Genomic DNA, 144179 nt, shown 5'->3' on the forward strand with positions numbered 1-144179 from the left:
ACCAGGTGCAGCAAGACCTTCTGTGGCTCCACACCAAAGGGCCTCTCCAGGAGTGGAAGAAACGGAGGATCTGAGGGCAAAACCTCCAGTCTGGCTAGAGGATCTGCTGTGCTGCCCTGGCCCGAGGGAGCTAGCTTTGTGCCAGTGCCTGCAGGAAGCTAAGAGGGTGTGATCCAGCACTGCATTGCTCTGCCAAGCATTGTCGCCAAGTACAGCAGTGACCTGCCTGTTTGCTGGAACAGGCTGTGAACCACCAGATGGGGAAAGCAGAACCCAGGGGCCTTGGTATTTCTTTGTGACTAGTCGTAAAGCACGTCCCACCTTTTTATCTCTTTGCTAAAGCATAGGACGGGTTGGGTCTACACTGCGTGCAAGCTGGATGCTAAAAGTGACCAGCAGTTGGGTTCAGAGAAAGAATCAGCACTTTGTTTGCATAAAGGTAAAGCAAATAGTCACTGATGTTATGTTCCTTCCAGGCAAATAGCACACTGCCTCCACGTCTCTCATCCAGAGCCCTGCATCAACCTAGATGGGGAGTAAAAGAGATAACAGACACCATCTTTTCTCTTACAGTTGCCCATATGCTCTCCAGCAGTGCTGCAGACTCAGTTTTTCCTCCACAAGGGATGCATATTTAAAAATAGTTCTAAGTATGTATTCAGACTATTCTGTTTTCAAAAGACACTGAGGAAGCCTTGCCAGTGACTTATTGTGGCCATTCAAGGGTTGGGGACCATGGACTGGTGGCGCCAGCATGACATTCCTGCTCTCCAAACAGACTTGCAATGTAAAATTTGAGCACAGATCTGTGAGTTTGAACCCAGAGCTAAGGCTTACTTGCTTAAAAGCATGTGTGGAGGTAACCAGGCCAGACAGAAACTCCTTTTGGTGCACCTGGTTTTCTTCCTGAGGCATTACCTGAAAATCACTTCATCTTTGCGGCTGGATCTGGCTGAGCTGGGACCTGAGAACTGGCCTAAGGTCCTTCTTGGAGTACAGAGCAGATATGGCCAACAGCTCTTAAGCACTTGCACAATTTTCAGTGCATCTCAAGTATGTGAAGAGAGTCAGTCTATGAGATTTGCTGGTTAGAAATAAAGTAACTAAGTAGAGTCAAATGGGAAATAAATTAGAAAGAAAGCAAGATATCTATTGCTTGGGAGTTCACTCAGTCTTTTGAGATGGGTCAAAGGCTCATCTTAATTTTCAAGGTCCTTCCCTGGAAGATGTTGGAGGTACCCTATACACGGGTGTGTCCACAGAGGGTCACCCACAGCAGACTGTTGATGCAGGGAAATGATGTCTCCCATTTTCATAGATATTTGCCGAAATTAAAATGTAAATGATGTCCACAAGAACAGAGAAACAGTGTCCAGTGGTTATCGGCTGGTAGCCTGCACTGAATGGTAGAAAACCATAGTGTCAAAACAGGTGGTGTATCTTCCCCTGGGCTCAGAAGCTATACTCAGAAAACACAGACAGACAAAATCAAAATACTGTAATTGGTTGAACAAATTTTTCTTTTTTCCTTCACAGAAATAGAAAAACAAGCAAAAAACATTTTCAAGGTTGTTTTTTTTATCAGGTTGAGTCATCACTTTGATTTTTTTCTTAAAATTAAACACTCCATATTAGAATCAGGTGCCTTTTTTGCTTATCCCTGCAAACTCTTAAGAAAGGTCAACTTAAATCCTAGCCAGATTGGTAATTTAACACTTCACGTGTTCAGTTTGGAAAATAATAAAAAAACCTGCATGTTTTTAAACATCTCCAACATTTTTATTTATTTATAACTTCTTTTTTTCTGTTTGAGAGTATTTCTCAGAGCAGTTCACAGTCAGATCTGTGGTACCCTCTAGTAGCACCCTTGCCAGCACAACTCGGTCTGGAGAAGGATGTCTCTGTAGGGTTAGATTGGGTTGTCCAGATCTGCCAGCCTTCAGATGAACCTGTAACAAGTGTACAGTTTCGAACCCTCTCCACATACAGGGTGCGTTAGGTAACTGGAAAACAGGGAACCTGTCAGTATTCAAAGCCCAGACTCCAGGAGTCATGCCAATGTGCTGCCATTGCTATTTCACATAAAAAAAAAAAAAATAAAAGGAGATAAAAAAGACATGTTTTTGGACATTGCGGTAGCAGAGAAAAAAAGAAAATGGATAATTAGATCTCTTATCACTTGTGAGTGAACCCCAAAGTATCCTTTCTGGAAAGAAAAAAGACTAATTTAGCCCATCTAATTTTCTGGGGGGATGGAGAAGTGACCAGCTGAGAAATGCTTGCTTTTATGGCCAGTTCTACTGCAGTGAGAGGTCAAGAGAGTGAAAGGAGGTGGAGGGATGACATCGCAGGGGCTGCCCCATTCCGCTGCACAGCCAGCGTGGGGACCACACCTCAGAAGTGTGACCTGGCTCAGTGGAGCTCTCAAGGAGGTATGAAGACCCTGTTTAGTTGATAAGGCTCACACACTTTGCCAGGCAAAGGACTCAGTGTACGTATCTGAACAGAGCACTAGACGTACTTACTTCTTTTTCACTGTCAGCCTACCTAGCTGCAAGGAATGTAGTCCTCCCTCTTTCTTTTTATCAGCACACTATTACTCTGTAGAGTTGTAACTGTCTTGGATTTGCTTCGTAATCCTGACACAAACCCACCAGATCTGTGGAGTGAATTATTACTCTTAACTGGGACGCTCTGCTTGGCTCTCCTTCCACAAGCTGATTCCTGTTATGGGAACAAGAACACGTCGGGGGGAAAAAAAGCTACAGTTGTCTCCGTAGTGATGCCTATCCATGTTGGCAGTGTCCTTCACCATGTTATTCCAATCCATCTCAACCAGTCATTTCAGGGCTGAGATAGCTCGAAAACAGCCACAGCGGAATCTTCAAAATTCATCAGCATAAATGAATGTGTAGGTAGTTATGGGACAGAGATGAAGGGATAGCCAGAACATAGCTCTCTGCTAGGAGCCAGCAGTTAGGTCTATAGCATTTGCTGAGCATCCAGCCAAGCCTTGTCTATCACTGAGCCCTTGGTGATCCATGTGTTGTAGCTGGGGTCTTGGCACGGCCAAAGAGGGGCTCTGCAAGGCAGTTGTGTGGGGTGGAGATGGGTCACACACACCTTACATCCACAGCAGCATGGATACAGACCTGCTGGCAGGTGTTTGGCCCCTGTTGTGCAGTACTTTTCTGAGCACTGAGGTTCTTATAACGAAGGCAATAAGATTTTTAAGACAGATCTGCTGTGAAGAGCTCCATTAAATCTCAACATTACATCTTTGTAGGTTAAGTGCACTGCAAATAGACTATCCAGTCACCTAAGACACACACAGACATCTGATGGCTTGCAGTGGGAATCTCTCAGATGCAGGCAGTGAGGAGGGAGCTGGAGAAATTACCTGCATGCCAAGGAGCTGAGTCGTTCTGGGCGTGAGTTTACTTATCAGGGGGAGCTGGTACGTGGTGGAACATTGTTTAAATGTAGAATCTCATCTGTGTCAATGAAGCAGGAGAATGTAAGTTATGGGGAGTAGAGGGAGGGGAGGGAAACTGGCATCTGAGAAGGGAAGGCAGAGGGCTGAAAGGCAGATTTCACTTTGAATTCAGACCAGACCCCCGACAGAAGAAGGCTGAATTTAAGGCAGGAACACTGGGGCTGGGGGAAAGGAAGGAGCTCAGCACTGTGGAAAGAGGAACAGATTAAAAATGTAGCTATGCTCTTGTTAGAATTGGCCCATGTTAGTATTGGAGCCCAGGAGCTCCAGATGCAGTTCTCTGAGCAAGCGCAGGTCAGTCCTAACCTTTCTCCCAACCTAACCCTGTGCGGACGCACCGTCAGAATCTGCTTTAGGGTACAAGAAAAATCAGGAGCGAAGACTGAGTTGCCCCAAAGTGAGAATCTGATCCTGCAAAAACTACAAACAGGATGGGCTGCAGCAACACTCCTTCCTCTGCTCTTCCAGCTCAATTTTCTAGGTAGCGTATGGTTGATATACATTGCGTTTTAATCCTGAAGTGTGAGTTAAATGGTAGCTGATGAACGAGACATCTTGTCCTGCAGCAGTGATGAAGAGGTTACTCTTCCTCTTGCCCCCTACTGAGCAATACCAGCTCTGGCTGGCCTGTTGGTAGGGCTGTCTATAAACACAGCTCTGCTAACTCCCTGACATCTGTGGGAAAGTTTAGTATTTACTGAGCATGTAGCCTTGAGTAATATGTTGAGAAAAACAGCTTTAGCTCCAAAACAAACAGCTGATATCATCATCAGGTATTCCTTAACTCTCTGCTAATGCTGATGATACTGAACAGAAAAGCTACCCTTTAAAGTCAAAGTCTCTGATTGAAAGTGCTCCAGGAAAAGGTCACAGAGGCAAGCAGCTTTCTCCATTGCCACAGAACTGTGTAGAACATTTATATGGAAATAACTGAGGTACACAGTGCTTTCTTTGCCTCAGTATTTACTGGCAAGTTCTTCTCTCAAACTTCCCGGATCTACCTGCCTTGTAGCAGGGAAAGAGAGACACTACTCAGAGTAGAGGAGGATTAAGTTAGGTACTATGATGGTAAGCTAGGCATGTGCAAGTTCATGAGATAGGAGAGAACCTGTTCAAGGGCGATGAGGGAGTGGGCCAGTGTCATCGTGAGGTTTTTTGAATGACTGCGGCAGCTCCAGGAGTTTCCTGATAGAAGGCGGCACATGTCACACTCAGCTTCAAAGGGGCAAGTAAAAGGGTCCAGGGAAGTTAAATCTGGTCAACGTTTCTTCAGTCCTTGGGAAAAATAATGGAGAGCGTCCCCCTGCAAGCCATTTCCAGACACACAAAGGACCAGGAGGTGACTGCGAACATTCTGCATGATTTACCGAGAACATGCTTTCTTTGGACAACTTCTTTGACCTCTGTGATGAGCTGATTGGCTCTACAGAGAGGCAAGAGCAGCTGATGTCCTTTCCCTCTGCTTAAGCAAGACTTTTGACATGGTCTCACACACTGTCTTTATTTACAAAATGGAAAGCCATGGATGGATGGGTAGACTATGAAGCTCACGCAGAAGGTGGAGATGGACTTTGCTCAGAGAAGTTCCTCAAAGGCAAACAGTGAGATGGCAAGATATGAGTAAAAAGTTGTAGAAAAGGAAATTATGGCTGGATCTAAGCTGTACTTCTTCACCATGTGCATGACTGACTATTGGGACAGCTGCAGAATCTCCTTCTTAGAGATGTTCAAAGTTTGACTAAATGAGATCTTGTACAACTGAATCTAATGCTGAAGTTAACGCTGTTTTCAGCAGAAAGTTGGACCAGAGACCTTCAGAGCTTCTTTCCAGGCTATGATTAAATGATGGTCTGTGGATATGCTTCAGTGTACTCTCATCAACTACTGTCAGAGCCCAGTGCTCTTTCTGCTCCCTACCACAGGTAAAGAAATGGTTAAAAAAGCTGTGTGAAGAATGGCATGGTAAAGGGGGAATTGAAGGATTTTATTTCATTGTTCCTGAAGTCTGTGAATTCCAGCAGCCTCCAAAGGCAACTTATGCTGTAGTGTGATAGTGAACATAATGTACATAAGTTCAAGTACTTGCAAGAGAGAAAAAGTTCAGAGCCCGCTAGCGAAATTTCATGTCCAAATGGGGTTTAACTTAGTCAAAAGGGGGAAGCTTTCAAAAAGAAAACAGGAAAAGGTACAAATACCCATTGATGGCACAGCAAATACTTTGAAGGCAACAAAATGGAGACTCAGGGGATAAACATACAGCATATATTACAAAGCTTTTGAAAATGATTAGGTCTAGATAAATAAGTGATTAGTAAAAGACTAAAAGTGATTGAAGCAAAAAGACATTCCTTAGAAATATTTAAATGAGGAACAGAAAATAACTTAATGGCTGGAAGTTTAACATAAAAGATCAATTAAGCGTGCCAAAAAGATTTTGAGAACCATTTTACTAAAGGAGTGAAACATGAATAAAACTTTCCTCGAATGTGGCAAGAATCTGCCAGGGACTCTATGGGACTTAGACATAACTGTAGTAAAAGAGATGTGCAAGGAAGATATGGCCAGTATGTACAGCAGAAAAGCTTAATGAATTCTTCCAACCATGTTAACTATTGAGTAGTTTAAAATGGTTCCTACATCAGCATTTATCTTGGGGAGGAAGAGGAAGCAGGTCAGCCAAAGGAATTATAAAATAAACCTAACAGAAGGCTTAGTAAAATAACTTAAAAAAAATCAACAAAAAGAAAGGAAAGAGGATTCAAGAGATCTAGGCTAATGGAGGTACAAACTACTGTATTATTTATTAATTGTGGTATGCAACTTGTCATTTCAATCAGGCTTAGCTGCAGGGGAATACACAATAGCAATTGTGTTGTGAATTTTTGAGAAGGGCACCATATAGGGTCTAGGAAACTGTGGTTCAGTAATGCTGACATCTTTATTAAAGTCACTGGTAGGGTCTACAAGGAGGAACAGCATCCATAGTCTCAGGACTAAAGGCAACGTACTGAGGAAGAGGTGACACTGCTTGTAGAGAAATTATTCCCCACAAATCAAACTGTTTTGAAGGACTTTGTGAACATGTGGTAGACTGATCCAGCTGATGTAGTTGAAATAGAAGAGTTCTCAGCAAGGTCTTTTAACAAAGGATTAAAAAAAATGAAATTGTTATGGGCTGGATTACTCTTGTGGATTATTCATTAATTAAAAGGTAAGAAACAAAAAATTGCTTGATTTTGATAATGGAAAGCATTGCCAGGAGAGTCCTGCAGGGTTTTCCACTGGGAGCTGTGTTCCTGAACAGACTTGTAAATGATTTGGAAAGGATTGACAATAAAGGAGTGATAAAATTTGCTGATGACAGAATTATTCATGGTAATTGAAACTAATATTCCCATCAGGAGTTGTAGGAGTGTCTCAAACGCTTGAGACATCAGGAAAAAAAAAAAAAAAAAAGACAGGTGCAACTGGGTGTTAGCAAATGCAAAATAATGCACGTGGGAAATGCAAGCCTAAACATTTATACACAGTGATGGTCTCTAGAGTAGCTATTTCCACTCAGAAAAGATATCTTAGCATCAGAGCTCAGGGGAACTGAATTACTGGAAGGGAATAATGAGCAAAACAGAAAGCAATGGGATGGAGCTGCTTGAATCTGCAGTGTATCCCTGTCTTTTGTGTGGCATCATTCTAGTTTCTTTTCTAAAACCCCATTTTAGAACTATGAACAGTGGATGAAGAACAGGGAAGGTGAGTAGGAAATAGTTACTCACTGTTATTCATAACACAGGAACTAAGAAGCATCAAGGAAAATGACCAGGAGTCAGAGTGAAAGACAAATGAAAGGAAATACTTCATCACACATGCCCACATTAATGCAATTCCTTCTCTCTGAGTCACGAGGGTGGGATTCATCTGACCTAGCTGTAAGAGTGGATTCACCCCACTTGAACTGGGCATCCTTTGTGCTGGATGTTACTTCTTGGATGGGGGCTGAGGCTCCAGTTACAGCCAACGGATGGTCAGGAGGGGTAGGCATGTGATTCACCTCATGCACTGCAGACATCTGTATTAGCACAGGATGATATCTCCTTGTCCACTGTATTGGCCAGCTCCCTAGTGTTTACACAGAAACATGGAATGATTTGGGTTTGAAAGGATCTTCAAAGATCATCTAGTTCAACCCTACTGCCATGGGCAAGAGCATCTTTCACTTGATCAGATTGCTTAAAGCCCCGTCCAACCTGACCTTGGATGTTTCCAGGGATAGGGCATCTACAACTTTTCTGGGCAATCTGTTCCAGTGCCTCACCACCTTAGTTATAAAAGATGACTTCCTTATATTCAATCTAAATCTAGCCCTTTTCAATTTAAAACTGTTGTCCCTTGTCCTGTCACTACAGGCCTTGGTAAAAAGTATTTTTCCATCTTTCTTATAAGCCCCTTTAAATACTGAAAGGCCACTGTGAGGTCTCCCCAGAGCCTTCTCTTCTCCAGGCTGAACAGCCCCAACTCCCTCAGCCCGGCTTCCTAGCAGAGGTGCTCCAGCCCCCGATCATCTCCGTGGGCTCCTCTGGACTCGCTCCAACAGGCCCGTGCCCTCCTTGTGCTGAGGACCCCAGAGCAGAGGCAGCGCTGCAGGGGGGTCTCACCAGAGCGGAGCAGAGGGGCAGAATCCCCTCCCTGGCCCTGCTGGCCACGCTGCTCTTGGTGCAGCCCGGGGCTCGGTTGGCTTGCAGGGCTGCGAGCGCACGTTGCCATATCATGTCCAGTTTTTCTTCCACTAATATCCCCAAAGTCCTTCTTTGCAGAGGACAGAAGGATGCCATTGTGGCTAGTTCAGTTGTAGACTTGTGGACATCAGCCTCTAGACAGCTGAACCCCAGGCACAGCCGCTGAGTGGGTTTGCCTCAAACGGAACTCAAACACTTAGGATAGGTGCTCCAAGAGGAGGATAAAAGGCAGGCAGAAGTCCCATTCCTTGGTGACTGCCATGACAGGTGTGTCCAACACCAGCAAGCTGCTAGGAAAAAAACCCAAAGCTTAAAAATGCTGGTGGTTTGGTGGTGTTTTGTTTGTTTCTTTCTTTTTTGTTTTGTTGTTGTTTGTTTGTTTGCTTGTTTGTTTTTAAACGGGTCGACCTTAAAGGGCAACATGCTCCACTCTGGCTTACAGGCAGATAAGAGCCACATTCTGAGTCTGGCTGGATAAAGAGGAAGATAAGTTTTTTTCATGGATGTCTGGGAAAAGGATAAATTATCTCCTTTATGGTGTCTTTGTTGCTCCTTGCCAAATTCAGGGCTGTATTTCTTGCAGAACAAACACATACTTCCACCAGAACGAAGTGCTGTACGTCATGGTGGGCCATTGCTCTTCTGGCTAGACTGCACACTCTGTACTCACAGCAAACTTCAAGAGAAAATAGATGGAGATGGGAAACACAGAAAAAGAGGGTCAGGGGTTTTCTGCTGCTTTTGATATTGGTAGTAGAAGGGGAGGTGAATAATTATGTTCATAGAACAGAAGTGTCAATAAGATAAGGAAACCTGGTCCTCGTGCAAACAGGTGTCCTTCCTAAAAATCACATCTGCCTATTTTTGTCATGTGCCAGTTCTTCCCTTCCTCTAGCTCTCGACTCTGTCAGCCAGAGCAGGCAAGAGAACAATGCAGCAGGCTGCCGGGAAAGCTGGGTTCATCTCCTACCTCTACTGATGATCTACCATCTGTACCTGCGTGTCTCACTGTCTTCTTTTTAATCCTTCTTCTGTCTTCCCAAATATGAACAATATTTTTTCCAAGTCTCTAAAGCTTTCTGGGAGCAAGCTTTGCTTTCATTATACTTTCTTGTACAGTGAAAACATACTCTCTCCACTACACACCCTGGGCTTACTAATAGTATTAGCTAGACAAGAGATGCACAATGAAGTAGCAAAGCCCAGCTCAGATGGCTCCCAGAGCTTCCCTCCTCAGACTCGCTCAGCCTGAAACCCAAATCTTCTTTTCCCACAGCTCCTCTTTCACTTCCCATGTATCTGGGCTATGCCAAGGATCATTAGTTTCGGTAAGTCAGAGCTCAGCAGCCTTTTATCAAAGCAGCAGTGACAGAAGGCATGCTAGCCTTGTGCTCCTCACTGCCTCAATTTCTGCCGTGCCCACGTGCCCACAGTGCTGAGAGACTGTTGATCAAGGTCAGCAGTTACGGTTTTGTGTGTGCAGCTGTGTTGGTGTTGGTTGTACCTCAGGTAACCAAGCCCTCAGCAGCCTGTTGAGATGCCTTAACCCAGACGTCCTCTGTGCGTATTAACCCAGGCAGTGCAGGCAGCAGTTAAAACCGAGAGTGCCTTTATGCCTAGTGCTGTATGTCCTGCCGATCAGGTGCGGGTAGTGCACATGACTGCACATCTCAGGTGAGCCTTCTCACTCAAAGGAGGTCTCCAGATGTCTTAGGCTGACAGGTATGCTTGGGGTCTAAAGCAACTGAAGGAGCATGTCTTAGAAGTCTACAACTGATATAACTATAACCTCAGACTAAGCTGAGGTCCTGGTAACTGCTTGTGCCAGTGATCTGAGCCAGTCCTACCATAAGTGTAGTACAGGCTGATGCACTTTGGCAATTCATACATGTCAAGACCACAAATAGGAGTAGTTAGTTACAGATCAGATGATGGGTTAATGAAAAAGATTTTACTAATTTATAACATCAGAGCTTGTAATAGTGAGTCCACCCTTCCTAGGTTTGTTTTCTTGGTTTTTTTGTTTGTTTGTTTTTTTGGTTTTTTTGGAGGAGGGAAGGGGCGGGGGGGAATGGTTTCCTCCAAGAATAAAGAATTCTTGAATTCTTTATTACAAGTCCTCCCAGTAGCCCTGGGAAGGATGTGTCCTTATTAAAGCAGATGATGATTCACCCTAGTGAACGCTCTTTGTCCTCTGTTTAGATCTTTCTTAGCCTTGAGGGTGCTTTTAACCAGCTCCTGACAAGGCATCAGCTGAGAGTGACAGCGATTTACACCAGTGTGCTGGTGGCTTGACCTCCCCATCCTATCTGCTGAACAAGCACCAACTTTTTAAAAAGTGGAAAATATTTAAAACTGAAAAAATACTCTGCCTTGTTCTCCCTGACAGGTATCTCCAAGGGTTGCAGTACAAGAAACTTGCAAGTTCTTTTTAGGAGGCAAATAAGCTTTTAGTCTTGGCAGGACAAAGGTAAGGGGTTTGCTTTTGCTAACCCCACTTCTCCATCTGATCTGGTCATCTCTGCTCCCTTAATATTTAAAGGAGAGGAACAGACACTTTTAGGGATCAGCCCACCCACACAGGTTTTTCTGTCTGTTGTAGTATGAGATAAATTGCATTCTGGAGTTGCCCTTTTTGCTGTGCGCAGGGAGCCTAGATGATTGCCTTATTGGCCAGGTAAAATCCCATTTTAGGTTATAAACAGTTTTAGGGACAGTATTGGGAGAAGCAGATCTATGAGGTGCAAGACAATTTGCTCTTGGCTCCAGCTTCAGTAGGAGTCAGCTTGCAGGACCACACACTAAAGGTTGAGAGGAACCTCATGGAGCCTTTCGGTCGCTTGTGGCACGATTAACTCCAGAGGTTGCTTAGGAAATAGAAACAGTGCCAATGGGATGAGCTTCCTGAAAAAGGAACATCTTGAATTAGTGTATTAAGTACAAAGGCAGCAAAGGCTGGCATACACGGTCACTACTGGTTTTGAAGGTGATCTTGATGTTTACCGATGGCCAGCAGGAGAAACACACCACTAGGGGCTAATGACTTCAGAAGAAAGGACAATGTATCACCTACTAAGAATACAAAGTGGAGGTCCACTGGCATGTTTTATTCAGCACTTTCTGAGGCATATTCTTACTGTAGCAAATGGGAATTAAAAGCCTGATGTCCCTGGGAAGAGTTTGGGAGATTTCTATGAACTTTCTCCCTGAACTTCCCCAGAAACTACTGGCTGGTTAACCTAGCACAGATGCTTTTCAAGAATAGATGCCGACAGCTTCGCCTACACTTGCAAGAACAGACTTTGTCTACACAGCCATGGAAATAGGCTTAAACATGTGAACCCCCAAGGTCTCTGCTTTCCATCTGCAACAGCTATTGTTGGCCTGGTGGCAGTTCAGATTCAAATGTTCTCTTAGGAACAGCGTGGAGGAGTGGAGGTCACTCAGCTCGGTCCAGGTCTGGCCCCACAGAGTACACACCCCCTGAGCAGAATGGTGGGCTCATTACAGCAAGTGGTAGGATCTCTGCTGAGCTCTTTTATACTGCTGTGAGCCACACAGAGGTATTTAAAAGGGTACCCATCCAATGCAGAAGTAATCTTACCTGCCAGCTAAACTGCTTTGCAGGTGTACCATCCTCCAGGAGGAGAAAAATGTGGCACCCTGGCCATGACACCTGGGTCAGCACCGTGTTTGAGCAAAGGCAGAAGAAGCTGAGGTAATTAGGTAGTGTTTGCTGCCCAGACAGCTGCCTGCTTGCCCCAGGAAAAGATGCCAAGACAGGTTTAAGTATCTGTGCATTAGCATACATGCGTTCAGCTTGCATGTGTATGTGTGTGTGTGTATACCACTCAGAATGACCCTAAGAAGTTCTACAATGTAGGAGCTGCTGAGCTAAGCCCTGTCAGTTGTCCCAGACCCTGAAATATCCATGCAGCTGCCAAGGAAGATCAATGGAAGTAGCCAAGTGGTGGAGCCAGACTTCTGCTTGAAATGGGTTTTTGCCACAAGGACTTGAGGGTGGAAAAGGCTTTAAGTATTGAATGTGTCATGCTCATGATAAAAGCTCTGTCTTCAGAAGGGGCCACTTTCTTAGAGTCTGACTCTATTTCCTCTGGGTATTTGTTCTTTAACCAGTTCCCTTGATCAGAGACACTCTGCCTGGGAGCTCTCAGGCATCTCCTGATCTCCTTTGTTCCACCGGAGGAGGAGCTGTGATCATTAAGATGGAGTTTGGTCTTTATGTGTCAGTGATGGAATCTGTTGTTTCCTTTGAAAATGATGACTCTGCCTTTCAGTTGGCATTGGAAATGGACTGAACCTGACTTCAAAAGACTGAGAGGATATCTTATCAAATGTCTTCAAAAGTTGTGAAAGGAAGACTGGGAAATGCCAGCCCGTTTCCTCTGTTTTTGTAGTAACTTGTTTATGGTTTTCAAGTTCTACTCTGGAAAACCAGTTGGCTTGAATTAATATGCAGCACATTTGGTTTTTGCCGTTCATGTGTATGTGCACTTATTTGATTCCCAGAGGTTGCCTCAGACTTGTTTTCTCAGAAAGGTTTGTATTGTTTATTTTGCTATTTTTCTGCATTAGTGTGCTTGTCTGATGCAAGTTCTCATTTCTTGCTTTGCTACAAATAAATGCCTAATTTAAAAAGAAAAATAATCAGCAAACCCACCCTTTGTATTTCCTATTTTGAAGAAAAGCAACTGACTCAGAACTGAAGAGAAAACTGAGAATGGTTGTGGTGTAACAGGGTGGGGTTTACCTGGAGGGATGATGGAAGAAGGGAGCTGTGTATCTCGACTCACACCTGTGTTGTGTCGCAATGGAAAGGTTGCAGGAAAATTGCCCCCCTCCACCCCCTTATTGTGCCAGCCTTCAGTTCAAACTGGCTGGCTTGTTGTAATTGCGGAGAGGGGAGGATGAGGCTGGTAGAGAACGAGACTGCGCATCCTTCTTGCTTGAATCTTCACTTCAGAGTGGCAGTGGAGATGTCTCTAACTTGGTGGCTCCAACCCCTCGTGTGGTGCTATGATTCTTTTCTGCAGGGTGTCACCAAGGGTGGGCTAAGGATGGGCAGGATGACAGCACACAGATCTTGCAAACTCTTGGGGAAGAGGTTGTGTCACTTACATGTCCCTTCTGACCCAAGGACGAGCTGCATCTGGGGGAGGTCTGAGGGGTGGTGGTAGGCAGATCTTCTACTGAACTAGATAAAGAGGAGAGACATAGGAAAAGAGAAATGCAGCTGGTTGGCGCAGGTACGTGGCTCTTCAGCACCTCATGGCAGAGAAGCAGGCCTTGAAGAATGCAGATGTTGGAGACGGGGCTCATGCTCTAGAAGACATTGGTGGGACACCAACATTTGGTGTGAGGCTTTGCATGGCCAGATCTGCCAACCAGGTCAGTCTGTCTAGACACTGGAAAAGCCTAATAATAAATGAGACACCAAACTAGACAAACAGGAATAATGAAGGAATAAAGAAAGAGGAGAACAGGGAGTAAAGAGAGAGGTGTTAGAAATACCTCTGACAAAAAAAAATGACTTTTCAGCATCTATAAGTGCTCGAGGTCTCCCACTTCCTGAGGAGGTGTAGAAGGCTACTTTCTTCTCTTATCACTGCCTTCCTCACCCTATTGCTAGTTCCCAAATGGATTACTTTTCTAGCTTTTCAGCATTTATCCTAATTCAGATTACTATGTATGGAGACTTAATCAATCACAGCTGACCTAGAAGGGCTACTGCCTCAGCCTCTACCTTAGCTTTCTGGGCCAGCCAGCCCTGCGAATGGCACTGTAGTGGCATCAGGCCTTCTGAGTGGTGCGACAAAGTGACATAGAAAGGACTGTTTCCCACTCCTTGTCACCAGCCTCACTCCACAGTCTTTCCCAATAATTTCTTCATCCAGGATCGAGTGTCTCTTTGAAGCTGTTATGGTGGGCTACTCTTCTTCAGATTTTGTGCTACCCCCCATTTCAGGGATGGAAGAGAGGACTCAACCACAGAACCAAGTCTCAGAACCCCCATGTGGAAGTCCTCAGTCCAGTTTGATGAGCCAAACAGGCTGAGGAGATGGAGAAGAGAATCCTCCAAGAACATGGCTGAGTTCTATTGTTGGACTGGACAAGTGGGCTGTCCTTGCCCCTCAAAAGGGCATATGAACCATCCTCGTGAAGCCACACACCACAAGACAGCACTGCTTCGCCTGGTAGACACTGCACACACACTCAGATCAACTCTTTCCTACTCATGATCCAGCAGGGCTTAATCACACTTGGTAGAAGTATTTGCACTAGTCTGAATTGCATGCTGTATGCACAACAGTGTTTCTTCTCTTGGTGAGGCAAGAAAAGAAGAAAATATCTCCAAAATAAGGTGTTCCACCTAACACATGGTTCATCCTCTGTGTCAGAGGGCAGTTCTGGGTTTGTGGTCACCTGCCATGTCCTGTGAGGACTGAGATCTCTAGGAGTATGTCTGGGATAGACTTTGAGGCTGATGTTTCCAGAACACCAGATTACCACACACATGTTTCCACTAGCTGTTGGGACATTAAGGCTTGTGAGGATATTTATAGTATCCTACTTCACAGGCTGTGTTTGCGCTGGCCTGTTAAACTGCAGGTCATGGGCCAAGGGTGGGAAATTAAACAGTTGGGTAGTGCCTTAGCCTGCCTGCTGGCCACCAGACAGGCTTGGGGAATGTTTGGGTTTGTTGTAGCTATGGTGGTGTGGTTGATACCACATATACACACATGCTTATACATATATGCATACTCACATCAGTATGTGTATTTCCTGGGGCAGTTTGGGTTGGAAGGGACCTTTACAGGCCATCTGGTCCAACACCCCTGCAATGAGCAGGGACACCTTCCACTAGACCAGGCTCCTCACAGCCCCACCCAACCTGACCTTGAATGTTTCCAGGGATGGGGCACCTACCACCTCTCTGGTCAACCTGTGCCAGTGCCTCACCACTCAAATTATAAAAAAGTTTCTTCCTTATGTGTGGTCTGAATCTACCCTCATTTAGTTTAAAGCCATTCCCCCTTGTCCTATTGCAACAGGCCCTACTAAAAAGTCTGTCACCATCTTTGCATACAAACACTTCACCACCACCACAGCTTTCCAATTTTTAAAATTTTTATTTCTAAAATTTTATTATTACACACACACCCACCTCCCCAACCCCCCAAAAATTGTCTCCCTAAACCTTTCCATTAGACAGTTCAGCATTTTTGGTGAAAAACATCCTTTTTTTCTTTTTTTTTTTGTACTTCTGGGGCTTTTGAAAAACAAATAGACAAAAACATACTGAAAACCCACTATAACAAAACACTTTCAGCAAGAAAACAAACAAACAAAAATTTGATCACTCAAAAAAGCACCCACACATATTCCATTAATATATCACTATAATATATCACTGGTTTATTTTTGACAACATTTTAGGAAGAAATAAACATCAACTCCCTGACTAGTGCTGTCCCAAGCTCAAAGTTGGAAGCCCACAGGAGACCTTCAGAGATAGAGGTCACCCAGACCCCCCATGAAGGGAATCAGATTTCAAGTAGGTGTAAGATTTATGGTGCTCGGCATTCTTTCAAGGTTTTAGTAAATGTCTTTCTCAGTCTGTGACATAGCTTACACTGTTCTCTGCAGACTACCCATGTTTTTATACCACACATTCCTGTGCAACTTCCAAACTCCAAACTTAAATTGCATTTTTTTGAGATTGGTAATGAAGGAACCGTTTAATTTTCTTGGAAAAAAACCTCTGCAGAGGATGAGCACAGCATCTGCTTATGGACAGCCTGGGAGCTGTGAACCTGCACCAACTTGTACCTGCTAACCCTGTGGGAATGCATGTGTAAGGGATGGTTTATTTGCTTTCCTTGCAGTTATTTCAGGGACAACTTTCTGATCTCCAACAGAGAGGCAGTGGCCTCCTGGTAGCTGAGAAAGGGCAGTGCTGCTTTGATGTATCACTGCTTTCACACAGCAGTCTTCTGGCATGGTGAAGTGTGGCAGAAGGGCAAGTTCAGTAAGGCAAGTTGCATGGAGGAAAATAGGGGTCGGTGTAGATCCTGAGACCCTAATGAGGCACAAGGTTCATGAGGAACAAAGAAGTTCAGGATAGGGGCTGAGAGAAGGAATTACCAGCTGCATCTTTCTAAAGCCCTCCAGAGAGGGTACCCTGCCTAACTCACAGCCAGGTGTGTTTTAGCTATCGCTGAGCTGTTTAAGTGGACTCAAAGCTATATTTAATCACCTAAGCATATTAGCCCACAGCCAGACAGAAAGCACCCTAGAAGGTGCTTACACTGGGAAAAAAGCTCCTGCAGGGCATGCAGGCATCTTCACAAGGTAGTTTGTAGCATCTTCTGACCCATGTCCTTTCTGCAGTGCATCAAATGAACCAGGCTGCAACTAGTCTTCCAGAGTTTCTTGTTGAGGTCTTGGTCGCTTTTTTCCTTCACCTTTTTATTTAGACCTTTCTCCTCCAAGGCCTCAGCAAATAACAGGATCTGCTTGTCAACCTCAGCCTTGGAAAGGGAGCAAACCAGGCTGGGAGATCCCAGTGGCAACAGGGCAGTTTCTGTTCCCTTGCCCTGCCAGAACTCCATCCAGAGCACCATTTTGCAGCCTACCAGCCCCTTGGAAATGTTCAGGAGCATCCAGGCTTTAAACAAAATGTTTTTTTCAGATTTTCCCCCTCTTCCTGTAGCTTTTCTCCTTCTTAGAGATGTCTGCTCTAGCTTTGGTAGGGCTGTCTGTAAGAGGAGAGCCAATGAAAGAGTGCAAGCAGACCCCAAGGGAGGAGTCCAAGCAGGTCAAGCACGTGTATATCCCTCTCCAGATATTCTCCAGTTTCCAGTTATTTTCAGTGGTTTATATAGCGAGTAGGCCCCAGGGGATCTCGCTTTTCAATACTGGTCTTCTAAGGTACGAGACCAGACGTCTGAAGTGGAGACACGACCTCTTAAACATTCATATTTAATAACACTTATTTTTTAATTCCATTAAAGCACGCTGGAAGGTGAATTCTCTTTACCAGATTGGGGGGGGGGGGGGGGATGGGGTGTGTGTGAAGAGTTTTAATTGAGGCAGAGTCCAGGAGGATGACTGTTAGGCAGAGATCTGAGCTGTGTTGACATATATATGTTACAGCTTCATCTTTAACCTCTGTCCTCATGGAGCCAGCTGGGAGATGAGCCTGGAATTAACCTTTCCCCACTGCAGGACACCCACAGCTATCTGCTTACTGGAAAGTTTTCTTTTTTTTTTTTTTTTTTTTTTTTAATTATAGTGATTTCATGCAGCTGTTGACATCTTCCTGCTCCTCCTGTTAACACAAGATTTGTAAGGAGGGTCTCTTTTCAGGAAGGCAGCTGTTTTTTCTCATTACTTCACTTAATTAAGATGTGAGCTTCTATTACAAAAGACGTCAGAAGTCATATGGGGCTCCATGTTGAGGAGTCATCTGAATTAGAGGTCTGTAAGGAAAAGAAGTGATGCTGAGATCCTGCTCAGCAGTCAGGGTTTGTATGGTACAGCCAGTTAACATCTCTTGGAGCTGGTAGCAGCTTATTATGCACAGAGAGATGTGTTATGTGACAGTTTGTCTCCATTCACAGAGGTGGCTGCAACGTTGGCTATGGCATTTACCATCCCTGGAGGTAAGTACCCAGACAAGAGCTGGATCTAACCATCCCTGTAGACAAGTGGTTGATAGCTGACCGTGAACCTGGAGCAATGGACAATAAAACCAGACATATAAAGCTAAGAAATGAGACTCTTCCTCCCTGTTAAAATCATGGAAACTCTTCCTATTGTCTTCTGCATTACTGCCTGTGATACTGTAGCAATTCAGTTTGCTGGACCCTTAGGAACCCATTTATAAGAGAACAGTGACAGCAGCAATGAGGAAAGCTACGCTGTCAGGGCTGTATCTATCTCTTTTTGCAGCCAGCTGAAAAATGCAAGCATAGGGCTGCTGCAGAGACAGTGTCTGGACTATGTTTTAAACTCAAAATATAACCTGAGCTCAAGGAAAAATTCCCCTTGTGTTGCCTACTGGGGCAGGCAGAAGCACAGCTTGCTCCATGCCACCAGAGATTCACAGGTCAGAAGCTTTAGATGGTGTATCACACAAGCTGAGAAAGGGAGCATGGAGGTAGCAATCCCATGGGTGATCAGATTCTGATTGTTAGTGTTTATTGTTCATCCTCAGCCATTGGGACTGTTGTATGAGGTTCTTGGGTTTTGTTTGAGAAGAATTGAGAATTTCTAGGGAAAAAAAAATTTGCCATGAATGTAATAGATTCTAAAACCCAGTGAAGTAAAATTTTTACTTATTTTAAATGCTGACTGTTCTGAGCAGAAAACACTGGTGAATTTTCAACATTCAGTGGTTTCAGAACCACCCAGAACTTTTCCCTGTTGTCTCCTAACCATGCTGAGAAGAGACATGGAGGATATTGTGGGAAAACAGAAAAACCCCCTGTCTTAGCTTCTGTATCCTGGGCTGCACCAAGAGCAGCGTGGCCAGCAGGGCCAGGGAGGGGATTCTGCCCCTCTGCTCCGCTCTGGTGAGACCCCCCTGCAGCGCTGCCTCTGCTCTGGGGTCCTCAGCACAAGGAGGGCACGGGCCTGTTGGAGCGAGTCCAGAGGAGCCCACGGAGATGATCGGGGGCTGGAGCACCTCTGCTAGGAAGCCCGGCTGAGGGAGTTGGGGTTGTTCAGCCTGGGCTACAGGGGGACCTTATACAGGCCTTTCAGTGCTTAAAGGGGGCTTATAAGAAAGATGGGGACAGATTTTTTAGTAGGGCCTGTTGCATTAGGAGAAAGGGGAATGATTTTAAACTAAAAGAGGGTAGATTTAGATTAAATCCTAGGAAGAAATTATTCACTGTGAGGGTGGTGAGGCACTGGCACAGGTTGCCCAGAGCAGCTGTGGATGCCCCATCCGTGTAAGTGTTCCAGGCCAGGCTGGACGGGGCTGGGAGCAGCCTGGACTGGTGGAAGGTGTCCCTGCCTGTGGCAGGAAGGTGAGACGAGATGATCTTCAAGGTTGCTTCCAACTCAAACCATTCTATAATTCTTCGGCATGGCCCACGCCCCACCTTTCTTTTGGACATACTGGCATTCCTGGTACTCTTGTTCATCTGGGACTTCACTGTCCTTCAGGGAATTCAGTGCTGAGGTGCCCATTTACCCTGGAGTTGTGGTCCTCCACCAGCAAACTAGTCATGTGACACAGCCATGGCCCCGGTTCATATTTCTGTGTTCTTTCTTTCCCATGTGCATGTGGCCTTTGGAAACAGTCTTATCAGCACATTTTACTGACTTGTAAAACACTTGTCAGCACAGTGCTTTTGAAAATAGTTCCCATCATGAAAAAAACAGCTTAGTTTTAGATAAATGGAGCCCTTTATTGCCATAAAGTGACAAAGCACTTGACTGCTTTTGGGAAGTGGTCAGTGGGAGCTGTGCTTTGAAGGTGAAAGCAGACCGTGGAGATCTGGATTTCCATGCAAGCAAAGTGCTACATCAAGCAGCTTTTCTCCATAAAGACCTGGGCAGGAAGGTGATAGCTTTCTGCAGCCAGCTCTGTATCTCTCAGTTTGCCAGTGTTCCATCTCTGTCAGTGGAAAAGTCTTTGCTGGGAAGGGAAGCACGTTTCCTTAGGGAACAATCTCAAGGGATGATTAGATAAGGGCTACAGGCGGGTGGACAAGCTCAGGGTCATGGTTTGTGGAGATCCTTGGTGTGGATCCAGACTGCAAATACCCTGATGGCAGTCACTTAAATGACAGCATTCCCTGGGGAGCAACGTGGAGTGTCAAGCTCAGGACCTCTGTCATGGGCTACTAGGTGCAAAGGTTTGGACTGCCAAGGCTTGTAGGTTGTCCCTGCAATAGCAGTTATTGGGGATTTTTCTTGTGGGCTGTTTTGCAGGACCAGATCAGCTCTGCAGGGGGCTATGGGTCCTTTGGGGCTCTTATACCCGACACATCAGGTGTGCAGAAGGACAGGAGCTGGATAACCATCTAGCAGACACTTTGACAGAGCAACAGAGGTTAGTTATTGCCTCTTCTTTGTGCACTTGAAGTTCATGGCCTCATTCCTCTCCAGATCCCCAGCCAGACATCTCCAACTGCCAAAATCAAAATCCAACTGTCAAAATCACACTGATAGTATGCAATGGAGATAATATCCAGTGGAGCTAGGGCAGGGCAGATACACTAGTTCCCTTCTGTGTGTGGCTTCTGGCACCTTTTATTTTCTATAAGGTTGATACAAGTATGGTTAACCACAACATATGGTTTGGAAGATGGGATTATCCCTTTAACACAGGACTTGCTCAAGAGGAGATGACTGCAAACTCCTCCAGACCTCCCCTTTTAATGCAATTGGTTTTCAAAGCTCTCCTCCTCATCACACAGCCTGACAGGGTTAAACACCTCCAAGGAGGCTGGAGGGAGGAATGTTTTTAATCCCATTGATTTATTAAATTTTTCTAAAGATAGCCAGCTGGAACAGAAAAAACCTGCTGCCCTCTGCACTTCAGAAAGGTCCTCCCTGAGCCAGCTCTGCATGGAAAACATTGGCAATGGCTTAGTGACCTCTGGGACATGGTGGTACCTGCCTGACAGTTACTAGCCAAATCCATCCCTGGCCAGCTTTTCAGCTGGGCTGCCTTCTACCAGCTCTTGCATCTCCCCCGGTGGTAGGGTTCATGAACAGAGATGTCATGGGGGCAGCAGAGGTAGGCACTGAGCTTGCTGAGAAAACTGTTCCCAAAAGAATTTCAAGCCTTGGCTTATATCAGCAAGAGGAAGGGGAAAAAAAAAAAAAAAAAAAAAAAAAGGTCCTGGCAAAGTGAGACAGAGGGATTTTTATTTTTCCATGAAGGGGTTTATTTTCAATATTTATGCATGCATGCGCGCTCATGTACACGCTCCTTTGGGGTCTCTACATGAGTTCTGATGATTGGGAAGGCAAAAAAGATACTAACGAAGATTTTCCTGTCCTTCAAATCCCTGCTATGATCAGATCTTAATCGTGCTTTGCTCTTCCCCTCCCAGCCGCACTCCCTGGACCACCAGCAGAGCTCTGGCCAGCGCAGTGCTGCAAGATGAGTGTTTGAAGCCAGGGGATGAGGCAAAAAAGGCATCCGGATTTCTGCCCCACACCTCTCCTGCCTGTAACAAGTGGTTGCAACAAGGCAGGGTTCAGAGATATCTGCACTCCAGGCCAAACCAGGGCTCTGCAGGACGTGACAGCTTTGATTTGTGCCTGTCCAGGGCCCACCAGAGACAAAAGGCAGCGTCAAGAGAGGCTGAATGAGCATGGCAGGCAGACCCAGCAGTGCTCTTATCAGCTGGAGGAGGCAGAACAGATCCGAGGAGTAGAGCAGACCAGGTACCAGGAACCAGATCGTAAGGTTACATTCCTCACATACGTGGGATTTCCTGCGCTCCGTGCCACCCCCCTACCGCCACCTCCCCTTGCCCAAGTTTTCTTTTTAAAATGAAAATCTAAAATGTGCAATGAAAAAGAAGTCTTACTGAAAAAAGGTAATTAATTTCCTGCACTGTATTAATTTATAAAGTAATATAGTATAAAGAAACCCTTAGTCCAAGCTAAAGGGAGTGTATTGTTTAAACCCCAAGAGAAGCAATGTTTAATTTAATTTCACAGGTAGCTATATTCCAAAGTCTCTGAGGGAGGAAACTCTTCCAATACCACCACTCCAAGAATTTGACACAATATAATTTATATTGCCAGTATACTGAGAAACCTCAGTATGGTTACCCACGCATGCCCCCAGAGAAACTCCTGTGAACTTCCAATGTAACAACACAAAAGGTAGTGGGAAATATGGAAAAGAGTGGTGGAGTTTGCCAAAGTCTCAACACAAGACTGTGATGATCCAAGAGCAGGATTCCTTTTATCCCATGACCCTGTTCCCTTGGGATCACAGTGCCCTCCTGCCTGCCTTTATTTTTACAAGGGTTAGGAAACAGTGTCTACAGGAATGCTGTTTTAAAATATCTTTTCAGAGAGAGTAAGCCTACACAGAAAGCGAATACTTGCTCTTGGTGGCCTGGCAAACGGCACAGCCATGCCAAGACTGCACATCTCCTCAGTGCTAATGCTATCAAGAGACATTGCTCTGCAGGGTAAGAGAGGGGACCCCCAGGTACCGTTCGCTCTCATTTCAGCTTCTCTGCATTCCAAACTTGATGGAGATTGCAGTGAATAGCAAAAGGTTTCAGTCTGCATGGACAGAAAGTACTGATAACCTCACAGGCAGCCTAAAACTATAATCCATCCTCCAGGGTTGTAACAGTTCAGTGCTTTCTGGCAGCAGTTTAATTCCATTAACCCCCCTGAGGTCTGATCTAGCCTTGTGCTGAATTGAGAAGAGCCTTTTTCCCATGTTATTCCCATCAGTCGTTGATCAGACCTGCCATCCCTCATGCGTGGAGTGATGGATTTACAGAACTGACTCCCTCCTTCTCTCCTGCTAGTATTGCACACCTTTCCCCACTTCAGCCTGCCAGCAGGCTGGGATGAGCCGTGGCTGCCAGCCCACTTGCTCGTTATGATGAAGACTACTAAGAAGGGGTGAGACTATAGCATGCTGTCAGTTCATAGGCCACCTAACTGAATCTGGTAGGCCACCTAACTGAATCTGGTAGGCCATCTAACTAGATCCCAGTCTCACATAGCCCCAGGAAAAGACACATTTCTTGGGCACAAGCTGGTCCTGCAGCCTGGGGTCTACAGCCCAGACAGCGCCCTCCCCTGTTACACAGCCCCATGATGTGCTTTTCAAGCAGCTTTCACATGAGCTTCTTGCCAAGCTCTGTGCTATGATCCTTGTGGCTAATTTGGATCAGGGTGGGACAGCCTAGCCCACATCACTCACTCCTCTGGAGAAGAAATACCCAAGGGACCAGGGGTTTATGGCTCAAGGGCATGCACTTAGCTCTGCTAATCCCTTTTCAGTTCAACAGCTGTCCCATGGCACTTTGCCACCCATGAGCTTGTTGAGTGCGAAAGACTTTTGCTTCACAGCTAGCTTTGCAAAATCTACGGTACTGGGATTTCAAGAAGTTGTTCCTGGTCCAAGATAAACAGAGAAACCCAAGCAGCCTGTGAGACCAGTCTCCTGAAGGGAGAGGCTTGAGAGAGCAGATTAGAAAATAAAAGGAGAAAGAAATGTCTAAGCCCTGGCCAAATTATGACTAAGGCAAAGATAGGATAACGACTTGCAGTTCTTTGAAGAACGTAAACATCATGATGTGAGAGCAGATACAGTTCAACGAGATGGATGAGGCCGAGCAGAGAAAAACATTTGCTGTGGATTAGGAGATGATTTGAGGCCACTGTGGAGGTTATGAATTATTCAGAGGGAGGAGCAGAAGCCCTGTGGCTGTTGTCCATTTAACATGAGCAATCCCATGTATAGGGAACGTGCCTGGATGGTGTGGTGGTGGCAGGCTGACCTGAAACCAGAAGGGAGAAGCCAGTGAAAGGGCAGAGTTGTTCCCCTGTTTTTTGTGTGGTTTCTGAAGGCAGGGCTTGGTTTGCTTGCACCAAGAGCAGCGTGGCCAGCAGGGCCAGGGAGGGGATTCTGCCCCTCTGCTCCGCTCTGGTGAGACCCCCCTGCAGCGCTGCCTCTGCTCTGGGGTCCTCAGCACAAGGAGGGCACGGGCCTGTTGGAGCGAGTCCAGAGGAGCCCACAGAGATGATCGGGGGCTGGAGCACCTCTGCTAGGAAGACAGGCTGGGAGATTTGGGGCTGTTCAGCCTGGAGAAGAGAAGGCTCTGAGGAGTCCTCACAGGGGCCTTTCAGTATTTAAAGGGGCTTATGAGAAAGGTAGAGACAGACTTTTTAGTAGGGCCTACTGCAATAAAGACAAGGGGGAAAGGTTTTAATCTAAATGAGGGTAGATGCAGAGTACGCATAAGGAAGACATTTTTTATGATGTGAGTGGTGAGACATTCAAGGTCAGGCTAGATGGGGCTGTGAGGAGCCTGGTCAAGTGGAAGGTGTCCCTGCTCATTGCAGGGGTGTTAGAACTACATGGTCTATAAATGTCTCTTTCTACCCAAACCATTCTGTGATTCTATGGTTTAACTCCTCTGCAAGCACAGCTTACAGCTTGCCTAGCATACCTGAGATATAAAGTGTGCCACAGGGCTGATAGATGAAGAAAGCTTATGAAACCCCTTCTGCAAATGAAATACATCTACATTTAAAAGAACTTGGTCCCTGACACCCAAGGTCTGTGAATGCCCAGGATGTAACTGGTGCAGCCAGCCCTGGCAGAGCACCAGTCCCTGCAAAATAGTGATGATGTTAAAAAACAATCCCCAATTCTTAAAGTTCTTAATTAAGGGGTGCCTCAGAATTAAAAGAGTACATTGCATTTATATCCTTTGGTGCATTGCACCAAGAAATCATCCTCCTGTCTGCAGTCTCTGGAAGCCACATCTTTCCAAGAGGGCAGAAGTATATTTCTCAAGCAGTACTGAGGCCGATGTGATGGCACATTTAAATAACAGTTAAAATAGGGCCACAGTGAGATCTGGTTACTCCTTTTCAGCCTACCAAATCAAATAAAGTGAACTTGACACAGAAAAAAACCCCAGGATTTCCAGGCTCTGAAGAAAATCACCTGGGAGCATTTGTGAAACCTGGATTCACAGCCAAATCTGTAGTCTAAGCTCAGGCACCTGGGAACAGTTTCACTGGTAGAATATTGCAGTAAAAATTGTTTCAGCAAGAAAGTCAATGTAATACTGCAGGAAATAGAAAAATTGGTATTGCTAAATCTTTCAATTTGATCAGGAGCATGCGTTTTTGAGATGAAAGTCCCAGATGCTGCAGTAATGGGGTGTTGCAGGATTCCCAGAATTACATTGCAGTTGTAGCACACTTGATTGCATAGAAAACTGGCAAAATACAACAGCTTCACTGTCAGAAGGCCAATTAATGTCTTAGACATGGTGTCAGCAGTATCCTTAAAATAGGCAGCGACAAACCTTCAACTGGGAGGAAAGCAGATGCTGTCCCCGAGGTGGGGAACACTGCAGATGGGGATCAACACCAAGATAACAAAAGGTCATCTCAAACCCTGGCCAGACAGTTTTCCACCAGCCATCAAAGATTTGCGTGCCAATTGCCAACCTCTTCAATCTTAGAGGAAAACCAAAATAAATTATCCACAGTGGAAGGATGGAGAACTCCAAGGTGTTTGGGAAGCTGGACCTTCTCTGTGCAACATCCACCTTCACCTGAGAGCTACTCCTTGTAGCACGAAGCAGAGCTATTAGTGCCCTTTCAGCAAGGCATGCAGAGAGGTAGAGGCAAAGTTCATCAAAACAGAAGATTTGGGGAGACTATAGTAGGGCAAAGTGTGTGGAACAAGGCAACTGAATAAGTGGCACCTCAGACCAGCCTGGGGTAGGGACAGAAAAGAAGCAACATTTGATTCTCATTTCTCACCATGCGGTTGCAGGAAACAGGGCTTGGAAGAGCAAGGGCTGGGACTGCTTCTGCTGCCAGACAGATTCTGGAGGAGCCATATCCTCCCCTAGATGCTGACAGGGCCATGGATCAGGTGCTGCGTGTTGATGTGAGGCAAAGGCAGCCTAGAATAGATTTTTTTTCCCACTGCAAAGGTATTAGCAAATTGTTTCTACTTGCTCAGCCTGGGAAAAGAGCTGCAGCAACTACCCTCCCTGAGAGCAGAGCAGTTCTCTGTAGCTTGGAGTAAAGCAGTGTTATTCGGACAGCGTGGGAAAATGCTCTGAGTTACCCCAGAGAGAAGAGAAGTAGATAGCGGGGGGGACGGGGACGGGACGTGGGGCTGCCTTTACAGGAGGTCTTTAAGGGCAGGTTACACAAACATCTGTCAGTGGGGCCATAGGAGAACTGATCCTGCCTTGCGGGGATGGAACAGACTACATGACCTTTCTAGGTCCCTTCCCACCCTCTGAGGCTGCGGGCAGATGGGATGTGTGTGGAATAAATCCTTTCTGGCTATATGGAGGGATGCATGTGTGTGCATATGACTGTGCTTGCCTGGGTGCAGGCAGCACCATCACGAATCCTACAGTGTGGGCTGAGACCTGATTTGGGTGCTGTTCTTTGGGGCTCATCAGTGTCTGCACCCCTGTTTGGTTGCCATTTGTGCTTGCCCGTCTCTTCTTTGCTGCATTAGCCATGGATTTAAATCTGGAGAGGCTGGGCTGAGACCTTCACAGAAGGAGAACTGAGGCAAGGAGGTCTTAATGTGCAGACAGGCAACTGCAGACCACTGCAGTGCTGTCTGCTACCTCCCATGACGGGCTGGGCATCACATGTGGCTGCTTTCATCTGAACAGAGAGCCAAAGCAGGACCAGAACAAAATGCAGAGCAGGAAATTGGGAAAAGCTTCCTACACCAAGGCTAAATGACTTGACCAAAGTCATGCATGGGGTGTCTTTGGCAGGGTTGCAATGTGAACCCAAATGTCTTGTGATCCAGGCTATTTCCCTAACCACCCGATCATTTCAAAAGGCCCACAAATGCTACAGAAGCATTGATCAAAAATTGCCAAGGGTCTTAGAAACTCTTGGGACAGGTGGATGGGATGTGTTACCTCTCTAGGACAATCTATAGCATCTATAAGAGAAACTTCTACTGGTTTCATGAAACAGAAAATCCCTTTTAAAGCAAAGAATGGTAGTGGCTGTGAGCAGCATCATCTCTGCTACGTGAGCTGGGAGCAGCACCCATGTAGGCTCCATAGCTGAAGATGTCCCCTCAGATGGACGGCATCTGGGCTGTGCGTGTGCCCTCACAGGGGAGGAATTCAGGGTGGAGCCCAGGGAAACAATCCCAGCTTCGTAGTGATGATTAAAATCACTGTTAGATTACAGCACCGGATCAGGTCAGATTAAACAATGAGGTCAGATGACGGAAAGGAGCCATCTGTGCATTGCAGAGGGCTGGGATTGCTCTGGGGGCTGAGTGTCACCCGACATCCCACAGCCTGTGGCTGTCACCGAGGCCACTGCCTCCTACTGCAGCCTCTGGCAGCCCCCTCCCCACGCTGGCTCTGGTAAGGAGGCTCTGGAAAGAAGCACTCTGCCCAAATCTAATCAGTTCAGATAAGAAACAACCCCCCTGCTGTGGAAGGGGAGGGCCTGTCCCCAGTTCCCTTCCCCGTCTCTGCTTTCCCCTGTGGGAGTCGGGGATGTGAAGGCTGGTGGGTTGAAGGTCTGACTTCCTCAGGCCACCGGGCTGTAAGGGTGGGAATTTCACCACGGACAAGGCATGTGGGGATGGACAGGAGGGGCTTTGGGAGTGTCCTTCCTCCTGTGTTCACAGTGGGAGTGGGAAGCACAAGGAGCTAGACAGGTGGGAGAAGAGTCTTCTCCAGAAACTCCTGCTGTGGTTCCAGCTGCACTTCTTACCTTTTATTTACACTACTTCTATGAGATGTTCCCTGGAGGCATGAGGTCTTCTCACTGCCATCCCCCAGCCCTAAGCACACATCCTGGAGAAAGATGCTTCATTTTAGAGGACTGTTGCTACTTCCATGGGTCTCCCTTGGCCTCCTGCATCCCCAGGCTCAACCCTGGTGGACAGTGGGAAGATGTTTCAGGGAGTGGGAGGACAACTTGCTCTGTATCTCCTTCCACTTCCCTCAGCTGGAATTTATTGCTGTGTTCATCCATCAGCCCTGTCATTTTCATTTGTTTTCTCTCATTTGGTTCTCCAGTTTCTGTGCCCCAGGAAGAGCTGCAGGGACTTGACCAAGTTACCTGAACACAGCTGTCTGATGCCAGTGGAGATGTCCCAGGGCACCTGTGATGTCCACACAGGGCTAGCAGATGTGACACAAGACCCATGGGAGATCTGTATCCTTTTGGGTAGCAGTTGGGTGTCTGGCAGGACCTTGGTCATCTATGGTGACACTAGGCATGCCTTTATTAAAAAGTTAATTTTTTTTTTCTAAATTAATTTTGATATTAAAATAATTATTTAGTATTTATTTCTTTTTCATTCCCCTTTAGGATGGATTTAGGCCACACCAGGAGGAACTGTGGAGGGTGTCAGAGGCTGCAGATGCAGATATTGTACAACTGTCATCTTCCTCCCCCATCCCTCCCATGGTCTAACGCTGATTTCTAAATGTTAGTGACAGCTTAATTCTTTGTGTCTACAATTGGCAGTTTTCGTCTTGTCATAATCATAACGACTCTCGACTGCTGGCAAGAGCTGATAGAGCCAGGCTGGAGTTTCCCAAGAAACATCACAGGGGTTGCAAAGGCTTTGAATTAACAAAGACAGCAAAAATGCTTCTCTAGAGGACAGACCTGCTGGCAGAAGGTGTGTGGAGGGGATCAGTCAGGACTTTCCCTTAGTGACAGACATGATTATCTCTGCAGTAGCAAAGACTTGCTTTCCTGGAAACATAACCAGTGAACAGAGTTAAATACAAACTGTCCCCTGCCCCATCCCCCTGCCCCACTGGTCTTTCCCATTTTCTGCAGGGGAACACATGCGGCTGTTTGTCACCCAGAGCTCTGTTGCTGTGGGGATTATCAGCTGCGAGGTGGACTGGAAAAAGCCCTAATCTCTTTTCCTGCCAAACTTTGTGCTTATCTGCAAACCAAAAAGGCCATGTTGGGTTGTTGTTTTGTTGGGTTTTTTTCTCTTCCAGGACTTTGGTGATTTACGAGTTCACAGAATTACGGCTTTATTCTTTCTTCATTTGCCACCTCCGTTGGCATGGAGTGTGAGCCAGCTTCTCCTAAAAGGATGTTATCTTTCTCAAGATCTGTGTAGCTTCAAGATGTCTTTGGGTCCATCAAAATGATATAGAAGTGCTTCCTAAAGCAGGGCAGCTCCAGGGTCCTTCTCCTTTCAGCCTGCACCTGGCCAAGGTGCCAGTATGGGGAAGAGAACGATGCTGGCTATAGAAGAAGAAAAATGAACAGCCTCTCTCCTTTGGTGTCTCAAGACGAGGGACAAGGGAAACCTTGACTTGCCTGAAATAAAGCCACATACATATTTGTCTTCATCCTTCAGCATGCACAGTTATGAGAAGGCAGAGCTTGGGAATGGCTCCAGTCCACCAGAGAACCGAAACGGGCCCTTCCCAATCTTGTCCCAACATCAGCAGCATCCCACAGCCATTGCTTCCCAGGTGGTGGGAGGTGTCTGGGGAATGCCCATGCCACTCATGTCCTGTAGCTTCCTGGTGAAACTGCCTCCTTGCAGGCATCTCCCCACTTCCACAGTGCAGGTGTCGTGGTGGAGTTTGGCTGGAGGTTAATCCACCCCTGACAGCAATTCCCCAGCCGTCAGAGGTATGGACAACATGACACAAGACCATGTTTGCCCTTATTGCTGTTCCCTCACTGCCCTGATACCTTGCAAAATGCACTTTCCTCCATTTCTCAGCTTCCTACCCATGGCCTTTAAATAAAACCTCATGGCCATTTTACAAGTTCCTTCTTGCTCCAGTGCTTGGATGCTTAGGGACTGAAAGCTTGAGAGCTTAAAAGGCTGCAGATTCTCTCCTCTGTATCAGAACAGGTTTGTCCTGGCTGTTTGTTACTAAATTTTTTTCTCTGCCTTAGCCTATGTTTCCGCAAATGTGTATTTATGTAGTTTTTCTTCACTTTTGAGTGAAGCAGTGCTTTGCCCTGGTGAGCATGACACTGTGATTAATTGAGCTAGGCAGAAATGTGAGCTGAGCTGAGCTGATCTCGTCTGCTGGGAGCTCCTTTCTGGAAGAACAAGAGGCTGAATGCATCTCGCTCTGGCCAGCAGGCACCATAGGATATCCCTTAGATATGCCTTTCATCACAGAATAAAAAGGCACTGCAAGGGGATGCGCTCTGCTCGCTGCCGCAAGGTAGCCACCTTTGCATGGAGGATGGCTTTTGAAAAGTGTCAGCCAATGTCATGCTCTTGTGCAAGGGATTTGTTGCTCTTGTGAGAGCACCTTCAAGGTGTTATGTGTGTATGTTTCGTGTACATAGTGACCCCAAAGCTTTCAATTAGACAGTCATGTCAGACAAATCATGGAGGAAGGGAAATGGCTGGAGAGAGATGGACTGAACTTGTTCAAGTTCATTGTTCACAGCTGGAAAAAGCAAACAGCTTGTTGCCAGTCCTCTCTGGTCATGCCCTCTGCTTTCCAAGGCATTGCAACTCAGCAGTTGCTCTATACCTGGCTGTCCCTGCCTCCCCCTCACATACATCTTACAAGCACTGAATGCAGGAGAAAAGCCTGACGAAGAAGACCTTTCAGATCACCATGAGTTGAGAGGAAGGTTTAATGCAGAGGGCAGTTTGGTATGAACTTGCTGGTGTCTTGTCCAACTCAACCGCACTCCTTCAAAACACCTGATACTGCAGAGACTTTGAGACACCTTTCATCAAGGCCCTCACGCTGCTTGACTTTATCCCTCCATAAAGAACATTAACCTCTGAGCAAGCTTTGCGTTATTTTGTTCCCTAAATCAAAAGAGTAGCACAGAGAGCTGCTATGGAGGACACTTGCATCCTCTTTGTCAGGGGACACTTCTGCATTGACCCTCAGAGCACTACAAGAAATTTCCCATCATGACACTGTAGGTTGAAAGCAGTCCTCAGTAGTGTCCCAGACATGAAAGGACAGCATAAAAAAGGGCAAGAAGAGTAAAGAAGATGTCTAGAAATTGCTTTTTTTGGGCAAGGTGATGAACTGTGCTCCACATCCTCCATGCTGGCAATACAGTAACCCGTGACTTCGCTCTTTTTCCCCTATGACTAAATTTACCTGCTCCCAACTTGCATAACCTAGTGTTATGTGATACAGCATCTGTGAACACAACCAGGTCTCATGTGAGCTTCAGAAAGGAGAAACAGCAAAGACTTCTGAAATGCTGGCTATGTCCAGAAACCCCCCGGTATTTCCTCTGGTGTCCCTCCACCACTGCACACATTCTGGTTTTGTGTTGCACTGAGATTTTGTTTTTTCTCCTCAAGGAAAAATCATTATGATCGTATTATCAGACTGATTTTCTATAGGTTCAATTGCAGTGCTTCTACACAAAAGCTAATGCGCACCCGTTGTTTGTTTGCAGGAAAGCTTATATAATACGGCTGGCCATTTCCCAGCCTGAAAGGAGGCACCTGCAGGGAGAAATTTACTTCTGTGTTGTTGAAACAAAGGTGCAGCATTTGTCTCAGGCAATAAATGTCCTCCCACACAGATGATGGGTAGGTAAGAAGAGAGCCAGAGTGGCATCTCTCTCATTTGATGGCACAGACTGGATCAAAGGAAATGCCAGTAATAAACTCTTCATCACTCAACCTTCACTCCTACCCTGGAGATCTCTCCATGTCATGAGCTTCTCCAATTTTAACCTGGCTGAGCCCTTGAGATGGCAGGTGGGAGACACTTCAACAGCTGTTCTTTCAGCTCACACAAACCATTCCTGAGGTGGCCTGATGCTCCGTGTGGTGCCAGGATGAGACGATGAATGTCTCTGCAATAAACTACCAATTCTTCTCTTGTGTGTTTATCTATCTGTGGCAGTTGCCTGGTGATTTCTTTCTTACTTGGATGGATCGGCACCACAATAATCCACACCCAGTTATCTTTGGGTTTGCAGTAGCTGAAAGCACCCCCTTTCCCCCTCCTTGCCAACAGATTAAAACCACACCATCTCCTGTTCCACAAATTGCTCTGTCAGATATAACAATTTTTATTCCAGCTCTTAATTTGCTTAACATGTTGAAGCTGGTGCCAGAATCACTACTGCTCTGATACTAAGCCAATTGCTCATGTTCAGGCAAAATGGGTGTCAATTGATAATCTTCCTGATTAACTTGCTGGGATGGTCTGTGGATCTGAGGCTCTGGGGAATCAGACTCAAGGCTTGATTTTCTTCACAAATTCAGCTCCTACATAATGTCAAATGACACAGTCAGGACAGTCGTAGTTCATCATGTTGGGCTCTGGTGGTTTTGACCACTCTGCCGTGTGTGGGTTGCGGCAACATGGGAGGATGCTGTGCACTTTGGTAGACGAAGGCTCGGTTCATGGGGAAACACCTTTTCTCTCTGGAGAGGTGAAGGAAGATTTCTTCCACCGGTTCATCGTATACACAGAGCTTAAGCGTACCACTACATCAAATTCTTTAAAGACACCCCAGGGAGAAATTTGGGACCAGTCTTTAAGCAGTGCTCATAGAAACAAGTTTACTTAATGATATTCACTGCTCTTCCTTCTGTCTCCAGAGATTTTGACTCAGGGCTGGTGTTATCGCTCAGGGCTGCCAGCTTGGACCCAGTGGGGTTATAGCAGCGCTGCGGCCGCTGAACAAAACCACTCTGTCCTTTCTGCTGAGCTCTGCTCGGTGAAGGCAAGTCCTTTACCTCCACTGGGATGTGAGTGCACAAATCAAGGGTCCAGGGAACAGCAGAAAAGGACACCAGCCAGGGCAAATATTTAGCCCATGTGTGTAATCCAGCCCCTTCAGTGAGATGTTCTCTCCCCATCCAGCGGTGACTCCATCAAACAGCAGCTGAAAAATCTGCTGCAACCCCTGGGTAGCAAAATTAGCTTTTATTTATCAGCTGTAGCTGGTGGCTTTTGGTGTAAGAGCCAGAAGAATCTGGTTTGTGCCTGTTGGAGGTGACTCGCTCAGGAACACAACCTTACACACACCACTACTCAGCACTCATAACATTCATTATGTTGGTACTAGCCAGACACTCGCAGTGTTCAGAATCTGAGGTGTAGGAAAACTGTTTACATTGTCCTTAAGTAATATTCCTATAGCTCCAGGCATCCTCTTTGGAAGATCTGTGATGATATTTTTTTATGATGGGGCCATATTTCATAGAATCATAGAATCACTTAGTTTGGAATGGACGTTTAAGATCATCGAGCCTAACTGCTCGTACAGCTTTGCTTGGAAATCAGCCAGCGGTCAGTATCACTAGAGCAATATTGTCACCAAGGGGCTTCAAACAAACTGAAGAGCCTTTTAGCCTGGATTTGGGAGGCTGAAAGGGGATTTTTAATCGGGAAGGTGGAAGAGGCTGCCCTCGCGCGGCAGTTCTAACGAAGCAGCCCTTTCCAACATCTGGCTTTCCCAAGCTTAGGGGAGTCCCAGGGAAAGATAAACTCTGGAGGGGGGTCCCTTGGGTCACATTTGCATTCAGACTAGAGGCACTGGGAAGAGATGAGTGAAGGGATGTCCTTTTCCCAAACCTAACACAGTCGCTTTCTAGGAAAGAAACACATCTCCAAGACAGTGTGAGTCAAATTAAACCAAAACAAAAACAAACCACGAACCAAAACATTGGAGGAGTTTCACAAAGCAAAGCAAGATCAAGTCTCAGCAGGTGCCTGTGATGGGGAAACCTGCTCAGGTCACAGGTAGCATCTCGTGTTCCCAAAGATACTGAACCTTCTGTGCAGCCTCTGCCTTTGCTGTTACCTTGCTGTGTCCTGCTGTACCAGGTGTCCAGCCTAGCTCAGGTTTGTCAGCAGGTTGGCAGAGGAAATTTCAAGGCTCTGGTACCATTTTACCTTCTGTCCCTGGAATGACTCTCTAGCTGTAGGACTTGTTTTCAGGAGTAATTTTTTCTTCTTGTACCCCCTAAGAAATGTTCAACTGCACTTCAATCCACTCCGCTAGCAGGTGTAACACAGAGCCTTTGTGAAGGCATTGCCTCCCTCTTTCCTCTAACTGCCTGTCAGTGCCCGTGCTCTCTGCATCTGACCCCATCTGGGCGGCAAGGGAGGACTCCCCACGGTCCTCGTGGAGTTTGCTGGTGTCAGCTTCTCCCCGCTTGCATTGCTGAGGGCAGACTGCTGTCTTGAAAATAGACATGGGAAAAAAACCTCCAAAAGTGCTCCCATAGAGCCTTGGTTTGGACAAGGCTCAGCTGTGAGTCCTCCTCTGCAGAAGCCCAGGCCAGAGAGAGATCTGAGGCTTGGGTTGGTCCCAAATGGACCATCCAGGTGGCTGCAAGGTTGGCTTTCAGGCATCTTCAGTTGTCTGCATGTCTAATACTACCTCCTGGCAGCATGACCAAGCAGTTTGGATAGCCGAGAAGCCAGGCTAGATCCCCTCTCCACATCCACAGTGACCCTCTTCCCATCCACCTCCAGTGACAGACATCTGACCAGCGCAGGTATTGCTGGCAGTATGACTGAGAAGTTCTCTCTCCCCACCATGAAGGTGCTCATGGCATCCCCAAGCAGTTCTTTGACAGCTTGTTTATCACGGTGGAGCAGCTTTTGTTCCCCTCCTTAGCAGCCCCCTCCTACCGTGTTTCCCGAGGGACACCTACTTTAAATTTTCTCCCTTCACCTCCAGCTGTGCGATCTCCAGAACAGCAGCTAACTACCACAGGTGATGTTGTCAGAGGAGCTGTCAACACCAGGGACATGGTTGCAGGCAAACCCATGGCAGCCATTCCTGCCTATAACCCATAGCTCCTTGCATTCTGATACCTTGTGCTCTTCATGGTGATGTTCCCAGACCGAGCGGCTGTAAGGAGGGATCTCAGCTACTTTGTATGCAGCAGTGTACCTGCTTTCCTTTGAAGAGATGCCTGGTGGGTGGCTAGACAGGACAAACAAGCAACACGGCTAAATGCATGGCCCCCTCTGACTGGTTGCACGGACTAGGCTGCTGTTACCAGCTCAGCAGCAGGACTCTGCTGTAGCTGAACTAGCTGAGGTCCACATACGTGGAAAAAGCATCAGTTCTCTGTAAAATGGGGAATCAGCCTGGGTGAGAGCCTCTATCTGTTGCATTAGCTGGAAAAGGGAAAGGCGAGAGAATCCTTAGAAATGATAAACATTCAGGAACAGAGCCTTCTGGTTCTTCCTGAGACACCTCCCCTGGGACCAGGAGAGCCACCTCTCTCGAGAACCTGAGGTGCAGCACAGTTATCCTTACATTGGTGCTTTTAAGATGCCATAAACTGTCATTTTTAACCAGCTTACATTTCAGAAGCATGCAAGGCTCCTGTGGGTTCTGTGTTATATCCAACCAGACCCAAGAAAACATTTTGGATATGCCAGGATATCTCAAAGGATACCAGGGAGTTGATTCCGTTGCCTGAACAATGTTTAGAGCTTGTGGTGGAGACTCAGCTCACAGATGAAGATGCTCATGGTGTTTCCGTTCTCACCATTATGTGTCCCTGTGTAATCTGAGTATGATCTCCTATTACTGCTGGGCAAGGTCCAGTCAATGCAGGTAGTGGGAATGGAGAAGACTGAGCTCACCATTAACACCTGCATTTGAGCAGCTGAGTCTCTCGACCCTTCTGAGTCACTGATTTTCAGAGGCTGTAATGGGAGCGCAGTTACCAACTCATGCGGAGATGCCTCCAAGCAGACACGTAGATGTATATGTCTCTTATATGTGAGCTTAACACCCCCCCCCCCCCCCCATCCCTTAGAGTCCAGTGAGACAAGGGCAACTCATGACTTTTTGGGTGGATTCAACAGATCTGGCAGCGTATCTGAAGAGCCTGAAGCCAAGGCAGGACCTGAAATGGCTTCAGGTTATATGTGGGGGCAGACACACCTGTACAGACAGATTCTGTGTCTGTGAAGTCCTAGTCCTTTCTATAGACAAGTGTCACCTCACCCTGGCCAGGGCCTTCTGCGCGAGTGCAGCCTGTTCTTCCCACCGCAACAGAGTGGTGGGGAGATGCTGTGTCTCTAACAGTGAGCAGCATGGCTGTGCTGCCATCCTTGCTGGAAGCACACAGTGGACTTTGTTGCAGAGATGAGTGTGTGTGGGTTTCTGTCCTTTGCCTTCGGGAGATGCCATCACACGGCCTGTACATAGGTCTTGTAAACAGCTTGAAGAAACAGTGAACAAATCCATCTCCTATTTCATGCATGGTTGTCACCTGAATCTGCTGGGCTGTGCTAGCAAGAAGGCAGCCAGCAAGCTGAGGAAAGTGATTTTTCCCTTCCCTTCCCTTTGTGAAACTGCATCTGGGTATCAGTTTGGGCTCCCCAGAGCAAGAAAAGCACTGATGACCTGCAGTACGTAAGTCCAGCAAGAGTCACCAAGATATTCAGGGAGCTGGGGCACATGACATATGAGAAGGGGCTGAAAGAGGGGTCTGCTAATCCTGCAGAGGAGAAGGCACAGGGGAGACCTTATTGCCATCTGCAGTTATCTAAGGGGAGCCTGTGGAGAAGATGGAGGATTTTCTTTCAAGATGCACAGCAATAGGACAAGAGGGAATGAAGACAAGCTGAGATATTAGGAAAAATAGATTCAAAATGAGGGTGTCCAAACCTTGTCTTAGGGGCCCAGGTTGATCATGAAAACTTCACTCTTGAAGATATTAAAAACTTGACTGCATGGGGCCCTGAGCAAGCCAGTGCACCTGAAAGTTGTCTTTGCTTTGAACCAGAGACCTTGAGAGGTTTATTCCAAGCTATGCGGTTCTAGGATTTAATTATTTCATGAATGTCCCACATTCTCGAAGCCCTTACCAAGCAGCAGCTTCAGCACAACTGGTGTCTAGTGTGGCTGTTATCTCAGTCAGTATGAGCCGAGGCACGTGGAGGAATTCCCACAGCAATACACGTGAAAGTCTGATGGGAACCGGCCATGACCCAGAACACCAGAGCAGCAGCCAGAGGCTGTAACTTTGAGCAGCTATTTGTAATTTCACCTCCCCATCCCAAAGCTCTTTCCTGGAACCCCTCCCAGGCAGACACTGAGACTTGTGCTGTGCTGCTCCATCTAATGAGCAGCAACATGAAAGGGCCCAGTTTCCACTGGTTACCCAGGTATGCTGCTAAGAGACATGTAGTAACATCTTCATTTCACAGGGGAAGGAAGCTGAGGCATGGGGGAGAGGTTGGCCCCAAGAGCTGGGAGGAAAACAAGTGAACCCTGAGGTGCTTGTTTGAAGATGCTGTTGTTAGTGATATTGATTTTGACTTTGTTGAGTTTATTGGGTTCCTTTCACTAAACAACCCATGCAAAGCTTTATTGGGAAAACCTAAGGTAGGAAGCTTTCTAAACTCATCGCATGGCTGAGCCCATGTGAAAGACACCTCCATTTTCCTGGGGAACTGCTCCAAAAAGTTTACTTTAAGACACCTATTAATCATTAAACCAATTTACATGGGGACCCGCAAACCCACAATCAACCTGGGGACGAAGACCACGTCCTCTCAGTCCCATGTCACCATAGTGACATTAAATAAGAGCATTGTTATAAATGTATTCATGTCTGAGTAATATTGTAATGCCAGAGTAACTCACCTCATTAAATATCATGTTTTACGGAAGGATTTTCCCCCTTCTTCTTGCTCTTTGAGTTCATCCCACAGAGTTTAGTGCCCCACGTTCCAGGAGCCCACGCTCCACACTAGCCTTGTTAAGGGTAAATCACTCTTCCCTCTGTTTACCATCACAGTTTTACAGATCAGACCTCTGTCTTATAAGTTCTTTCCCCATTTCCAATGCTTTCGCTGCTAAATGTCAAGCTGTAATCAAGAGTTAACACAGGTCACCCCCGAGAGCCCCTCACTGAGCCCCGGCTCAGCCTCTCTGCAGGCTCATCCCCCAGCACTAGCTGTGTCTCTGTTAATCAGGGTCGGAGAGAAGGACTGCATCAAATGGTCCTTGGGTGGTGCTGAGGTGAAGACTCCTTTTCCACCCAAACCCAGCTGACTCGGAGACTCGGTGTGACTCTGCAAGCTGGACGCTTTGCCTTGCAGTGTGCAGCCAGCTGAGGGCAGGAGCAGCCCGTACATTGTGCGAAGCATTGTATGAGTGTGTGTGCATGTATTTGTGACTGTGAAGGGGGGACAGCAGAAAGCAGCACTGCCCTGAGCATGCCTCCTGCAGCAATTCTCTCTGTTTTAAATCTGTGGCTGAGACTGGTCCTAAAAGAGGGCCTTGAGAGAGGCTGGGATGGGAGGCGGTGGTGTTGAACACCCCAGAGCTGGAATGATAGAGGAGAAGGGATGCTGAGGTTTTGCTTTATACCAGTCCCAACCAAAAAAAGGAGTCCCCACGAACCTCAAGAGTCACTCTCCAAAGACCCTGGGATGGAATAACCCCACTCATGGACTCAGGCTGGTGATGCAAGCACCACAGCCCTGCAACTGGTAGATAATGAGCTCCCTTCAGGCAGGCAAATGGGAGGTGATGTCCTTGCATTTTCTATTTCTGATGGAAGGATGCTGTCTAGGCAACAAGGAATGTTGTTAAGATGGGCACAACTATCATCCAGCTGTTTCTTCTGACAGTCTCTGTGATCACTCACCATGTATACCATAATTTTTCATCTAACTCCCTTCATCTGACTCCCAGGGTCTGCTGCATAGTACAAATCCCCTTTGCAGCAGGGCTGAGTCCAGCAGGGCTGTTGAATTCTACAGTGCCAGTTTGTCCTGGGACCCAGCTACAAATCCAGCCCTGCATTGATGCTGGCTAAGTCTCCTGCAGCTCAACAGGAGCTCTGCTGCCTGAGACCTGCTCCTGGAGTCCCTCCTGCCCACCCAGAGTTCTTCGTGACTTTTCATCATTTGAGGATTTGAAGATACATATCTGACACCACTGCACCATGGCCACCCTTGGGTCATGTGTTATCATAACCTTTGACCCCTCAATTTCTCCTTGGTCAGACCAGGGCATAGTCTCCATAGAGTGACAAGGGACAGTGTCATACTGAGATGTCTTTTTCTAATGATGTCTTTAGACCTTCACGCTCCGGTGAGTGCCTAGTGCTAGATGGAAACACCAAACATTAGATGAAAGAGGTAATGCTGCAGAGAGCGGGTCAGGCAGTGTGCATCTCGGGCAGGCCGCTCACACACCAGTGATAACTGGTGTTACCCAGATTAGCCCAGCCCTGCATGCTTCTGAACTAACCTCTGATGTGTATCTGTTGATAGTGTGTCTGCTTAAACCCTTTCCTTTAGTACCTGCAACATCTCATGGTCCAGTCAGTTGTATTGGTTAGATAGGCTCCTGCTTTCACTTGAATCTTCCTTTTGCTCACTTCCCTGTGTTTTTTTATTATCATTGCGCCTTGTACAGAGTCAGGTAGGGGGCTTCACGGCTCTCATTTTCTATTTAGCGTGTCCCTAAGCACAGGCATGGTGCTCTCAGAGATACAGCTACTGTGCTTTCCCTCAGGAGTACATAATATTGCTTCATTTCAGTTTGTTTTCTTGCTGTAAAGTAAGTATTACTGCTTGTGTAAGAAAACCAAAGTACCTTGGGGTAGCTGAAAATTCTTTTCTCTCTCCTGACCATTCACGTGATTCTTATAGCTTTTGCAAACATTTTGTTTGCCTCTTCAGGTTGCATTGATGGACACAGCTAACTCATAAACTGGGCAGAAGCGTATCACAGAAGTTATGGGGCTTCTGTACTCCTTTCCTTTCCCAACATGGTGTGCAAGAAGGGTGCTTAAAATTTGCTCTTGTGCCCTTAATTTTAAGCCTGACTGTTAAAGGGGTTTGGGTTTTTATGAGTATCTTTCTCTTAGAATAATTTTTTACCTTCATAATTGGTTGCCAAGTCTCATTTTCCCTGAGTTTTGTTAGAGTATGTTTGCAGGAGTCTCATACCTACTTTCTGTAAGTATTTTCACCTTAGCAGGAAGGAACAGAATTTTGGATCTCTGATGGAGAGTGTTCTTTTCCCCAAATTCTATGCCAGGACTTGCATTAATTAAGAAATCAACCCAAATGAAAGGGGTTTGACCTCAAAGCCCCTTTTTGCAACAGTTGTTCACCGTTCATCTTATGTACCCTTGCAAAATCATGTTCTCTTGGAAATATATTTTGAGTGTTTCAGCCAGCATTTACCATCTTTAATTTTACCCACCTAAAAGTTAAGCAGCTGAATTTTAACCAGCCACACAGTTCACTTCAGAGGGGTGAACTGAATTTGGGGTTTGTTGATACACATCAGCCTTTCTACAGCATAGGAGATGTTGCAGCACAATCAAACTAGTAGACTGCAACAAGGCTTTACCATTGGTCAGATTCTACTGTCTGTACTGTATCACCTGCCTCCAGCAATCAGACCACACTGCTCCTCCTCCATCTGACACCCCCCCCAAATCCTCAGGGCTATTTAACCACTTAGTGGGAACAAGCTACAGCTGCACATCATCCATGTCAATCAACCCACTGCCGCTGAGGCAAGGCCACAGCTGCGTGTTATCAGTGCTGATCAACCCACTGCCTCCATTCCTCTACAAGGAGGGTTGGAGTGATGGTTGTTATTAGCTAGAAAAAACAATTGTGATATTTATATATTAGAACACTTAGTTATGTATGAAGAATTGGTTTTGGGTTTGAACCAAACACAAAGGCAAACTGCAATACTAATATAACCATAGCAACACAATAATGCATGCTTGAAATGATCTGTGTGGTCAAAACGAGTAGAATATTTGAACGTATTACCTAGAATAGCTAAGAAATTACTATGAAAATTAAGATACGAAGAAGCATGTTTAAAAAGAGGTGGCTGTTGGGAGCTTTCTGGGACAATGTGTCTGGATGCCCGGAGGATAAAACCTCAGTGGGAAAAGGCTCCACATATTCTAACCCTTGACTTCAGCAGAGGCAATGCCATGGTTTTCTGTGACAAACTGTAGCATGACTGGCCCAGGTTATAGGTAGAACAAGATGTGATCAGATCCTGTAATGCTTCCCCATGTCTGATGGACTACATCACACCCAACAGCCAAGCTGCTGAACAGTAAGTACTACTTCTCAGCTTTCCTTAGAAGTCACACTTGGAAATCTCCCCACATTCTGCAATTTCCCCCCCTCAAATCTCTTTGGCTTTGTTTGCACCAAGACCCAACGTTTCAGGGTATGTCCCATCAGGCTGCTGGCAGCCCTAGGAGGTTACAGGGCTCTGCCCAAAGGATCTCAGTCTCCTTCCATCTTACAATGCCCAATGGACCAACCTGGTGCCAGAACTTCCCATGGAAAATATCCCTGCAAAACCCAAGTGGTGGCTGCCTCCTGGTGACCCAGCAGATAGCACAGCCAAGCGTCCAGAGCCATCTTCTTGAAATCCCTCTACCAGCCAGCACACAGGGCTGCCTGCCCTCAGGAACAGCACGTGTCGGTGCAACACATTGCAGCAGGTAGTACTTGTAACGCAGACCCAAATATCTATGAAGAGCAGCTAAACCACAGCTCCAGAGGCGCCTGCCACCATTTCAAGTGTGGCTTGCACCAAGCTTGCATCCCAAGTGATTGTAGAGGCAGGGAGAAGGATATCTGCATAATCTGAATGTGCTTGGTTAGTTAAATCACCCCTAGAAAATAACTTGCCTTCTGTGTTAAGTCTGCCCCCCTTGCCCCAAGGGGTCAGCCAGCAGTGTCTGTTAGTGATACAAGATGAGTCCCCGGTCCTGGAAATTTGGTGCTCCAGTGAAGAGTTCAGTTTAATCACTGCAGAATGGGTTCAAAAGCCACTGCATTCCTCTCTGCAAGTCCCTTCCAGGATGCAGGGAAATGATTCCTTGGAGCAGAGAGCTTGGTCATTCAGCAAGCAAAAGTGTAATAAGATCCAAGCAGCTGGCATCCACAGAAAAAGCAGAAACACCTGTAAGTGTTTAAAATGGCCAATTCCTCTTTCAAAGGATTTGCCAATGGAGGCCATATGAGAAAGGAAAGTACAGGGATCGGGTGGATTCCCCTCTCAGGAAAGAAAGCCCTGATATCTTTCTTACGTAGATCCTCTCGTCCCAGCCTGGGCTTTGCGCTTAACACAAGGATGCTTAAGGTGAAGCCATCCGGACACGCGATGTGGGAGGTCAGAGAGCATGGTCTGAATATGGGTAGGAGTTCAAGGGCTGAGCTTCCAGGAAAATGGGAAACTGCTCAGATTAGAAGATTAGAAAGGAGGAGGAAATTTTTTTTCTTTCTTGGATTCACTTTAAAAAATTGAATTAAAGAGAAAAAAAAAAGAAGAACAAAGGAGAGGAAAGAATGCCTAAAATACAACACACAAGTCTGCCTCTGTTTATGGCCTGGCTGGAGATGAAACCCAAATGTTTCTGAATTAGAGTAAAAACAACAAACTGAAGGACATTGTGTTTTTTTGATGGGTTTCATTTTATCCTTTGATAATTTTTCATTTGTATCCCACAATGGCATTTTATTCGGGTCTCTGCCTGACTGCACATTTTATTCTGGAGCTTGATTTCATGCTATTACTGCATACATCAGTGGCTCCCGAGATTCAGTAACTTGGTCCTGCTTCTTAGCAAATAGACATGTCTGTGGTGCACTTTGCTGTAGATACTTTTACAAGCCATTTCCCCATTGTGCAGGCTCATAAGTATTCTTCCAGCATGGTCTTTTCTTCTATAGGAAAAAACAACAGCATGAAACTGAGAGTCAGAAACAACTAACCAATTTGTCAGTGGCGTCTTTGGACAATTAAAACCCCCTACGTCTTTCTCTGTTTGTTCCTATCCTCAAGCAGAATAGAGAAAAGCAAAGATGAGAGGAAATGTACTTGCTGCTCATCTGACAATTAAAATCCAAGATCAGGGGAAAAAATGCAGAAGAATTGGGGGCTTTTAAAAAAGTAAACAACTGATACTGATGTTATCTGGGAACAGCAGGGATATAGAGGGTCTTGGCTTTGAGCAGAGGAAATGCTTTAGGTGATCTTGCCAAGTCCCTTTGAGCTCTGTTGGTTGCTGATCCCATTTGTTGGCAAGACTGGGATAGAGGGTGAAGCTGTCTCAGACCATGAGTTAAGTGCTCTGTGTCTCAGTTAACCCGCTGGAAAAATGAAGATGCTCCTTCTTCATGACACGAGGAGTTAGTCATGGTTCAAAACCCCATGCCCTTTTTCCAAGAGGAGATGCTGAAAAGCAGGTGTTTGATGCACAGCACTGGTTGTAGGATGAGTGTACACAAGGAGGCAAAAATTCACAGGAGAAGCTTTCTGTTTCCACAGCTTTCCCTTCCTACAGGGGCCCAGGAGCTCTCTTACGTTATTGTCAGGATCCCGTTCAGAGGAAGCTTTTTCTCCAACTTCTCTGGCCTGTTCCATGATTATAGAGAACTTCTGAGTTCATAGGTACAAAAGCAACCTCCGTGGCCCAGCCCGAGTTAGACTGCCCTGAGGCTCAGCATACTGCCTCAGCTCTGGAAACACCACTTCTGAGGGATGTAAGATGGTTGTGGAACACATGTCCTTAGGGAGAATTCTGTACATGGCAGGGTATCTGCCGTGTTACGGCATTCAAAGCCAAGAAGGGGAGAAAATGTTAGTGGGAGAAGAGCAAAGCAGATAAATAACACATGGGAAAGAGCTGCCCCTCCCCGCTAATGCAAATGTTCCCTTCAGCATGCCCCATAGCGTTTGGCCTCTCCAAAGTTCAAAATATCTCCAGGAACAGCTGCTTCCATCATTTCCCTTTGAAAACAGTAATGTATCCACGAGACCATTTAGGGAGCTTTTCCCAGCCACTTAATATTTTTAATCCATACTGTGAACCGTTAACCCGTTAACCCCTTTCATGTTTTCCTAAGTAGTCCCACTTCCTCCGTCTAGCTCACACCCATCTCATGCTCAGCTGCCATCGTGACGTTCCCTTGGTCAGCACCATTTGGCCAAAGCACATCGCTTGGTTCTGCAGGAGTGGAAAGCTGGCTTGAATTCAGGATCTGTAGCTTCAAATTCCCTTTTCTACTAAAACCTGATCCCAACCAAATCTTTGCTTGAGCTCATAAGTTCTGTTTCCAATCTGAAGAACAGGTTCTGTCCTCAAAGCATGTTCCTCCTTTAGATACCACAATTGTGCTTCTTCAGAAAAGAGCCCTTCCTACACATAGTTCAACCACCCCAGTTACAAACAGTGTGATTGCAGTCACAAATGGCCGAAGATTTCTTTTGGCTGAAATTATGAAGGATGGTGGTTGCGGGCCAGGGATTGGTGTGTTATGCTCTTGTAGTTTGGTTGACACTATTCATTGTGGCTGTAGTTACAGCCTGCTGATGGGTGTAACACGACTACATGGTGGTGTACCCTCCCCTGAAAGGCAATCTGTGCCCCAAGGAAATGACCATCTAAATACAGAAGCCAATCAGTAAAGAGAGCAACTAATTACCCATTTTGTAAAAATTAATCCCCTGGAGTTCTGTAATTAATAGATGTAAACCATACTGTGAGCCTGTAGCCAAGTGGGGATCTGAACCCAGGTCCCAGCCCAGTGTTGTAATCACGCCTGCCTTCCTCTGTTTGCAGTGCATCAGGAAAAGGTTTTCATGACCTAGAATGATCTTTAAATAACTCACTTTTCAATCTTTCAGCATCCTCTTTGAGGGGAGGAGGGATGGGGAGAAAGGCAGAGCTTTGGTTATTGTTGTTTTCCATCTTTTTAATTTGCAGCTACATTCCTTGTTAGTCTAAAAGCAAATTGAGACAAGGCTGAAGTAACCATCTCAGCAATAAAAGCTCTCTGCCGAGACAGACCAAACACTCTATGAAAGCACAAGCGAGAGTGAAAAATTGACTGCTTGAGCTGAACAGCTACTCAGGTTGACTTTCAAAGACAGTTGAGTCTCATGCCCTGCTTGGGACACTCGCCCCCCCCCACTCCATGTCCCCTACTTCCCCCTTGCCACCTATATTTAGAGCATCTTTCTTGCTCTGGGACCCCGTGTCGGACACAGCTGGAGGACCAGGGCCATGTTGTACTAGCAGCAATATTTTGCCAGTTGTTTTGTCTAGGGTAGGAGAATGATGCTGGAGAAGCCCTAATGCTTCCGGGCAGGCAATTTCCTTGTCATAGGGCCTGAGGAAGCTGATCCTGGATCATCTGACCAATGCCTTGGCCGGGAATCCCTTCATGGGAGTGGACCTATAGTCTCACGTGTGGGAGGGAAGGAATTGAGTGAAACACTGTGATTTTGGTGAGAGCAGCCACTCTGCAGGATTTATGGCTAAAGGAGGGGAAGTCCTCAGCATCCTTTCCCCCAAACCCAACAAATCAGCAGTGGTTAATATCTAACCTTTAGTAAGTGAATGTTGAAATTTCCAGTCTTTCACCATAACCACAAGAGCCAAAAAACGGAAAAGAAATACAGAAAATCTGAAAGTCTGAAAATATTCACATGACTCCAGAAGCAGAGACTTTCTGAAAGCCACAGAACTCATCAGCCATCAGAGCTGGTAGCATTGCCTTTAGGCTCTGGTGTCTCAAGAAATGTGACCCCAGAGATGATGCTCTGGTAGGAATGGGAAGGGTGTTTTACTTGGAGCTCTCTGAAGGGCAACGGTGAATATTCAAGTGAGAGGGTAAAAGGGAGACCCCATGAAACCTTTCACAGCTCAGTCAGAAATGCTCATTTCCCTGCAGAGCCACGGGAAGGTACCGGACCCAATCCTGTGCTGGTGTCAGGATCTGCTTCTCAGAGGCATTTATCCAACAGCTATGCCCTGAACATAGGCTGCATGCCATTAATGTATTTGAGCTTTTCCAGACTTATCTGTACTGAACCTCTCAAGGCTCCCTCACTAAAACCCTTCTGTCTAATGAAGTAATTGGATTAATAGGTAAACAGGAAATCAGTATGCTTTTAATTGATGTTCCCAGGTAAATCAGCACAGGTAGTGCTAATGTTTAAGGGCTATTTCTGAAGGAAAACCAGAACTGAATTAAGTCTTTTTTGCAGCTTTTTTACAATGTCTGAGACTGATGTGAAAGGTTATGATTTTTTCCCCATTTGCCTTTTGCATTAGAAATAATTTTGGTCTCTCTTGTCCTGTTTGTATGTGTCTCATACTCCTGGAAGATACTATGGGTGACTGGAAAACTGATGAGGCTGCAATATTGAACACTGAGAAGTGTGAAGGGACTAATATTTAGGGATGGAGAATTTTTTCTTAGCCATGGTTTAATTTGCACTCTTCATTTACCTGCATGTAGCTGAAATGCCTGTTGAACGGTTGGGAGGAGAAGCACTTTCACTACAAACCCAGCACACTGGCTCTCTGAGTTAAGGGCTATGCAGGCGTCAAAGGCTTCTATCTTTGCCCTTCCATAGGAACATGCCCCCGAGCCAGGAAGAGCTTCATGCCATCCTGCTCTTCCTCAGGATGTAAAAAGCAAGGGAAAAAAAAAAACCAAACGCAACACAGATATGAAAATGGTGCTGTTAAAAGGAGAAATAAATATTCCAGGCTTTTCTGATTTCCTTTCCAGCTCACTGTTACAGGTGTTACACTGCTGTACCTGGTCCAAAGGTCTCTTAAATCAGGAGACTTCATGATGCATTGCTCTTCCAGAGGTTCTGGACTCCACCACGATAGCTGGACCCTTGTGTTCCACTGCAGACACTGTCCTCGGAGGGATAATGATGGACAGGAGAAAACCAAATGTATGTGAGCGACCTGGAGGAGATGATTTATGAGCTGAGATCAGAGAGATCTAAGCAGGGCAGAGCAAGGACGGGGGGAGGTCTGGGAAGGCTCTTTCTCACAGAGATTTCCCCCTCCCCAAGAACTGGGCAAGACTGTTTGGAGAAACAGTGGGATACCAGAGAAGACTCTACCTAGAGGTTTCTACTGGGCCGTGGGACAGCCTCCATTGCTTCTTGGGATATTTTAAACCAGTCAGGCTTGGCTCAGGGACCGTGTTAGGGAGGACACAGGCAAAACTGATGGGCAGACTTTTCTCTCAGCACTCCTTTGGATTTAAAGCAAGGTTCTTCTGGAAGCCCCTTACTTGCTTCTGCAAGACCCTACGAACGAAATGTTGACCCTGTCCCTGCTCTGGCGCATCATTAAACATCTTTGCACAGGTGTCTTGGTGTCTCTGTTCCCTGCACACAGTCCCTGCCTCTGAGCTCACGATGGCAGCAACGTGCTGCAGCAGAGCACAGCAAGGCACAAGGCGCTGGCCTCCCCCACCCAGAAATTCAGTCTCATCCTGAAAGATCCTGACCCTTCTCTGGGGTACATCATCTGGCAATGCTCAGGGGGCAGCTGAACCTGTCCCAGGGACTGCTTTACAAAGCTGGGGTGAAGGAGGTGGCCAGCACTGAACAGAAGATGGGACCTTGCTTCCTTGCTTCAAGCAAAAGCTCCATCAAACAGAGCTTTCTGCAGGGGATTTCCCCCCTTTTTCAGGGTGTACCCAAGGGGATCCTGGTGCTTGGCCCCTGCTTTTTCCCAGCTGCTAAGTATAAGGCAGCGGGTGGCTTTGTGTGGAGCAGGCCATGGAGAAATGTCATGTTTGGAAGCTCCACAACTAAGGGAGATGGAGGTGTAGGACCAAGACCCTGCTCCGCCTGTACCTTTGGCCAGAAAAAAGGCAGCTGCTTGCTTGCAGAAGAGGTAGAAACAACCTCTGTCTTTGGTCTGACTTCAATAAACACTCAGAGCTGAACACAGGTTCCTGACGGTTTGTGCTCAGCAATGTCCATGGGTAGCAGCTCTCTTTTGGGTAGCAACATTGAGCCAAACCCCATGGAGTGTCTTCTTCCACTGCCCTGCACACACCTGTTAGCTAGCACAGCCATGGGACCCAATGGCAGCCTGCCTTGGGAGGAGGAGAAGAGTGCTGGGGACACAGAAGGCTTGGTTTCTGGCCCTGCCTTTGCCATTAGCTTTTTACCTGGCCATGCAGATGCTGTAAACCTTCCCCAGTATTATCTGTGAAGGCTGTGAGGTCCCTTGGAGAGTTGGGGCTGGAGTTTGGGAAGGGATTGAGCAGCATTTTGCACTAGTCAGGGAGGGCTGCATGGGGACTCCAGGCAGCACTGGATGAGAACGACATTAGATCAGAAAAATATGTCTATGTATTTACTTCCCTCTGATCCTCTGTGGATGTTTGCCTGGCCCTGTGCTCAACCAGTTCAAGACAGTAACCTGTCAGAAAGCCAGTTTTTTCTTGGTTGGGTTTATTTTATACTACTTTGAAAAGCTGAACTGCCACACTGAAGTGTTGTACAAGAGCCAGTCTGACACCAAGGATGTGATATGAGTGAGGAAGGGGCAAGCCTGAAACATTTTTAGACCAGTTTTGCGGGTTTTGTGAAACTACACTTTCACAGGGTCCAGGATGCTGCTGCTTGAGGTCAGCTGCAAGGGTTTGCTTGCCCTTGGATGCTCAAGTGCAATGACAACCCTACAAGTGCATCACACATGAGCTGAGCTGTACAGTGGAAAACCAGCCTTTCCCCTCCAAATAATGGTGTCACAAGCCATCGGTCACCTCCTATGCATCAGACCATTTATCCCAAAAAACATGCAGAGGTTTCCCGACTCCTCCTTACAAAGGAGCCTTAAATCACCACCAGCAGTTGTCACAAACTGCCCATTGATTTCTTGCAGCCTGCAAATGTGGCAAGTGGCACAGAGTTGATACTGCAGATCCATAACTAATGCTTTGTGATCCCAGATCTGAAGGCCCTTTCACAGGCAGAGGGACTGTCAAACTGCCCCTGAAGATGAGGGATGGAGTCGTGGAAGGGATTAACAGCCAAGCCAGTAATGAGCTCAGAAAAACACAAGCACAGGAGATAAAAAAAAAATAAATCTAAGCTGCGAATGAAAAACACTCATTTATGAAGTGCTGTTTTGCAGAAGGAGGGTGCTTCTGAAGCCACCTAAAGTGCTGATATTCTTGTTGCTTGCTTGCCTGTGAAATCCTGAGTCAGATGGACGGTTTGGAGCCTAGAATTCCCAAGTTGTGGTTCAGCCAGATCAAGCTGGAAGGTTTGAGGGTTGATACTCTACCCAGATGGCAGAGCAGTGACACCGGTCTCCAGACTGGTGGATCTATCATTGGGATTCTCTTGCTAAGACGGTCCCAGTGATTTTTCTTATGTTCATTGACAGTTGTGTGGGTGGCTTTGGCTGGATAGTATGAGAAAACAGTAAAAGGAAGTAAAAAAGCAAGGAGCTAAATGAGGACCAAGCACTTGGGAGTTGCATGGCAGGCCCTTAACCAGCCCCTTCCTCCTGACAACTGCAGCCTGCTGGCTGGAAAGGTCTGTCTAGAAGAGCTGTTCCTTGACACTTCTGTTTTGTCCTGCTCTGTTCTAAAATGCTGCACTGGGAACCCACCCGTGGTGTGGGTGCCCACTGGGAACACCCCCCTGTGCTGTTGGTGCCCATGCGAAAGTGACAGATGTGTCCACTCCTTACCAAGAAGGATGGAGCTTGGTAACGTGAGGGCTTCTCAGACTTGGTGATGGATATTCATTGAGACTTATGCAGAAAATATAGACGTATATTTATATCTATATCTATATAATTATATACAGGCAACAATGCCAATATGTTATGTGTACTGGGGTAAAAAAAATCAAACAAACAGTGAGAGCCAGGGGAGAGGTCTCAAGGACAGATGCAGGCTGTCACCCACGTAGGAATACTGGCTGTCTACACATCTTGCAAAAGTGGGATTTGTATCAGCTGGAACCTATAGGTAGATAAAGAGCCCACTTCAACAGGAAAAAGGAGCCATTATCCATAGCACAGTTAGCTTATGAGAATGAAAAAAGAGCATTTGGAGAAAATATCTGCCCATTAAATATCAAGTTAAGAGCTTGGCTTAGGTTCAGAAGGGAAAAAAAAAGCTTTTGATTAACCAATAAAGCCAATGGTGATGTTGAGATTATTCAGGGTTTATTGCTTTTATGAAAAGAATAGAAAGAAAGGAAAAAAATGAAAACAAAAAAGAGAAAAAAAGAAGAAAAAAAGAAAAGATGATCTGTTTTGCATTCACTGGGGCTGCAGTAGATTGCTCTTGCCAGAGTAACAAACAGTAGCTTGGATGCATCATGCAAGACTGGTTACGAAGATGAAAATATCTATTTCTTCAGGTTTTAAAATGTTTAGATGACAGCAAAACCTCCTGATGCCTCCACGGAGGGAAGATTGACTACAGCAGCCTTGTTTGTGGTAACTTAATCTTGACAATTCTTCTACTCGATGAAGCAATGGGAGGCCTTCAGCTTAGTTATGACATTTAGATGAACCCATTAGAAAGAATTGAGAGGAGAGTGATCCCAGCACTCCCTTTCCATGATGAAAGGTGGAAGAAGTAGGAATGTTTTGTCCACTGAGGAGGGGGCATGACACCACCTTTCAAGACGTAGAAGGCTAGCACAGAGGAGAAAGGAATACACTCTTCTCCATGGGATAAGACATGAAGCTCTACAGTAAAATTGAGGGAGGTTCACATGAAGAATTGGGAGATTTCCTGATGTGGCACTGGGCTAGATGGTCTGGGAGGGACTGGAGGAATCTCACAGCACATCAGGTGCACATCAATCTGGAACAGACCAGGCAGGGTTGAGGCTTGGCACTGCATGGAAATATATCTCAAGGTTCCTCCAAGACTTACTTATCATCATCAGCTGTAAATGGCATAAAATCTGAGGACTCATACCTTTAAATTCACAAATGAATAGGACACAAAACTGCAGTGTATCCTTCTCATGCCCCTCATACATCCTGTCACTAAAGCAAAGTTGCTGCTCCCTGGAAAGTGGACATAGACAAATGCAAATGAGAAAGAAAGGGAAATAATTTTAAAGACTCATTTTGAGACTAACTATTGGAATAACCTGTAAAAGGAGTCACTGGATTCCTCACCCCAAAGGGACAGTGGATTGTCCCCTATTCAAAAATGTACGTAGAAGGAAATTCTGGAGAGATCAACACAGTTTATATGAGCAGCACTGACTATGATTTCCTGCTATGGGCAATGTAGGAGCTCAAAGTGGTCTGAAAGGTCCTTTCTAGCCTTGAATTATTCCCCTATTGCACTGAGTCCATCATCTTTTGTGCCTGAGTCTGCCTCAGCCAGGGGCTGTCTTCATTTTGAAGACATCCATCACACAGAACTGGACTCCTGCCATGCCCGCTTTGCAGACAGGACTTGGCTTTCTCGAGCAGACACCCATAACAATCAGAGTCTGATTCCCTTGCCCAGTCCTTTGGCTGAAACCTGATGGGATTTCAGCTCTGAGTTCCCTCATTTCAGCATATTATTATTATTATTATTATTATTATTATTATTATTATTATTATTATTATTTTGTCTGAGGCTGGAAATGCATTAGGCTTCTTCTGAAGTGACTTTCTGTGAGCATCGTATAAGATCCCAGTAGGGTCTTAATTAAAGCTTTAGGAACCAGGACAGATTCAATGGGAAACAATCACTGCAGAAATCCAGTTTGCCTTTGCTGAGTAACAGGTAAGAGGGAAGAGAATGACCCCATTTTACCTGTTTTTCACCTGTCAGGCTGAGAAGAAAATTCCCTACCAGAGATTCCTGGCTGTTTCTCCCAGAGCTCCACAATACACATGCCCTTGAGTGTTTTGGAAGTCAATGTTGGATGACACATCATTTCCATAAGAAAGCTCACACGGGACACCATCAAAAAGTGGTGATCCATTGCTCAGCTCAGTCCTCCTGACTCCTCATGTCCCAGCCCTCAGTATTCAAGAGCCTCCATTTACTGGTGTATGACTGGTGGGCTGCAGGACTGATCCATAACCCTGCAGGAGAGGCTCCGCTGCCTGCTGCCACCATCACAGCCTGCTCCACCACATGGTGGGAGAAACTCACAACCTCTCCATGACCAGTCAAGACCTCCATGCAGCTTCAGTAGACCCAGTAGACCCAGGGCAAGATCCTCCTGTTTGCAGCATGACTATTCACTCCCAGCCCTCCACTCAGCACTGTGGAGGGGTTTCAGGCTTGACCTGGTGGGCTGACTGCTGCATCCCTTTCCTGTTGCCCACAGTCTCTCTCTAATCTCTGCCTACCCTGCCCGTGGTTCCCTCCAGTCATCAGCAAAAGCAGGGGCTGTGTGTGCTGCTAGGATAATTGGAGTGCTGCAGGGTGCTTAGTATGCAGGCAGTGGCTGTGCTATTGCTCAGGGAAAAAAGAAGAAAGGGAAAAAAACCCCAAACAATTGCAACTGAAAAAGAGCCCATTTGCCTGAGCAAGAAAAACCCCCACTTTTTATCACTTGTTTCTTTGCTTCCCCAGGAAAATCAAACCTCTGCACAGAGGCACTTCTGGCTGCCATGGGGGAGAACTGTCTGTGGAGGGATTACCAGGCATTGTTTATCTCCGCAAAATGGCCATGCTATCTGCTGATGGCTTCAGAGGGAACAGCTCTACCCCTTGCCTTCTGCAATGGAGGAGGCTGTAGAGCTGCTGTGGAGCAGGAGTGGCAGGTTCTGTACTCCTTTCAAAAGCAAGGGCTGTGTTAAGGTCTGATGGAGCTGAGATGTTCTATGTTTGCATGGTTAGGGCCAGGTGTGAAATGTGGGCATGATGCCCTCTTGGTGTCCTCTATCCTATCCTATTCCATGATGGGAACCAGCTCTGATATCCCTAGCATGGGAAGAACTGAAGCACACTACCAGGGGTGTCTAAGGAGCATCTACTGCATGTGGCCTCATTCCTCTTCAGGAAATACCAAGGGATACCATCTCTGGCTCACTCTGCTCCATGCCTCCATGATGAGAGGGAAGAGAAAAGCAGGAGAGGCCATTCACCAGGGAGCATCTGCAGAGCAGATGGTAAACACAAGGCTGGGAGCTGTGTGGATGCCCCTGCTTAATCTGGGAGCAGACACCCGACCCTTGGCCAGCACAGAGCAATACCCACCTGCCTACTTACCTACCACAGCCTTTGGTTTGCAGTGCCCATGGTCCTTCCCTGTTCCCACCAGACACTCCAACGTAAAGCCTGCAGCTTTCCCCTAAAAGTGGCTGCTTTTCAGGTAGAGGTGGAAGGGTTAAACTTTTTTCTCCATCTAAACGCCACACACCAGGCAATAATAGTAACAGCAGAGATTACAGCAGCACATCAGTCTCAGGGAAGGCTGTAACACAGCACCTGGCACACAAAGTCAGCAGGAAGCATCCTCCACCTGGAAACCCCATGGGCTGTGGGGGCAAGAGAAGGGGATGAGAAAAGGGACATCCTTTTTCCTGTTTCACAGGGAGGGAGCTAAGGCACAGAATGGGTCAGCGACGTATCCGTGAGCAGGCTGTGGCAGAGCTGGTTTCACACCGGGGCCAGGAGCTGCTGTCTGCAGTGCTCTGCTGCAGACATGCTGTTTCTCTCTGGCTCAACACACCCAGTGTGAATTAAGCCTGCAGGTACAGTCATGGGAAGACACTGAGGTGTCTAGTGCTGTTCTCATAGTCCCAGCAGATCCTCGGGATCTCAGGGTCCTTGCGTATCCTCAAGACACCAGAGGATCTAGATAACGCAGGTCAGGAGAAGACCTTATCCTACTGCCTCATACCAAGCACCCTCCAGAGCTCTCCCCAAATGGCCTACTGTCTTTTTCTCTGTGGTGAGGATACTGTTACTCAGGATGCTCCACCAGCCCAGGCAGAACAGAGCACTGGCCTTATCCAGAAATCCCAATGACATGGTGACTCCATGTGATCACCTGTGCACGTGAGATAAGCTCCATTGAATTAATATTGGTGTCTGTGCAGATGTTAGCAGATGTGCTAACCTGCCCCACTACAAAAGGTGCTACTAGTTTCCCAAAAGCCTTCTCCAGTGTTTCACGGTGTGGATGTGAGGACAATTTTTCCTAACGTCATCAACCCTTGCTGGATATAAGCTAAGCAACTTAACCTGGACAACTTCAGGAACAAATAAAATGATCTTTTCTCCCTTGCTGAGAAATACTGAGATGCTCTCCTCTGTACCTCCCCCCAAAAATTTACTTTTACATTACTGAACTTTAACCTCTGAGTGCTCTTTATTTATGCCCCTAATTCTCTTTTCCAAATTTCTGCCTGTCCTGTCATTTCCCATTTTCAGATATCGAATTCTTTTTCATAAATTTAACTGCCTGCACTGGCAATGAGGTGGCAAGAAGTAGGTGAGCTGTTACCCTGGAAAAGGAAAGGACACACTGTGATATTTGATAAAAGCCATGTTGGGTTTGCTTGGAGGACAGTGTCTGTAAGCACAGCACAGAGAAGGGTGTGGATCTAAACCGAGAAAATGCATGTAAGGGGCCTGGGAAGACCCACCTTCAGCTGAAAGGCTAGAGAAAGCTTGGAGGTAAGGAAGTGGAGCTGTAATGGATTTCCTAGCTTTTCCATTCCAGGTAAGGATTTACAAAGGGCATTAAGGCAGCAAAGATGGTGTTAGTCTGCAGCAGGCAGACATGCCTGTTGAGATACTTTCCTATGAAATCTGTATATGCAGAAGGGATAGAGACTCCATCAAAGAGACAGGTTGTCAAGAGGTGAATTAAAACAGTTCCTTCAGCATCTAAGAGAGGATCTCCTCCACTTCGTAAGGCGTGAACACATTTCCAGTAGGCAATGGCTGAAACATAAATAAGAGGTCAATGCCCCTGGGCTGTGCTGGCACTGCACACAGCGGTGTTGGTTTGGATATTTATTGGTGCTCAATACCAATCCTTCACTGCTGTGTGGGGTTTTTTGGTTGGGTTTTTTTGTGTGTGTGTGCCTCGACTTCAGCCACTGAAGCAATCAGTAATTATCTCACTAGGCAGAATTCAAAGCAAATGGAGGGACTGAGGGAGGGAAATGCCTTTTCCCAAATAAACTGTGTTTTCCTGAACAGAACATTCCCAAAGTGCCTGGAAATGTCAACTCTGAATCCAACCAGATTTGCCTAAGTGGAGGTGGAGCAGTGGGCTATGTGTGTTTCAGAATTACAGATGGATGATGAAAACGCCTAGCTCTTTTTGCAGGCTTACTAAGACCTAATATTCCGAGAGAAAAGGTTCCTTTGGTCAATCTGGGACTTTGTGAAAAAGGACTCCCCTGGCTTGAGTTACACTGATAGTCTGACTGGGAACCTCTTAGCTATTTTATTTCAGCCTGCCCCACCAGACAAGCATTTGAAAATATTCAGTCGATTCTTTCCTGCACTGGGAGAGCCCTGTGCTGCACAACACAACTCAATTCACTCTGCAGACCTTCCCTCTGTGGGGCTGTGGCTGATTTTGAACTTTTTTTCAGCAGTTTGATCTCAGTCTCCTTCCCTTATGACAAGGTAGTGCTTTGGGCTATAGACTTGCTGTCCACTGAAGTCCTTGATCTTAGGGAAGCAGAAGTCTTTCCAATCTAATAACTCCTCCAAACACCTTCCTCCCTTAACAGCAACCAGCTTCTGCCAAGCTTTGCTGAAGAAATTTGCTTAATTCATATCAGCTGCTGAAAGATTGATCTTTAGGTGTCTGGCTCTGTCTCGGAGAAGGGCATGTTAACCCTTTCTCTGTGGAGACCTCAAAGCACATGTGCTGATGCGAGGCATTGGAAGGGAGAAGGACAGTCCTCCATGAGAAGGAGGTACAGGCTGCTGGAGATGATGGGCTGGCAAAACCAACCTGGAATGCAGCTGTAGGTAATAACAGTGAGGAGTGCCTTTCCCTTCCCCTAAGGATCCATGTGGACAAGAGGGAAAGTGAAATACAAGGTGCTTGTTGTGCCCAAGCCATCCATGATGTCTTGGGCTACGGGGCCTGGCAACCAGCTACCCTAGATGAACTCCAGGAGATGCTTATGCACACTGGTTACATCCAGCCTGGGCCTGAATGATGGAATTCCTTGCTGCAACTCCTGATACTGGTGTGTCCCAGGAAGCAGGCTGGACTCAGACTGCTTCTGATCCCACTATTCCTTTTGCAATCAGCCTCTGGGTTCTCCTTGAGAAGAAACTGGGTTTATCTCCTCTGTAGAACATATGATACCGCTACAAGGTGGGTTGGAGGGGCTCTCTGCCAAGCCTCAAATGGAGGGGACAGTGAGACTGTATGGATTCAAAATCCCCTTGAAATCTATATTCATCTGTCATCTCCTGGAAGGTGGATGTCCCCAGAGAGGACCCCAAGGAAACTCCTGTGGGCAAGTATTGTGGATAGCAGGAGAGCTTGTCCTTTTACCCTGCAGAGCCCTGCTTCAGATCCACAGCCCATCAGATAGGCAGCTATCAGGACTCATGCTAGCATGGTGCTGGGGGCCTTGATGAAACCTAATGGAGAGGAAATCCTAAGAGACCTAAAAATAAACTCACTGAGGAATATGATGTACCTGTTCTAGGACAGCTGTGCCAGTGGCTTCTGTGCTGGAGCAGATTGGGTGACACTCATGAACATCTTTGCTCACACAAAGGCAGCATGGGCAGACTGATCCCCCCTGCAGCTGACTGTAACTGCAAAATCTTTTCAATCAAGTTTTCCTCCCTCTGCTCTCTGCAAGGTATTGAGTCATCACCACAAGTCGTTTAGCAGTATGGGTAGCTGTGGTATTAAAGCTACTCAGCACATTTTCAATGGGTTTTCCTCAAGCTGAATGCTTTATGGGACGTGTGGTGCAATGGATAAGGCTGTGAATGGGGAGTTCGGAGGCTTTGGGATCCTTTTCCTTGTGCCTCTGTTTCTTCCTTAGTTCAAGATGATTTAACACCTGTGGCACCCCAGTAGTCATGATAGCTGTGATAAGGGCTTGGGCTCTAGCCCTGCTTCGTTGCTGGTGTCAGAGTCTGTGTTTGGGTGTGTGAGTCCTTGTGCCCCTGCCGCCTTGCTCAGAGGGGTGAGGTGACCTGTGTGGAAACTGCTGCTGAGAGCTCTGTCACAGGGTGGGTTTTGATGGAAAGGTAGAGACTGATTTTTCTGCTGAAAGCAAGAAAATTTGGGAGTGTAGGATTTGGGCAGTTCTCAAAGGGAGAGGCCTTTCTCAGCTGTTGAAAAGCAGAATTTCTAGTTTGAGCAAGATGTCCCTGGAGAAAGCAGTGGAGAAAGAGATGCATTTTCAGGGAAGATTTTTGTCCTCTCTTGAAATGGACTAATAACCTTCTGGAAGTGTCTGTCTCCTATCCATCCATGACCGAGGGACTCCAGGTGACTTCAGCCTGGACACCTACCTTGCTAAATGCTAGCATTAAGGTGACATTACTGGATCTTAAGAGTAGGCACTCCTTCCAGTGAAGTCAGGGGTCCTTTCAGTACTGGAGACTTACAAGACAATGGGGAAATTTTTGGGTGTTAACTCTGAAACCTACTAAGGGAGAAGGCAGTCATCAAACTGGTCAGAATATGAGATTCTGAGCAAATTTCCTTCCTTTTCCTTTTTCAATCTTATTTATGTCTTGGTATACAGCAAAGCTCAAAGTAGCCTGTTGCTCTTGCGGAGAGTGGCTGGTGTCATTGAAATGAGAACACAGTCAGCTTTAGGGCTTCATATTCTTCTTTTCCTCTGCCCCTCCCAGTCCCTTTTGCAACAGACAGTTATTTGAAATCTGTGCTGAAAGAGTCCTTTCTCTTCCAGCACCCTAACCCACCTCAGCATCTCTAACATGCATGTGCATGCACGCGCGCACACACACACACACATGCACACACGTGCACACACAGCACAAAAAGCTACAATGGTCTTTGCTGCTGTTGTTTTGATGCTGAACAAAAGGCCTGGCTCCTACCCCGCCTCCTTGCTGTATCACCTTCAGGACTGTGTGTCAGGAATCAATGCTACAGATGTTGACTTAGCCATGATGCTAGCAGGAGACTTTTAATACATTTCAGACACAACAACAAAGAACAGATGCCAATTCATAGGGAGGGAAGAGAGATGTTTTGATCTGGGTTTTTGGAAATGAATTTTCATGCAGCCTTTATTTCCAATTTTATAGTTTTTTCTTTTCCCTGGAATGCATATTAAATGCTGATAGCCTGTTATCCTTGACCTTTAGAGCCTGTGAATTTGAAAATCCAATTCCCTGTGAAAAGCAATGCATACAATATGGACTTTGAAGAAAATGCCAGTAAGTGGTTATTTTCTTTTTGGCCCTGCACAGGCCTACTACCAACTGTAAAAAGGCAAGAACACAACTTGGGTGGAATACAGTCAACAAGAAGAGAGTTTTCTATAACTCCTTGCAGGCCATGGGCTTTGTTCACCCAGTGGGGAGAAAGGAACATTAAGCTGTTAGAATAGGGAATTCATATTCCCCTTTCTCAGCACTCCAGTTATTATGCTTTTTAATGCCTCTAGTGCTGCCAGATGGGCTCAGAGCATCTTGGTAGATTGTGCCTCCAGATGTGCCACTGAGGCCTGGTGGGATTTTCTTTAAATGCTGCCAGATGATGCTGGGAACATTGTGATCACCTTTTCTTTCTGATGTGCTGAAAGCATTCCAGTGACCTCCAATGGTGCTGGGGGCATCCCTTGGAAGCTGCCTTCCAGATCTGCTGGAGATACCCCATGGGAGTTCTCTTTCAGCTGTGCTAGGAACACCCCTGGGGAGGTTTCTTCCTGGTGATGTGGAGATAGGTCAGGAAATTATTTGTCCAACTGTGCTGGTGGACATCTGAAATCCAGTAAACCTACTGCAGTGCTCAATTTGCCAGATATTTCCCTTCTCTTGTCCTCAGCCAGCCATCACCTTTTTAATACTGCATTTACTTGGGCAGAGATGTGCTGGCACTTACAGGCTCTGCTTATAACAGGTAACAGCACAATTGCCCTCACTCTCTAGCTTCTGGGTGGGAATGATGGATACCTTATTTTTGCTTTTAACATGTCCTGGGTTTCTTTATGGGTAAAGGCTGGGGACTGTACTCAAGAACTGTGTTAAACCCATGGTATGTTTACCAAAAGCTGTTGGGGTAGGTAAGGTCGGAAACCCAGCTGTTTTAAGAACAAAATATGACACTTGACCAGTAAAAAGGTCATTCATTAGTGGCAGTCCCCACAGACCTGCTCTCTCAGGTGTCAGAAAAGCATACTGATACCGATACCAAGGAGCAGAATTTGGAGTTTCCATTCCTGAAGAATCCAGGCATGATCCCATGGCTTTTCAAGCCATAGGCCCTTAGCAGATACACAGGTCCTCTGCAGCTTGCATATTTCAAAAGCTGATATCTCTTATTCTCCATGAACAGTAAAACAGGGAGTGTCTTACTTACCCCCCCACCATTTGTTTGGCTATCACCTAGCACCATGAGACTTGGATGCTTTCATGGTGTCACTGAGAAAGGGCTGCAGGAGGAATTACTCCGGTGTGCAGGCACTGTAGCACAGGACCAAAGGCAGAACACAAATTCTTTGGGACTGGATTTTCTGATTTTTATGTGGAATCCAAACTTTATATGACATGCAAAGTCTGGAAAGTCATGTGGACCTAAAGTCACCAAAGGCAGGAGCTTTCTGAATCATTGTGCTGGCAGCTGAACTCTGTCTCAAATAAGACACAGCTCCTAGGTCTTTCTGTGCATCTGCACCTTTCTGCCATGCCCAGGCTCAGGCAGGGAGTCTGTGGTAGAGCAGGAGAGGAAACCAGGCCTGTCAGACTCCAAGATAGGCCTGTGATCGCTGGACATCTCTCCCCTGGCTGTGCTGCCTGTGAGTGGCATGAAATGAATCTTCAAAGGGCTATGAGGATCCCCAGCCCTCTCTCATCCCTGTGGTGGCCAGCCCTTCAGTTCAGTCTTTGCTTGCAGATGAAACTGCAGGGTGGTTGGCGCACACAGATATGCGGTGCCAAGCTTGGGGGTTTTGATTTTTATTCTTCCCCTTCTTATTTTTTTCCTCACCCTTTTCCTTCTAATTTAGAGCTCTAGATTAAATTCAACTTAATTAGAAGGATTATACATCTTATAAATTTAATATTTAATACGCAAGCATAGGCTTTTATTAAAGGTGTCCTAGGAGGAATGGTAATGAGTTATTGCACAATAAATAGTTGGATGGAAATGAGTGTGATAAAGAACTGGAACTTCTGGAGCAAGGGAGGGGGAAAGGGGATGTGAATGCTTGGGAAACATCTCTGGTGACTGTTCAGAGTGCTGCTGTCATCTCTCTGCTGCTCACCCAATGACTGATCCAAAACCAAGAGGAATTTTCCTTCAGCATTGGCAGGAGACAAGAACTGAGATGCTAGGGAGGAGAGTGGGGAGAGAAGAACATGGGAAAGGTCAGGAACTAAAGATCCTTGCAAAGAAGAAACTGATGTAGGGTCCTCTCAGAAAGCCATGTATAGGTGTTGTGAACAGCTCACTCACTGCATCCATATCTGTTGGAGGGGTCAGCTTGGGTGTGGTTGGAGATCTTAATTTCAGTGCCCATCCATGCCTCCTCCTGCCCTCAGAAGCAAGAGCTGGGGTCCATCTGTGATGTGCAACCTGTCAAGAAGACCCTGCTTTGGTGCTGTTCCTTTGAAAGGAGTGCTAAGGTAGAATTAACTTCTTCCAGTGTCTACAATGTGGGTGTCTTGTGAGCTGGCATCTATGTTCCCACCGTAGAAAACAGAGATCTAATTAATACCATCAGGAGGATTTAGTGTGTGAGTCATTGGGCCACCTGTAGGTGTTTGTTTTAGGATGAGACAACTTGTATTGTAAATTCTGCACACTGCACAAGTGAGTCTCCTGTGATGATAAGGCATCAAAGGTTATCTTTGTGCTGGTAAGTAAAATGGCAAGAGGTTGGTCTTCAGCCTCAAGGGCACATGGACCAGTCTGATTCACACTTGGTATTTTCTCTGAGAGTGCGAGCAGGTCCCTTCATCTGTGTCAGGATGCTTAGCAATGAAGTAGTGTGGACACTATGCTTGCTATCATACCCAGTCCCAGTTTGGTTCCTAGGACAGAGAAACCACTGCCCAAACACTGTTGTCTACAATGAAGGCACTCAGATGAATCTTCCCCATCTTTCAAATGATCTGTTGCAGAAGGGAATCGTTTTGCCATCCTGGCAGCATCCCAACCTGGTAAAGCTGTGTGGCTTAGATGGCCAGTATCCCCACAGCAGCTCCCAGCAGCCAGTGTTTTTTGCCAATCAGCTGATGGATGGTAACTACCTCTTCTGGTAGCAAAACCATTGTATTTCTAGGAGTTGTGCATCCTGTCTGGGTGCCAAAGCAGGGCTAAGTCAAGACACATCTGGGAAAACAGAGCTGGGAAGGTGCTGTGGTCCATCAGTGGGACATTAGGGAGTGTCTGGTATCAGGGTGGGGAAAGAAGATACCAGGACACACTGGGGTCCCAGGCCAGGGCATGGGTGTGGGGAGCACTGCGAAAAGTCTGGAAATATGTGGTGGAATGATGGGAGTTTGGTGATGGGGAAATGTGTTCTGCTGTATCTCCATGCAAGCTGGTGCAGAACTGGGCCTGTCATGGTCTCTGGGGTAACTGAGATGGAGAACCACCTGACCAGTGGTTTTGTAACTGACAGACCCTCTGGGGCCAACACTGCTGTGGTCTTAAATGGCCAGTGAGAGGAGAAAGCATCTCCTCCTGGAAATGAATTCATTCCAAGACTTTGGGGAGTTGGAGAAGCTCATTAGGGTGGTCCTGTCACACTTCATATCTGTGCTTTCAGGAGCCATGCTCTTATCTTGCCAGGTCCTTTCCCTCCTACTCAGCCAAGATTTTCTCAGCTGGTTTTACCTAGCCAGGCTAAATCATCTCCAACACTGCCCTATTTCTGTATGGGAAACTGCTCTCTGGAAGGTGGACTTGAATTCAGGTCTCCTTGCCCACCCTCAAGTTTCATCTCAGTTCCAAATCAATTCATGTGTTTTTCTTTGGCTCCAAGTGATGCACAGGATATAGATAAATCTGCCACCCATGGGACTGGCAAACCAAGCTTCAGGGCTTGTGCAAAGAAACACCTTTTGTTTCAAGCCAGCGCAGGGAGATTACCTTTGACAAGAAGGGAGTTAAGGTACTGTGTAAATACACAGTTTTAGGCCCTTTGGATTTATACAATGGCAAATAGCTGGAGCCACCTCTGGTTGCTCTGGTCAGCAAACAGGGCAGTTGTTTTCTCCACAGATGGCCCCTGATGTTTGTAATTACAAGCAAGGATTATGCAGCAAGGAGATGGAATCAACTGTGAAAACCCAGCAGACAGCAGGGGAGCTTAGGCACCGGCTGGTTCCTTGCATGAAGGCAGAGATAGTACCAAGATATGTAAGTAGGCTTGGGGTACATATGTCAAACCTATGGGGATCCTGATAGAGGAATAGATACTGAGGAGGGGAGGGAAAGGGGGGGGAAACAACAGATTAATTAACATTTTTGATGCATGCCCAGGGTGAACATGGTGTGCTAATGAATACTGGTGTAGTAGCAAAGCTTCCTGAGTGCCCTCTGCCCTGGACAGCCTCACAGTAAAGCTAGACATAGACAGGATTTAACTCCTACCTCTTAAGTACAGCTTTGGAGCATAGATTGGAAGGAGGGGTGGTTTTGCTGGGGCAGGAGTGTTGCAGGAAGGTGGAGGAAGGAAAACTCTCATTCTTTTCTCCTATGCATTGTGATGATAAGATAAGGAGAGCAGCTGGCACTCTGAGTTGGATACTTGGTGACGGGGGATGTCTGTGCAGCTGGTCTGTTGTCCAGCAATTCCAGGAGCCCTGCCATTTCCCTGGAAAGGACCCATGCTGCAGTGCCTGGGGATGCTGGGCACTGAGCACATGAAGCTGCTGGGGAGGCAGGAAGAGGCAGACGCCAGGGCTCAGAGCTGTGCAGACACTGTGTGGAGACCCAGCCTACAAGCTCTCTATGTCCTTGGCAAGGTGGGATGGTGGAGTCAGCAAAGAGTCTTTCCAGAGAACAATGCCAGCCACCAGCTTCCGGCTTTGGGACAAACTTTCTCTCCTTCAGTCACTTGAGGAATGCAGTGGGGATGTCTCATACCCTGAGGGAAGAAGAGAGACAAATCCCTAGGGCAGCCATAAACTGTTCCTGCAAACAGCCAGGAGTCTTTGAACTACCTCAGGGTTAGCAGGGCTTGTAGGAAAAGGGCCATCCAGACTTTTCCACAGGATATCTGCCATAGTTGAGGTTATTCTGGTCACCTAAAAGAACTGGGCTGGGTGGGACCAGGCATCGCACACAGAGTGGGAAGGTGCTCCCTTGTCTTCATCCCTCAAGGTGAAGACACCTGGGAGCTGCAGTCTTGGTAGGGGATGAATTTAGCAACTTGCCTGAGGAGCTCAAGCCATGGTGGAGAGCTGCAGCAGGTAAAGCCCCTTGTTGGGCTCCAACACACCTCACAGGGGTGCCTTACCCTACAGACCGCAGCAAATTCCCTTTTTCCTTCCTCCTCTCTGTTCCCTGTGCAGAGGATTGGGAATTTCTGCTTGACTGGGAATCAAAACAGACAGAAAATACGGGTGATGACTCTCTGCTACCTCTTTTTATGAGACAGAAAATGTACAGTGAAAGAAAAAGGAGGAGAGGGAGGGAAGACACTGTTTGGGTCCAAACTGTGCAGTTTTCTGCATCGTCTCTTTTAATGAAAGCATCCAAACAAGACAACAGGAGCTGATGATTCAATAACGTGCAGGGCTGGGAGATAATGGGGGGAAGAAAAACAACAAAGTGAAGAGGGTTTTAATAACCATTCATTGAGGCTCTAATTAAATCTTGGTTTCTGTTTGGAAAACAAGAATTTCATTTTGTGCATGCCCCGTCTCCGCACCACATCTGCACCCATGTTTTCTTGTGGGCAATTACTGAGCATGCTGTGAGCTAATTAGCAAATACAGGTGTGGCAGGCACTCTCTCCTGCAAAGGAAAAAGGAGGAGGAGGAAGAGGGAGGACAAGGAGCTTATTGCCAAGGCTGGAACCAGCCCTGCGCAGGTGGGAAACAAGAACCTGCAAACAAGTTATGGAGCCAGCCAGGTACTTCTTGGTGCTTGATAGAGATGAGGAAAGAGGTGTAGAGAGGGCAGGCTGCCCACCTGGCTTCAGCTGTTGCCATTTGATTGCCTCCATGCCAGTATGATTTGGCACAGAGGAGGGATTCAGTCCCTGAAGAAAGGCAGAAGGTTGCTGAGCATCCGCATGGGAGTTGTGGCACCAAGTGTGTTGTGGTCCATGTACTTTCCATGTGGGCTAAAGAAACTTTGCATAAACATGGCTATGTATATAATGAAACATGAAAGGGCACATGGTCTGGGGCTGAGGGCAAGAAATACAGTTATTTATATCCATATATCTTCCTTTCTTCTCCATCACATGGCCTAATGGGCTCAGACAGCGTACATGTTAGCTCCTCAACCCTGCTAGGGCGTTGCCAGAGTGCTGGTGGCATTGACCAAAGCTCTGCCAGGGACTGCCCTAGCAAATGTTGCCCTGGTCCAGTTCACGTGCTTTTACAGGCTTAACCTCAGAGGTGGTTGCTTTTATAGGGGAATGAAGAGCACACCAGCAGCACAGCCTCCCGCTCACACGGAGAATGATGCCGACAGCGGGCTAACACATAGCACTGGCCAAACAACATGAATGTGCTTTCTAGCTCACTGTCCCTCTTAGAGAGTTGAATACAGTATTTTGCTTGGGGATGCTGTTTCTCAGCAGCAATCTGTCCTCCCCCTGCTCTCTCAGCCTGAAGGAGTTCAAGGAATGACTTAGGTAAACTCTACCCCAGCTGGGCCAGGCTTTCTGTGGGACTAAACCAGCATTTCTCCCTCTCATGATCTGCCTGCAGGGCTCATTGCCTGATTTCTGCCGGTTCATTAGAAAGCACAGCTCTGGTCACCATCTGAGAGCCTATCACCTCTGTACATTAAGTCTGCCTGCTAATTGCCAGGAGCTGAGTGGAGGCACTGCTCCTGGTCTCTGCCGGAGCTTGCCTGGGCTGCATTCGACCTCCATTTATATTCCAGCAGCACCACTCACTTAGCAGTATCTCCTGCCATCAATAAACCAATGCAAACAGAGATAAGCCAGATAAAGTGAAAGTAGGTCACTTCTGCAGCACAACGACATCCAGCTCCGTTATTCCTTACACAGGCCTAAAAGTTAACTCTCCCACCACAACTTTTCTCTTCCCCCTTTTTGCTTAAACTTGTTGGGGCAGGGAGATAAGGCAGATATGAAACCCGGCTCACAGCTCTACCAGGCATCACATTGAGGGCATCTGGAGACTGTTCTGCAGCTGTGCGGTGGATGAGCAGATGAAGCGTTTGGTGTCATTCACAGATTATCTAAACTCTGTGTTGCTTTTCTACCAATTAAAGTCCTGGAAAGGTGCTTCTTGCTGATGCCTGGAGGAAGCTGGTTTTGCTCCTCTCAAGGACCCATATTCTTTATGTATAGGTTCCATATTCTCTGCTGCGTCCCTGGAAAGAATGTCACCGCTGCAAATTCTTCCCTTAGTATGGCTCATCTTCAAGTCTTGATATTGATTTAAAGCCACAAGCTACCTCTGGCAGTGAGATAAGATTTCATTTCCAGTAGCCTACTATATCATTAACTCCTTCACTGAGAACCCTAAGCACTGGTTAGTGTCCCATAAAATGTCATTGTTGTATCATGACATGCCAGTGGCTTCCTGTTGATGCCACCTGAGATGAAGTTTGGGCTAGTAGCGTGTAGGTGAAGAGCTTGGTGACCTAGATACAATCACCTTCAGCCATTCAGGCACCTGGGTTATGTGTGATTTTAGCAAAAAAATACCAGTGCTACTTATTGGTCGATACATAGATTTCAAGTGCTGTCATGAAAACATATGAACCTCTGGAGATACTCTAAGACCTTCTAGCACTGCAAAGAAACACAAGCATTACCTCAGTCTTGGATAATCTCCAGAAAACAAGACAAGTAGGGATGATTCAGTGCTCCTTTTTGGAGATTTCAGTAAATGCTGACTTCATTAGCATAAATGCTTGTGGGAAACACATTGTAAAACTTTTTATTTAAGTGTTCATTCTTACAAAAAGAGGTCCTAAAAGTGGCCTTCATCCATCCAAGAAAACAGAAATGACACTGCAGAAGTTATGCGTTTGGTATATCACTACTTTGAATGGCAAATAATATCTTCTTTGTGTTACCTCCACAGCAGGAAGGAAATTCATTGCAAAATAAATGACAAAATAAATAAAAATCAGAAAACAACAGCCTCCTACCAGACATTCCACAAGAGGGAAATATGGCAGAAACCAATAAGTAAGTTGTTCTGGAGTGAACGATCCACCGAGATCCAAATTGCTGCCGGTAAGCAAGCCACAAGCCACCGCACTGAGCATTCAGATACCAGCCACCTCCAGGCATGTGGCTGTCAAGGATCACTGTAGCATGGGTACCAAATTCACCTGTATTAACCAAAACATTTATCTTGTCCTCTGAGCCTAGCTGAAGAGCCTAGCTTCTCCTAAAAGACTTTGCCCTGCCTCTCCCAGGCTGTTGCCCCTTTGGTGCCTGAAGAAGGAGGAACAGAGGACAGAGCAGCTACCTGATGAGATGTCTGGAAGTTCTTATAAAGGCTCTGAAACACCAGAGCCAATCCTGAGATGCTGCTTCTACTCAGATAACCTTGGTTTATGGCCCTCTGAAGTAGCATCATCCCTCGTGCCTCCTCCTCTGAGAGACCACTCTGTGCTGCTTAAGCAGAAATCACTCTTCCTCGAGCTGCTGCTTCCAGCTTCTCCCCCTCTAGATGTCTGTATATCTCCTTCAGGGAAGCTCAAAGTATTCGGTGTGGCTGGCATAACCTGTATCTAGTCATGTTGCTGATCAGCTAGATTGAGAAGTGCTGAGCATTTGCAACCTGGCTCCATTACGGATTGGATTGAGGAACTGGTTTATTATCTCAGCACTTACTCAAAGGCCAGAGACGCTGTCTGCGGTGCTCTCTGCAGGTTGGTGCCTGGTATTTATCATCTTGGACTTATATTCCAGGTGCTTCTAGCAGCCTGCATATGTCTCATTTGGGGATGGGTTTGTGCTGGTGCATGGAGCCTACAGAGCCCCAGGAGACAGCCTTCCTTGCTCCTTCCTCCAGGAACAGTGTGAGAAGTCATTAATAAAACCTACTTTGTGTGTCTGCCAACAGCAGACATCATGTCCCCTGTCCAAGGTGGAAGGGCTGCATTTAGGGTCCTGAAGCCTCATCTTTCCTGGCATTATTTCTACAGATCTTTTTCATGATCCTCAGCAAATTTTCCTCTTGTCTCTTTTCCTACAACCTGGCAAACATTTCTTTCCTTAACTGTCTGTCCAGTCGAAACTGTCAACCACTGTAACTTGTAAGCAGATGCAGATACCACTGCAGATGCAGATACCATTACAACTACCACTGTAGATGCAGATACCTTTTCAGATACTTTTTCAGACTCAGATACCATTACAGGTTAAGATTACAGCACTGTACTAGCTACTAAGAAGAAAACTCCATCCGAGCTGAAACCAGGAAAATGGCAGAGGCAAATGCCACTGCAGATACAGGTACCATTGCAGTTATCACTGCATATATCATTATGCCAACCTCTGTATATGCCAAGGTTTTGTAACTTGCGTCAAAGCTCTGTTTTCCCCAGAATCTTCTTCTCCATCTTGCTTGGGAAAAGAGACTAACTCCAACCTCACTACAACCTCCTTTCAGGTAGTTGTAGACAGTGAGAAGGTCCCCCCTCAGCCTCCTTTTCTCCAGGCTGAACCCCCCCAGTTCCCTCAGCCACTCCTCATAAGACTTGTGCTTTAGATCCTTCACAGCTTCCTTACCCTTCTCCGGACATGCTTCAGCAAAAGAGTATATTTCTTCACTGGGAGGCTTGTCAAGCATTGGAAGAGGCTGCCCAGGGAAGTGGTGGAGTTACCACCCCTGAAGATAATTAAAAGACATGTCAATGTGGTACTTAGGGACATGGTTTAGTGGTGGACCTGGAAGTGTTAGGTTTATGGTTGGCCTCGATGATCTTAAAATTCTTTTCCAACCTAAAGGATTCCATGATTCTATACAACTACTGTCTCTGCTGGTGTACTTGCCCCTAATGGGCCCCATTCCCTGACAGACTGTTTTTTACATCATGCCAGACTCCAGTGGGAGAATGCCTGCACAGCCAAACAGACTGTGCTTGTGGTCTTAGCCACTGGAGCTGATCTCTTGGCCAAAACAAGACTTTGCCTTTCCCACTTGCTCTTAGTGCGAGGTCCATATTTCAATGCCTGGCATCTGACACATGGTCTCATGGCTGTGTGATCACGACAGCGGTGCCTGTAGAGGAATGAAGCTGGGTTAATTATCATTGATAATATACAGCTGTGGGCTGGCTTCAGGGGCGGTGGCTGATGTGGATAAGGTGCAGTTGTAGCTGGTTCTGTTAAGGGGTTGGGCAGCCAAGGAAGAGAGAGCAGCCGAGGAAGAGAGAGGAGGAAGAAGCAGAGAGAAGAGTGAGCGACTGACCTGGATGAGGAGAAACTAGGAGAAGGCAGCAGAGGGGCTCGCATGAAGAGTATGATGGTATGAGATGGTAAAAGACCTTGTTGCAGCCAGATGGTTTGGAGAGTGCTGTGAAAGTGCCTATGGGTGGTTTGGAACCAGAGCATGTCCTTGAATGTCCTCTCTCTCTTCTTTGTCCCTACAACCTCCTCTGGGCATTGCTGCTGCTGACCAAGTAAATGGAGGCAGCAGACAATGTTCTTAATGGCTGGTGGAGGTTGAAAAAAGCTGGGGAGGGGATGAGAAACAGAGAGCACCTCCTCAGTCCTTCTGCAGCACCTTCAGAGTATGTAGGGCTGCCTCTGCTTCACTTGGGCTGTATGAACTGTGTGAACAGCAGAGAGAGGTGGTAAGGTGTAGGGAGATGGCCTGGAGACAGCTAGCACAGTTCATTCCCTGTTATGCCCTGTCCTTTGCAGCATCCTTCTCTGCTTCAAGTCACCATCCTCAGGAAGTCAGAAGGAAAGGGGCTGAAGGGGACAAGTGACCTTGGTGGGTCTCAGCTCCCTCACCACCTCCTATGTCCTCCTGTCGCTGCCTTGGCTGGGGCTAAGGGGTGGATGGAAGCAGCCAGAAAAAGCCAGGACAGCGAAGCTGGCAGAAGCAGAGGCATCAGGAGCTGACAACGGTATGTGCCCCTAAGCCCTCTGCAGTCCTCATTTTTAGCAATTTGTTCTACGCAGAACTCGCCTGTTTTGCTGTGTCAGTCATTGGCTCTACTACCTTTGCCCATCTAGCCAGGGCTGTGGTCTCAAAGAGCTGGCAAGCTTTTAGATCTGGCTGATAGTAAGCTGGAATAAAATTATTTTTGCCAAACCAGTCTGTGCCCCCCCCCCCCTTTTTTTTTTGTTTAGTTTTTCTTTTTCTTTTAGATGTTTGTGTGAAGAAAGGGTGGAGGAGAGGACTGACAACTTAGGGCACCCACCCGGCCCAGCTCATCTGCAAGAATTGCATCACCATAAGCTGGGGAGAAAGAAGACAACAAGGTTCTTTGGGATAGGGTGAACATGGCATGGAAAGCCCTAAGGGTGCTGCGTGAGAGGATGCCCTATTTGTTGAGGGGCTTTTCTTGCAGCAGGGGAATGAGCTGGCAAACTATGGCTGTCGGTGCTGTGACAGAGGCATCAATCCACAGGAGGCAGCGAGTGCTTTCCACTCCCCTCCAGCTGCTGCAGACCCTATGAGCAGCTCCTTCTGCGTGTGAGCTGAATGCCAAATGCCAGGGCCACAGAGCAGTTGACAGCCTGCACGGTCCCAGCGACAGAGACAAGGTGTCCTGCAAATTCAACGACAAAGTGCTTTCCTCAGCTGCAGTTTTGAGTCTTCTGCACGACACCATCATGCATCCTAGTAGATGAGATGGGTGGGTGAGGAGGAAGGGATGTTATGGATCATCACCCACCATCTGTGTTTCAAGGGCAGAGGAGGAGCAGAAAGGCTCTGGCTCTTGCCTCGGAGCAGTAGCATGGGATTTTCTCTCCCCTTTTCAGTTATGGGGCTAGCACTCCCCACAGGTAAGTGCCTGCAGGACAGCATTGATTTCAGTGTGGATGAGCTTTCTACGCTGGCCTGCTATCCCCTTAGAGGAGCCATCCTCATTTCTGCATCAGTTGTATTTCTTCTATAACTGTTTATCTTCCCATTGCGTTTGGCTCTCCCGACAGCCCATCCACCAGCTGTGAGAATTTGTGAAAACCAAGACACCTTTCCCCTTGTGTGTAAGATCTCTCCTCCACCCAGGTGGGCTCCTGGGCCAGTAGAAATGGTATGCAAGCGTGTGTGTAGCCAAAGGCATATCAGAGAGAGAGGGCGCATCTGGCTTCACATCCTATTCCCTCTGCTTCCTTGGCTTCATGGCTAGGTAACAGCCTGCATGGAAATTAATCAGATGACTGTCTATCTGAAGCCACTGTTGAAGCACAAGATCTGTTTACCAGCAGAGGTCAAGCAACTTGTACAGGGAGCCGAGACAAGAATCTTTGACATTGCGTGCCAAATGCTACCCGTCTGCTCAAATCTCTGCCACTGCTTGCTTGTCCAAGCCTGCTGCTCCTACCATATTTGCCATTATTAAATGCCCCAGGAGGCAGCAGGGAACCTTGTCCTGCCACATCCTGGATTTGGTACTGTACCATCCCTGCATCTAGTTCATCTGTTCCTGTTCTCTCCAATACTGCTTGGAAATCCGGCAGCACACAGCACAACACGTGCCCAGTCTGGCAATAAAGCCTCCTCCAGAAGCTCTCCCATTTTCCTTGTATGTTAATATGACCCTAATGGTCTCATTAGTTTTAATTTGTTTGGCCACCAGATTTAGATAAGTATTCCAGTGATACCTGGAGAGAGTAAACAGTGACTAATTAATGCAGCTAAAGTTACTACCTAGGGTGGCGGCTGAGGAGGAGGAGGATGGTGCTGGAAGGCAGATTTTCACGCTCCTGGATGCTGCTGGCCACAGCCACAGATTCACAGCTTCTGTCCTGCAGAGGCTTAGAGCTGGGAAACAGCATCAGCAGTCTGACCGGGAGGGAGGTCAGAGAAACTTCCCAGAAATCCCTGATGGAGGGGCAACATCTCAACTGGCACAACAACAACACAAATATAGGTGTTGATCCAAGGAGTGCTGTTAGAGGTGAAATGCCTCACTGCCAGATTTCACTGGGGTTCAGGCAAATCAGTTTAATGGGCTCTCAGGACAACAGCCTACATAAACTGGTGCTAGACGGCACTCTTCGTGTCAGCACAGAGGGAATTTGCACCTTCAGGTGCAAATGTGGGTGGGGATGAAGGAGTCCCCAGAGGATAGGGCAGCGGCCAATGCGTATTCTTAACATTAAGAAATACTCCCAGTGGAAAAAGTTTTAAATGCTTCCTCCTTTGCATACCTCTGTTCTGTCACAGTCCCAGGCTGCTTTGCTTGGACTCCTCTGATAAAAATGGAGATAAAGAAACTCTGGGGTAAAGAAAGGAGAGGTCTCTCAGAGATACGGACAGTCTGTCCTGGATTGTGTTCTTGTGATAGAGAAAGAAAACATCCTTCCCTCCTTCTGCTCTGGGTAGCAGCTTCCTCAGGAGTGGGTGAAATGGCTGCTGTTCTGGGACAGACAGGGTGGTCCCTCCTGCTCAGTGCAGTTTCCTGGCCCACACCTTGCCCGTGGCCACAGTATTTCCTGGTTCTCCTCTAATGTGAACCTTCTTCCTCCTTTTCTTCTGTATTTTCCCTGTAATTTCACATTTGTGTCTTCCCTTCTGCCTGAAACAAGACATGCAAAATAAAATAGGAGACAAACATGGCTGAATGTTGGCTGATCTAGCCTGGATTTTATTGCACCTGGGAAAGATTCAAATAGTCACCAGCACTGGTTTACTTTTATTGAGGACTGTCTTGAAACTTCAGCCAAGTTCTGGGACAAAGGGACTTGAGCCCTTCTTCAGTTCCTACTGTGTAAATATTTTTTTTGTCCAAATAGATAAGTGACTCCTGTAAGAACAGCAATGCTTTATATATATATATATATATATATATATATATATGTATATGTGAGATCTCCTTCCTCATGCTATCTGTTCCCAAAACACTGAGATTGCTGCAAGCCTTAACTATATCACAAAACAACATCTCACCTTTGGCCCTGCTCCTATTCTCCTATTCACCGATTTCATCTGATGTTAAATGCTACGCTGCTTTTGCAAGCGGAGAACAAGCCTCTGTGAGGCACTTCAGGGGAAATCCCTTTTCTCTCCCGGAAACAACAGCCTGGAGTACCAGGCTAGCAGCAGTGCACTTCTCTGTGCATGTGTCTTGCTGCATGTCATGTTGCAAGTGTTGCAACCATGTTTCCTGCATTATTCATGGCTAGTTCCAAGAGCAATAAATGATGTATATTTAGCACAGGTGGTGCTCATTTGACAAGGGTGATAGGATCTGATAGGGTGAGGATCTCATCTTTGTGACAAAGGCACCTGGAAAGTGCAAGTGTGGGAGCGCAACAGAGATGTGAATGGCTGCAAGTCGCTGACTGTGAGAACCACCAAGTACAGACTCAGCTGGGCTCAGACTCTCCCTGTGGTTTTAAACTGGGGAAGGCTGAGGCAGTCATTAACCAATGCCATAATGAAACCTGAAATTGCCCCCAGAGCCAAATCCCGTGATCCTGCTTGCAGCACAGATGCTGCTGTAGTTCTCTCCCTTTGAATTCATTTGTACCAAACCAGGGATGCTAACAGCAAGTAATGTGTCAAGAATATGTTTTCTCTATTAATCAAGTACATGCCAGAGCCCTTTTGCAAGCTCAGGCTCAGTACTGCTGTGGACTAGCACACCTTTAGACACAGATGCCACCTGACCTCTTGAAACATGTAAGAATGAGTGCACACAAGAATGTCCAAGCATTTGTGTGGGGTCCAAGCTCTTCGTCTTGTGCCCTGGATGTATTAGGCATGGGCATGGTGGGCAGCTTTCCGCCCAGTTCATCAGCACATATGTTGACTGCAGTTCTTCAACGGCATGTCTGGAAAGCCCAGTAGATGCACGCTGTGGTGTCTCAGCACCATCCAGTCCAAGGACCTGGCAGTTTGCTTCCAACCCTTGAGCCCCTTAGCACACCTGGAGCTCCTTCCAAAGGTTGTCTATGCAGGTGTTTATGTTCAGCATGATGCTGCACAGCTGGGACACGGCATGATCTGAGGAGATGTTCCCCAGCACACACTCAGCCCTGGATTGCCTCCTGCTTCCCAGTTTGAGCCTTGGCTTTGGCAAGGCTGAGAGCCACTGCTGTCAGGGAAATCAGACAGAGCACAAGCAGGATCCTCAGCATTTTGCACTTCGAACATCCCCCTAAGTTACCTGTGCTCTCTGATATTTCTTCTACCCTATTTGAGCAGGATCTTCACCATCTGGGCAGTATAAATATACCCCCAAAGCTACCCATGCCCAGTACTCAGTCATGGCTGCCTAGTCTGGTACCTTTATAATCCCTCTCCCACCTCTTCTGAAGGACAGAAATGAAATTTACTTTTTCAGGAGACAACAGCAGCCCGTGCTTTTATTAGGTCATACTTATCATTATTAGCAGTCTGAAACACAGCATGGGCCAAAGCACAGATCAGCTAAAGCAGGCCTGAGAAAATTGCTGGAGGGTTCATTACAGCCAATGATCCTGAGGAGATGAGCGTCTAAAAAACCATTGAGGTTGAATTCGTCTGAGCTGGTTGTCTAGACTCCTGCTTTAGTTGGAGAAAAACAGGTGCTTCCAGAGTGTGATTAATCTCATTCTAAAGTAGACATCTCAAATAGGTCAGATGACTCATGTCCTGGCAGCACTTATTTTTCTCTGCAGACTATAAAGGGAGCCGAAGGTGTCTAGCTTAGCTTCAGACAATCAACGTGGTAGACTTCTAACATTAGGTAAGATGAATCCCATCCCGCAAGACAAATCAAAACAATGGACTTTGAACGCTACAAGAGAGAGGTTAAAATTGTCTGGCTAGTCAAAGCCACTGAAAAGAGTTGTTGAGAGAGGCGAATCTATAAAGCTGTGTTATCAGGCCAAAGAACAAGATCTTCTTGTGTACTTATTGTCTGGCAATTATTATCCCAGGAATTGTATTTCCAGCAAAGAAGGAAGGAAAACTGAGGAAGAAGGTGAAGCAGAGTCCGCCATGCTGGAAGCTGTGCAGAGGCTCTAAAGAGGTCAGGCACTTTCCATCTCCACCATGACCATCAAAGGCATATGAGGGAAGGGACTGAACTGCAGATGGCCCTTTGAGAAGGCACAGATAGACTAAGGGGAGTAGCCTGGGGAGGTGAGGTGAAGGGTAAGCAGGATGAAACTACGCAGGGACTGCAAATGCAGCCTCTGTCTGTGTTCAGTGCTTCTGATGTCTTTCAGTACCAGCCTATGTGCGATATGGGGCTATACCAGCACGCAAGGAAGGAGGGATGGTGACCTGCCATTCTTGTCCTGTTTAATGTGTAGACTCACCACAACTCCTAGGGATGCAAACTTAGGCGTTGAGGTCTGGGACAGCAAAAAATACTGCTCATGCTGGTTGTCTCTGCACGTGCATGGGACTGAGTGCATTTGGCAGCTTGGATGTATCTCCTTTTCACAGCTTCGCTGGGGGAAGGGGGGCCACCAGAAGACCTTGCAATGTCCGTTCTCTCCCTGTGCTCCTGAAAGTCTTCCCTACATAAGTCTTCCTGTCTGCTGGAGAACTGACCCATGTGCAACCACACCAGTTTACAGTTCACCTCCAGGTCTACTGACGAGCTCTGGTGCTGGCATCTGCCCCTCCTGGGCTGCTCTGTGACAGGACCATGGCTCAGCTGCGCTTGGCTTGCAGGAGGGAGGAGAGACGTTTTGGTCTGGGTTTGTTCCAACTGCATACCATAGCTGCTGCCAGGAAATCAGCTCCAGCAGCTTATTCAACCATATGGGAACCTTCTGGGGTGTCTCTGGGGGATGTCCTTGGACTCTTGGCTTTGGAGTGCTGTGTTTCCCTCCATTCTCTGTCCCACAGTGAAAGCTCACAGGAAAGCAGCTGAGGGGCAACCCTTGTCTGTATTTAAGGCTGGAGAACTCGTTGGATTAAAATTCAAAATGTGCATCACCAAAATTAGAGGTTTTACACACCTTATATATATAAATAATATTTTTAAAATGTATTTTTTTCATCCAAATTCCTTCCAGCTCCCGTTAGATTTTAGCATACCGATCAATGTGGGGAAAGGATATGGGGGAGACCTTCCCTGTTAGCCTGTGGAATTATTGAGTGGGATGGCTCTGGTCCAGGAGTACTCCCATTTCTCTTAGCACTTGGCAAAGGAACAACTTAAAATATCTTCTCTGTCGAACACCTGAGCATCCTTCCCTACAAAAGCCCAGCCCTGCTGCTCTCTGGGCACACATCCCTTTTGGAAGAGGAGCTATTAGCTTCTCTGGAGCCTCTTTCTCCCAGGAGGATGCCCAGCCTTCTGAGCAGAATTGTTGGTTAGTTAAAGCCATCTATTTGACAAGTTTAAATGTATTGTACTTGGACAGTAATTGCAATTCATACTGAGCAATCACCATGTCAGCTGTCACAATAACAAACTGCTTAATAGATGTACACTGATGGGCCATCGCAGGAGCTCCAGAGAGAATGGCTTTGGCTCAAAGGGAGATGTCATTCTTTGCTTGACAAGATCTAAGTAGTCACAGGGGCTGCTGGTCCTGATGTGCCAAGTATGCCCAGGACTTCCCTCAGGCCTTTGCCTGCTCTTTCCTGATGCGTAACCCAAGTTACAATTTAGTCTGACAGGCTCATCACCAATGCCGCTCTGCTCCTTTTCCTCCAACAATTCCACCCCATCCCAACCCTGTTTTGCTGCTCCTTCTTTCAGGTTCATCTGCAGGTACATCTGCAGATGAGGGTGAACACAAATGCCAGGGGCTACCTGTGTGTGCCAAGAAGCAGACACTTGCTGATCCCAGGATGACACAACTGGCCTGTGGTACGAGGAAGAGGATGTTCTTGTTCTTGTTATGCAGACAGGTCCAAGGCTTGTGGTGATGAGGTATTGCTGGATTGCAACACACCTGGATACTTCTGCTGAGAGGAAACAGAGGACAAAAAGGCACTAACAGTCTGACTGAGACAGGAGGTGGTGGGTGTCACTTGCATGGCAAAGCAGCAGCGTGGAGCTGAACTTTCCTGTCTACCCTTCCTGGGGTGAGGGATGCTAGGAACAACTCTTCCTCTGGGAGAGGCTGTCATAGAAAGGAGGAAGCTAAGGGTTTGAGAGCATTCAAGTAATTTTAGGAGTTTAGCACTGCAGGTAAGACCTTGCCTGGAGAGGCTGAAAAGTTAAATATGCAGAAAATTAATTTCTAATGGAAGTGTTATGTACAAATTGGAAAGAAAAGCTTGCTGCTGGTGGCCAAAGACTTGCCCACCCTGTGTGCCGCAGTGGGATGCAGAGTTCTTTCATCTGAAGTGGCTCTAAAGCAAACATGGGGTAAATCTGATGGAGATGAGCTCCATTACCCACTATCCAGACCACTCCTTGTCTCCAAAGAGGCTGCTCAGCGTCTGTCTGCCACCCCACTCTGCACCAGGTGGAATGGCAATGGATAAAGTCTTACCTGGAAACCTGTGGGGTATTGTAACTTAGAAGCACTAGGACAGACATCTCAAAGGCTGGTGTAGCTCACCGCCCTGTGCCACTGTGTTTTGACCACCATGATGAATGCAGGAGATCTTGGAGGTTTTGTACTGAGTGGCTGCAGAACCAGAAGGAGCTCAGTAAAATGTGAGGTCATGGCCAGGTGAGATGGCTCTGCCCAACCCTGATCTGCAGCATCTGAACAGCACAGAAACATGCAGAAGGGACCCCAAAAAATTGTTGCCTCCAGAGCTGGTGAGTACCCTGGTCTGGAGTCCAGTCCACACCCTGCACAGATACTGTCTGACCTTTAATCTGGGCACCGTGCAAAGGGAAAGATGTCTGAGTGTGTCAGGAAGAAATGACAATTGGAAGTCTGGGGACCATGTTGAGCTCACGAAAGCCATAGCTTACTATTGTAGGGAAAAGGCTTCATCAGAGCTTTCTGTGAAGTCTCTGTGCACACAGACTCTGTTATTGCAATGTTATAAGGGATTTCTGCTAAAGAAGAGTTAGACCCTGAGGGTCTTTAGTAGGACAAGGACCAAGATCTTTGTGATGTCCATTGGCTACAGTATGCAGAACCATAATCCGTATCCCAGGTGTTACTGGGATTAGCTATACTGGGAAGAGAAGTGAACCCCATTGGGGGAGTTGGGAATGAAAAAGAAGGAAAAATGGGAGGAGACAGGGGTATTTGACTCCTTTCTACAGTATCTAGGAGGTGCCAGATTCAAGCAAACCATCCAAAGGCTGCTGTCCCACCACAGACTTAGCTGTGGCCACTGAGCTGCTTTGGCAGGAGATGCAAGTCCTGTCAGTATCTCCTCTATTAAGATGCGATCCTGGGGCTTCGGTGCTTCTGACAGCTTTCCATGCCAGTAACATGCAGCAGCTACCTGGTTCTGGCTGGCTGCACACTGAGATGAGTGGAGGAGGAGTGGAGATGTTCCCCTTCACACCTGAAGGGACACACTGGGCACTGCACGCTTCTTCAGAAAGCTGCTTCACTGTCTCTCCCCCTGCTCTCCCCTTTCCTCCTCTTTACATGAGGAAAAGCTTTGCAAGATATGGGATGCCATGCTGTGGAAGATGGCATTTGCTGGCCTTAAACGGGCTGTCACATCAACAAGGCATGGGAGAAAGGATCCTGTACCTTCCAAGCAGGGTTGCTCTCCTCAGCAGCCTAAGAAGCCTCCTTTCTGGGGGATTGGTCTGTGAAGGTCAGCAGGGAAGCCAAAAGGGGGAGAGCTGACTGGTACTGCAAAGTTGGTTGCTTTGCCCCAGTACTTCAGTTAATGAGGTCATGATCTCCTTTTATTTGGAAATGGGGCTTGGGGAGGCTACTTTCTGTGGTATCGCCAGACAGCGCATTGCAAGTGTTACTGTGAGTTTTATTGGGTATCTTCACCCCTTCCCCCTCACCATGTATGGGAGACAATTTTTCAGAGATTTTATTTCTGCTTTGTGGGAGAAGTTCGGTCTTACCCCTACTTTTAGTTCGAAGGACTTAACTGACACTTGGTCGCTGCCTAAACATTGCTCTAGGGGTCTGACAATTTTAGAGTTTGAAGTCTAAACTTTTGAACCCAGAATCATGATACTTGTGAAAAGCCACCAACCACAAAACTCACGTTGTCTCCAAAGGATGCTGAAGGCTGGGGATGCCTGTGAAAGAGTACCTCTGCTGAGGGCTGCCACTCAGTTTTTAGCAACAAGCAGATGCGTCCCTCCCTCTGCAGCTGGGAAGCCAGGATGGTGCGAGTAAAGTGACTTTTACCCAAGTTTGAGAGTGGAGCCAGGAATAGAAGCGACGTCCCTTGGCCCTTTCTGGGATGAATCATCCTTGTAAATCCGTTTGCCTTGACTGGTCTGGTAAATATATGGTGTGAGAAAGGGTGATTAAGTGACTTATCTGAAGTCATATGTGGCATTTATGGGATTTGGACACAATCCTAAACCAGCTCCACTGCTTTAACCACTCTGCTTTCTCTGCTGTAGCTGTGACCCTGAAAGCATGCAAACACCATCGTGTATTACAGCAGCAAAGAATGAATTCACAGTCAGCCTGGAAAATCAGCTCCCTTAGGAAATACAAGATTAATCCCATACGGGAGAAGATGCAATCTAAAGCAGGCTGTTAATTAATTATTATTATCTTAACCAACCCAAGTATGGAGTCAGGACACAAGTAAGGTTACAGTTTTTGACAGATGCAGATTGATTTCTTAGAGCATCCATGCCGGGCAGAGCAGCTAATCCTTTTCACAAAGGTGCAAATTGTTAATCTGATTTGAATGCTTGGCTGCCTGCTTGTGTCCCACCCCTGGGCAGCAGGCAGGAGGAGCTGCAAGCCCTTGTGCAGCAGCAAAACCATGGCATAGCTGCCATCGTGAAAACATGGTGGGATGACTGGGACAGCTGGAGTACTGCAGTGGGTGGCTGTAAACTCTTCAGAAGGGGTGGACAAGGAAGGCGAGGCGGTGGGGTAGCCCTGTGTGTTACGGAGGGTTTTGACGGTGTAGAGCCTAACGATGGCGACAATGGGGTTGAGTGTTTGTGGGTAAGAATCAGGGGGAAGGCCAACAAGATATCGTGGTGGAAGTCTGTTATAGGCCACCCAGCCAGGATAAAAAAGATTTAAGCTGCTGGGAGAAGTTTCACAATTGCTGGCCCTTGTTTTTGTAGAGGGACTTCAATTTACCAGCTGTCTGCTGGAAATATAGCACAGTGGAGAGGAAACAGTCGAACGTGCCCTCAGCCCGTCTGCGGGTGACACCCGGCCGGGGGGCGCCGATGTGCCGGGGGCAGGGGGCTCTGAGGGGGCTGGGCAGGCCGGGCCGAGGGGCCGAGGCCAAGTGTGTGAGGGGCAGCGGGGCTGGGGGCAGGGGGCTGGGAACTGCCCGGGGGAAAGGGCCGGGGGGGCTGGGCACAGCCGCTGGGCAGGAGCCCCCAGCGTGCCCAGGTGGCCAAGGGGGCCAGCAGCGCCCTGGCCGCTGTCAGAAGCGCTGTGGCCGGCAGGGCCGGGGCAGTGCCCGTCCCCCTGTGCTGGGCACCGGTGCGGCCGCCCCTCGGGGCCTGGGCTCAGGGTTGGGCCCCTCAGGGCAGGGGGGACGCAGAGGGGCTGGAGCGTGTCCAGAGCCGGGCAGGGGCTGGGGCAGGGGCTGGGGGTGTGTACTGGGTCTGGCTGAGCCCCATGAGCAGCCCTCCCAGTGCCGTGCTTTGTGTTGGTAGCTGGAAGGGTGGTGGTAACACACCGGTGTTTTGGCTGCTGCTGAGCCGTGCTCCACAGCATTCAGGCTGTCTGCCCAGCATCCCCCCTCACCAGGGGGCTGGGGGTGGGCAGCATCTTGGGAGGGGACACAGGCAGGACAGCTGGCCCAAACTGACTGAAGGGATGTTCCATACCATAGGATGTCTGCTCAGATATAAAAGCTAAGAAAAAGGAGGAGGAAGGAGGGCATTCATCATTCACGACGTTTGTCTTCCAGAGCAATTGCCACGTGTACTGAATCCCTGCTTCCCGGGAAGTGGCTGAGCATCATCGCCTGCTGATGGGAAACAGAGAATAACATTTTGTGTTTTCCTTCGCTTCAGCATGTGTGACCTTTGCCATTGCTTCATTAAACTGCCTTTATCTTGACCCACAAGTTTTTGGATTTTTTTCATCTAATTTTCTCCCTCCCTATTCTGCTGAGGAGGGGAGTGACAGAGCAGCTTGGTGGGCATCTGGTGTCCAGCCAGGGTCAACCCACCACGGGTGGTTTAGTCTGGAGAAAAGGAGGCTCAAGGGAGAACTTCTCACTCTCTACAACTACCTGAAAGGAGGTTGTAGTGAGGTGGGGGTTGGTCTCTTGCCCCAAGTCACAAGCAATAAGACAAGAGGAAACAGCCCTAAGTTGCACCAGGGGAGGTTTAAATTGGATATTAGAAAAAATCTTTTCACCAAAAGGGTTGTCAAGCATTGGAACAGGCTGCCCAGGGAGGCAGTGGAGTCACCATCCATGAAGGGATTTAAAAGACATGTAGAATTGGCACTTAGGGACATGGTTTAGTGGTGGACTTGGCAGTGCTGGGTTAAGAATTGGACTCAGTGATGTTAAAGATCTTTTCCAACCTAAATGATCCTATGATTCTATGATTAGTTTAGAAGTCACTAGCCGTTGATGAATAAATGAAAAGTTGTGACTGAGCTCCCTCCTGAAGTTAATTTCTGATTGACATTTGAAGGCATCTCCCTGGGGCTGTTTTCTGTCTTCTGAAACAAGCGAAACCAAAATGGGCAGAAGGATGTAGGTGGGGCTGGGGAGAGTAGGAATGACATTAAATAAAGGACAACTCTTAATTAAGGCCTAGGAGCACATCTGAAGACACTGACAGGTGGTAGTCAGCTTTACTACCTTGCAAGTCAACTCATTAAAGCCTCTGCCTGCATTTTTAATATCTGTGAAGAGGGTGGTTGAGTCTCTTCTCAGCAGAGAGCAGATCTGTTTAGCATTATATTATCTTTAAAACCCACATCAGTGCTAAAATTGGGAGTGGAGCTCCAGTCCTGTTAAGCCAAAAGGCACAGTTCGATCCGATAAATGATGCTGTGACTTATGGTGAACTATACTCTTTTCTCTTAGGGTCTTTCCTATTGCTGATGAAAGTTGCTCTCTTGTTTTATCTTTCAGTCTCAGGCAAGTTATTTTATGTGAGGAGTTACTGAGTCTCAGGTTATCTTCTAAAATGTCTCAGTTCATAGCGAAGGACAAGCCATCTGAACAATTGTGGGCCTGCAATTCAGCATTCAGGTGAAGGCATCTGAATGTGTACAAAGGGGTCTTCCCTGGGAGATGCTGTTGGAGCTCCTGCTACAGTTAATACCATCACAGTCAGACTCCACTGACTGCATCAACCATATCTCCAGTGGTTACCCCAAGAGCTCCAACAGGCAACTCACTCAGAGACACCTACAGAGAGACAGCTAAATGTGGGTGTCTCCATCTGTGAGCCAAGTATTAGCCCTAGATACCAAAACAGCAGAAGCTTACAAATGACCTTTTACACTCAGGCTCACTGAATAACCAGTCAGGTGTGACTTTCTGCCTTCTGGAGTACAATTCCATTGGGTTTTTTGGGTGTGATCTGAACCCTGTTGGTGATCAAGGGGTCTGAAGGAAACATCTGTGAGGCTAGTCTCTTGTGGCTCCATTGTCAGTGGTGCAGATAGCTCAGGAAAGTACCAGGATCTGATGTGGGTAAGGTTTTGATGCTGTATCTGGACAGCTGGATCACTTTGCTGGCGTTTCTGCTTTCCTGCATGCTTTTAGCTCCTGGAGAAGAGTGGTACACTCGAAGAGTTGCCAGCCAGCCGCTGAAGTATTTCACTCCAGACCAAGTGTTTGGTCTGGTCTTGCAGGACTGGTGTAGTATCTTGGTGGTCATTTTCTCTTGGACACAATGTGTTAAATTCTCCTTTGTGGTTTGTCCCATCCCCAGGTTGTCAAGGCAGAGGACATTGGGCAGCTACTTGGTGGATATCTGCCCCTTCATCCATTTTGCTACCTTTCTGTGACTATCTCCTGGTTCATCCTGTCTCCTTTTGCTTTACTTAGTGTCTTGCTGCTCTCCCATCTCTCTTGTCTTTGCCTGGATGTTTCAGTGATCCTGGTGCTGCTGAATCTGAGCATCTCCCAAAGCATTTAACATCTTAGTTGTTCTTTCGGGTAGGTAACAGCTACTGTCTGTATGTCACATATGAACAGCTGTGACACACAGTGCATCTATTTTGGTAAATTTAACAGCTCAGGTCTTAGCACTAGGAAATTTAGACTGTTGGCATGGGCCAAACACAATTTGTGATAGCCCATTTGGATGAGGGCACCTTGTTTTGGAAGCCAGGAGACCAGCAGTATGAACATAGCCCCACAAGTGTTCAGTTAGCATGCAGCTATGGATTTGTCACCACAGTAGTCACAGGGACATGGGAGGGCAGATCAGAGCTAACCATTAGCGATAACAGGGCGGTCAGCATCAGCTGGGCTGCAGACTTTCCCTCAGGAGCTGTACACGTGTAACTTCACACCAGACTTCCCTGTGGACTAAGTTGCCAGTGGAAGAGTAGGTAGTGACACATCAAAGTCTGGATGAGCAAAGGCAAGCAGATCCTTTGGAAGACAGAGCTCTGTGAAACGGAGACATCTTCATGTCTACAGCACCTTTCAAACTGGGAGGAACCTTGCAGACATCATGGAAGTACAGCCAGCTCTGGGGTGGAGCAGGGTGGCTCTTGAACAGGGCCAAATCACATAACACCTGGGTCTTCAACCTTCCCCAGTCCTCATGCTGTTGTGGCACTATGGGAAGATGCAAACGTCTTAACTGGTTTGCCCAAGTCTTAACTGATTTGCCCAAGGCTATGCTGGACGTGGATTGCAGAGCTGAGAATTGAACCCAGTTGAAATCCCAAGCCATGGATTTTGCTCCCTTTCCTATGCAGATCCAAAGGTGATGTCTTTGTGTGATACAGCAATTAATCCTGTGCGACGCCGGGCTACTGCAGCAAGTTTGATGTCTGCAGTTGGTGACACTTAGTTACCCAGAAGTGCTATCAGCTCTGTAACACAATTTGCAATAAGTCACCATTAATTAATGCTAAGTTATGAAGCACTTCTAGGGAAAGTGACACACCAAATCGACATCAGTACAAGAAGAGTTCATTATGGCTAATGTTACGACAATAAAAGACAGAGGAATTAATGATGAATTTCAATGTTAAGTATCACTTTTCCCATGCTTTAATGCATTGTCTCAGAAAGGAAGGGGCACTTGGAGAGGAACTGGAAAGAGGCAGCATAATCGTAGCTTGCAAAACAAAAATCATATTCTTCAGCTTGTCTGTGTACACAGTGGCTGAGCTGTGCCCTCTTTACACAGCCACACTCACACACCCTTGGATGTGTGCACACCCTACCCATGCCCAGCCCTGTAGACACATTCTAAAGCGGTCCCTCACATTTCATACACTCCCAGGTGTGTGTCACACCTCTTCACAGGGAGACTGACATTGATAGACCTTCCCCCAACTTACAGACCTTGTTTTGATGGCTTGAATAGTCACTGATTACCCAAATGCTGCTTGCGGCCATCCTACCCCACTCAGACAGACCTGTCTTCCTCTCTGTCCCTTCTTACTTCCCTCCTGCCTGTTCCCCTCCAAAGCTTCTGCCAGGTCTTTTGTACCATATTCTGGATGGACTGTTTGTGAAGCTGCCTGCCTGCATGGAAAACTGAGAAGGAATGTGGTGATTTTGGGGTTTTTATTTTTTTTTTCAAATCTGTTCTCAGCTGGGTTCACAAGGCAGCATTAACTCCCCTTGCTAAATCTCTCTTGATCTGTCCTCTCTTGATTCCTCTCTCTTTCCATAAATATATATGTAAAAACACATACATGCACCAGTGCTTCAAATACCCTTTTTTTCCTGTCTCCACATATATGTATGTTTTTATATCTCTCCACGCAAATGTTCCTGGTGACTGCTGTGCATGAACACAGAGAGCAATGCCTTACACAGCCATGCTTCTTACCCTTGTCTCAGGGACGACCTAGATGATTTCAAGCCCCTTTTTCTGTTATCAAGCCCTTGCACAGCACAGAAATGGATATTGTTTTTCCCAATTCTTGCCCTGCATGACTTGACCAAGCTGGTGGCAGTTCAGTGGTGCGGTTTGGTTACTCCAGAGCCATGGAGCATTCCTACTGTTCCTTGGAGACCACAGTCACCAGACCTCAAATAAAATTCTTACTGTGCCAGAGTAGCCCCACAGGCTAGTTTGGAAGATATCAAAACCATAAACTCTCAGAAAAAAACCTCTCAGACTAATGTTTTACTAAAGTAAGGCTGATACTGAACTCGTGACAAGTTTACATCTTCATATTTTTCTAGAAAAAAAATGAAACCACATGAAGAGTTAGGCAACTCTTGCAAGATGCACATACACAAATGACTACACTTAAAAACTCTGAAGGTTTCTTATGCCATGAAGAACTCCAGAAAAATTATTCCTGCTAAAGAAAGCATCCCAAACTGACAAAGCCGTAAGTTTCATTTTAAGGAGAGAGGTTTTAGGGATCTCCCATTTTAAATTCTGGCTAAACCAAGCTTACCTCCACCCTTGCTCCCCCAAAATCATAATCCTGCATGCACCTGTCATGTAGAAACTCTTCCACAATGGGCTACAAAGCCAAGCCAGAGCAATTCCCTCAGCTAATCAATATACAAAGTGCTGCTGTGGTTCTGATCTCAGTCAAAGCAACACGCGCTCCCCTCATCACAAAGGCCTGTGAGATCAAAACCAGACATTCAATAAAAAACACACTCCACTCCTGTGTAGCTGCACTTTCGAGACGGAGCAACATTGATACCGAAGTGCTTGATGCTGACAGCCCCACTGAGCGACAAATACACTTGCATCTTGGGAGCAGGCCCTAAAAATAATAATAAAAATCCAATATGTGGGGTGCTGGGAAGATCAGATTGGAAACAAGAAGTTGGGTTGTAATGGATCAATGCTCAGATGCCTCACTTCTGTGGGCTTTATCTCAACAGTGATAAACATGACCTCTTCCTTCATCTTCGCCCCAAGGACACACAACCAGAAACTCGGAGATGAATGACTGTAATGGCCTGTCTCTCAGGAGGAGAGCCTGAAAGAGAAAAATATTTTCGTCTGCATTGTTCCAAATCTGCTGAGATATGAAGAAAGCTTCTTTCTCAAATTATCTGAAAGACTAAGAGGGAACAAATAATTTCCAGATAAAAGAGAGAAGAAGAAAAAGAGCATGTTTTTACAGAGTTGTCAGTGGTAGAAGTAGCTGAATTCAAGACTAAAAGTTCTGTCACTGAATTATATGGAAATGGAAAGTTTGGATGCGCATCTGGATGCCAGGATTTGATTATAAGCTTTGAATAAGCTTTCCTCTTCAGCTATCAGATGGGTCAAATTGTGCTGCCTCTTCCCTTGATAGGTATTCTGGGCATCACGCAGAATGGCTGTAACCCCAGAGACCCTTCTCACAGCCTCTCAGAGGTGCTGGCCTCTGACTCACTCACTTTTATCCCAACACCCTCCCATTCCTGTAGGACACCTCCACAACCCATAGGCAAACCACCATCCCAGTCTCCAGTGATAAACCTGAAGGTGCTGGACATTGCGATGGGTGAGTGTCAGGCAGCATCACATAGGGATTTTCCTCCCGGCAAAATTAGTAGCTGAAAAGGAATAAAAGTGGTAGTGCTGTATATACAGTGGTACTGCTGGGTACAGGAAAAGTACCATTCAGACACTATTAGACAGGCGATAATCCAGCCATGGGACTAAGCTCTGCAGGAAGCCAAACGTTATGACTTCTGCTCCCAGAAGTGCTTGACAAACTATTCAAACTGGAAGCTAAATGACATATCAGGGCAGTGATTTACCCAGGTGAATATGGAAAAGCAGTATAAAAAAAGTCACTTCCTCCTTTGGCTCTACTTTTCCTCCTTTTTTATGGTATTTGATATCCTCCTGTTTTTGTGTTAAGAGGTCAGGAGTGCAAGTAAATCCCATCTCCTGTCTTTCAATGCCATATGGCCCTGTACACCTATACCCAGGCGTGTCCCTTGGGTGGATGGTCTAAAGCTCTGTTGTCCCTTCCAAGGAGCATGTTTGGTATCTTTCTACACCAACCACCTCCTTGTCAGCTATTGACACCCCAGCTGATGATATGCCTAAATCTTTTGTTTTGCAGCCACTCTGAGACCTCTTTGCTCCACTCTCCTGTCATCTGAACACACTTCACCTCCTTTGATGCACTTCTGACCTGTGTACTGCTGCCTCCTGCACATCTCTGTGTCTCTGCAGACACCCATAGCCACACTTGCACACTGCTACAGTGACAATGGGATGGAGGTTAAAGCCACTAATTGCTCAGAAACAAGTGATTATGGGGACAACTGCAAAGCACACCCCACCCTTGCACTAATTCTTCATTCCTTGCATGGAGTGATGCCCTTTTGTTTCCCTGGATAAGTTCCTAATGATGTTAGGGGGCATCCAAAGAACACGGTGGCACGAGGGTGAGCTTGTTAATGAGATTAGCTGAGTTTTAATTTAGATGAAAAGCTGGCAAGGCAGGGAACAAGGCCTGTTGTTATTTTGCATTACAAAAGATGGGCCTGGGAAGCAGAAAGGCATGGAGGCAGCAGGCTGAGAGGTAGGCTGGGGAACTTTACATAGAGAATGACAGCACATATCCTGACGAGTCATTCACCTGTGCTCCTGTCCTAGACTTGCTGACTATCATGTGCTTATTCACACCTTCAGGTTGAGGTGATATGGAGGGAAATTTCTACTTTGTTTCTTCTGGGTAAGGCTGTGATATGACTTGGCTTCCCCAAGAAGTTTCTAGGTGTTGACATGAAGCTGGTTTCTATGACCAATGCAATGATCATGGTTTTGACCATTTCTGGAGCTACTGGGGGAGGCTTGTCTTCATGGGTGGGCAGTGACTGCTTTCTGGCTGCAGCCTTTTTGCTACCAATGCTCTGGTGGTAAATCTGATCCCAGTGGCTTGTCTGAAGCCATCACTACAAAACTACCCTATGCTCTGTGCCACCATTGTGTACCTTCTGTTTGCCTGTGCCGCCACCTCCTTCAAAGGTCTTCTCAGAGTTCCCTCTAGACCGCATTGGAATTTGCCTGATGAAATGTTATGGAGAAACCCAAATCCCTTTTACTTCTTCAGCTGGGGTGTAGGGTTTATAGTCCAGTCCTGTCTTTAGAGGATACCAGGTATTGCCCTGAGTGGCCATACTCAGCGTGAATGGGGTGAATGGTGGGTTTTTGGAAAAGCAGGCATACAGAGGTATGGAGGACCTCTGAAGACCTCAACCAAATAGCCTCATCCACACCTGTGGATGTGCTCTTGTGTAAGTTAGATCTCAGGCACACAGGCGGAGTCACACGAATCCCAAAAGGACGTGCATGAGACCCTAGCCATGATGTCTTAATGTAAGCCCCTCTCACAGGATAAGGGAAGATCTAACCTGAGTAAGGCTGAGCAAAGGGGAACCACAGCTTTTTCTAAGGAGGCGTGGGTGCTGTAAGCCTCTGGGCAAGCTGAGAAAGATCATGGAGCTTAGTGTAGGTGACCCCCCCTGTTCTTCACTATGACGTAGTCATTGAATATTTATTTGATGGGGAAATGGGATAAGAAAACATCTCAGCCTCTCCTCTGAGGCACAGCTTTGCTTTAATCTGATAATTTTAAAAGTCACCATGTGAACACAGACCTTAAAGACTGCAGCCTCTGGTGGAGTTCAGTGTGAGGGCCCAGTGGGAAGGAACAGAGATGAGAAATAGAAAAGATTGAAAATGGATGGCAAATTTGTGAATCCTCGCCCATTTCTGGGGCTTGGCTGCAACCAACACTAATTTAGTTAGTAGAGCAGCAGGCTGAAGGGCATCTCTGCATGATGACAAATGTCCATCTCGGCTGCAAATGTCATGCACCAAGCTATGGCAGCACTCGAGGTGATCAGCTGGGAGCTGTGATACCCTTTTCAGTCAGACAGCATGAATAGCTCTAATAACAACCCCTGCATTCAGCCATGGGAAGACAATATAGTCCTGGTAGTAGTTCTGTCCACTTTGACTACAAGGGGCTATGGGAACCACAGCATCGCTGCAATAAGTCTGAACTACAGAGACAGCAGACCCATCCTTTGGGGAAGACATTAATTTTGAATAAGCCTCTGCCTCTGTCCTTCTCATGTTATAGACATATTGGTGTTTACAAACTTGAGTTCTTTTCTTTTAGAGCTGCCTATTTCACAGGAATAGGAATATGGGATGGTGTATCCACTTTACTGGAGGTGTCTGTCTCTATTTGCTGGGAGCAGAGCAGGTTGTAAAGGATGTGTCAGATAACGGGGGTCAGTGTGGACGTCAAGCTTAAAGGCATGAGATGCACTACATTGATTTTTGTATCTGTGCTTCTTAATGGCACCTATATGAGCATGATGACTTTGGCCTTTGCTCATGCTATTTCTCTGATGATATAATATTGCTCACCTGGAATAAGGAATGAAGATCTCAGGGGTTAGCGGTATTGATGAAGAAATGAAGTCCCAAGTAGCTTCAGTAATGTTTCTGATGACCCTTGAAATCCCCACAAATCTCTCTGTTGATGTTGGTGGGAGCTAGGAAAAGCTGAGAAGGATTTTTCTGTATTGATAGAAGAGACAGGAATAGCACAAGGCCCATGCCTTAGCCCCCAAATCATCCATCTGCAGAATGGCAGGGGATAAACATAATTTGTAGCATGAATTTCTCTCTCATCTGGAGACAGATCCATCCCATCATGCAATGGAGACTTTTCTCTAGCAGAGCTGTTTAAATCTCAAACAAAAATTCAGCTGGGAAAAGTTTGCCCGTTCCTGTTTCTTTTCCTGTGGTAGCTGCTGCAGCTCCCAAATGAAATAAAAATCTTGAAGACATGTACCTTCCATGTGTCAGAGCAGATTTGCTCTGGAAAGCATGTGAAAAGCAGACTTGCTTTTCATCTCTCTGCAAATGGGATTTGGGAAGAAGAATGGAAAGATATTGGGGCAGGGGCTTGGTGGGGCTAAATATCTGTTGGGATCAACAGCTACCCCAAAGATGTCCTGGGATTTATGGTTTGAGGGTGATGCTTGGTGACTATATTACTTGAAGCAAGGAAGGTTCCAGCTCCCTCTAATTCCTGTGTCACTGTCTCCTGTGTCTGTGTGGTGGCTCATGCAGAATGGTTCATCTTCAGCAAAGGGAAGACAATTCTCTCGACCCTGATGAGCCTTAGGCAGAGCTGATCTGACTGGAGATGGACAAGTTAGAGTGGTTTAAAAGGACATAGTACCTGCTGCTGGATGCAGCTGCTTCCCAGGTGAGATGAAGCCATGAAGTTGGCCTCAGGCTGTGGCAATGAGAAATAAAACAGGGTCACCGCAGCCCCTGGAGAGTCCTGGTTCACTGCTGATGGTGGTTGCAGCCATGCCGTGGAGGAGTGCCTGTACGCGGTTAGTTACTGTGTCTCATATGGGTGCATTCGCCTGAGCCACACTCATTTCTTCAGTGAACTCATCTTGGCCACTTATAAAGGTGCCCTACAGCAGTGAAAAAAACTAAGCTGAAAGTCAGCACAGCCATATTAGGTTTTGAGACATGCAATTTGTCCTGCTACAATTGATGTCAAGTCTCCCGTTGGCCTGGAGGCTTGGACTGTAGATAAGATTCCCTGGAGAAAATCCTTTCATCACTGATGTGCCCCTTCTTCCAGCAATGTCAACACCATTCTCCACAAAGGTCTCAGCTTCTCTGATCTGGTTATCCCTCCACCCTGAAAGGCTCCTTCACCACCTCCCCTGAGTGCAGAGGCTCTCATAGAGACAGCCATGGGATTAAAGGCTTTCTCTAAGAAACTTCTTTCCAGTCCATGATTTTCTGCACTGCTACATTTTGCAGCTCCTCTGAGACATGTCCACAGCTGGAAAATATGACTGGCTGCAGGCTGGAGGAGATGTGAGACAACAGCAGACTGCAGAGACGTCAGAATAGCTCCTGAGACTTGATGTTGTCTGGACGTGAGGGAAGAACTAGAGCATGGGAAAAAAACCCACAAACTTTGAGCATTAAATGGATTATGGAGGCGGACTGTGATGTGAGGATAACTGGATTTCTCTGTAAAGTGATTATTGCAGCAGTAACTTGCAGCACACACATACTTCGAGACCTCATTTAGATACATTTTGTGGTTAAAGCCCTTTGACTGTCACTGTGCCATACAGGCCTTTAGCAGAGGGAGATAACACTGTTACTAACACTGCTTTTATGGAGTGTTTATGTTGCAATGAAGCAGGCATCCTGCTACAGCCTTAGTCCAGCTGGGGAAATCAGGAGCTGACAATGGAGCTGCAGTGGGATGCTGGGTCTGAGTCCAGGCTGGATCCAGTCCTGAGCGAGGCACTAAGTAGCACTTTCCTGCTAGCACAAATCTTGGCCAAATAATGTTGCTCTATGTAAGGGCTCTTTTGGAAGTCTGTGCAGGCTTTTCCTCTTGCTCCTGAGCCCTGGATGTGGAGATAAAGAAAAGGCTTTGCCCATTGCCTGGGTGCCGGGCTGCAGGGTGATTCTGCCTGAAAATGTGGTGAGGGAGCAACTGGCACTAAATCTGGCTCCCTGAGCTCACCTGCACATCAGTTCTGTGCTCACCCGTCTGCAACGAGGGGCTGGCCAAAGCCCCCCCAGCTTAAACCCTGAGTTGGGAAGAAGAGACCTCCTCAGGTGAGCAGGGGGGAGTAAACAGCTCGGTGGGGTGTGACCTGGCTGCCAAGGTGCTTTGCTGCACGTAGGCACGTTCCAGGGCAGAACCTGGGTGGATGAGCGGTTGGGTATAACCAGCACTGGTGTACGCAATGGGGGATCTCACCTGGGGTCTGTGCTTTTGTATGCCACAGCCCTAGGTACTTGATGGGACAAACCCTGAAGATTTGGAAGATTCCAGTTCTGAAGTGGAGATGGCTGCAGCAAAGTCATGTTTATTGGCTTGGCCACCACTCAGAAAGACCAGCAGGGATTGAAAAGGCCTAAAAGAGTCAGGTGGACTTTTTCAAAACTCTGGGACAGCCTCAGCTTTGTCATCAGATAGCTTGGCACCCATTCGACCTGACCAGCCAGTCCTGATACACATGTGTTGGAAACTAAAGTGTCTTTTGGATCATGCATGAAGGGGGAGAAGAATAGGGACATAGTGTGGTAGAAGCATTTGGAGAAGTTCCCCAGGCAGTGAAGCAACCCTGTCTTTATCCTCTGTCTTGTAACTGGGTGCTACTTCTAACAGATGGCTGCTCTTCTCCCATGGAGGGTATGCAGAGACGCCTAGTGATGGGGACAGTGGGGCTGGTCCTGTTTCACAGGGGTGCATGGAGCACCTGAGATGCTGATTCTGCTCCCCAGGGAGATGAGTCTGGCACAGTGCTGTCAGGGGATGATGTATGGAGTGCACATACCTACGCAATAGCCTGCTGACTGCCATGGTGTAGGAGAGGAAACTGAAGCAAGGAGAAGCATTGAGCATGTGCAACTGGCAATACATGCATCTCGTTGCCACTGACTTTATTGTGAGTATTGCAAGACTTTTCTTTTAACTTCCTGTGGTTTAATGATAAGCCTTGCAGAAGAAGGAAAAAAATATTCAACAGACAGAGATTTTTAGGATATCTCCATAATTCATGGTCTGCCCTGCCCAGTTTCTAGAAGCCAGAAGATATTTATCCTAGTGTAGCTTAATGGTGAAAACTCAGGATACAAATAAAACAAACCCATGTTACTGCTTTGAGACTTTATTTAGTGAGTTTTAAGCCAGTCTTTTGATGTTGAGGAATCTGACCCTTAATTTAGGATGCTGGCCAGACTGCTGAAGGTGGAGGAGCTGGCAGTTGGCCTGTTTGCTCAGTTGGCTGCAGGCTGACCTGTCACACCGGGTCACCAGCAAGAGCGGAACCCCGCCAAGCTGGCTGATGTAGTTTGAGAAAATGCAGTTTGTCTGGACAGCACTGGTGGGATTTTAAGACAAAGAGAACAAGGATAAAGACAGCAGGGAGAAGATGCTTCTGTTGAAGATACCTACGTAACAACTCTGCTTTAATAGCATTAATTGGTGTTTGACTTTAGTCAGACCAGAAAGATAGAGATAAATGAACATGCTGTAGGAAGAACGATCCTCACTGGAGCTGCCTGGTAGGGAGAGACAGAGAAAGCACGAAGGTTAAAAGTCTAATGACAAGCATCCTTAATGATTGCTCTTCCTGTATTCCCTCTGTGTGACATTTCCTGACTCTAAATTGTCTTAAAACCACTCTAACATGGCTGAAACATTTCCAAATATAATTCAGCTCAACCAATATTAAAGAATATAATAGAATTGCAGGACAGAAAATGAAGCAAAGTAAGTTTTTTAACCATTATATGTCATTCAGAGCAGTTCAAATGGTGCATGAATTTGGGTAAACAAAGAAGACAACACTGGCGTGTTAGCTGGAGTGGAAGTTCACCTGCCTGCAGCAGGGTGTGGTTTCCCTGCAGACCATATGGCCAGAGATAGTGTGAACCTCTGCACTGTGACAATAATAGGAACTCCACCCAAGCTCCCATGGAAAAAAATCCAGGCAGCTTCCTGAAACAAAATAAGGAGTTGTCACAGATGGCGATTTTTCAGTCCTGTGCAAATAAATCTCTCCTTTGGTAGTCACAGGTGTACACAGGAGGTGTGCATTGCCTCTTCTGCAGCAGCCTGAGCTCACCGGCTTCTCCAAAGCAAAGGGGAGCTTGACTGCAGAAAATGGCTTAAAAGCACAATTAGCTCTTTGTAACAATAGCCTCTTTATTCTTCATTATGAAAAGGCCTGAAAGGGAATTTGTTTTCTAAGATAGATGTGAAATGAAGCTCTATCGGAACAAGTAACCTTGCAAACCAGACACAATAGCTGGTATCTACCCATCGCTTCTTCCCTTGCCCTCCCGAGGCAGTGCACAGCAGCTTATGAAAAGCGTGGTTTTGTCTGCTCCCCTGCCTATAAATTACACTCATTAATAATATTTTCATTTCTTGCGAAAGCAGTAAAATAATAAATGTGCCTCCACAGTTCCTGCTTTGCTCAGAGGCCAAGCTCCCTGCATCTCTTGGGCAGGAAGGTCAGTGCGCTGGGCTGGATTCATGCCCGTATTTTAGAGGTTCTTTTAGCTGCCATGTTCAGATGTCACTCCCTCCCTTCATTGACCTTCCTTGGTCCAGCCCCAAAGGTGATCTGTAACTTGCTAAAGGGACTCTCCCAAACAGCATGGGCTCAGGCTCCAAGTACAGAACCCGCGCGATGAACCTATTTGTGCATTTTCATCACCCAGCATTTGAGCAGCTAATGATCCTAATGGCCAGGCTCAGGCTTTGGCTCAATTTCCATGTGGCAGATGTGAGTGAAGACACCTGAGACAGATTCTCTTGTCCTTGAGGAACACCAGACCTGTCTCTAAGCATTGCTGCTCCGGTCTGTTTGCACTTCCCTACCAACAAATGTGAGGATGATGCAGTTGCTTTTAGTATCATGCAAAACTTTTTCTTATTTGCCTTTGGAAAGTCTGGAAATACGAACAAAACTGGAATGAGAGGCATACAAGCATGAGGTGCTGGAGAGTAAGAGTTGGCATTGCTATGTGGGTTTTAGAATCAGGAAATAGAATTTGCTGCAAAGGTATAAAAAACCCAAGAACAAATAGAAACAAACCACTTCCCAGACAGTGTCAGGCAAGGAAAGCTGATCTGTTCTGATAGCAGGGAGACAGAAGACCCTTAGGCACAAAACCTGGTGAAGGAGTCTCTAAGCACCAAAGCTGGGTGCTGGGTGCTATTTGAAGAGTAACCACTGTGAGTGCATCAGGGAAGGGGCTATCTTAGCAATTAAGCTAGGCAAAGCCTGGGGGGGGGGGGGGGGGAAGGATTTGTTTTCCCAAGCTTTGTTGCAAAGACAATAGCAGAGCTGAGGTGTGAACAGTGCTTCCTGCTGGCATGAGGATGCAAGACTTATCTCCCTGGAAAGCAGGAGGGAGAACTCCACAGGTAAATTCACGGTGGAATTCAAAGGGAAAGACATGGGTCCTTCCCCCAGGTAAAGATGCTGTGTTCCTACATCCCAAATTGATCTGGGAGAGGTTTTCGAGGAGCCTGTTGCTCTTACAAGGCAGGAAGGGGTCACATCTTTTGACTGCAGTATAATTTAAGACTTGATGGCTGCTGACTCCCTGTTGTCTGAAGACCTTTTAGAGATCTGACCTGCCTGGAGGTCAGGGAAAAATAAGGGTTGCTTAGATCTCGGGCTAGTCCCTCCAAGTGTGCTCACTCCCCCATAGATAGTGGTGCTGTAGTGAGAAGTGCAGATGGGTGTCCAGGCACATCTGGGGGCACAGCTGGAGCTCTGTAGCTGAGGAAAGCCTGACCCTGGTGTAGCAAGGCTGGGAGCAGCCAGATAGGGATGGGCAGGAGAACAGGGCAGAGTTAGTGTACACCGAAGTTATTCCTGTACTAGCCAACTGAACAGGGCCAGAGCACTGGTCCAAGTGCTGTTCGCAATCATCCACAGGCTTTGCTAGTGTGTTTGTTGGCACTGTTTTTGACCAAGATCAACTAGAGCACTGTCACAGTCAATGCCCATGCATGGTTCAAGGGATAATGCAGGCTGACAGCATCCCAACAGTCAGGAAGGGCAAGGCTGCCTGGTTTTGGTGTGTGGAAAAGAGTTTAGTTTTATGCAAAAGTGATGTGCCCCCTTGACCAGGAGATGATCTTTGGCCTATCGAGTAGCACAGACATAGTCTGATAATGCCTGTGCACTAGCCATGGCAAGTTAGGGCATACAGTAATCAAGTCATGCTGCCTGTGTGACTGCTCAGCTCAAATGACTGCTGGCATTACAGGGAGTGTATTCCTATACCTAGGAGGAGTTATTAAATCCTTCCAAAGCCCATGGGTGCTCAGATCCATCTTCTACAGGCACAGAAATAAATCCCCATTCCCTTCTGCAGGTAATTACTTGTCTGCTCAGACTCCTTGCACATGCATGTGCATACGTGATTTGCATGTAGCAAAGGCTGTCAGTTTTCTCTGTGACTGTGCATGTAAAACCAGCAAGGAAGCACTGACTGTGCCCGTCCCCAGGCTGTTTTACAACTTCTCCAGAGGTAGCTGCTCTCTCAAAGCTCAGGAACAGCAGCAGGGCAAGAGGTGATGAATGCAAAAGGGTAGGACTGAGCTGGTGATCCCCAGCCAACAGGTAAAAACATCTGCAGGAACATAAATGGGAGGGGGGATCACAGGGGGTAGAAGGGAGGAGGGACAGGGCAGAAAAAGACAGGGATGAAATGGGGGGAACAAGACAACTCATTCAGCAGCGGCTGTGGCAGGATTCAGGCAGGATTCTCACATACAGCCGTATCTGGGACCCCAGTTAGTGGGCATTTGCAGTTTCTTCCCTGAATCTTCCTTAGACCTAAGCTAGACTAAATGAAATTTACCCAAACACATGCTGAGATGTTGCCATATGGAAAAAAAGATAGCTTCTACTCCCCTCTGTAAAGATTGTGGTGGATCTTACAAACTCTATCTGTAGTGACTAATGCAAACAAAATGCCTTCACTACAGACAGCCCCGCAAGAACCCACATCCCTGCAGGGTGTGCATGGGGAAGATGTCTTGGTTTCTAGGCTGAGGACTACATATCTGAAGCAGGAAGGCCCCACCAACATTTCTACAATCTGCATTAAGGCAAGGAAAATGGCTGTCATAGTCAAGCTGTCTTGGAGATAAACTAAGTGGGTTTATTATAAAACTTATGGGTGACAGAAGTGTTGCAGAAAGTGTCTCTCCTCTCTAAAGGATGGGCATGCATAACTTGCGGTACATCTTCTCTCCAGGACCTTAAGGCTGTCACAGGTCTTCCCAGTGCTCCAGCAAGAGCCTTATCCTGGCCTGGTGGAAGATGTTCAGCTGGCAGCTTGTGAACATCCCACTCTTGGCATTTCTCTTTGTGCTCCAAAGTGGGTCGAAGTGCTCGCTGGGCTGATCTTCACCTGCTTCATCATTTCTGCTCGCTGGCTCCAAAGTGAGTGCTCACCTAGAGAGACTGATACGTCCAGGCTGTTTTCTCTGCTGTCTCATTGTCTCCCAAGTGCTACCCCATTGGAAACGACCACGAAAGCTTTTGCTGCTGTCAGATAGCAAGCGTGAACTAGAAGGGATCTGCCTGAGGACAGGGTGAGGAGGAACAAGTCTGAAATTCGCAAGCAAAAGCACTGAAGACAAATGCAAGTTGTGCCAGCTGCTCCCACCACCACGCTGCAGAGTGTGGTGGTGATGTTTCTCGTAAGGTCACCCAGCCTGCAGCTTAACAAGCACAATGAACAGACTCGCAGGGCTCCCTCCTGCTATAACAACATATGGTGGTGGGAGGGTGATTGACTGGTACAATGTGATTTTCAATAAAATGTCTTCAAGCCAGAAAAGTTCCAGGTGACTAGAAGTAAGCAATCATTGTGCCAATCTTTCAGCAAAAAAGGGTCATGAGTTGAGTATGGCAACTTGAGGGAATAAGGCAGCTTTTTATAGCAAGTAATATCTCTTCTGACAGTGCTAGTGAACTGCTTCAAACCACACTTGGCTGGGAATGTGCTAAGATGAATAGCTTTGTCTTTCAGTAAGTATTACCAGGAGCACTAGGAAGAATGAGAAATGGTCTGTAAAGTAAGCAATAGCTAAAAATCCTCTTCTCTCCTGACCCTATTGTAAAGAAACGCTTGCAGTGTGCAGAGGGAAAAAAAAAAAAAAAAAAAAGCGTAAGGAGGTGCCCATGAGGAGGAAAAAAAATCCACCCTAAAGGGAAACCTGGAAGCTTTTAAGGAGTGTTAAGGATTAGGTGTGATGAGCTGGAGTATCACAGCCCACTCTGGCACTAGCCTCATCATTCCCTCCTGTTTACCTTGGTGTTATGGTGGTGGTGGATAGAGACCTGGGCTGGGTCTGGGCCCATGGTGTGATAGGTGGTGTTTGTCCCTGTGGGACTAGGTAGCTGGAGAGAACTGCCTAAATAAATAAGTAAGGTACAGGGGGACTTTTATCCCTTTTGTTGCAGCTTGACCAAGGTATCACTGAGAAATTATGGCCATGTGGACAAGTGACCACACATCTCCTGCACCTTCACAGTTTGATGGTTGCTGGTCATCGATCTTAGGAGGGTTCAGGACTGGGAGATGGGGAGGATTTCCTGGTGGGGGCCTGGTCTTCCACAAAACCTTCCTTTTGCATATGGTCCTGTCAGGAGTCCTCTTCTTTGCATTAAAGTGTTTGTATACCCAGTGTTTTTTGAGAGTTCTTCAAGAAAAAGCCATCCTCGCACTTAGATATGCATTACTAATGCACAGTGTTTACTACTTATTATCTTAAGGTAAACTGACTGACTCACTGTGCCATGGCTCAGTCTGCTAATATGGAAAAAAATCTTTGGTAGTGCTATTTTTCCAGATGAAGCAATAGGAAAAAAAAGGGAGAGAGAGAGGAACCAGAGACACCCTGAGACAACAGTCGTGTGCCTTGTGCTGTGGCTGCCAGAGCATATGCTCTTTTATGGGACTCCAGGCCCTGTCAACTCCAAAAGCAAATCTTTCCTCTCTGTCTAGGCTGAGAGCGAGTCTGCTCATCTCTGACCTTATCACTGAAGCACCTGGCAGGAATTATGAACTCTCTATCTTCTTGTGTTAAACCTGAGGTTATTGGTTGTTTTGCTTTTGTTATTATTTGTTTTCCCCTAGAGTGAAGAAAGGATCAAGGATATATCTGAAAGAAGTGATAACCAGATGTTTGGCATTTCCATTTCAGCTCAGGCTTTTCTTGGATGGAGCTTCCCCGCTGATTTAATCAGAGAAACAGTCCCTTCCACCCCCATCTCCAAAACCAGCTCTGTGGAGTTGGGGGTCTGCTTGCTTCCTTTTCTGCAAGTGCAGCCCAGATGTGCCCTTGCTTTGCACACAGGGGCGGATCTGTGCTAGAGTGAGGGAGGAAAAGCGCTGACGTTATTCGTTTGTCTTGGATGCTGAGATCCTGTCAGATATGTGGGCAAGTGGCACCTCTGTGGGTCTGAGTTAGGGGCTGAAGGACTCAGGGGAGCCGGAATGAGTGATTCCGGTTTCTGTTTTTCCAAATCCCACTTGGGGATGGAGCAGCAAGTTCCAAAAAAGTGGGTGAAACTCTGTTTGGCACAGCCGAGAACTGGGGGAGAAGTGTGAATGATCACTGATCCTTGCTCCTTAGCTGGGTTTCCCATATGGTCCACCATGAAACCAGTAGGTCAAACCTGATCACATCGATCACTTTTCCCCAATGCTTTTTTTGTCAGGACAGTGAGTGTGAGACATGCTTTTCTTCTCCCAGCCCAGTCCCTGGATGATGATGGTAAAAGTGGCTGTCTGAATCTGGAAATCAGGGCATGCTGCAGCTGTCAGGAGGATGCGCAGAGCTGCAATCATGGTTATTGGCACAGAAAGGTTCATCCAACCTTCCCATCTGTGTTCTTTCTTCCAAAACTCACCTACCACAGGCCTGTGGCCAAACATCTTCAAGTCACTTAATGATTTTGGCCAGGGTTTATCTCATAGTAAGGCCTTTGGTGAAGATTCCAACCGTCCCTTATTTATCCTTGATTATCTGAATTACATGGCACCAAAATTTCCTGCAACCTTCAGCAGTATTACATTATTATATTACTTCTGCTCCACGTTAACAAAGTCTGGGTGGACATCTGAAGAGTTAATGGTATATTTTTCTTTGGCATAATTGATGTTTATCCTTTTTTAGTTTGAGATACAAAAATGCCCAGAAGGCATAGGGGGACTTTAAGATCTCTTTTATACCCTTAATTCCTGAAGATCATTAGAATCAAGGAGACTTTAAATCCCCAGATAAGTCTCAGCAAAGGGATGATGAATAGATAAGAAGCAGTAGCAGAGTATTGCAGTAATATTCATCCAGAGAACTACCACGGTACTTATCCTGAAGAGAAGAGCTTGCAAAACAAAAGTGAGATGGGAGGAGGGGTGGGCATTTGGCTAATACAAAAGCATGAGCGGTACTGTGTGGATGAATCACATTTTTCTCATCAAAAACAAGTAGTCCCATGACACCACAGCTAAAGGAGTTTGGTTTCCAGCAGAGCTGCATGACTTCATTTGGAGTAAACCAAACACTTTTTATTGGTCTCTCCTCTCCCTCACTGCTCTTGCTCCTTAAAAATTGTCTTTAAGATGCTTTGCATCTCAGTGATATCTGCATTTCATAGCTATTTGAAAGGAAGGTGCAGAGACAGCTGAACTCTTCTTCCTCAAGAAATCGGAGAATCGATGCTGCTCCTTTTCCACTGCCCTCCCTTTTCCCCTCTGTAACAATGACATCCTAGGCTCAAAACACATGATTTTTTGTACCCACACAGTAATGGATCTCTGCTTTTAAGACTCCTGTTACAGGGTTGTGTCCTTAACATGCTTCCTGAAATGTACGTTGCTTACCAGCATCAAAGAGAAGGCAGTAGACAAGATTGCCCTTGGGTCTGGCTCCGTATCTCGGCTCTGGTGCTCTTGTACGATGCTCTGCCTGCTGTCCTGTACCCAGGAAAAGTGGTTGTCTTCCAGGAAGGATGAAAACAGGCAACATCCTTAAACCTGGGTATCTCACATTAAGGCATTAAGTATTTCCCTGTTACCTCTGGAGCTGTAACACTGCCCTGTGTAGGAGATTAGCACCAGGTCTGGAGGACTGTGTGCTGTCTGTATGGCCCGATTTTCAGAGGTGTTGCAGAATGGAGAACAAGATTAGCTTCTTTACTCAGCCTCCTGGAGCCCTCAAACCCAGAGGTGTGTTTGCAGCAGTAAGTGGGTCTCTTGGTTGTATCTTGCTTGGCCTTGTGAGACTGATCTTTAGGAAGAAAGGCTGAATCTCGTGGGGATCATACACACTGGCTAAAGTTACGTGCCAGCATATTGATCTGATATAATCTGGGATTTGGGGCTCAAGAAAGTTGGTGTTGACCTATTGTTTTATCTAATAAAATACTGGACTCAGAAAGCCGCTAATTGCAAAATAAATCAGTAAGGACACCCAACAGGAGAGTTCGGTTTATTGTGATTCCCTGTTTTTTTCCTGTCTTAGAAATCTGGGTCTCCCAGGGGCATAAAATTATGTCCCCAGCAAGATTAGTGTGCTACTGTATATATAAAGTCCAAATCAACTTTGTGTGTCTGTCTGTCTGTCTATCTATCTATCTCATTAACACCCTTCTTTTCCACTGCCTTTGGTGAAGCAAAATAACCTTTAAAATCAAACACTTTTGAAGTCTTCATGTTTCAAAATTATTTCAGCTTCATAATAAAGACTTCTTTCCTTCCTCAATCCTCTGCTTCCTTAGCACAGAAAGTAATGCTGTCTTGACTTTCCACATTCTTTTTAATTTTTTTTATTGTATTAGGTTTTTCTTTTCCATGTTTTTCCCTGAACTGTTTCCAATGTTGCAAATAGCTAAACAAACAAACAAACCAACAAGAAAGTGAAATTGTAAGTCTCTTAATCTAGAACTTTTCCAAAGATGGAGATGTTTAAAAGTTTTAGAAGGTGTTGCAGGAGTTAAAATGATAGAGAGAACATGAAGAAACATGAAAGCAAGCAAACAAAAAGGATGCTTAAAGTGTTTGAAATAGTTTTAAAAATAAAGTGTTTCCCAGTATCAACTCTCAAAATAATGAAAAACGTCTGAACTTTTCCTCTAGTAATTACATTCCCATCTTCAATGTGCGGCACTGAATAAATACCCTGGGACCTCCTGCCAGTATCTGGTCTATAATGGGAAATGTGATACTCAAGCAAGTGGTCTAAATTTACCAAAACTTTCTGGATATACCTCTGGAGGGGGTGTGATAATTAGCCATGCAATGTCTGTTCTTTGTCTTGCTCTTTTACATGCTTTGAGAGAAGAAAGGGGAAAGAATATTTATGCTGAGAAGGGAAAGCTTGTGATCCAGATACTGCAAAGACTGACTGTGAGTGTGGAGGCTGCTTACCTTCACCTGGTTAAGACTTCATCCTTGTATTTCCCAATCTTCCTGTGAACGTGCCTGAAAAGGTGGTAAGCAATCTCTGTGAAAAGCTAAGAAAGCAAAATAAAAAAAAAAAAGGAGACCAGTGGCATTGATGGACATGTACTGCTATCACACTGTAATTTATAATTTACAGAATTTTGTGAATTTGACATGATTCTAAAAATGTTGTTGTAAGCTAGAAGGAGGGAAAAAAACCTCACCTGAATCCATAATGAAATAATTATTTGTAGGAGACAGAAAATGAGTGTGTCAGTTGTTTGAAGAGGTTATTGGAAGCATGAAATACAGATCACCAGTGCTCGGTATCTGTAAGCAACTTGACTCTTCAGTGTATGTCAGACTATTTGAGAATAAACTTCAAGTCTTTTCTTTCCAAAAGGCAACAAAAGTTTCAAATCTTTACTGGCACATTCAGTCTCAAGATGCAAACCTTTGCCTCTTTCAGTGATGAAACTGCTTGTGTCAAGGAGCAAAATGGGTCAAGGAGCAAGTTAGGGTCAGAGGTAGGGAGTGTACAGCATCTTCAGCAGCACCAGTTGACGACTGCCTAGGAGAGCACGCAGCTGGCTTGGAGTGCAGGTGTGCATGGAAAAAACAGGACATAACTTTCAGCCTTTGATTGAATTTGATTGAAGGGCAGCTTAGTCCCCCTGGCTTTAGACCTTCACCCTTCGAACAGTATGGGAAGAAGGTGCATGTTTGTGACCAGGGCACATTACCACCCTCAACAACATTTCCAGCTAATTGAGTTGCTTTAATACTACCTGGGAAACTGCATAAAATTTAGACATCTAAATTTGTAGGATCATTGACTTTTTACACGGAGTTAAGAGGTGCCATTCTGGTGAGTGATGGACTGGAAACCAAACACGGGTGGATGAGCTTTACAAAACTTGTCTGAGAGCACTATACTTAATGCTTCTACTGGAGGCACGAGTCAACTTCACAGCAGCTGACCTTAAAAGTGGATGCCTTGCTGAGGAACTTGCAACTTTAGCTAATCACTGGCAATAACATAAATGTCATGGCGTGGACTGGTGGTTTTCAACAGTGATGATAGGAAGTATTTGTAGGTGGGTGACAGTTTTCTCAGTAAAATGAGGATGCTGCATGTTCTGTCTGGTTGCCTAGTCCCAGCCACTCATCACAGGGTTTAGTTTCTGAAGGGCTCTTACATGAGGATTCATTGCTCTGTACTCAAATGCATATTTAGATCAGTGTTCTGCTGATAAACTGGAAAGAATTTTTTGGTTCTTTAATGGAAAAGGTAACACCAGTAAACAGCATTGAAGGAAGAGGTGAAATACATTCCTTCAGGCTACTTGGGAGGGATGTACTGGGTCTGGCTGAGCCCCATGAGCAGCCCTCCCAGTGCCGTGCTTTGTGTTGGTAGCTGGAAGGGTGGTGGTAACACACCGGTGTTCTGGCCGCTGCTGAGCCGTGCTCCACAGCATTCAGGCTGTCTGCCCAGCATCCCCCCTCACCAGGGGGCTGGGGGTGGGCAGCATCTTGGGAGGAGACACAGTCAGGACAGCTGGCCCAAACTGACTGAAGGGATGTTCCATACCATAGGATGTCTGTTCAGATATAAAAGCTAAGAGAAAGGAGGAGGAAGGAGGGGCATTCATCATTCACGACGTTTGTCTTCCAGAGCAATTGCCACGTGTACTGAATCCCTGCTTTCCGGGAAGTGGCTGAGCATCATCGCCTGCTGATGGGAAACAGAGAATAACATTTTGTGTTTTCCTTCGCTTCAGCATGTGTGACCTTTGCCATTGCTTCATTAAACTGCCTTTATCTTGACCCACAAGTTTTTGGATTTTTTTCATCTAATTTTCTCCCCCCCTATTCTGCTGAGGAGGGGAGTGACAGAGCAGCTTGGTGGGCACCTGGTGTCCAGCCAAGGTCAACCCACCACAAGGGATTTGCTCACTGGATTTGATGGAACCAAAATATTTCACCCAAGAATTTAAGGGAATAGAAGAAGCTTCCCAACACTGTACCCTTTCCCCTGAGATGACTTTTTCTTCAGAATGGAGAGAAGTTTTTTAACCATTGTGGCCCATGGGCTGTGGGCCTTTCTACTGTGCCAGTTAAAGAGCTGATGCCTTTTATTCCTATGCATTCCTACCCATCCTAGTTGCTGTTTCATTTTTGAAAGTATTTCTTAAACTAAAGATATCTTCCAGTCATTACCAAGGACGGATGCTCTTAAGCCACAAAATTAAAAGCAAGAGACAAGGGCTTCATAACCCAAAACCAAAAGCCATTGATTTCTGCAAGAGTTATGGCAGAAGAATACCAGCACTTAACAAACAGATCAGGAATTAATGAAGATAAAAAGGAAAATCAATCATACTGCAAGTCAAAACATGTTACTCCCATTTTCCAAAGTACTGAAAATAAGATTAAATTTACAGCGTAACTTCCTTTTAGTCTAAGGATAGCTTTTGACCCAAATGTCTATTGATGTCTTCCTTTTTGTTGGCAAAACAGAGGTCAGCGTTGAAATGAATATAACAAATTACCATTAAATCAAATGAAGCCTCTCAATGTCTTTGGACAGCAAACTGCTGGGTCTTGATCTTAAACCTCAGTAATGTTTCCAAAATGAGTTTTCATTTTGGAGCTCTGTCAGCAGGACTGCAGCTGTAGAGAGCTGGGGAATGACTTAATCACCAAGAAGAGATTCAAAGAGTCACCAGGAGCAGGGCAGCATGGGGATATTTGTCTCCTGGGTTGGTACAGGCAGTCTCTCCATGAGGACCTATTAAAGATGCAGCAAGACATCACATGGCAATTACTTTGAGCCCTGCTGCAACACTATAAAGCAATGCTAAGTATTTGTGTGTGGCAGTGCTTCTTTGTCAGAAGACTTGCACGCCAGATAAGAAATTAAGGGTTTCTTTTTCTGCTTGTGTAAAAGGAGGTGAAATGAGCTTCTTTTGTGTTCTGCAGTCAAAACTGAGAAGTGGATATCCTGCTGTGAAATCATGGGAGATATCTCAGATGTTGTATGTATGAGGTGTTCTGACAAGGTCCCATGTGTCACGCAGGTGTGTATGAACCTGCTGGTCCAAATATGTATGTGAGAGGTCCTGGCTGAGACTGTGGTAGCTGCTCTTCAGACACATAGCAAAAGAGGCATACACGTCTGAGTTAAATTGGTCAGGCAAAAAAAAGTTTATGGATGAAGAGAAAGGGAATATCACTTTCTTCTTTTTACTGATGAAGAGCTGAGGTCCAGTTTTCTAAGCCTTTAGCGAAACCTGAGGTTAAATTCCCAAAACAGTTCAATCCACACGACACTTTGAGCCAAGCCTTCTCAGCCATAAATATGGAGTTATTAATAATATTTTCCTTTATGTGATTTTTTTTCAAGGACAATGATATTTGTACGGCATCAAATCTTGTGAAGTCTTCTAATTTCTGTAGCTCTGTCCATAAGCCAAAGGCGGATGCCACAATCTATCCCACTGTCAGAGGCAAGTAGTGTCAAAACTGCACACAGGGATCTGGGTTGCTAATTTAACATCCATCAGCCTATTGCAAACCTATAAATTACAAGCCTCCCTTAGCATCTAGTAATTTTCCAGGTACACTGGTCAGGCCAGATCTGGGCTGGAAATGGCATGTTCTGTTATTAATGGCTTGGTAAGGCATTGAAACCACCCAGGGAAAAACAGATGTTCTTTCTACACCATGCACTAAACTCAGCCCTAGAGACAGACACAGCATTAAAGCTCCATTGGCCACAAGGAAAAATGGGCAGCTTTTGTCCTTCAACTCAGAAAAGGCTTGTGCTAGAATGGAGTGACAGGAGATGTACAAGACCAGCACAAGCATCACCTGATGGAGCTGAACCACAGCCCACAGTTGGTACCTGGGCTTGACACTTGTTCTGCAGTGCTGTGATGGTCTAGCTGATGGCTGCCTACCTTTATGTCCATTTGTTGCGTTCTTCTAGCAACCCTACTCCCAGTAAGGAAAAACTATGGCCTAACTCTGAGAACTTACATGAGAGTTTGTAAAATTTTGCATTTCTTAATAAACTTTGAAAAGCCTGTCAATCTCTGTCCTGTGCTCTTGTTTCAGTTTGCCACTTCACAATAAATGCAGGATGAAATGTCATCCCCTGGAGTGGTTCAGAAACCTTTATCCAAGAAGAAAGGTTAATGGAGTAGAGTTAATGCAGTTGAGTTTATTCTTAATAGAAGAGAGTTTGAGATGACTTGGCAGAAATCTTTAGCCTTAGGAAGGAAAAGGATGATAGTGGATAGTTTTGCCTCTGATGTCATGGTTAATAAACTCAGGACATAATTTAAAACTGACATTATTTGGGAGATGTGTCATGTCAGGCACAGAGAGAAGGAGATATAAGCAGTGGGTTAGTGTCACATCAGACATCAGAGGGAAGAAGATAGCAGCAGTGGGTTAGTAGTCAACTCAAGAGCTCGTACATACCAAGGATAAGAGTCTTCTTGATTTTCTAGTTTGTCTGTTATCCAGAAAAATCCACAAACACTGATCTTGATTCTTCACATAGTTGCATTAATTACTGTTGAAGAAAGGCAGCTCTGTGAGCTACGCCAGAGGACACCTTTATACAGGTAGGTGAGTACCTGGTACTCAAGATGGAATAAGGTACTATATCTTGCCATTTTTGAGGAAACATTATGGCTCTACATTTTCCTGTGGCTTAACTTTTTCCCTTGGGAAATAGTGGGAATGTTGTATGCCTCAACACACAGGCAGCATCAGTTGTTGGTTTGTGAATATTTACAGAGAGCTTGGGTGGGAAGGGCTGAGTGAGCACGAAACATTTTTTCAATCCAGTTAATGAATTTGTAACTTCTGGCATCCTTTTTAGTGTAACCCCCATTCAATCAATTTGCAATTAACTCTAGCCCTGACACTTACGGCTGTTTGAGCAAGCAATACATCTGTGTGCTAGAAACCAGTCTGCTTGATAGGATCTATGTGAAAAATCGCTACTTGTTGAAAGATAATATGGGAGAATGTCTGCACCTCTTAATGAGTTGGAATGGGGTTTATTGTGCTGAAGGAAAATTGCATTCTGCCTCAGGGACCTCATTACCTGAACGTATACCCTCACGATCCCTCTTGCAGTTCGGTGGGGAAGCCCCCCAGTGAAGTGTGTTAGCAGTTTTGCCAGCACTTAATGTGAGCACTGCGGGTCTGAAGTAGGGTCTGGTGGTACCACTGTGCTTTGAGACACAGTACTCACTAGGTAATCTCAAGTGATGACACAAAGCTTTGAAAGTTAAATTAGCTCTTAATTAAGAGAACTTAAAGAAATGTAAGGGCTCTTAACTGCTCTTACTACTGAAGCCATGATTAAAATCCTGAATCCAGGACTCAATAACCCCATGCAATGATGTGGGATGGTGCCAAATGGTGAGGGAGCAGCTTTACAGAAAAGGAGCTGGGGGTTTTGGCAGACAGAACCTTGCACCTGGGTCAGCAGTACATCTTGTGGCAAATTATGTACAGAGGCGTATGAGCCAGTAGGTCAAGGGAAGTGATTCTTCTCCTCTGACCAGCACTTCTGAGACCACCTTAAGTGTACTGTGTCCAGTTCTGGGCTTTCCAGAACAAGAAAGACATGAGCAGACTGGAACGAATCCTGTGAAGGGTCACCAAGATGTTCAAGATCCTGGAGCACATGATGTGGGAGGAGAGGCTGAGGGCTGGATCTGCTCAGCCTGTGCAAAGAAGGCTTGGGGGCACCTCAGTGCCATCTGCAAATGCCTAGTGGGAGCGTGTAGGGAAGGTGCAGCCTGTCCTTTTGGACGGTGGAAGGATCAGAGGCAATGCACATGTGTTGGAACATGGGAAGTTCTTATTACATACTAGTGCAAAATAAAATCACAATGTGACTGTTCAAACACTGGAAAGGGCTGCCCAGAGAGGCTGTGGGCTCTCTATCCTTGGAGATATTCAAAACTTGGGTAGGCAAGCTCTGAGCAACTGGATCTATTTGGCACCACTTGATCATGGGCTCATTTCCAACCTATTATTACATTCTGTTATACTAATGTGGCACTTAGGGACATGGTTTAGCGGTGGACTTGGCGGTTAGGTTTATGGTTGGACTCGATGACCTTAGAAGTCTTTTCCAACCTGAATGATTCTATGACTGTATAGTTCTATAAACAGACTGGCCTCCCATAAAGACAGACTTTTCCTTTTATCAACTGATGGAGCTTTCTAGTGAGGTTATCCTAACCTGTATCAATGAAATCATATGGACTTAGTTTATACAGTCTAACCAGTAGAGCTTTACTAATAAAGTGTACTTCTCACTGCAACAAGTGAAGAAATGAGAAAATGTATTCTTTCTTGAGAGGTGGTAACCTCCAACAAAGTGTGAATAATAAAAAAAAAAAAATTGGGGTAAGTGATCTCTGGATCTAGAAGACAACTGTTCTCAACAGGCTCAGATATTAAATTTTTTCTCACTTTCTTAAATTCGGCCAGCTATTGCCTGGGGCTCTTTTTGAGTCACAGCATACAAATTGCTTTGGGGGCAACTATACCATATAACTTCTGCCATAGAAAACACATAGAATAGCAATAAAGGCAGTGACTGAAGGCAGGGAGATTTTGAGTACATGGCTCCCAGGCTTTAAGCAACATCTCAAATCTTGCAGCAGCCTGCCATTGCAGAAGAAGCAGCCAGACATTTAGCTATCATATTTAAAACTGTGTTGCTCCCGGAGTGATATGAGCATAAGATAGGCTGTAGAGGGTCAGACAAAACTTTCTGCCTCCAAAAGTGGCTAACAGCAGGTGCCTGGGGAACAGTGTAATCACATGGCAGCATACAGTGATATTTCTCCGATATGTTCTTCCAGCTTCCAGCGGGAGGATAAGGGTGTTGAGCAATAGCTGTTATCTTTGTGTTTCGAAGCCCTTGACTGCCTTTCCCTCTGTGAGTTGTCTTTCGCAGTTCCTAGGAGTACCTCAGTTTAGCCACATGCTGTGTAGATGCCCTTTGCTTCTCTCAGCCTGATAATGTCATTAGAAACCCCCTGGTTTTGGTATTATGAAAGCTCATGATCCATTGCCTTCTCTTCATCTTCATGCTGATCCAGCAATACTCAGGAGACTGTATTGACTGCAGTTTGATCCAGCACCAGTATTAAACAGGAGATATATATAATAAAAAAATAGATATAAACAGCCAAAGCATTCTGGGACCAATGGATAGATGCAGGACACTCCGAAATTTATCCCTTGAGGTTGGTCGAAGCTGACAGCTGTGCCCTATATTAGCTTCTTCTTGAGCAGTTGTGCTTTATCTCTGGTGGAATGGCTGTTCCAGGCTCCTGCTGCTCTGATGCTCAGAAACTGCTGATTTTTGTCCTGTGTTTATTCTTCTGCTCTGTCTACAAGACTCCAGGCCCCTCCTTTGGTGGTTCTTACAGAGCTCCAAGAGCTTTACATCATTTCTTTCTCAACTGTTGTGGCACTGTCAAGACTGGGTTTGCTCCAATGCCTGATTTAAAGTGATTTAACAAATCCTCCTAACAAATCCTCCCTAACAAATATTAACATCTCTTTTTCCTTCTTTTTGTTATCTTTGGTTTCTGTGGTCTTCATTTTTGCTATCTACACAGTACTGGTGTTGCCACAAGGGATGTTTGGAAATGGTACCCAGAGGCAACTGCATTTGACTGTTTTGGTGGTCAGAAGATAGGGATGTATGTGATGCTATGAGGAGCTATCACAGCTGCAGGAACAGAAAGGGCAGAAAGGTTCATGAAGGTTCATCTGAGTTTCGCTTATGAGCACAGCCAGGAGGCTAGGAGGTCATCTCAACCCTACTTATAGCTATGACACAGACTGGGGGTTGAGATAAATTGCAGATCACATAGGGAACAAGTGAAAGTGAATAGTCAAGAGGTGCTAAAATTTGGGCTGACATCATCCCTCCTGTGGCTAAGATACCATCCCCCATGGAGAAGAAATCAGGGAATGTCAGGCTGGAAGAGGTCTTGGAGGCTGGACCTGGCTTCACCCCCGAATAATAGGCCGCTGCTGTGGTTATTTCTCTCAACATTTTTTGCCCCCGCTACTGTTAAAAATGCGTGACGAGGGACTTGCCAGCCCCTGTTCCCAGTGTAAGTGCACGTGCTGACTGATTCTTGCAGGCTTGCGTGCAGTCTGTGTTTTCAAAGAGAGTGTATAATGATGGGCCACCGTTCAGCTCACTGAGAGTTTCTTACATAGTTGGAGCCATTACTATGAAATTACCAAATAAAACATACATTTTAATTCCCCATGGTAATAAAAATTATCAAAGTACCTCTCCCGGGACAACTATAATGAGATAATACAGAACTCCTGACTGATTCCAGTGGCTGCAAAAAAAATATTCAAAGAGCATTCAACATGACATTAGTGTATGCCTTGGCTCCAATTGCTTCCCTGTCTTATGGGATAATGAAGTTATCAAATTAGTTTTAAAAAGGTGAAATTTCCACTTTTCAGCCCATCTGACAGGTTCTCCCCTGAATAATGTCATTACAATGAGGTGCCCAGGACAGCATGAGCGTTTATTGTTTTTAGTCTAGACACTACAGGACATTAAAAAATTTTGCCCTCTTGTCTCTGTAGTGTAATATTTGTACTCCATGTGTCCAGGCCAATCAAATGATAAGGAACAGGGGTTTAGGTTTCAAGGTTTTTTTTCCTTCTGCACACCCAAAACATAAATACAACCTTATGTTTAAGCCTGCATTTGCAGAAATGTAGCATAAATGGCCTATTGGGTTATATAGCTCATCTGTTTCCCATTACTGCTCTGCAGCAAATTACATTCTTTCCCAAGAGCAATGCCAGTACAGACAGCCTAACAGCCTTGTTTCCCTGCAATCTGGGATGGAGGTCACGAAACGTATTCTGAACTGCTCTAAGGCCCAGTTTTTCAGACTGACATTAGCAGAAACCCTGCCCTAGGATGCCTCCAGTGACATTGAAGAGAGCAAAGCACTATGAGAAGATGTTTCAACCCATCTCTGAAAGTCCCCCCTCACCTTCATTGAACATTAAGAGTAAGACGATGATGTCAGTGCTCCTAATTCAGGCACCTCAGTCATGTGCCAAAGTTATGGCTTTGCCTAAGGGCTAATGCCTCCCACGGTTTGAGTAGCAGGGATATTTTTCATTTTGCCAGCATTACTGTCCTTCCATTTGCTGGGAAGTGAACCCCAAACTTTCAGGAGCAAGCGCATTAGCTCCTGTGGTTCCAAGCTAAACGGCTCAGTGCTCTTCTTGAGAGCAATAGCAAACCCCTCATCTTGCATAGGTCAGGCACAGTGGGGCGTTAATTAACATATCCATGGAGTGGCAGCCAGAGCCGCTCAGTGGTTTTCACATACATGGGCTGTTTCTGGGGCAGGGCCAGTCTCACTGCCTGGCCAGATCCGATTGTGACAACCCAGGTAACACCCCCCTCTCTGCAAAATGGAAATGGGGGAGCAAACCTGAGCAACCTCTTCATCCCACCAAGCAACTTGTCAGTACATAAGAACTGGACGCCCTCCCACCGTGACCGTGATTTCAGACACAGAGCTGGTTAACCTCCGTTGTGAAAGAGCCTCACAGGCAACACGTGTGCACAGAGCAACTTCTGTATTTACCTTGACACTGCATGAGCCACAGCCCTCGCCTCTCGCGGAGCAGTTGTATACATTACCATTGCCTTGGCATCTTGGTTGCTGCTTTCTCTGATTCTTCTTCTGTTCATCAGAGCAGATAGGTTGTTTAAGGTCCCCCTCCAGCCCCCCCATGCCTGCACTCCTCCTCTGAAAACCATTACCCTGAATCTCTGCTTTCCTTGAAGTAGCGCTGAACAAGCTGTGCTCCGTTTTTCCCCCTCCAGGCTTTCTTTACAGCAGTTCTTGCAGGAAGAAGTAATTTATACAGAATTAAAACATCTGGTTATCGTGCTCCCTGGGTAAGTTAGCATTAAAATAAGAGGGAAACATACTGTCTGGCTGTCTCCATCATGTGAGAGGGGAATGTGCCCTGTGGCTCCACGCAGTCAAAAGGTGAAAGCTCTCCCCAGAAGCTGGCAGCGTGGGCTGTGCAGGGTGTCCAGGTTTTTGGAGGGGGGGCAGGAGATCCACAGAGCTTGCTGGGGCTGAATGTGGAAGGGAAAAGCACCAATTTTATCTTGCACCTGGCTTTTCCTTAGTTTAGCATTATAGACTGATAACACAGGGGCATACAGCAGTGTCCTCCACTCCAGAATTCTGGTGCACAGAAAGAACGATGCCTGTGCTATGAATCCACCTGTGTATCTCTGTCTACCCACAGGCTTTATTTCTGCAATTCAACTGCACAGAGAGAGTATCTGGAGAAAAAGGCTTTGCTTAATGCCAAGATGTTGATGGGTGGTGGATTTTACTTTTTACTTTTGGTTCCAAGTTTCCCCAGATCCTGTTTCTCCCCATGGAATGAAATATGACATGGAATAAGCCAGCACCACCTCATTGTCCCCTCCCGAGGATTTTTGAGTTTCAGTTAAGTGGGACAAGAGGAAACACCAATTTTACAGTGACAGCAGCTACTTTTGCACCAGTCTTCCTTTACAAGTGATGAACAGCTGTTTCCATGCCTTTGCACAGCTGTTGTCACTTGCAGAACAGCCTCTCCTGGAGGATGTAGTGGAAGAGCCATGACTTGGGAGGCTGGACAGAAGAATAAGAGGAGTTCTGGTGAAGTCTGGAGTATAGCCTACTCAGTTTCCTGCTAGTCACTCTCAGCAAGATCTCTTGCCACGTGGAGATTTTCTATGCTGCCTTATTTATCAGTAAGCCATGCAGAGGACACGAGCCTTGCTGCAAACCTACTGTACTACCATTGTTGCTAATGGTGCAGGAGCTACAAATATGCTTGGGTTGCCCAGGAACGGCTTTTGTTACGGATACAACAGCCTTCCCAACCAGGCAGCCATGAGGAAAGGCAGAGGTTCAGTGATGACATAGATGGGTGATGATCAGGTGCTGTGGTTGAATGTTTGTAATCGATCCCCAAGGCACCCCTAGATTCGATAGTTGCTGTGCTGGAAATGGCTATATGTGGACAGCAGGATTCCTGGGACCATCATCAGCTGTCTCCTAAACTTTCCCTGTGCTCCATCTGTCTTTCCTGGTGCGCTCTTCCCTCTTTCTCCACTTTTCTCCTCTCCCTGAGAACTCTTACACTGTTCTTAACATCACAGGTAGGCACTCACCTGACCACAGATCTTGCATTCACTGTGTGAATGGAGTTCTAGGTTCCAACTTCATTATCACAGTGTCTGAAGAGACACTGTGAAACAGTCTGGACCAGGAAACTGTCTTGAGCAAGGCACTCCTTCTGGTAAATGATACAGAGAAAGCTGGAACTCAAGCTCCATGGAAGGCTAAGTGTTCAGGTCTCAGAACGGTGCTGTCTTCATTAACATCTGCTTTGCATATGGATTATTATGACACAGCTCGAGCCGCTCCTTCTGCTGGCCCTGTGTGTTCTCTTTGTCAGGGAGAAAGCAGGTTGATATAGTATAGAAATAAATATAAAAATTATATGATATAGCATCAAATGAGGGGGTGTGCTCCAGAGGCGGAGGTCAACACTTCCACCTACAATCCAAGAACATTACTATTGGATGTGCTGTACAGACTAGGACTGTGTTGTCACATCTGCTGACCTGTGGAGTAACCTTGAGCAAATCACCCTATCCCTTTGCTCCTTCTCTCTCCTCAGAATTTGCTTTGACTATTTAAGCAAGAAACTTTCCATTCCAGTATGTGCACACAGTGTTTATCATGTTGGTGCATCCTCAGGCTACCAGCGTACAAATAATAAAGAGCAATAATAACTGGTTGCCAATCAGCAAAGAATCAGGTTTTCTGTTTCTAAATCAGTTGGAAATTGTTTTTCTCTTGCTTTGAATAATGTGCTGGGAATATGTAAAATGAAGTCTTGATTTTTTTTTTATTTTTTTTTTTTTTTGGCTAGCAGCAAAAATACCCTTTATCAGCATTCCAAAATATGATTAATGCTAATCTTGACCTTTCAAAAGTTCCATGCCAGGCAGTTGATGATGCTTCTGTGTTGTAAAGAATCAAACAGAAGGTGTTTCTAGACACAATGAAGTGTTCTTTATTAATGAATGATTTGCTTACCAGGAAATCCAAGAATTCCTTTGCACTCTCTTTTTACAAACCTGGGGGAGTTTAATCATTTGGAGTGGATTGAAAGCATGAATATATTTATGAATTTCTCATCTCTTTCTCCCCTCTCTCTAAAGCTGGAACACAAACTCTATTAGCTTATTACTATAGGTCAGAGATCTTTTTTAACTTCTCATGGCAAATACCTGGGTTATCAAAAAAATTAATAACTCAAATCAATCAACATTTTGATGTCTAGCTTCAGACTCTCCACAACAGGAGAAGAATACATACTGCAAAATGTGGAGTAGTAAAGGCAGTAGCTGTCCAGCTTCCGAAACAGAAAGTCTAGAATAAGTGTCTAGGCTTGAGTCAGGTCTAGGGATCTGAACCCAGACCCACCAGGTTGGTGACAAACTTCTCATTCTTTTCTGCTGTGAGTAACGCGGAAGAAGACCAGCAGAGGACCCTTACCAGTCTGAGTACTCATATAGTAAAAAAAAATTCACAGACTCACATAAGTTTAGGGAGCTTTTAAGCTGTGATACACATGGGGACACTCATCACAAGGGCTGTGCTTCACAGATGTCAGTGTCCCTTTGCACAGGGACAAAGAAATAATCACTTTGATGGACTCTGACATACGTGATTTAGTACCAACACAAAATTAACAATAGAAGAGAAAACCCCTGAAGCATCCCACAGGCCACATGTGCTTGTGTCTGCTAGCGGGGTTTCTACACCAGTACCCTGGAATGATTACTGCTGAAAGAGGAGAACTGAGGGATAGAGTTGTGTCCCAGTCTGGGAAGAGCTCCCGAGTTAGACTGCAGTAAGTCCAACACCTGACTTAACTGCTGTGCCATGATTACCACTCTGTCCACAAGTAAAGAATGTGCTGTGAATATACAACAGAGAATGTCCTCAAGCCATACTCTGAGCAGCACCAGCAGCAGCACTCCTGGAGAAGCATCTGGCTGCATGGAGTAGGGTTCTCTTCCTTTTCCCCATTGCTTGTTGGCAGTTAAAGAAAGGGAAGAATCATGTAGGTGATAGTGAAGGGGGTGTCCATACTCTTAAGTGTCTTAAATACTGTTAATCACTCTCTGGAGAAGCTTCCTTCTCTCAGATAATGCTGGTAAGAACTTGGGCTAACTTCTGGAGACCTGAAGCTCATTTAACTTAATTGCCTGTTGTTGGCTAAAATAAGTGACGTGACCACACAGCACCGTGTGGTTTCCGCTACTTTGTAGGAACCACACAGGACTGTGAAAGGCATTGCCTGGAGTGGAAACAACAAGCGAAAGTCATGCCAATTAGCAGCGACATGGTGTCCTTGAGAAGAACTGGTAAATAAAGGTTCACAGATATGTCATGGTCAACACTATGAAAATGTTCGAACCATTGCTCTGAGAAACCTGTTAGACTCTGAAGATTTGTCAGGTCCTTCAAGAATTTTCAAGTCTAAGGTTAGAGAACAGGTGGCACTTTCATCTGGAGATTGTGGAGGGCAAAGTTCTTAACTGACAGAAGTTGAGGGATCATTGGATATTCTGCCTAATTCATTCATAAATACAGCATTTTAAGGTCACCAAAATCTTCTGCCACCAAAGGGTTACATGGATGGATTCATTAAGTTCTTTGAGAGTCACATGTTGAGGGTATGAAAGAGCTGTAAGATATATTTCTCATTTATCATTATTCCTACTTGTGAGTAATTCAGGCCACATTTCCAATCACATTTCTACTGACTACTTGCATTATCTGTGATGGGGATGTCTCAGGCCATTAGTGACTAACAGTCTGAATAATTAGGCTGCAAAAATCTAACTGCAGGATGTTTATTATTATTATTATTATTATTATTATTATTATTATTATTATTATTATTATTATTATTGCTATTATTATTATTATTATTACATTCCATCTCATTAATTCCATTTGGTATTTGTCCGTTTTCTTTGAGAATAATGATCATTCATATACAATCATTTTTTGTGCAAAATGCTTTTCATCATGTGATATAACAGACCATGAAACATCTTACATTGGTTTTTGGATTTTAAACCCTGTGTCAATATAACAATGACATTAAAACCTTCCTTACATCACCCCTGGAATACTTATTTGCAGCCACCGTATTGTCCTTCTCCCTTCCGTTCCTTTTTCAGCTGTCCTTTGTGTCCTTTCTTCATCTTCCTCCTATTATGCATAATAATTCTTGCACTAGAGGTCTCAGTGATGGGCTGCTTCTACCTTAAATGCCACTCTTGGACATACCCTGGAGGTCCGAATTCTAGAAGAGAAACCCTATTACCCCCAAGAGAAATTCTTGGCTCCACCTCACTTTGCACAAAGATGCTGGTTTCTCTTGCTGACTTTCCCAGCCTGACATCAGTGCTGACCGTCAGCTGACCAGCACCCACACAGCCTTCTGCAGTCCTTTGCATTTCACTTAAAACCAGCTTGATTTCACTACTGAAGGTAGCTGAAGTCCATCTGAGTGAGTGGGTGAAGTTTCACTCGGCAGGATTTTGGTCAGGTAGAACCATGCCCTGTTCCAGTGCTGGTGGAGCAGACAGTATGGTGCCACCCTCAGCACCCACGTGCCACGTCACACGGGACAGGTGACAAGGAGAGCAGGGGATTCCTGCTTAGGGAACTTATGCTGCTGTCAGACTGTCTTGCAGCTGTAAATGTGGGCAGTGCTACAGTCACTGTAGTCCTCTTCAATCTAGGGCTCAACGAGTATGATGTGTTTATCCCCCATACACAAGCCCCTCTGGAGAGTGCTTTATGATGCCCATGTAACGCACCTACACGTCTCTGCCAAGCCAAATTGTCTTAACAAAGCATCCCAGGGCCTTCCTTCTGATCTACCAGCAAGCAGGATGCTGAAGATCCACAGAACCAAGGCATAAGGCCAAGCACTGCCCAGCAATGGTCTGTGTTGTTGAACTGTTGGCATGGACCATGAAACTGCTTTGGTCCAGTCCAGCCAGTGCTCCCCAGCAGCACTTGTTTATTGTTCAGGGACTAGCCCAGTCTGGGGACCAAGCCCAATAGGTGTCATGGATGAAACCAAGCTGTGCCACTTGCCTCAGGACCAGCAGGGAGGCCAAAATCTGGGTTTTTTGCTAGTGCAGACAAAGCCTGTGTGTCTGCTCGTCCCCTGTCAGAAAAAGGACAGAAAAGCTCCTGCAGGAGATGCTGAGACTGGGGATAGAACCAATATTTATTGACAACATTTCATGCCAACAAGCTCACTTTTTTCTTTAATTCTTTTGCCTTCCTATCCTATCCTATCCTATCCTATCCTATCCTATCCTATCCTATCCTATCCTATCCTATCCTGTCCTGTCCTGTCCTGTCCTGTCCTATCCTATCCTATCCTCTCTCATCCTATCCCATCCTTTCCAACTAATGGTAAAGGAGATGAAGATCATATCTGCTCTGTGCCTCTGTGGTTTAATTTTATAAATGGTCACTTGCATTTGCCATTCCCCTCACAAATCATTGACTTTCTCTTGCCTTCCGCATTCCCTGCACTCCAGTAAACTCTGCTCATTTATCTGCAACTTGCTAAAAACCCATTTTTTCCCCACAACAAAATGCTGTTGTCAAAAACTTCAAATCATCTCATCCATCAAGTGCCGTGTGAGCGCGTGCGTGCGTGCGCACATGCGCAGGAGGGGTAAGGGTGCGACATGTAAGCTGACAGATTCATTCTCTTGCAGTGGTAGCCCCAAGGTTAGCTGGACTCTTTGGGGTTTATCTGGACCAATATTAAGCACACATACAAAACACACACTCCCTCAGGGCACTTCCACATTTATTTTTTTAATTATGGGAACTAAATTAGGGGCACACTATAAACACTTCGGTAGTTGTGAAAAGTCCATTTCACCAGAGCCCTTGCCCTGAAGCAAGCCTGAAACCAAACCCTCTGCCCAGGATTTGCAAAGGAAATTTTCTCCTTCTGACAGCCCCATCTATGCCCCAATACCTGCTCCTTGGCCTGTTCATTACATAAATTTATTTTTCCCCACAAAAGAAGGTTGCAACAACTGAGCTTTTTTTGCTTTCCTGTTCTTGCATGTTCTGTGAGTCTCTGGTTCAGCTGAGAGCTAAATCACTGCTGTTTTGAGCCAGTTTTGTCTGTGAAGGTCTAAATGTGCCTCTATTTTGGGAGAAAAATCTGTTGGTGAGAGTAGAGGACACCACATTTTCAAGGGGCTATCCTGTCTCAAAAGCCGAAAGATGAAACCAAAATTCATTCCCAGAGCTGCCACTGGTGTGCCAGGCTGCTTTGGCAAAGCCACCTTACCTCCTGGCAGCTCCCGTTCCTACCCTGGGATGCTGATGCTCTGCTCTGGCAGGCAGGGAGGGATCTGCTGATGAAGGCTTGAGGGGACTGGAAGCCAGCACAGCCTGGAGCACAGTGCTGTCGTGTGGGCTGTAGAGGCAGATTTAGCATCTTGTGTTGCTTTGTCCCATCTGTGCCTACAGCTGGGGCCTGAAGGAGTTGGAGATTATCTCCCTGCAGAGCTGTGGCTCTTCTTGGAAGAAGCAGAAGTGGAGAATGGTGGTTGTGGCAGCTGGAGAGTTTAACCGCCACAAACCTCAGTCAGCTGTGCTGTCTAGCTCACTAAGGGCAGAGCAATTAAAGGGCAAAATGCAGCATCATGATATGTACATACCTGAAAGAATTCAAATCCTAAGCCTTATGTGTGGAAAACCTCAAAAATTAGGATCTGCCCAAGTTAGCTTTGCCCTGGCATCCTTCTCCCTGACGCTTCCAGCAGAAATAATTTTCATTCAACGTTTCACTCTTTGACCATTTCTCATACTATTAAAACGGAAGTGGCTGACTGCTAGGAAAGATAGGTGCTTCAGGTGGGCTTCAGGGAAGGGTCAGGTAATTGCTAAACCCATTTAATGGCATGTCTACATGGGCTGAGCCGCTCGACTGACTTTTAGTGCCATTTTGAGCAATTTGTAGAGCTCAGTTTGCTCCTTCAAGGCACTATGCCCTTTTTATAGGATGTAATTCCATAATTAACAGTGAGGTCAAGAGGCTGCACCCAGCCATCGGCAGAACCTGAGTGGAAATAGGCTGGGCTGGAGGCACACGTTTGAACTTCCAGGGCTGAACTCACAAGATATTAACACTAGCTGGTAAATAAGCTTAGAGGGTGGATGAGCATCGTGGATGCTTATAAAAGGAAGGGTAGGGTTTACTGGCATCTTTTTCAACCCGTCTGTAATATGGCTGGCTGGCTGTGTTCCCATAAGCTGTAGCCATACCTGATGCCTGTAAGTGTACCTCCAGTATGAGGGGGACTCACATGATAAATCAGAGAAAAAGTGATGTGGGAGACTTTATCTCTTTCACTTCCTTATTTCTGAGTAATTATCTGGCCATGCTTCACTGAGACAAAAGCTATATCTTTATTATTCTTTAGTATGTCTTTATTATTACCCCTCATCACTTTTTGGAAAAGGGCATAACTGTTGTGTCCTTGTTTGATGACCTTTTCAGTAGAAGCATTGGCCAGATTATTCCTATTTTCCTCAGAAAAATGTAATTCTCCATCTAAGCTCTTTTCAAAACTGCACGTCTCCCCTTCCCAGTATGTTTGTTTAAATCATAATCATTTATTTGGAAGAGGAAATGTAGGCTTTTATTTAATTTTGTAATCATATCATTCTAGAAAAAATCAGTAGGTTGGGATTTTTTTTTTGTTTGTTTGTTTCTCATTTTCTCAGACTATTTACTTTGAGCTGGCCAGGCCTGGAGAATTTCAACCAAAAGGTGATGAAAAAAATGAAAATGGAAATGTAATACTGAGATCTTTAACTAATGTCAGATCTAGCTGTCATCAGAAGCCAGCATTATTCTTGTTCACTGTGGCAGGAGTGAAGACGGGGGTCCTGTCAAACAACCTGACCATATTTATATGGGGTAATAGATGCTTTTATGAGAACTTCTGACTATATGGAAGCTTCATCAATTTGGTTTTGGAGAACTAATGGCTTGTGATGCAATAATGATATTCTGTGAAAAGGAAAGGTTTTGCCTGGGAAATAAGTTTATATTTTCCCCTGTTCCTGCTGCAAATGTGTAAGTGAGTAGGAAGGAGTCTTCTCGTGGTCCTGTTCTCGTCTTGATTCTCATTTGCTCTGTTGCTGTTGAGACTTTCCAAACTTGCTGAAAATGGCCTCTTTCCTCTGAAGAACATTTGCAAACATAAGGCAGTTTCACCACAGACTGGAAAAAAAAGTAAAGCATACTTCACATTTTAAGAATATTTAGTTTTATTGCCTAAATTTCATTCAGCTTTAGCAAATTCAATTCCCATGTTTGCCCTTTCCCCCACTGACTCACCTCTGGTCCTGTCTGCAGCACCTGCTCTGCCAAACCACCCACCAGGCTGACTTGCGTTCCCCCATAAACTTCTTCCCTGGTGATTATTTATTTTCAGCTCTGGTCTAAAACTCACTGGAAATGATGGGAAGATTTCTGTGGGTCTTAATGGACTTTGGAGCAAGTACTGACTCTTTAACATGCTCTAGGAAGTGGTTTGTAGGGCAGAAGCTCTTTTGGGGAACACCTAGCCCTTGCTAGTGTCGCTAACATCCATTCCAGACCCATGAGAGAGAGACCTCTTGGCAGGGAAAAGGGGCAACTGAATCAGACCCAGTGTGGGGGGGGTTGTGTTTGTTTTTTGCATGAGCTGAGCTGAATGCCAGAAGAGGGAGGAAAGGGCACGTTGCAACACCTTGAGCCTGCAAAAGCAAATCGGGAGTATGCCTGTATGCTCTGGAGACCCAGTTCTCCCTTCCATCTGCTTTGAGATCTGAATTGCTGCTGTCTCTGATGATTTCATTTGCAAAAATGCAGTGGGCTGCTTCTACCACAAGTCATATGGACAGGAGTGGGATGGCGGGGGGAGGGATTTTACGTCATAAAGATAACAAATTCATCCCCACAACACCCGTGATTTATTGCTCTGTCTTGAGGCCTCAATAACTTTGGTATCTTTGCACAGCATCTGCTGCGGACGCTTGAGTTTTACGCTGTTTCAAGCTGCTGCAGCAAGTCAGACCTCCTTAGCCTCCAGGAGAAGTCAAGAGGGGGCTTGTGTCTGAGGGCTATTCCCCAGCTGCACCGTGCCCAGGTTATTTGTTGCCAGTGCAGCATTCTTCACCAGTGGTAGGCATCTTGTGTCCTGGGGAGGGGCGCCCATGTAGATTTTATTTATAAAATCACCTCTGTGGTCTGATATCAGCACTGATAGCAGTAAACACAGAGCCAGCTATGGATTTGGAGGGGTGGGAAGGAGCAGGGGGAGCAGTGGCAGGATGCTATCATTGGGATGCATCTAGAATCATCAGAATGCCTGCCCCAAACCCTTTGGGCAGTGGTGTACTTCCCTGTAAGTCTTTCCTCTGCATATTTTTCTCAGTTTATTGCCCAGGGAAGCACTGCCTTTCCCAGAGTCTTGCAATGCCACTCCTACCCAGGCTTAAAGCCCTCTCCTTCTCCCTCTTGGCACCCCTTCCTTCTCTGCCCCAGCCTTCACAGAGCACAGGAGCAGCACAAGGATGTTTTCAGGGAAATGCTTTTGCTTTAAAAACAACCAGTTTATCTCAGGTGTCTTTTGCAGGGAAAGATCCACTCTTGCACCAACAGGGAGTTCTGCTCACAGAGGTGGTGCTTTTCCCATGCTGCAGGAGAACCAACAGTCTCATAAACCCACCCACCCATGACGATGGAGATTCAGGGTATGAACTAGCAGATGCCTTTGCTAATTCTTATCAAAATGATTGGCCCCAGCTGGAGACATCAGTCCCGAGGCCATGCCTATGAGAGGAAAATGTCCTTGTTCTGTAGCTGGCACAGCAGGTACGTTGCAAATGCCAGGAGAACACCTAAGCACCAATGGAAGGAAGAGAGATAGTTTTTCTCTTTCTTTCACATGCATTTCAGGAACAAAATGTAAAGCGTTTTAATTCATCCCCCACTTAAAATTCAAATGCTTTTGAATTTTTGTAGGATATGAAATAGTTTCCCACCCAGCTTTACTGAATCATGGACTGGTTGAGGTTGGAAAGGACTTCTGGAGGTCATCTGGTCCAATCCCTGCTCATACAGGGCCAGCCAGAGCCAGTTGCCCAGGACCACATCCAGGCAGCTTTCGATTGTCTCCAGGGATGGAGACTCCACAGTGTCTCTGGGCAACCTGTGCCACTTCAGAGGAAGAAAGACACGAGTCTTGCAGTTCATGCTGAAACATCCCCAGCACTGTCACTGTTTGTGGATGCAGGGCTTGACATGGGACATGTCTTTAATTCCAAAAGTGTGAAATATTACCTTGAGTCAATTTGGTGAGCATTTTTCTTCCAGAATTTAGCCTTGAAACTCACAAATCTCATCAGCAAGCAGTAGCACAAATCTTTAAAATTGGGCAGTGGGTAGGACCTGCTGCTTTTAATTCTCTTTTAACCTTTGCTGAGCTTCAGTTCTTTAAATTGCTTCTACAGCTACTTAATTTCTCTCCCCATTATTATCAGGTTGTTATAATAACAACTATTATTATTGTCATTAATATCATAGTTATTATTAACAATGTTATTATTATCATAGTATTATCATCATATAATATTAATATTAATACTACTACTAATAATTGTTTCTTCTTGCTTGAATGGCAGAAGAGAACAGCTGTGTCACAGGAATGAACCAGCCCTGGCCATGGCCCCGTCACAGCAGGCAGCAACTTTCTACAAGGACGCTGACCTAAGGATATGGAAACAGACACAGCCCATCTGCCCCCACCACGGTCCTACAGGCAGTGGGAAGCTCCCCACAGCCACAATCAAAGGGAGCTCCTCACCACACCCTTTAGCTCTGTGTGAAACTTATGGAAGATTCATGAAAAAAAAAAAGTTTCATGAAATCCATTTTCTGATTCATGGACCTGTTGCCCAGTTCTTATGGTTTGTGCTGTCTTTTTTAGGGGAAGCGTTTTTGGATTTTGCTTATTGTCTTTGTTTCCTTATTATATTTAGTGTATGTTTCTTTATGTCTTTTTAAACAAAGCATTACTACAATAGATTTCAATTCAGTTTATAATGCTGAATTATAGTATAGAAGCAGTGAATAAAACTACTGCTCAAGGAGACAGGTCTCACCTTCTTCCCAGAGTGCCCTCACTAACGCCCTGGCTCCATTCTTGTGTCAGGATAAGCATTCAAGCAGCTGCAGTGAGCCTGATCAATAATGAATACAGCTTAAAAAAGAGTCCCAACCTTCCCTTCTGCAATCTAGATCAGTTCCCTGAACAAAGACTGTAGTTTGAGCCCAAGTTATTACATTATTATTGCTGCTACAATTGCTACTCTTACTGTGCTATTAATGTTGCTATTGCTACTATTCCTACCTGGCTTTCAGTAAGGAAATTTATGATAGTTCTATTTTCTGCAAAAACACATATAAGGATACTTCTGCCTCTGGAAACAGCCAGCAGTTTGGGTGCAGCTCGGTAAAATCTGCAGATGAAGAAACCTCATGCCATGTTCCTCTGCATCATGGCTTTACTCCAACAGAAAAGGCAAGTTGCTCCTAATGCCCTTTATTAGCATCGCACTGGGCTGCTAGAGTGTGTCTTCTTCTAGCAGACCACTGCAACACCTAGGAAAGCCTGGCATTTTCCCCAGGGAAGCCAGCTCCATTTAAAATGGGAATTACAAACATTTTGGTGCTGAAGTCAGTGGTTTGAAACTCACCATCTGCAGTCCTGCTGCAGTATTACTATATCCTAATTCCATCTGTCAAGGCTCAGGAGAATTGAGGTGATGAGTCTGGCATTGTGAAACAGCATTGAGCTAGGGTAGAGAAGGGAATTCCAGGTCCAAAAGAAAATTAGGGAATCTGAAACTCTCACCTCTGGAATTAATGCTTGCCCATCTAATGAAAAGGGGACTGCTGAAATCCTGTGCTTAAAGATGTGAGTAAGAGAGTACTGCAAATTTACTGTTTTCTGTCTTCAAAAACCTGTCTTACATGTATTTTGTAGATCTGTGCTTTCACCTTAACTTAAAAGCCAGAAAAAATTTCCCTTGTCTTCTCCAGCACAGCCTTTATTGGACTGAGTGCAGCACAGCGACTCCAGCTCTAAAACCTTTTCCTTCTGATTTGCCATGTGTAAGCCAGTTCAGATGACTTTAGCTGGGGCTTTTTACTTTATTATACCTGTTCATTCAGGAATGGGCCAACTGCATCCTAAGAACATTAAGGTCTTGCATTTAATACCCCTCTAAACGATCTCCAAATCACCTTTAGCTTGGCTGCCCAAACCACCTTAGTGGCATCTACAAAATCCTCAGTCCCTTTGATCTCCAACCTCTTCCTCCTCTGTAAAACCCACCAAATAACCTGTTTTCCAGGTTCAGGAGGGCTGAATTATTCATTGCAGAGGGATGAATTTAGCTTTTTTCATCCATCCCTGAACGGATTCTGATCTCAGTGAATGCTTATTGTTATTCATAACTATTCTCCGGCTAGTTTGGATAAACAGCTTCAAACCAGCAGGCTGTTTCCAAATTGTTCCTTGTTGTTCCCCACCCCAGGGCTGGTGCTTCTGCTATGGGTGCCTGGAAGTTCAGAGAGGGAAGATAAAAGACGGGAAGTGAAGGAGAAGCAGGGAATGGTAATTTTTTTTTTCACACTGCTACCCTTGTTCTTATGCATATGTGGATGTTTGCTGAAAAAATGGGCATTCCTTCAACGCTGCTGTGAACAAGCATCCTTTTGTGAGATTGTTCCCATACAGCAAACAAAAACGGACATAGACACTATCACCCAGACCAGCTGCATGGGATTCAGAGGAGTGTGGGTGAAAACAGCAAGTCTTATTGCAAATGCTTCAGCTTTCCTGCTATTCACCTCCTGCTCCTCCTCTAAAGAGCAGCCATTCACCTCCACTCTTTGTTTTCTCTCACTGGGAATTTGGAGGAGGTTGTGGAGATCTGGTAATGATCCTCAGCCTTGGATGTGAGGATGAACATCTGGAGCCAAGGTTCAGGTCTTTAAGGCACAGCCTAGACCATTTGGGAATCGCTGCCAACAGCTGGATATGCATCGTCCCGTGAAATATGGGGTTTCGGATCTAACGGTTGGATCAGGTTTAATTTTAAATACAAAGGGGGTTTGCTCCTAGCTCTGCTTTCCTAAACTGCATCTTTTGAGGGTTCTTGAAGAGCTCTACGGATTGCATGAGAAACACTTCTGAAGGCTACCCCCAGGTTACAGGAGAATAAGTTGCCTTCACAGCTATCACCTCAGCTTAGCTTTCAAACATGTTTCAAGGGATTTCAGTTTCCCACAAAGTGTTGCATGATGCACAGTGAAATGACAACATGTAATTACCTAGTGGAAATGTGTCATTTCCTCTATCCATAGGGAACAGACAGAGCTAGGCAAGGTGGTTAGCTGCATTGCTCCACCTCTCCCTGTGCATCACCTTGTCTGATGCCTTGGGAAAAGGCACCACTTTGGCAGCGGCAGGGGAAACTCTCTTTGCAAACAATGTGTAAACCTTCAAGGGGAATGGAAATAGAGTGGGTTAAGTATTTCAGGTTCCTCACCAGAGGAGAACATTTATCAGAGTAAGCACAGGCACAGAGAAAGAAAGTAGGAGTTTATAAAGGAGCCACATTCAATCACTGAGAGAGTGAGAGAGATTGCAGTACTGTGCTTGTGTCCAGCCATAGATCACAAGTAGAAAGCTTAGTAAACATTTCTGCAGTGCAGACTCAAGGGAAAGATGTTCCAGTGATCTGGGCACACTCAGCTGATCATGAATTTATTCCTCCTTCAGCCTCCACGTCCTCTTCTTCACTTACATTCCCAAGTACTCCACATAGCTGAGAAGGCAGGAGAGAAACATAACCCACAGCAGACCTCTTCATTACCCTCCAAACAGCAGCTGAAATCCCTGCTGCAGAATCTCTTCCCTTGGTGGACGCTGAATGACAGACAGATGGAGTGTTCACATGCCAGGTGCCATTCCCAGCATGGAGAGTAAGGGAAAACCAACCCCTTTTGCTTTCCAAAAGGAGCTGAGCTGATCTGGAAACCACTGAGACCAAATACATATGAAGCAGGACCGTCTGTCATCCCCACATGCTCACAGCTATTGACATTACCTTAAAAAACAATTATCTCCCACCAGCAGAAATCAATACTGGCATCAGCACCAATGTGGGTTCAATTGTCTGAGTTATCAAGTTTCCTAGAAAGAGGGAGGAAAGAACAAATAGTGGGGAAATCCAGCTTTATTTATTAGACTACAGCACTGTCACAGCATGGCAGTGAGACCTTCATCTGAGGAAACTCATGTCCAGAGCCCAAAGTGATAGACCAAACTTTGAGGAAGCCTTATGGTTACCAAAGTACCATCTGAACCTGTGAAAAGTCTGGCAGCCTTTATTTCGGAATTCAAGTCTCAAATTGATCTAATGAAGATCTTGACACTGAGCAAGAGTGGCAGAGTAAAATGCTTCTTATGATAAGGAGAGCTGTGACAGGGTACTCGTAGGTGATAGCACTTGCAACATCCCCTTTGAAGAGCTGTGCACTGGGATGGCTCATATCTGGCACTCAGCAAGTCCAGAAGGAATTAGGCAGGGTCGAGGAGCATCACTGCCTACAGGATCTGTATGTGGCTTCCCAGCTTGCAAGAAATGGCTAGTGCTTAAATGCAAGGAAGGATGAGGTTGGAGGTGTTGGTTTAGACCGTGGGACTTGCTGGAGTTTGTTTCTTGAGTACATCTGGAGCTTGCAGCAATCAGTGTACCAATCTTCTGTTCATCTTCTTAAATATGTGAAGAAAAAGCATTGAGTAACCTCTGAGCTAACACTTCTTTAGAAGTTACAAGAGAGTGGTTTTGTTTGTAGCAAGGTATTTCCTCAGTGTGGAACCATCACTGTCTGCTGGGGTGCCAGAAAAGAAATATCTCAGGGGCCTCGGTGCTGGAGTTTTTTCTCTTTACTGTGCTGCAGCCTTCGCTAAAGGCTGGGGAGCCTTTTCTGGGGCGTGCTGGCTAGGTGTCCTCTAGAATTGCTATTGCTCTGGTAACAAGTACCAGCCCCAAGCCAGGCACCACACCACGACTAGGTTTGCTTTCACCTTGTCTGTGGAGCAGGCTCTCAGACTCATGTTGGAAGGCATCACACCCCACAGTGCTCCCACAGTGCTCCACCAGGAATGGCAGATGGATCTGCAGCTCCTTCCTTTCCTGCTCTCCCCTCTCCTTAATGTCTTCCGCTCTGCTTTGCTTTATTTGCTGGGCTGTGGGAGAAGTTGGGGCTGGGGCTGGGATGCCAGCAGCAGGAGCCATTGTCAATGTTAGGTCCAATATGTTGTGAATAATCAGGTGGGACTCCCAACTCAAAGACACTTTGTTTTTGCCCCTGCATCTAATACCTCTACCCAGAATGAATGAGAGTGCTCCTGAGTGCTCACATCCCCCAGGATGGGATAGCCTGACTCTAGCTCACTGCCCTTCAATAAACACACCTGACAGTACTTTGGGTGAGAATCAGTAAATTCCCTGCCTTCCATCCCTCTGCTCAAGACATCTGAATTTTCACTTGGCTAGCACATTATCTACATCTGCAGGATCTCTGCTTTGCCTGCCAGGGCTCCTTAAAGAACTGCACAAATAATTTAAATGGCTGGTTTATTGTTAAAGGCATATACCTGATTTCCCTGGCATTCGGGTGGAGTGAATCGTCCCAGCTCCATTGATTTCCAAATTAGAGTGTCAAGGATCCAGCCCATACCTTATTGAAATCAATACTGGTGATCAGGACCACACAGAAACTGCTCATAAGCTGTTATCTTGATATCACCTCAAGTTAACTGGCAATGACAATAAGTTCCATTGAATCAGATGGGCCATTAAATTCAGACACTCAAATCCCAAGCTGAAATTCAAGCCAAGCATTAGCAGGAGAGAGACACGGTTGCTTGCAGTGCCAAATCCAAGTCTGACCCTTCCCACATTGGACGGTATTACCAGTTATTTTAATTATGCAGGGTTTCCTTTTGTGCTGCGTATTAGCTAATTTGTTTTATGGGCTTGCTTTTTTAATTACGTGTGGCTGGAGGACAGCTGAAAAATGCTGTTCACCTGCCTCACCAGCACCGTCATCTAAACGTCTGCCTCCCAAGGGTTGGCAGAATAACACTGTGCACCAATAAAATCATCATATACTCAGCTTGAAAGCAATAAGACAAAATCAAACTGCCTGCAATAACAAAGACTGAGTCTTTTGATGGCAAGGAAGGAGGGAGGGTGTCATTATGCACATTTTATTACTGCGGTTTTCAAACCTGGTAGTGATGGGGATTTAATTCTCTGCTACGGTGGCGCTGTACCTGGAGCAGAGAGGGAAAGAGGTAGTTTTTAGCTACCCTGGGTATCCCTTGATCCTGGATGCGCTGCCTAAGCTGGCAGCCACAGCCTCTGGGGGCTGGCAGGGGGGTGCTCTCACCATTTCAAGCAATCAAAGTGTGGGGCAGCTCAAGAAGTTAACCTGGACTGCTGAGACTACCTGCCTCTGTGCTCCTACCTTCCCTCGGCTGCAAAGTAAAACGTGTTTACTTGAAGTGAGATTGTTTATTGATTAATAATCCTTTTTAACTTCACTGCTTCAGATGATTAGGAATGGGTAGCAATCTGAGCTAACATGTTTCAGGTCCTGGTGGGGGCACATGTAAAAATAAAGCTCCGTTAGTAGGTTAAGCAAGAGGGGTTTTTTTTATTATTATTTGCAGCGAAGGGGGAGTTAAGGGCATATGAACAGCTTGCGGGAGAAGCTCACTCTGCAGAATTGGGGAAGGGGAGGGTTACAGGGACAGGACATTACTGCTGGCAGGCAATAATGGGTGAAAATGCAGGCATTTGAGCACTTGTGATTATGTCCCTGTGCCCTTTATTTGCGCACACCTCCAGTTCACCCCTCACACCAGTGGGTTTAAAGCATAACTATGCAGAAAGCTGTAAAATAATTGAGGTGGCAAGTGAACTCTGAAGGTCATCTGGTCCGTCCACCCCACCTCACCCCTTCAAAGCAAGGCCAACCTCAAAATTAGATTGAACTCCAAAATCAGACTATGTGGATGAAGGTCGTGAGCCTATGTCCAACACATGGTGCCACTTAGAAAAATACATCTGGGAGACGGTTTCTTCCCAGGGGATAGCAGCAGGTTTGCTGCAGTTTTCCCATCATCTCTACAATCATCAATATGGCCTCAAAAGCAAAAGGCATCTCCAAGAGGTCTTAATGAAACACATTTCAAAGGCTCTTTTCACCTGAACATCATAAAAAAGACCTAAGCCAACGAGGAATTACTCTTCCCCCACGCATTCACAGCTCAGGCTTATTTCTTACAAGAGGAAGCAGGAAGATATCATTTATAGGGAATAAAAGGGGAAAAAATTACTTTTGTTCACCACGTGCCATCAGGCAGTGATACAGTACAGCTACAGGGGCAAGCTGCACTTTATGGGCATGAACTATTATTCAGATAAGGTGGAGGCAAGAGATCTTAGCTGGGGTAAGGAAAAAAAGTACTGGTTTAAGGTTATTGCACAGAAAGCGCCCTGCTGCACGAAATCTATGGGAAATTGCATATTTTGTCACATTTACTTATTGAATCCAAATTTCATCGTAGCATGAGGAAAAAATACATCAGCCTCTCTTGTAGCTCTTATTAGATTTCACAACCTTTCAATATTAAAATGCCAGCTCCAGTAACAGTGTTTCTTTCTCCATTTTCTCTCTCTTCCCCCTCCTCTTCACCCCTCAGTAACACTGCAGTATTGGAGGTGTGGTACAGGAACCCTGGTGTGGAGATGCTTTGCATCTATATGCCACACAATGAGTTGGAATTACCAGCTTTGCACATAAAGATTCCTCCAGCTTTCTCCTCAGCCTCTCATTTATTCCCTGCAAGTACATGGACAGTCCTAGCAGTGCCCATTCCTATACCAAGAGGCTTCCAGCCTGGGATTGCACCCCTTCCTTTTTTTCAGGGATTTCCCAAATCTGCATGTTTTCCAGAGTGTTTAGTTCCAGCTTAGGCCAATAGTAGGTTAACAGTTGTCAGTTCACCCTGTCCTCCCCTTCCCCTTGGACTCACACTTCGAGCAACCTACTTAACGCATTTGAGTTGGCTGACAAATCAGAGAATGGTTTGGGTTGGAAGGGAACTTAAAGACCATTGAGTTCCAACCTCCTTGCCATGAACAGGGACACCTTCCACTAGACCAGGCTGCTCCACACCTTATCCTAGCCTTGAACACTTCCAGGGATGAGGCATCCACAAGTTCCCTGGGCAATGAACCAACATCTTGATGCAGGAGGAGGAGAAAATTGCTTGGCAGCCCAAATCCTACCCCAGGGTGCTCCTCTGCTGGCCCGAGGGCTGGGCACGCATCCTATTACAGTGGGGTGAAACTGGAGGAGCTTTCCTGATGCTAGGTACAAGAACCATGCGCTCAGACAGGATCTGAGATTTCATGACCATTTGAATGGATTAAGGCATACTCCCAAAGGTCATCCTGACTATTACCAAAATTTCCCCCAAACTTGATGACCTTTTATGCATCCGCCAGTCAACTTCCATGACCCATCCCTTCCACTCTCCTACAAGTGAGAGAAGGCAAGCCCTGCACTGCCAATAGCCAGAAGTATTGCTTTGCCATCCCCAGACTTGTAAATCTTCCCTTGTTATGTAGGGAGCATGCAGAGGGACTGGAGAGAGTGGGTGTTTGGTGTTTCAAAGATGGGCTGCAAGTGCTGTGCTATGAAAGTTATCAATCTCTCTCTAATGTAAAGCACACTGTAGCTGCTTCAGGGCAAAATGTGCTGCTTTTTCTTGTCTTAAAAAAACCCTCTCTTTTGTCTGTAAACAGATCAAGGGAAAAAGAATGATTTCCTCTGCTTAAATGTTTTAAAGAGTAATGTAGGATTTGGATATCACCTAAGGTGGGGAGGAGAAAGCAGTTGTAGGCTAAAGGAGTGGATTGCTTTCTTGGTCTCTGCAGAATGGACCTTGTGTATTCAGCTTGAGCAGCCTCTACCTATGATGCTTTCCGGATCCACCTGGCTCTAGGGAGGAAGAAAAATCATGCCAAACTCAAGTCAGTTCAGGATAAAGCCCAGCTATCTGATCTGAATTTTAACAGGCCACAGGAGAAATATATCCCATGACTCTGTAGTAGGAGCATAGGAGCCAGATGCGGGAAAAAATTCTGGAGTGCCTGAGGCTCAGTTCAGATAAAAGCTGCAGCTAATTATCCAAACACAATATTCATCTTCAAATCAGCAAAATGAGGATGGAAACCTGAAGGGAGCAGCCTCTCCTGTGATGTCTCAGTCCCTTGGTTTTGGTCCCTGTCCCCTGGCGGGAAGGGCAGAACCAAGAACTTTCCAAATTAGAAGTGGCCAGGACTCGGGGAAGACCTTGCCGAGGGCAACTTGTTCTTTTAAATGCTTTGAAGGAATTCCTCCTTTCAAAGAGAGGAAAGCAACACTGAACCGTCCTGAAAGCCTATGCCAGCTCTGCCATACCTTTTCTAATTTATTACCCCACTTCTTAGGTAGGTTCTTAGACAAATCAAAGCACTGTCAGGTAAGACACAGAGGCACAGGTGCAACATGCTGCTTTACATACCCCAGAAACGATGAGAGCCATATTCTCTTGGTGGACTTGGATGAACAGTTGTAAAAAAGAAGATTAAAAAAGTACTAACAAACCTCCTTCCCCTGAAGCACTCCCTCTGAATAAAAGTAACAGTGCTGAAGCAGCACTTTCTGTCCTTAAATCCCTGCGTGCATTTCCAAAGGAAGGTCAATGCCATTGCCCCTGTTCACAGGTGTGGGAAAGGAGCTGCTGCTTTTTCTAAAGGTTTTGCCACCCCACAGCATGGCCCTGTTTAATGAGGCCACCAGATCTGCTTTTTTCCAGGGGTTGAACCAGTCCTGAAGGTTTCTGTGGGGCTTCCCATCTTTGTGCTGCCTTCTTGTCCTCCCACCTTTAAAGAGAGCAGCGTGGGGTTACCCCGTCCCAGAGGCCAGATTGGCCTGACATTTTCTGTGTTTCCTCCTCTTCTTCATCCAGCCAAACTCCTGCGGCTTTTCCCTACAGTGAGAACAGAACAAAGAGTAAATGAAGTTGAGGCTTCGTGAAATTAAGATTTTTTTTTTTCTTCTCCCTTGGCCCCTTTTTGAGATTGCATCTAACTAAAACTCCTCATCCCTTAACTGGCAGCATGTGAGTGATAACCAGACAACGGGACCAAACCCACCATCTTCCCATCTGTCTTCCTGGGCTGTCCCCTCCCTGCAGTGTTCCTTTGTTTCTTTTGGAGGTGCTTGTGTTCATCCTACAGCTCCACCTACCCGTCCTCTTTCCCCACCTTTCTCTTCCTTTGTAGCACCGGTTTGTCCACTCCTTGCTCCAGGTTACATTTTCTTGCCCACCTCGTGCCCCAGATTAATTCCCTCCCTTCTGCCAGGTTGCTGTCTGGAAGATACTAGGAGGTTGGCATCTATCTACATAATCTCAGGCTCTCTAATCTCTAAATTATAACTACTTCTCTCTCCCACTTCCCAGCCTCCAGAGTATGTGGCCCTCTATGCATCACAACACTGAACTGGCTTTTCCCCTCTCAGCCCAGCAGGACCTTCCCACGCCAGGTCTTGCTGACAGCTGTCATAGGAAGAAAGGTAGATAAATGTTTAGATGAAAGATGGACATTAGCAAGGGGAGATACTGACAGAAACACTGGCAGGGAGGTGGCTCAAGCTTCCACGGTCAGAGAGACTTTCTCACATTGTCTTGCTGTGGGTAGAGCAACACTCCAAGGCAGAGAGCACTTTGCGATGGTTGAACAAGTGACCAGCTGCAGAGCTGGGAATTGCCCCATGTGTTTCCCACACAGTGAAGATGGCATTCCCAGTGCTTTACCCCAGGCACCAGCCAGAGCCAGTATTACACCTCTGGGTGCTCTCATTGCCCAGGTCTCTCTTGGCTGCTGCTTCTCTCCATTGACTGTGCTGAGAGCCTAGAGGAAAAGGCTCCTAATATAAGACCAGAAATTGAATGCACACCCTCTCCCACTCCAAACAACACCATTAACAGGAGGTGGATGGATCAAGGGAAGAACACGCAGCCCTGTAAGACACCATTGCCATTGCTCACAACAGATCATAAACTCTACTGAGTTTGCAGATCCTCAAGACTGAGGATTCACAGGCAGATGCTGTCTGAACTTCTCTTGACCTGCCCATAGCTTTGCTTTACTTGATTTAGCTGACACAGAAATTTCTCTAATTGACCAGGTGTCTATGGCTAGTTTGTTTTACTTCAGTTTATCTTTGCATGGCACAGTCATAGCTTTATATTGGTAATAAAAGGCAGTTGCTCTATGTAGAATGAGGCATTTACAAGTCTGAACCAACAGTGAAGTGTAGAGATATACAGGCTTGGTATGATAGCAGAAGCATCCGGATGCAAAGGCAAAAAATCAGTGAAGAAAATGCAGAGGTGTACAAGTCTGTTAGCAAACACATAAAAATTATCCCAAACAGATCCTAGAGGGAGGAAGAAACCATCAACATGAACATCATATTTCTCTTGGTGAAGGACTCTAGATGCTGTAACACCCCACCAGCAGCAGACTGAAACCACCAAGCCAGAGTAGCCATGGGAGGGTGAGCAGAATACTAGGAAAATGAGAGAAAGCCAGAAGTGGTGGAACAATTTTAACTTCATTATTTTTTTTTTTTTCTGTAACAATTAGCTCTGGACTAATAATGATTATATTCTTAACATTTCAGTTACACGAACAAAACATTCTTAGCTTTACTTACATATACAAGGTCTTGTTCCTCTTTACCCATAAACAGGCTTTTGAACATAACATGTTTTCTAAAAATGGTCTAAATATGAGGACACAATCACAGGAATGAGAGTTGCTATGAGTGTTAGAGGTTATTACAAAGATGTGAAGGATGGCAGTGAGTTTTGGAGGCTCTATGTTAAACAACATTAACACCTACGCCAGCTTTGATTTTGTGATAATGTGTGCCGCCCTGGCAGGTGAGTTCACAGCCTTGTTCAACGTTATCTCGTACTGGGGCTGCAGGGAGTTTAGAGGTATGGGAGGGTATGAGATGCTTACATCCATTGGTAAAGGGCATCAGAGAACTCAATTTTAAAATAATTCATTTCATATAATACTGAACATCCACTGTATGATACCATGGTTTTTTCAATGCTTGGAGCTGGGTAGGAAAAAAAATAATCTATATAGCTTCTGTCCAGATTGTGTATTCTAATGACTGCCTTGTATTTGGTGTAACAATAAGACAAAACTGTCTACACATGACTGCGGATTGCGTGTCCCAGTACACGGAACTGACATTTATAAGTCCACCCTGGATGACATGCAGTTATTGTTGGAGGCCTGATTCTAGTCATTCTTACTTATGAACAGATTCTACAAAAAATGTAATTTCTCCTGATTTAGATTAAGATTAATAGAATCGAGACCACATGTGCCATTTTTAGAGGGTGAAAACAAATCTTTTTAACACTGGACTCTGCTAATGGCTGTAGACTGTAATTCACAGTCTGTCTGCTGGGTAATTTTGCATGGCATCAAAGATTTTTACAAGCAGAAATATGTCCAAAATAACACTTCTGCTTTACTAGATCAATACCACTGAAAAATATAAAACCACCCCGTTGCTTAAGAGGTCTATTTAGTTTCTCCGTCAGACGCTACTCCCAGGTAGAATCAGTTGGTTTTACTTACAAGCATTAATACATGGCATATTGAGGACCCCTAACCCAGGAGCAGGAGTGCTGTTCTTGATAGGGAACTTGAGAAAGGGCCATCCAATATCTGCTGAACATTCAAGAAATGAAAGTCCATAATAATTAAATCTCTAAACTTTGTGGCATGACCTCATTTCAGCAGGTGTTTAAACCAAGTTAGGGGGAAGCTCTGGTGGGAGTGTGGAAGGCGTCGTGTAAGGGAAAATCTGCTTGCTGATGACCTGAGAAATAAGGACTGAAGGATGACTTTTCAGCATTGGTCAGACTGGGCTGATAGAAAATGCTGCCTAGTTCAGCGAGAAGACACAACACCCATGGGAAAGAATTTAAATAAGTGTAAAGCTGTGAAGGGTGAAGGAGGCTGAACCACTCCTGTCTCTATCATTTTTAATAGGCTTTTGAATTAGCATTGTTCCTGTGATGAAGTAAATGTACTTCGACTTCTTTGCCTCAGCCTGTCTGCAATAATTACCCCAGAGAAATTAGGGCTACCTGGTTTCCTCTCAAAACACAACTAATGGATCTTTTCCTGAAGAAAAATCCCCCCACCACCTTTCCCAATGTTATTGTTGGAAACCATTAATTAAGAGGGGTCAGACAAGGTTGAGAACTTGGCTGGTACACCTCAGAGGATCAAGCAGTTGATGCTGGGGACTTTGAAAATGTCCTGTTCCCTAATTCAGACTTGTTCCAATAGTTAAGAAGAGCATTAGGGGGCACTGGAGGTACTTTTGTAAAACAATATGCACACTTTGTTTAATTAACAGCTGGTTTAGCAAGTGTTAAGCTACCTAAAAGCCTTTCAAACCCTGTAGTGCTTATCTTCTAACCACCTGCATCCTTTCTTCTTACAACTGTTGCTAATGCAAACCTACTTCTTTTCATTCCCCTCATCAATAACATAAAAGTGAAAGGGAGATACTCAGTGAGGTGTCCAGGTGTTAAACTCCCAAGTGCTGAAAGGTAACATGTCCCCACACAATTAGTCTGTGGCTGTTGTTTCCAGCAGCTATCAACATCAAGGCCTGAACCTCTGTGGGTTTCTCCAAAGCCTTGTGCATCTCTGTGGGGAACCAGGTCACCCAGAAAAGAGATTAGACAACCCGACACAGTTGCCGTCCTCAGAGTGCCGGCCAACTTCCAGCTAATGAGCTTCAGCAATAATTTTATTCTCTGGGAAAACTGTTTCATGAGTGTCGATTCCAAAGTCTTTCTGTCATGTAGATGGGAATGTCCAGCCAACAGTGTCTCTCAGGGAGACAGCATTGGCAGAACAACCCAGTATGACGGATGGACCAGGGGCTTGGCAGGTCTTATAGGTCTTCTAGTATCAAATCCTGTGACTTGATCAAGAAGTTTTCTTATTTTTATGATTCTAAACATTCTGGGCCATGTTCCATCAAAGGACACCTTTCCCTGAAGGCTTCCCTCCCTTTTCTGCTGTGCACATGGAGAGGTACCAGAGCCACAGGTGATCCCATACAAGCTGAACAGGACACCTTATGCTGACAGCTGAGTAAACTTGAGGTGAAGGCTTTAGTACCATGGAGATGCTGATGTTAATTACAATACAGTTTTCCTTTTAGACTGAGAATCTTCTCATATCAGCATGAGAGAACAATAACCTGACATATAATCTCTAGTTTTTAAAGAAAAAAATCCAAGTTTGGGGGGACAAAAGTTTTTTGTTGCTTTTTCTTTTTCTTTTTTTTTTTTTTGTGTCAAAATTTGAAAACGATGTCAGCAATTTGCAAATTTCCCACCTGTTCTGTTTATACCTGAAAGCAGCCTTAGTGTCTTCTCCTTTCTAAGTGATTTTTAATGTATAGCAAGGACTCACAGTGTTGACAGCTCTCCAATTTTATGGCAAGTCTCATTATATGTTTATTTAAGCTAAGGCCATGTATCCCAAAATAAAAGATATTTTTTTTTAGTGAAAATATGCATGAAAAAATGTCTACTTTTTTCCTTTTTGTTTTAGTCAAGAAATTTCAAGTACATCAAGCAACTCTATTTAAAGATCCACCACCTTTACAGGGATCACAAGATTTCTCGTGATTCTTGTCTTCTGTTTGAAAAATGAAACAAGGATGTATCAAGCCTTCGTGAGGTGGGGAAGAAAAAGCTTTGAAATATCATTTCCATCAAGCCAAATCTTGGAAAGCTCAGTTATTTTTTAAATCTGTGATTTTATGGAGGGAGTCTGCCCCATAACTTTCATATCCTTTGGAGGTGGAAATAATCAATGAGGAAGAAGCGAAGTTATTTCCTGAGTCAGAGTAGTAATACGAAGGTTGCTGCAAGATAGTAACTGCCTCTAGGTAGAGCTAGGGATTTTGTCTGTTTGAAGTTGTGATAATTAGCAAAAAAATTAAAAAATAAAATCAGAACAATGATGAGACCTCATATCTTGCTCTGTTCCGAGGTAGATGTGCTTCTGTTTACACCCGAAAGCTAAGAAGAAAAGCTCTTCAGGTACCTAACAAGGGAGGAAAGGAAAGGTATTTGCAGACTTGTGTTTTTAGGGCCCTAAATTCAACTGGAATCCTGTGCTAAGCATTCCTGTCCTTTCAATGACTGAGACCCAAATACATGGTAAATACAGAGCTATGATGGAGCCCTTATGGCTAAACTGAGAGTACAGGAGTTAGACCCTCCTTTAAAAAGTTGAGACTAGTTTAATTATCACATAGCTTGAAATGCAATTCACCACACTGAGTTCCTGGGTTCTTTGGCCTCAGCCGGTGAGTTTGTTTTGCTAATATCCATAAATATCCTCAACATGGGTTGAATTCTTCTGTTCTCCATTTTCCCTAAGTTGCTGTCTCTCCAGACAAAGTTTCTCTGCTTTGGTTGTATTGTTGCCTATTCCTTCCCTCCAGTCCTTGGGTCTCTCTCGTTCTCCCAACATAGATTCCTTTACCTCCTCTTAGACCATTGCCTGCATTCTCCCACCCAGGTATCTATCCCCTTTCTATCTTGCTTGCAGTGGGAGTGAAAAGCTCTGACTCCAGACAGCTTGCTTCTATAACGGTGACTTGACTTCAAACCCAGTGGGAAAAAGCCCAAACAATGTGTATAAAGACAGCAGTTTACAGGATCTCCATAAGACTGTCTAAAAAAGTTTTACATCCCTAAAGTGCCAATATTGCAAGAGTTGCCCATTTTGTACAACATTTACATTCTACTTGGGTAGAAGTCATGGCTTTCGAGCCCAATTTCCTTGAAAGCTAGTGTAAGGTTGGATCTGGCAGTTTTGATTGACCCCATATAATGAGAGGAACTGTGAAATTTGGTTCCAAAATTTGAAACTGGTTTAGTTCAGCTTTTATGATTCATGTCTCTGCTGTGCTAGTCTTGACAGATTAAGAGAATTACCCATGCTCCTCTTATTTACACGGACGAGTTGGTTTGTGATCCCCTGTAGAGTTCATTTCAAAACCCCCTTGTGCTTGGTGAAGGAAGAAACTTCAGTAACCATCAGCTGTGGCATTGATCCTTCAGAGAAATTAACCAACTGAACTGAGACTTACTGTGAAATCAGTGATGCTCAGCAGCCGCTAACTTCATTTGCAACTCACCGGTGTTAATGCATTTAAAGTATTGATCCTTCCTAGTGTGCTTTGCAGCTCTGGCTCCCTTTTGGCATTGCTAACACAAAGGCAGCTCTTTTCAAAGCCAGAATGAGCAAGCAAAACCCTTCGACCCCGAAAACAAACTCATTATTCAAAATGCTTGTCGGCTTGCTGCTGCAATTGAATTGATTGGCCAAAAAAAACCCCCCAAAACCCCCCAAAAAACCCACAACAAAAAAACCAACCAACCCCCCCCCCCCTCCCCAAAACCAACCAAAAAAAAACTGTGGCAGAAAAACATCGGATTATTTCAGAGCATGAGAAAAGAACAGGCAGAGGAAACATCCTTCTGTCTGAGGGGAACAAATCTTTCCCCCTTCCTGCTACCTTTTTTTTACTTTATCACTGCATTATTGTGTTACTGTTAGGGTTTTGCATATACATAGCATGTGGAATTGAGAAAGAGCACTGAGAGCTGTGGCCATGCTGGGAACAGCCCACATCTTGGACTTTTATTGCCCAGAAAAAACAGGACTATGGGGTTTGCTCAATACTCTTTTAGTACTTACGCAGGTTGTTTGGGGGAGGACACTACCCCTTCAACACCATGGACTCCTAAAGTAAAGGCTTAGCTTTCAATTGATTACTGAACTGGACTAGTTTGATTTTTCTTTCTCTTTTTTTTTTTTTTTTTTTTTTTTGCTTTTGCAGCAATAAATGAGCCTTCAACTGAAAACTGCAGCTGAAAGCAGGGGAGCTGGTGTTTGCAGCCTGCTCTCTGTGTAGCCCTGCCTGTGCTTTCCACTGTTGTGTTCCCTGGGCTTTGCAGTGAGTTTGCTTACACAGTGCTTTTGCTTGCCCTATTTAAGAGCCTCTGCAGTGTGCTCATGGTAAATTAGGTTACTTTATAAAAGAGTAAGCTGCAAATCCCCTTCTTTCGCTTCAGCTGTTCCCCCTTCCCATAGATGGCACACTGAGTGCAGTCTGTCTTTCTCCAGTTTTTGGAAAATGTCAAACACGTTGTGGGGGCTACTAGAATCGGCTTCTCCCTTGGACTGCTCTTGGCACTTCAGAGGCTACTGGCTCTCCAGTTTCTCCAGTGACCCCAAGCTTTGTCTCCTTTCAGTTCTTCTGTTGCTTTTAATTCTGTTACCCATATATCCTGTGCACTCCCAGGCTCCAGTTCTTAGCAGTGATTGCACTCAGTTTATGATCTCTGTCTTTAAATGTCACATCTGGGCATTTTCAGATGCACACATCTCATTCTTTAAAATATGCAGGTGTCTTATTCTGACCTTCATTAGCACTGTGACAGATTCCAGCCATCCTGCTTGTTAGTCTATTATTTAGCTGCTTGTCAGCTACTCTCTGCAGCTCCCTGTTACTTCTGATGCAGACATGCAATAATTAGATGCCTCATTTTCCAGGCATCTTTAGCATTGCATGAACCAACTAATTCAATAACACAGACTCAGCCAGGATGAAAACCCACCTGTTTTCTGGCTGTTTTAGAGGCCTTGTAATTTTTAGTGACACGGAATAGCTTGGGAGCTGTGGAGGGTTGAAGGGGTGGATCTGTGGCTCAGACCCTGCTTTAAGACAGGCACAAAGGAGACGTGGCACTTGCTGTCAGTATACAATGTCTGTTGCTCTCCATGAAATGCACAGTTGAGTTGCAAAACTTATCTGGCAAAAGCCAGGTAGTTCCTGATCCCTTTTGCAGCAGTAAACTACAATGAGGCATCTCTAAACGGTATCTCTTAAAGAAAGACATTCTCCAAGCACTGTGGAAAGGCTCCAGGAAGGTCCTTTCTTCTTATTCTTCTGTTTTTTTAAAAAAATAAAATCTGACATTTTTCTTTTCTTGACTAATTATGATTTTTATAGAATCTGTCCTTTGATCGGAAAGCTTGCCCTTCATGCCCCTTTTCTTTTGCTTATACCCTTCTACCTGTATGCTCTGCTGTCTGGCTATGTTTGGAATATATACAGTCAGGTATGTTGTGATGGAATGGAGTCTCCAATACCTCTCTCAGGGCTGGACAAGTGGGCTAAGTAAGCCAAAACTCGGTGGAGGAAGGAGAGGAGGGGATGTTTCCTTCTGGTCCTTCTCCCTCCTCCTTGGAGAAAGATGCTGCTTGGTGTGAGAATGTCTAAGGCCATACCCGCCAGCCCAAATGGGTTAATAAAGCCCTATTCCTTCAGTGTCCTTTTGCACTTTCTGGCTGTTTTCCTCCACCTGCCCAGCATTACCAGACAGGTTGCCACCATCTCTGACTTTTAGAGAAAAAGGACGTGGCTGTGGCTGCGGCTGCTCCTGAGCATCAGCAACACAGGAAGAAAAGACCCAGCTGAAACTGTGCTGTGTGCGTGCTTCTGTGTTTCAGATACCAAGAGAACAAGCCTAATTTATTATGAAACAGAAGTTAACTTTACATTTTCATAATTAGGGAGGATGCTAATGTTGCATGATTGGAAAATGTCAGCCTGCACAACTAATTTGAGGCCTAATTGAAGTTCAGCATCATCTACAGCTCCTCTAGTGATAACTTTCTCGCAAGGTGTTGCAGAAATGCAGACAGCAGTTAGCAGTGAGTAATTTATCACCTTGTTGCCTAGCAGATAGAGGGATCTGGGAGGAAATTACCAAAAAGATGCAATACCAAAGCCTAGAGCCTCAGGCTGGTGGAACAAAGCACTCCATATAACCACAAATGACAAGGTTAATTATGCCAGGGCTGCTGCAGAGAACAACACATTTCTCAGGCGCTCTGTCCTGCAGAGTTGCTGAAGAAAGTTGGGTTAGGCATGTCAGTTGTATCACAACACAGTGCCACAAAGGTATGGATGGGCCTGCCCTTATCTAAAGCACACTGGGGGCTGCTTTGTGTCCTGAATACAGAAGAGATGGCCAAGAGAGAGATGCACAGAAACCGCTACAAGAGCCAAGTCTTCTCTTCACCATCCACAAACTGTGTTTCTGTGAGGAAAAGCCAAGTCTTGCTCTGGCTTCAAATGATGTAACGTCACTCAGGCTTGCACAGTCTGGCTCTAAGAAAGCAAAGCTCTGACTCTAACCCTTCTCAGACTTCCCAGGATTATGCAGCACTTAGACACCAGCCTCAGTCTCTCCAGTTATATTTACTTTGCTGCAAATCTTTCCTGCTCTCTGGCCATGTTATGCCTCTAGGGTAGCTTGCAGACACCTCCCCAGTGTGCTTGGGCAGGTGAGATCCTGTCTGCGCAGAGCAGGAGGCAAACATATTAAACCCAGAGGTAGCCCTGCCTAGATATGCCAAGTAGTCATAATCTGTGTGACTCAGTTTCCAAGGTGCATGACACTTGGGAGATGGCATTGCACAGGGTAAAGGGGCCATGTTCAGCCCCTGTCAGAGAGAATACAGAACAGCTCCACTGCTTGCTCCTTCTAACTCACTGTCTCCGAAAGTGGCTATAGGCATATGCATTATGCATAAGGACAAAGCAAGGGTTGGTGGTGTTTCCTCGCCGGTACTCTCCCTGCCTCTAACCATTTGACTTCCAGGGCTAGATGTGTTCTCTGTGGATTTAATAACACTGACTGGATTTTTCTTTGAAGTTCTCTGATCTTCCCTGAGCCCTTGTTAACTTTAAGCACCAACTGTATCTGTGGCAAGAAATTCCACAGCTCTATTACACCTTCTCCAGGACCACCATATTCTTGCACTGGAAAAGACCGTGAACAAACATTATCTACTCATCCTCTTCTTGACACTCATGATTTTATATACTCCATCTCATGACTGAGATTATATCCTAGATTATACTCTTCTTATGGAGTGTTCATTCCAGCCCTTTGAGCACCCTTGTCTTTGACCCTTAGTCCCATGGCTCCCTCTCCTCTTTTTCTCCTGGATTTATAGTTTCCCATTCACACCTGATGGTCTGGGAACCCTAGGGAGAGAAAGTTTAGCAGGTGTCATGAAGATGAAGGCTCCTACATGTCTCCTTGCAACAGATAAGCACTGGGAGAGCTCAGGTTTTTGCAATGGACATCTCAAAGTAGGCACGTGCCGCCTGCTTGGGCAGATTTATCAGGCTACTTCCTTGGCCATGAGGTAGCAAGTGAGAAGATTTGGCAAAAGAGAGGTAGGGCGGGGGGACCAAATCTCATGGCTGCCTATTGAGCTGGGCTTCATCCCACTCTCAGCCTGCTCTGGGATCCCAGATAGCTGGAGAAACCAGAACCAAAAGTCTGGATTTGGTTGGCTTGGTGACTCATGGGTATGGTTGAGAAGGAAATTACTTTAGCTCCCATCCAGGCTTTTCTTCACCAGTCAGACCTCCATGAGGAAGAGGATGCTGTGGCTGTAAGCTGCATTCCCCAGTGTCCCCACCACATCTCCACTCCTGCTCAGTCCATCGGGTGAGGAACACAAAAGAAGCTGTGAGCTCCCACATCAACCACCTGATCCCCAGTTGACTCCTCCATCCTAGCGCTGGGACATCCCATATGCTAGAGAGAGGGCCAGAAGCTTCTTGAGTCCTTGGGACCTCCAGCTGAAGGTGGCTCCCCATCAGCCCCATCCTGCGGAGAAGCTCTGGGGTTCTGGGGAGGCTCTGCATCCTGCGATTTACTGCCTGACATAAACACACAGCAAAATTTAGTGTCGCACCCTCACAAACACACAGGCACTCACCCATTTCACTATGTGGCTTCCTCCAAACCCCAAACACATTTAACATCTCGCTCCACATAGAAATATATAAAGCATGTCTCATGCACAGGTGCTCTCTGGGAGATTTAAGGTACACATGCACAGGGTTATAATGAAACACAGACACACAGACACACTCACACCACCATCCCCCCCACCCCCCTCAGTTTAATGTCCCAGTGCCACCCAATGGGCAAATCACATCAGCTCTGTAAAGTCCCCTGTGCTACATTACAGGAGAGTTAATTCACTGGAGGAAACTACAATCTGATTTCAGTTTTACAAGCCAGCATTATTATTCTTTTCCTTTCTGTTCTTTCACACTTAAAGTGATCCACTGTCATTCTTTGTCTTTCTCCATCTCCAGCCTGTATCGCTTTCAGTGCAGCCTGTCTCCATTTTATTTTCCGCCTCCTAATATTCAATTTCATTTTAAAGCCTGTCTGTGCTCCCTCCTTCCCCACTTCCCCTTCTCCCCCACCCTTGCAAATCGCGCCCGCCCCGCTATGACACAGCTTTCTTGCTGATTTCCTCCCTGTGATTTCTCCTCCCTTTCTTCATTATCAACATGTCAGATTAAGATCTGACAAGAAACTAGAATCGACTGTTCATCCAGAGCTTTACAGCCTAAGCAGGATTAGTTACCCTGATATAAACGACATTTTCATTTTTCTGTAACTGGAATACATCTAAAGATTCCCATCATCTAACCAAAGCTGTGGGTTTCTGGCCTTTTCCACTGGGAAATGGGAGGTCCATTAAAAATTGCTCTTTGGTGCTGTAAAGCTCTCAGGGACTCTTTATGCATCAGTAAGAGTTGATGGTGCTTGCACAGTGGGTTGCCAAGAGGGAGCATGAGGGATGAAGTCCCAAGGTGTGCTGGATGCAGAAACCTGGAGCAAGAGATGTCTGAGCCTAGAGCAGTCTCACCACGAACTTCTCTCATCCCAGGGAATATTTTGTTGTTCAAAAATCACCTGAGGAACACCAGCAAACCTCTAGCCCATGGCCATTCCCACACTGCTCCCTGCTGTTGAGGAAGGGATGCCAAGGACCTATGCACATAGCTACTGGGGGGTAGGGAGCGGTCACCTCGGTCATGGGGTAAAAGTGCTGCTCCAAGCTCAAAGGAGGTAGCTGATTAACACATTGAAATGCTGAAGCTGATTTTCATACAATGGTGCAGGTTTTCACAACGGAAGCTATTGGCCTTCAAATTCCTGAGCTGTAAAATCACTCTGTTTAGCGTAATGACATGCTGGTTGATTTATCCACAGAGCCCACACCATGTAATGCTCCATCTCAAGCCATAAAGTTTAAAAATGGGAGTAGAAGTGCTGGGGCTGGTAATGCAGAAGCAGAATAAAGGCAAGGATA

The sequence above is a fragment of the Falco peregrinus genome, chromosome 6 (genome assembly GCF_023634155.1).
Source record: "Falco peregrinus isolate bFalPer1 chromosome 6, bFalPer1.pri, whole genome shotgun sequence".
Taxonomy (NCBI): Eukaryota; Metazoa; Chordata; class Aves; order Falconiformes; family Falconidae; genus Falco; species Falco peregrinus.